Source organism: Xiphophorus hellerii, chromosome 13 (genome assembly GCF_003331165.1).
Source record: "Xiphophorus hellerii strain 12219 chromosome 13, Xiphophorus_hellerii-4.1, whole genome shotgun sequence".
Lineage (NCBI taxonomy): Eukaryota > Metazoa > Chordata > Actinopteri > Cyprinodontiformes > Poeciliidae > Xiphophorus > Xiphophorus hellerii.
The window spans coordinates 14,537,908-14,682,086 of NC_045684.1; the positions used below are offsets into that span (position 1 = coordinate 14,537,908).

The window sequence follows — 144,179 nt, forward strand, 5'->3', positions numbered from 1 at the left end:
ACTGTCGACACTCCATGTTATAAACATATTCAGTGGGCCCCACAGAAGGGAAATTTAACATGGAAAGAAGACAAAACCTACTCATCATGTGATTAGTGTCCTCATTAATCTGTCGCTAGTCATTTAAACCTCATTTAAATATCTATCCAAGCAATTAGGTTGAGTTAAATGAAATAATGTTGTTGTGACTTCGAAATGGATCATCAGCAGTTAGAGGGGGCATGGTTGATAGAAACATATATATATATATATATATATATATATATATATATATATATATATATATATATATATATATATATATGTTTCTATTTTACAGCACAGTGCTGTAAAATATATTTCCCCTCTTTATTTGTATACTAATGATGGCCACAGGTGCCATCATTAATATACAATGATTATTTTCCAATGAAATAATCATTAGAAAATAATGCTTTTCCAATGATGACATGATTTATCAAGGGAAAATCATTGTCCAAACCAACCTGGTCCTGTGTGAAACTATTTGTTAACCTTATTTTAAAAATGCATTCTCTGTCGTTAATTACATTTTTGGTTCAGTTTGACCAGCCTGACTGCTGCCTGTTGTGCAAAACCAATAAATCACTTAAGGAGAAAATGTTTAACAACATGAAGTAGGCTAAAATATATCCAACAGCAACAAACTATTACCCAAAATAAAGACATTTTAAAACAAATGTTTCACAAATGTGAAGGATTCCATGACATCTATAAGCTTATAAAAGGGATCATCCACTGCAAAGAAACGACATCACAGCTGTGATGTGTTTTTCTGTGGCTTAGATGAAATCTGGACTAAAAGAAATCTGGACATTTGAGAAAGACATTGTTGGAAAGACCTTTCATATTCAAAAACTTTCCAGTTAGGCTGAAATAAAACCATAATTCCTTTACAGTAATGTGAATGACTTATTGCCAGTTATTGCAAATGCTAGATGAAAGTTTGTTGCAGCCAGGGATGATTATGTTTCTTTTTTTTAATAATAATAAAAATAAATCATCATTTTAAAACCGATCTTTGTTGGAAACACACTATTTTGTTACTTTTTTAACTCTAAACTCCTGGTAAGATTTAATCAGATTTTTTTGGCACTATTGGTCTTTGACAGTTACCAAACAGGAGATTGACAGAGAGTGAAAAGAGGAAGACATGTGGCAATGGTCTCAAGGTGGGGAATCGAACCCAGGGTGGCCGAGTTGAGGACTGTAGCCGCTGCATATTGGGCGCCTGCTCTACCGCAACACTAGGCGACGCCTCATAAGTTGCATTTTATCATACCATATACAAATGAATCTTTACTTACCCAAGTTAAACCTTAACTTCCTTCCCTGAACAACTTTTAATTGGATAAAGAAAAATCAAACTTGCAATCAAAGTGAGTTGTAAAAATAAAAAGATTACCTAGGTAGATTCTGTATTAACCCAATCATGACTGTGTCTTGTCAAGATAGCATAACAGCTTAAAAGTCTTGGTGAGAGGCAAATGATTTTTAATAGCCATTTTTTTTTCCATTCCTCTTTGAAAAGCCTGGATCAAACGGGCTCACTCTTGTCAGAGCCAAAGCAGAAAATCTTCGCGTCTGAATAAACGATTGATTGACAGGTAGACATAGGCCACCTTTTTAATTTCCATGCATCACTTCACATTAAACCTGCACCTGTGATAAAAGCACGAGCTATCACGCATCAAGAACATCCAAATGATGGGAAATGGAAATTTTGATTAGTAAAGGACGAAGGATTTTCACACTAGTTGGTCTTTCAATAGTGCTGATGGCTGACTTTTTTTATTCCCCCTAAGTAGATAAAATACTGATGACAACTGTCTTTTTGGGGATTTTTTCATCTTTATTTAAACTGACAAAATGTCAGTGGATTTAATTTATATTTCCTAAATTGCAGTGGTGTCATCGATACTCCCTTTATCTCCATATGAAAATAAAAGGTAAAACCAGCTTTTTTCACCTTGCTTTAAATATAGTAATATTTGAGTTACTATATATTGAATGGGGTAAAAAAACATTTGCAACGGTAAAGTTTTATTTTGCATATACTATGCACTAAAAATAAATAGTATGCATGTTATTTTTATTCTAAAGCCTGAGCTTTTATTTCATTGTGCGATCTTTTTCTGTCAGTCATAAGACTAAATAGCAAGTACAGAGTAGCTGTAAATGTGCAGCTTCTTTTACTGTGTGTTTTTATGAGACAACATACATTAAACCCGCTGTAGGTGCAGTAAATAAAGTGAGCAGTAAAACGTTGTTCGTGAGGAGGCTTGTAAACATAAAGAGCTGCAATGAGGTCAGTGTCTAAGTAACTGTGACGCTGGAGAGCTATGAAATACAACTTTATGCTTCCAGAAACAATAGCTTTGAGTGAGCATGAGAAGGTTGAAATGCATTGTTGTTACCAATAAAAAAAATAGTGTGGTGGCAAAACCTCAGCTGGCTCTTGCCATTCTGTTTTTAAACCTAGTTTATAAGGAAGATGTTGATTTGTGTTAGGTTTACAAGAGGAGCATTCAAATATTAGTCCAAAATGATTTGACTGCTTATAATTCATCGTTAGAATCCAGTATGTAAATAGGGTTTTGTGGCAAGACTTTATGAATGAAAGTATGACATAGTGAGTCTGTGGACCTTGTTCTCCCATGTAGAGTTATACTGCATATAACTCACTCCTGTATCACTCAATATAACTAACCTGAAGCACTATTTACATACACCTAATCTAAACATTAAATTAGGTGTATATTTGTATACACCTTTCATTTTCTTAAAGTGAAAATGAAAATAAATAGACAGCAATGGATGTCTTAATGGATTTACATGGCTTTTCAAAGAAAGATACTGCAACCTGCCACAATGTAAAATATATCTTCACACTGCCTTGCAAAAGTAGTCCTTCCCCTAAAATGTCTTTAAACTTAGTCAAATAGCTATCACAAATTTTATTTTATTCTATTGGGGGTTTTTTTAATAGTTGATTGCAAAGCATCACATATAGATTTATCCCTACCATCCATCCATCCATCTGATTGCCAACGTTTTTTGCAATGTTGTTCCGTCTCACTTGCAAAACCTTTACATATCATTGGTTAGTGGCTAGCTTCCAAAATTAGTACTTCATGTTTAGCATCCCGTACATGTGAAGAAGATCGATTAATGTTTTAGAGCTGGAATCCACATGACAATTTGAAATTCACTTCAAAACGTTAGTCACTTGCAGCAAGATGAAGGATTTTAAACAGTTGATTTACTTAAGTCTATTTACAGAGACAGAAACGCCAGCAAGCACTGAGATTCCATTCGCTGATCACGTTTCATTATGTTTTGCTAAAAAGACCTGGCCCATTACCATGAGTACTTCCATGAGTTATGAATGAGGCAAACGGCAAATGGCATAACACATCAGTGCTCATGTAAAGCTGTTTGGGTGTCACTGCACTCCACACAGGCCTAGACAGCATTAGACAGAGAGCAAAATGAGTTTGACATACACTTCTCTTCCTTCAGCATGACTTCATTTTGTACTCTGCCATGGGCCTAGCTAGAACCCAACTCGTGTCAAGCTGTTCTGACCATCCACACACACACACACACTCACCCCCACACACACTCTTAGTTGGATTATGAAAGGGAAAAGTTAACTCGGCCCCATCATCATGAAATGTTTTGTTTCTTTCAAGCATGTTTTAAGGATTAGCACATGAAAGCATCTGAAGGCTGTGGTCTGTCATGATCACTGTAGGGGGATTTGTGGATCATTAGATAAGCTTCTTGCTAACATGAGGGAGAGAAGGCTGTCCTCACCCCCCTGCCAGGAAACTTCATCAGGGGGTTGAAAAAGTTCTGTCATTTCACGCTGTCCATTTAGTCCGTTGTTGTCTTTTATGATTATCAACATGGCCCTTTGATTCACCCCATTTTCGTGCATCATCTAACTTTTCAGCCTCAATCACTGTAGAGTTAATATGGAATAAAAGATCAGGGTGCAACTTTATGCAACTGCCTCTCAAAATAAACAGATATGTATTCCGACACACCAATGTAGGGCTGCAAAAACAACTTCAACAAGATGCCAGAACAAGGCAGATCAGGCATCAAAATGTAGATTAAATTAGTCAATGACCAAATTTGTTACCAACCAATAACAAACATTTTTCTGCCATTCATTGCAGTTCTAAACTTATTCAGTTTTAAGAGATGTGAAGGGATATTGTCTTGGAGCTACACAGAATCACGAAAGAATAATCAGGATTTTATATTTAACTTAAACATGAAGCTGTATACTGATCTGATCATCAGACTGGCATGCAATGTAACAGTCTCAGCCTTCATAAAAGCTTTTATCTTTTATTTATTGATGTTTATATATATATATATACAGTATATATATATATATATATATATATATATATATATATATATATATAAATGATCCATCCGTCCGCTCTGTACACTAACTTATCCTTGTAGTTTCGCAATTAGGCTGGTGTCTATGTAGCCGTGATTAGGTGAGAGGCTGGGTACTCCTTGGTGAAGTTGGCAGAAAGCAATACAGAACAATACAGCCATTAATTATGATTTTGGACAAGAGAACCCTCACATGCATGATAAGAATCTAGAAACTCCACGCAGAAGGGCCTCTGGCCAAGATTTGAACTTGCACCTTCTTATTGCACGGCAATGTGCTTGTATGCAGCCTTTGGTTATCCCAGCACCTGTTCAGATCCTGAGGGACAGATTGAAAAGAGTGTGTATCCCATGAGGCACATGGCACCAGGATGCCCTGTATGACGAGGGCAAGTTCATGATCTGTTTATCATGTAGGTAACACATCTGCAATATCTCTTCTCTTTTGCAGTGAAGCTTAGACAAGATTTTTACTGACACCCAAATACTGATATGCAAGTCTGAAATTTGCATACACAGATTTAAATATGTCTGAATATGGTGCTGTACATATTGTGCTATGTCCATATTTAAAATGCATGCCTCTCAAGCAGGTGAGATAGTTAGGCTCATGGGAAGTGTAACTGTGAACACTAACATGGACATCCACTTAACTTCTATCCCACAAGTGGCACAAGTGAGATATTTCAAAATTGCTTTATTTACCTCGCATGCAGGATTTCAACACTGTAGATATTAACAGACGTATGATACAAAAAGCCCAATTTGAATTCAGGAGCTTTTGACACACCTGAAACAATAAGACCCTGTCCCTCTATAAGAAATATGAAGGCAGTCCTCTTGGAAGAATCTGAGACAGGGCGAGAGTCCAACACCATCACCAATGACTTTGAGACATTCATCAGCAGATATCTGTCTGGTCAAAAAGAGAAACTACTACTTAAGCAGTAAATGTCAAATAAAATTTTTTAAAAAGTGGTCTAATAAGGGTTCATTTTTAGCAATATGATTAGCATAAGTCATGGTCAATTTTTTTTGTACTAGGTTAAAGTACTAGATTAAAGTATGAGCACTGATGCAGATGTATGTCTTGTATATTAGTGCACCTTCATTAAACAAACTCAGTGGAGGGGAAAAGGAAAAATAAGATAATTCAACAGGTATAGATGAAGAAGTAGAAGAATATAACCTTTTTCCAAAAAGTGGCATAGGTGAAACAGAATTTGTTCAAGCAGAGTGCAGACAGTGGTCTTAATTTACACACTCGCACCCCAATTATTACTCCAGGTCTGCTGCTAAATCTGCAAAGGCCACAGCTCCTTCACACTTCTCTGAGGTGTATGAAATGAACTTTAGGTGAACAGAATAAACCCGATTTAGTGTCTTAATTTTAGAAACAAATAATTTCACTTGTTGTGGTTATAATTAAGTACCGGTCATAATGGCAAAAGGTTAATTCAGCTGTAACAACAAAGAGCATTTGTCCTCATTACTAAAATCAGAACACATTGTTTCCCTGAATTGAAGTCTGGCTCCAGTATCGAGGTTTTTTTTTCTAAACATAGAAGTGGATTCATTTAGAAAATCAAACAGGAAATTGGCTGACATTTTCAATCCAAGCAAGCAGGAGCTAAAGCAGACATCCCTACTTTTGCTCAGCAAGGAGTCACCTGCATGGCTTGCCAATCACTGTGACTGGCACTTCTCAAGCTGGAGAGACTAATTTCTGTCCGTTTTTTGATTTGATTTGTCAGCTTTCATCTTGGGAACCTGTCTGGTGCATATTCGGACTCTGAAAGGACATGTCTGTCAGGATGACTGACAGCCTTTGGGGCCTGTGTGGAAAAGGCAAAAAATCCCTGGAGTTTCTCTGCAACTTTCTACTGGAGCAGAGTAAAATCAAACTAAGGTATTTGCAACATGATTCATTGTTTACTGCCAGAAGGCTGTAGGAACATTTTGGTAATATGTCACATCACTTAAGTGCTTTTTAGGCTAAAAGTTTGTTTTGTAAACATCTAAGTTACAATTGGTGGTTTGGTTTGGCATTTTAAAAAGTCAAAACCATTTCTCTATTTGCGAAAACAAATCATACAGTCGGACTTTACCAACATAATTTAAAATTGTTTGATGAAAAATAGTTGTACATGTTAACCTTGTAATTAAAAAAAAGTTGTGAAAGCCACAAGGGTATATAGAGTGACAAAGATTGTATAGAGTGACAAAGATGGCAAAACTGTACGATGAACTGTTGTTCTAATGTCGCACATGTCTGACAATGTTGTGGCCAAAGTCTGCATAGGTTGTGTCAGGTTTGGTGTAGGCTTTGGGTGACAAATGAGAGCTGAATCATCTAGAATATTTTATCATTTGTATCTTTATTTTACCTCTTTTTTTTTTAACTGCACTCGTGACACTTACATAAGTAATTCTGACTAATTGAAGCTATTTCTCTTCCAAGTGTTATTGTTCATAAAAAATATTGTTCACATAACACTTTCTCATCAGGGAGATTAGCGGGCTGACCTAATCTAAGGTGGTGTATTATATTTTTATGAGAAGACTGACTGGATTTTTTTTTTTAAAAAGGCTGTAGGAGGAACTGTAAAGCTTTATTCCAGAGGCACTGAAGTACGGGATCCATCCAGTCTCCTACAGATGGTCTGAAAGTCCAGTTTTTCAAAGCTCTCACAGTCATCATTGTCAAAATCATTAATCAGGTGTATCAGTGTTCTCTTCAGAACTTGTAACCATAACAGCAGCAGCTGTACTTTGATGTATGGATAAGATTAGTACCTACAATCAATCAATCAATCAATCAATCAAATTTTATTTGTATAGCACATTTCAGCAGCAAGGCATTTCAAAGTGCTTCACATCATTACAAACACAGAAACACAATGCAACATAGAATCAATAATCAAAACAAAGCATTAAGTCAAGTTCCATCAATAAATTTGTAATTGATTACATTTCAAATACAATTCTAAACAGGTGGGTTTTTAGTTGAGATTTAAAAGAAGTCAGTGTTTCAGCTGTTTTACAGTTTTCTGGAAGTTTGTTCCAAATTTGTGGTGCATAGATGCTGAAAGCTGCTTCTCCTCGTTTGGTTCTGGTTCTGGGAATGCAGAGCAGACCAGAACCGGAAGACCTGAGAGGTCTGGAAGGTTGATACAACAACAGCAGATCTTTAATGTATTGTGGTGCTAAGCCGTTCAGTGATTTATAAACTAACAACAGTGTTTTAAAGTCTATTCTTTGAGCTACAGGGAGCCAGTGGAGGGACTTTAAAACTGGTGTTATGTGCTCTATCTTCCTGCTCTATCTTTACAATACTTAAAGTACAGTGCGAAATACACAAATGTGGCAGGTCACTGTGCTAGATATAAATCCACAGGATCTGTACATCCTTAAAAATGTTTTTAAAAAATGTCCAGCCTGACATACACTCACTTAAAAATGTTCACGAACAACTATAGATGTATCTATAGCTACATAGATTCATCTTAATACATTTTGGTAGAATTTTAAGGTGAGTTTATTTCATTAATAGGGTAGTATAGGGATTCAGATGAAGGTGTGTACTTTGTTTTTTTCAATTTTGACAGCTATCGTTTAGAGCTAAAAGCCAAAAATGTTGATACTGGTTCACCAATTAAAACCCGATTTTTATTACAGAAATGTTGACCAGTATATTAATATACTTTCTAACTAAATCCTTGTGATCAGGGCTTCTTTTTGAATAAATTTTTGCATCAATGCATCATGGCATGGAAGTGATAAGCCTGTGGCCCAGCTCAAGTGTAATGAAAGCTGACTTTTAATAGCATCTTCTTGCGTCTTCATTGTTGAGCTTTTGGTGTCTCAACTTTCTGTTGACTATAGCCCATATTTTCTCAGTGGGGATTAGGTCCGTCTGGTGTGCTGCTTAATCAAGAACAGTCACCCCATGGTCATTAAACCAGATATCTGTACTTTTGTCAGTTTGGGCAGGTTCAAATTTCTTGTTAGAAAGTGAAATCAGTACCTTTATCACGCTATCCACACCTAGTTAACTAAAAGAATTGTAATTTACTTAATAAAAAAAGACTTTAGCCCACTGGACTACAGTCAAGTCCTGCAAAGCAGAAAGATCTAGAGCTCATAGATCAGTCTTTACCATTTTCTTAATGGAAACTGTTTGCAGTTTCCTCACTGAAAGTTGAAATATGTTACACTTATTATGGTTTATTATTGTTCAAAAGCAACACAAACCATGTGGGTTTTTAGCCTTGATTTAAAGGAACTCTGAAACTGTGACATTGTCTCTGGTTTAGCAGCTCCTAAACACAAGGGATATGACAAATGCATGATAAAATTTTAAAGTCTGTTCAAGACAATTATATAAACTTAATGGTTGATAGGTTTTTGTTTTCAGACTAATGACCAATCTGTTTTCTTATTTCCCTTTTCAGTGTTTTTTTTAGTCACATTCGTAGTTAGATAATTTTGTACATCTAGATGCAGTTGCATCATAAATATATGTATGCATTCATCTCCTTTTAACTGTACTGTGAAGTTACTAGCCACTTCACCGGTTTGCCTCTCATACTCATACACTCTTGCACTGAGCTCAGCAGAGCTGTTCATTAGTGATCTGGCCGGGTCATTAACATACTGACGCTATTGGACATTGCTGTTAACATAAAGCGTCCAAGGTGAACTGGAACACGTCGTTCGATTTCAATTAATACGTTGCCTGGCTCGGATTTGGGAATAGAAGTGGATTGTGCATTAGTGAAAGAATTTACTTGAGCACCTTGAGACCGATGGGGCTGTCGATGCATTGAATTCCACTGGGATGGCTTTAAGAGCTAGACCTGCCGTTATTTGGATAACTTTTAAACTAGCCCTTTAACACTCTTTTTAGACATTGTATTAGATGAGTTTTTAAATCAAATTGGCTGTTCCAGATATGATAAAAGATTGACAAGTATGACTATGATCGCCATTTATTCACATTTTACAAGAGAATGAAGTCAGTCTTGCTTTGTTATGTTATGCAGGTTCTCTGTTAATACTGTGATTATTACAAGCAAAAGTGAACTAGTTCACACGAGTCTTTTAAAGACAAAAAGTATTTGGTTATGCTCCTTTTTAGATAACATCTGTTTTTCATTGGTAAATATGGAAGATTTCTCCAAATCTACAGAACTACTTCCCAATGTTTCCAACATTTATTTTTTACCAGATTTTATTGATTTGAAATTTTTAGTAGTTGTAGTCATTTTCTTTTTTGTTGTTGTAAAATACCACTTTTGTTAGTTACTATTTATTGTAAATTTATATATTTTAAATGTAATTTACCAAATTTTAAATAATTTTTAAAAAATCTGTTGCTGAAAATATTAATTTCTAAAAATAAAACTGGTCTATTTGAGAAATGTTATTTAATTATATTAAATAACATAAGTTACCAATGGTGACTAAGAGATTTATCAGTAAATATATTTCGATTACTAATCAAAGAGAGTTATTGCTATTCCACCAGTGAGTGACAAATTAAGCATTTTCTATTACATTCTATATTTTTTAATTAATTTAAACTAACAGAGCTGAAATAGCATAGCATCTTTTATAAAACACTGTATAAAGATTAGACTTCAAATTCAGGATATTTTTAAACCTGCTATGTTAAGAGAAAAACCTAAGTTTTGTTAACTTTAGCCAAAGCGTCACAATAAAAGTCACCTTCAGTGGGTTAATTCATAGTCACAATGAAAACCATTTGCATCTTAAAAAATTAAAAGATGTCTCTCTGCATTTGTATTTTGAGCACGGTTGATGCCAAATCCTCAAAAGTATTACATTTTTGTTGCAAAATTCGTCTCAAATGTGTATCTGTGCTGATCAGAGAAACCTGTCAGTGAGCTCCTTTTGAGAAAAAAAAAATTATATCTTTGTCTGCCTTTGTCCATATGTGTGGTGGTGCATGTGTGTGTTCTTTCAAGCAATGGGGAGGACGTTCTTCCATCTGACCCACGGCTTTATCTCTGCCGGTGTTCCGCATTATTGATAGCCACATTGATATTGACAGGCGTTGTGGTGGTAGGAAAGAGAAAATAGGAGTTTGATATGACATATAGTGCTTATCAGCAGGTTCCATAAATAACTCTGACACATTTTTTGTATGCATGGGAAGGCCTCTGATTCAGCCTCCCATAAAAAATAAACTTCTATTATGGAATGTATTTGTCAAGTGCTGCTGTGATGGATGGACTAGTGTTTAGCCCTTGGCAGGTGGATGGAACCCGCCGGAGCAAGCAGCAGCAATGGCTTGTGGCTGGGATTTGCTAAGTGAGAGGAGGGGGGAAAAGAGGGGATGTAATTATTCAGCATGAAAGGGGATCATTTCAGCACCTGCTTTCGCTTTCCCATCATGCATTATTGTATAAGGATCTTGCCTGCCTTTACAGTAAGAGTGAAGCTGATGGTCTCGAGGACAAAGATGACACAAGAGTGATTATCACCGGTTCAAACAACTGCGTTTTAGAAATATGCAAAATGTTGCTTCTATAAGTCTGAAAAGAATTACAAAGCTATTTCTATTGATATGGGACTCCAGTAAACCGCACCATTAGGACCATTATGCACAAAACCTGGAACACTTGTAAATCTTTTTAGGAGTACCATATTTACTCCTAAAAAGCATGGACGACTCACCCAGTAGGTCACAAAATAGCCTAAAAAATAATCTAAATCCCAGTAGCCCACAAAGTTCTTAGTAAAGGTCACCATTGATGAGAGAAACTGGGCAAAGATTTAATCCATGAGTGAGTTTCAAGGTAAAAACCACTGCTGACCAAAACGAACACAGGAATCTGTCTGATATTTGCCAAAAGAAACATCTGGATGATCCCCAAGACTTTTTGAAAAATGCTCGGTGCACTAATGAGGCAGAAGGGACACTTTAGAAATTGTGTATACTATTAGACGTAGCATTTTGGGATTGTATAAACGTAAAACATGATAGTAGTAATGTGATTGTCTGGGCTGTTTTTTTACTTCAGGATGTGTAAAACCTGGTGTACTGAGAGAACAATTCATCTCTCCACAAGAAAAACATGTGGTACAAATTGAGTGTTTTGGAGCAAATGCAAGTCAAACTCTGCATTTGCATTCAATCTAATTGCCGTACTATGCTGTCAAACATGCCATTGATTCTCAAAAATCCTACAATGGGATGGAATTAAAACAATTCTGCAAGCAGTGGGGTAAAATGCCTTCACTGTTATGTAAAAGGAACCTTGCCTGTTATCACAAATGCTTGATGGCAGCTCTTGTGAGGTGTAGGGGGGGTACCTACTGTTCACCTAGGATCAGATTCCATTGGATAGCTGTGCTTCCCTTAATAAATGAAGTCATAATTTGAAAATTGCATTTTGTCTTTACTCTAGTTATCTTTGTCTGATTTTACAACTGAATCGGAAACATCTAGGCGTGACCTAAAAAGCAAAACCAATAGAAATCTGTAAGGGTTTTTTCACCTGATAGTCTGGTAGACTCTGTTCAATTGGGAACCATGATTGCAACATTGGTTACATTTTCATCTAGTGCGGTTCTCTTTCACACCTCACAAACCAAACCCTTTGAAAAACCTGCTTAGCACCTCACCTGTGGTGGTGCTTAACCAAGAACTACTGAAAGAAATGACACGAAAACCTCTGAAGAAGACACTGAGCTCTACTTCCTTCTTCATGAAATGTTAACAAAAATGGAAAGGCATCAGATTTTATCAGTTGTAAGACCTGTCTTTTGTTTTTGGTATAAGACTACAAGCCATTTCTCACTCTAGCACTAGACCTGTTCATTTATTTTGGTTGTATTTACCCAGAATGCTCTGCATTATAGTGTGCTTCCTGCTTTTGGAACAGTCTGGGTTTTTTGTTTTTACAAAAATTAAGTTATATATATATAATACCTAACAATACCCAGTCTTTCATGAGTTTGTTTGCATTAGTCACACACTACCAAGATTCTAAATCAGTATTGGCTGTTTTCATGCTTCTCCAAACTTGCCAGAGTTGACGGTATGTGCGTGTATGCATCTTCCTTTTTGTGCCTGCGATGTGCTTTTGTTGTCTTCAACAAGACAGTGAAAGGAGGAACAACATCCCCCATGCCCCCTTAAGCATCCTTGCTCAGTGTCATTGATTCATTTTTCTGTTTCAGAGGCCCACAGGGCATGTTAGATTTCATTTCAGGACCTCATCTTCTGTGGTCGTAAAGACATCCTGACGCACATGAAAATACATGCATGCAGGCAGCATGCTCTAAGATTAAGAAAAAAAAGCATTTGTGAGTTTCTTTAATGGCTCTTAGTTAATTGTTTGAAAGAAAAACTTTGAGCATTAGGGTCCTATTGATTCTAAGAAACCTTAAGCAAGGTTATTCCTTCTAATTGTTTTTTGCTCTGTACCAGCAGCAATAAGAATGGGTAATTAGTTTCATTTTAATGAAAGGTTTATTGTTTTTGTATGCAAATGTGCTCAGATACAGCTGTACTGCATGATATTATACGGTTAGAAAAGCTTTCATGGCGCTTCTATAAATAAGAGAAAAGATTTATTGTTGAGTCTACAGGTAGTGTAATGGACTGTTTTACTGTCTCTGTGTTGTTGACACTTGACACTACAAGATAGGGCATTTTGTGTAGTATATCTGGACAAATGATCCTTTATTCCTACAAAGGGACTCACTACTATTACATTTACTCACACATCCATAGGAATCGCATAATATAAAAATGAGCTAAATCTGTGCAGCGAGGCTCCCTTTTGAGCAGTCGCCCATGAACCTGATGAACCAGAATGTGTGTGATGGAGAACACTTAGACTGTCTCATCCATTTCACATTTGTTCCAATCAATTATTGAAGTAGACATCCAATTACAAATGAGAGGATTTGAGTGCCCGGCTTTCCTTCCTCTAAAGTATTACATTAAATATCTCCCGGTGGTGAATAATTGGTGCGATTAATTTACTGTTGGGCGCAAGAGGGGTGTTTTCATCTGTCCGTCGGCAAACCGCTCTCCCTTATATGATTTAAAGTATTAAGATCAGGAAAGAGGGTGAGGTTGGGTATAGTGAAGTTTTAATTGTGTTTTGATTCAAGCGATTACATACAGCTTTCTCATTTTTAATCTTGAAAAACTTTTGTTATTGTCTCTCTAATTTGAAATGCAAATAAAGTACTTCACAAAAAATGTTACGCCCCTTAAACACAAATGCATCAGTCCTCTGAAGGCCTCAGAGGCTTGTTAGAGTATGGCTTATCTAGTAAAAATGTATACTTTGAGAAGTTTTCAACTTTGGTGTCATTTCCCAATAAGGTGAGCATCTGTCTTGTGAACCCTAAAATTTCGTGGAATTAAACTATACATAAATTCATGCTGGAGAGCTTCTCTACTGGCTGGGGAAAAGCTTGGGATTCATCCAGATAAGTGGAAGATAACAATAAAGACAACATGTTAGACAATGTTTTCTTTCAGCCCAGAGAAAGCCTGACATAAAAGAAAATTATTTTATTTTAGGTGTTACAGCTGCTAAATGCAGTTGTGCAGCTCAGGGCTCACCAGGCTGGGCACACTTAGTACTGCATTATTATAATGCATTGTATATATTGCAATAATGGCTTAAAACAATAAAACGTCTGAAACTCATCCCATGAGAATTGGAAAAGTATTCATACAGTCACAAATGTCATGCAAAATGCAATGTGTGGATAACACATCTCCTGAACATACCATGCTTACTAAGAAACACGATGTTGACGGTATAAAGTGGAGATGCTATTCTTAAGAGTCTGGTCAGAGATGGTATGAATCAAAATACAGGGCGATTCTGGAAGAAAACTTGTTAGAGGTGGTAAAAGTCTGTGGCAGAGATTCACCTCACTGCAGGACATTTAACACCATAAAGTCAAATGAAATAGTTTTGTTAGAATGGCTCAGTCAAGGTCCACACTAGTAGATAATCTGGGATAAGACTGAGAGATTTCTGTTTTAAAATAATCTCTATCAAATCTGAACGAACACATCTATATTTCACAGTTGTGCTGAAAAAAATCAGCAAGACAAAGACCTCTGATTGTAATTAGAAGATGTTCTAGAAGAGAAAATACAGATTTTCTTCACATTTGCAGATTTTTATTCTTTTTTTTAAATTGTTTACTTCATAGGAACCAATAAAGAAACATAGATGAAGACAGTATGATGTCCTGATCACAGTGTTTATAGCTGTAGTTAACTCCCATTCGTAATTTTTTACAAGCCACTGCTTTAACAACAAGGGATGTGTAAAATGTACAACACCCTTACACCATTTTCACATTATAGTAATGAAAGAAATACCACTACTTTCACATCTCACTTTGCAATTGATTACTCTTACAATTTGTTTAATTTGATAGCCAAAGTGACAGCAAAGTAATTTATCTGTCTGCACTGAGTGACGGGCCATAACGAACTGACAGTCCATGCTGACGCTCCAACTCTGGATAATTTCCACTTTGCAACTCATCAACACACCCACGACATAATGAAAGCTTGAGAGGAGATGTGATGAAACACGGAATTTACTCTCAATCATGATGACGCTTTAAGAGAAGCTGCAGATTTTTTTTCGAACTTTGTGCATTTCCGCACTCTTTTTATTATTTCTCGATGTAAATGTTTTGTCCTTGCTCCAAAATAGGATCTAGATTAAAAGGCCAAGCAGGTAGAGGACAGACACCACAGAGTTGTGCGCTTTTGAGCCTCCTCCAGCATCAGGGGAAGCACAGGTGCAGAAGGTCAGCTCTCGTTTTCTCTGGAGTCTCCCTTAAGGCCAAATGGGCCAATGATGGAACGGAGTGGCAACAGAACAGACGGGACGACTGCTGTAGCCCGGCGGCACTCAATCATTCTCCCAGTCCCACAGTGGAGCTTCCACACCACCTCTTCCCAGTGAATTGCAGGCACCTATGTTTCCACCTGGTTACTCCAGGTTGTAGGAACACTTTTTATGACTGCTATTTGTCTCCAGAGAAGGAATTTATATAACAATCAAAGCAGGAAAGGACAATTAGATTTTTCCTATTTTATCCTTACACTGGGAAACATTATTTGATTGAAAATGAGTCTAAAGTAAACGTTTATTGGCCCCAAGATCTGTGTATCCAGTGAAACTGAAGACTTATAAACCTATAGCAATCACACTTTCATAATATTTCAGAATTAAAGTTACGTACTTTTTTTATTTTAAATTTTTACAAAGTATATATTAACGGACCATTAGAGAAGCACCTGTAATCTATGAGAAATTTGGGAGTGATTTAAAGTCTCCTGTTTCTGTAAATTGTTGACCTGACAGTACCAATTTTAGCTGAATTGTCTTCAAGAGAAATTTGTGCTGCTCAGCCCAAAATGCCTTTTGCTTACAAACACAGGAAAAAGAAAAGTCTTTCTGTTGGTATAGGATTTGTAGCCACAGCAATTTCCATACAAAGGAGTGGTGTTAGCACCACGGTCTTCTACAGCCTAATTGTGGTTTGTTCACTAACTGCAGTAAATTTGATATGGTTTTACTTTATTGAAATTCCTCTTTTGTGACTGGGATTATATATAAGTAACTTTGTAGTTCTCATTTAATTTTCTTTCTGAAAACTTTGATTTTGGCAGTTTGCTTTGGTTTTTACAACTGCACTGGCAGAGTTGGTTAGCAAGAACATGAATGTCTGAAGCATCTTGGTTTGAAATCTTGTTAGATGTTTATCTGAGTGGAGGTTCATGTTGTCGCATGTTTTTTTATTTTTTATATTTATTTTTCAGTTTTATCCCACAACAAATAAACAAGAATGTTAAGCTGTTTGGTGATTTTAATGTTGGATTCTATGTTACTGCAATAGGTTTGTGAAACTTTTCATTCTAAACATTATGAAATGTTCATCTCTTCTTTAACTTTTGAAGTTATACATATAGTCTATATTTGATTATTTCAGCATGCTTTTATGATTCAACCGTTGTAATTCCACAAGTATAATCTCTTCACGTGGTACTTATTTTGAGGAGGCCAATTGGACACTGTGGTCCGACTACGAGAAACTAATATTGGTTTATCTTTAATTTGTAGTTTAGCTCTGCAGATTTGTCCATTGTTCATTGTATGAGTTCTTGCTTTAGCTGACAGCCATATTTTCTTAAAACACTTGCATTGATTTGTCATGTTTAAAATGTGTACAACAGTTCTACATTGTAAGGAAAACAGACGCACCATTTTTACAGGTGCATCCTTCAAATCCCACAAGCAAAACTGCTTAGTTTGTGTTCTGTTTTATATTCTTAAAGTTTTCATGTTCCTGCTCATTTGTTGTTCCTCCCAGACAGTCGCGTCTTCCTACTTTTTGCACCTTCATTCTCCTATCGTCTTTTCACCTCCTTTCCCCCTCTTTATTCTCGTGTATCACTGCGTTCTTGTCATAAAAATGAATAGAATTTGTCCCCTTCAGTGCAAACAACAATAGACAGAGCAGGGACCTTCAGGAAAACAAATCACCCCCTCCTGTCCCCTCTGGGGTTTGGATGTTTGTGTGTCTACGCACACGTGGATGTGTATTGCTGATGAGGCTGAGGGGGCAGGTGAGAAACAAGCCTATGCCAAAGAGGTATCCAGGGTCATTTATTAACATGTCATCCTCACAGTGCCTGTTGAACCAGAAAGAGAGCCAGACAAATGATGTTAATGATAATAAGTAGCCCTGTGGTAAGACTAGGAGGTCTTCAGTCGTTTCCATAATGGGCACCTGATGTGTCAAGTTACAGTAAAGGAATTAGTTTGTGTGGACGAAAAACTAAGATATTGAAAAGGAAAGTATCTAAAATTGTGACTTTTTATTTCTTATCTCTTTGTGTTGTTTGACTATCTGGCAAAACTAAAACAAATTTAACTGCAAACAGCTCAACAACAGACAATAGCCCAAGATGTCAATGATCCATGACCAGACACTCAATCAGCGTGGGTGGAATGACAAACCCGACAGCTAGTGTGACGCATCTATAATCAAGGACGCTTCTTATATCCTGCATGTAGGTGAAGAAATATGCATCATTCAGAACTCCTGGAATCTTACAAGGGGCCGTCATTTGTTCAGTTCATGTCATCGAACTGAAAGTGCAAGAGTTCTCATTCTTCCACATGTTATGAAGTTTAACTGGTGTAGCGTTGCTAAATTGTTTTTTAAATATTGTCTCTTTCAAAATAACGCGATTTTTTTATAAAGCTTATGAGACAGATTAATAATGACATTTGCACAAATTAAGGTTGTTCCCAGAAAATAAAGCAACTTCTTCCAGGGTCCAGTTCGCCATTCCCGCTAAGTCGTTTCTACGCATTATTTATTTTTTTCCTGCCATGTAACCAGACAGGCTCCATACACACGTCCAACAAGATGCTGAGTAATTATGTCCTCATCATGTATACCTGATGTAAAACACCTGTGGGTAACTTTAGCTATTTCAAGTTAAAATTGTTGCAGAGAAGCTGAATTTATTCCTCTCAAGAAATTGCTGTTTTTTTTGTTTGTTTTTTTTACATCTTCGGTTATGACTGTTTAGACAAAGAAACCTACCTTGTTTGGTAGTTTTCTTTAGCTTGTGTACACAAGTATAAGTTATCATTTTTGGCTGTGAATATTAAAAAAAGAGATGCGCCAAAAAACATAAAAATTCTAAAAAAAAATTGAGCTTACATATTTGCAAATTTGCCATTTCCTTTGCCCAGTTTGTAATTGTCAAATTGTTTACCTGTGTATAGGTAGAGTAAGAATTTAAAATAGCAAATATACATTGTGTGTAATTTTGTTGCATTGCCCATGTCCTTTAGTTAGTCTACAAGTTTAACTAGGAGTCATAGCTGACCACAGACAGAATAAGGAAACAAAGGGTGAGAAGAAAAATGAATGCAATTTTCAACCATGTGACTCAATGTTTTTAAATCCACATTGTAATATTCACTGAAGTCAGTCATTTTCATGCAGCATCCATAATTGTATCATACAATAGCATTTTGTAAAGGGGGAACGAGCTCAAACCTAATTCTCACATAATGGCCCCACTGACAACATTGTAATTCAACCTTAGAACACAAGCATTGGAGGTCTCTAGCAGCTATTCAGACCTCAGGAATCGTCCTTTTATGACCATGTTTAATTAATCGCTTAGGAAGGGAGGACACAAAGACAAAATGGCTTGGTTTTAATTGGCTTGACCGAACATTTTCATTACAGAGAGGGTATATCTGTCTCAGACAGCTTCAAAGGCAAAACTTGCTCTTTTCAAAAATTATTGTTCTTTATGGGAGGGTGGCTGATTACTTGCCATTTTATTCATGAAGAGAAGAAAAAGATATGAGTGGGGAAATACAATATCTGTCAGTGAAAAGGTTCACAGTAACATTAGCTAACTGAATTCTGTTTTGCTCATTTTTAAAGCTAATTAAATTCCCATATTGTGGCAAATGAGTTTTGCACACAGCTGTTGTCACTTTTCAATCTTTGGGGATTGAAATAAAGAAAAGAAACATAAAAGTAAAATACAATTTATCTAATTGTGATACTGTGAGATACAGGCTAGGTGAGTGAAATTTATACATCTTGATATTTATACTAATAACCATAAAAAGGTTCATTTCAAAAAATTTAAATATCATCAAGAAGCATATTTATTTCAATATTAAAATTGAGATTAAATTCTTGTAGAGTTGTATATTTTAAGCATTTATTTCTGTTAATAAATTTTTAGGTTTACATCATCAACAAAAACCCAAAAATGAATATCACTTGAGATAAAATTGTGGCTTTATTGTAGATATATCAGAACAAAATTGTACAAAATATGAACTTAGTATCTAATGGAGAATTTTTTGCATGAATTATTGCATGTGTGCTTCGTGCATGGAGGCAATCACTCTGTTGCTCTGGTGAAATGTTGGGGAACCCAGATTGGGTTTCTGTCACTCTTCACTCTTCTGCCATAAATTTGAACCAGTGACCAACAGTGCATTTCTTTTTTTTTAAATCCTTGTAAACCACTTCTGATCTCTGGATTAGGAGAAATGCAACAATCGTAGCCTGAGATTAGATCAATACACAAATATGTCTGCGCATTGCAGCGTCTTGAAGCACCGATTCCATCTGCAGTCCAGACCTTGTGACTCTCCCCCAAAATGGGCACACTTTTGCTTCCACTGAATTTTCCAATATGCTTCAATACCACCAGAATGTTAAATAAGCCGAGTATCTCAAAAATGGTCAAAAAGACCATAGCACAACATTTCTGTATTGAGATGCTTTTCATTCTTGTATCACTCTGTGTGTAATGTATCTATATAATTACTGTTTGAATTGAATTACTGAAGCTGACTCTTTGATATACTAACTTGCTGAGATGCACGTGCATGTCAATTAAATTTAGTCCCAGAATGCACTTAGTGAAAAGCGTTAATGTTGTTTTTTATCTACGTGCAGACCTTATCAGATACCCATTTTATTTATTAGGTAAGGGCAAATTAGTATTTCCCGAGGCTCCGTGAGGGAATTTGGCGTTCCATTAGCCGCTACATTTTACAGCTGTCATTCAGATTTACCTGTGCTTATGAGCAAACACAGTGCTGCTATTGTAAGCCTTATCCCAGAGCAATAAACTGTATGTTCATGCAAATTCACCGCCTTTCAGTGCCGATTATGATAAGTGCAGTAATCTCCTTATCTCATCACAGTCTCTTTGGTTGCTAAAACCTGCTATGAAATGCATCAGTACACACAGAAATTGAGCAAAACTGCAACTAATGCCACAGTCTTTCTCCCTTATGTTCCCTCTTTGCAGCATTGTGCTGATGGTGTGGAACTACGCCGGCTGCATCAATCACAAAGTTAGAATCTGCTAAAAATGCAGTTACCAGTGCAGTTATTTTATCGCAGATGCAGAAGAAACATATTTTATGCTCGCTTTACCAGCTGGCCGCTTTATATTTCCACACAGAATCATTGAAGAACTGTATCTCTATTGTCCGAGGCCACTTTCCACAAACCAGAGAAGGCCCTGCGTCAACAGATGTCCATATCCGATATTGCAAAAAAAAAAAAACAACCCTGAAAATCTGCCTGGCAACGAACAGATGATGATAAGCATCAATATTTTATGCCATTTCAGTCAGGAGCTTCATATTTAATAGATGGTCAGTCAGTTCTAATTACATGATAAAGAAACCCAGGCTTATTGCTGTAACAGAGCTTCTGATATGTTCTGCCATTTACTGCCATCGCTCAGGAATAACCCCTTTGACCTTGCAGTAAATCATATATTTCCTTCAATATGACCAGGTATGTTATATCATTTGTGCAAGGACACTGTCTACAGCAGCAGGAGAGTGGCAGACACGATAAATAAAATTTAAGGCCTCAAGATGTCACCTGTAAATACTCATAAATGCCATTACCTCACTTCAGAGCATACAGCCATAAACAAGTGATGAATTGAGTCTTCCGGTGTATCCATACAACAGGTTTCTAAGAGCCCATTGATTTTAGATTCGGATGCGAGGGTTGAGCTCTTACAGCAACTCAATGGCACTACAGCAAACACTCCCACTAAAGCTATTAGCACCCTGTTAATGTTTTCATCGCCTTTTCAGATCTACCAAGGTCACACACCTTCCTCAGTTCTGTCACGTGTCACAAACAGTCTGAGATCTGATAAATGAAAACATGCAGGGATGGAGTAAAACAGGAAGGTTTGTTGGTTAATTATCCCACATAATTCAATTTTGATTAATAATTAATGTGTCCTTTCCTAACTAAATATCTATAATTAATCAACGAGTCATAGCAAGAGAGAAGGCTAATTGGTTTGAAAACACAAACCTGAATGCTTAATTCATAGAGGAGGCTGACATTGCTAATTGCGGGAGTAATCAAAGCTCCACCCTGTGGGATTTGACGAAGAGATTGGTAAATGGGGGATAGCGTGATCCGTCACAGAATTATCGTGACAGCTCCATTTATAACCAGATGAATATCACAGATGACAAATACAGTAAATGGCAAAAGCCTTGTTGCATTAAGCTGTCTGAAAGATTAACTCTGCTGATTGAATCTTTTAAGGAGTTTCACTTTAGACTAACTTGCGATTGCTTTACCCAAGACTCGTAAGTAGGATCCCTTCATTAAGATTAGTCAGTGTTTTAAACATACTAAATGACCTAAAACAGGGGCATTAGAATAGTTTATTGAAGTGTGACGAACACATAGTGATATGTTATTGATAATGTAGTCATAGTATACCTTGACTTTTATTCAACTGTTGTTATCAATCTTAAAGAGACAGAGGCCAATTTCAAGGTATCAAATTGCAAAGTAAATTTTCTTTTAAGTTATGTTGGATAGATGTAGCCTTTTTATAGCAGCTGAAGTTAGCATAGTTATTTGATTGTGCTAATGTGGCATAATGTGACTGGAAAATACACAACAACCTCCTTTTAAGAGACTGGGAGACCCAATCAAGTTTTCCTCTGCAGCCCTTATTTCTATAAGGTCTGTCTATCTATTTGAGATCAACTTTGAGCTGCCAAGGAAGTTCTCCATTTAGCGCCTCCGATTCAGTGGTTCAATTTCAGGCTCAGACCCTCTGTCAAAGGTTTTGATGTTTCGATGCAGTATCCTAAGTGTTCCTTGCTTGGTGCTTGTATTCCTGGAATGAGCTCTAAGTGCTCCAGTGATACCTCTCACAATTTAGGTCTTGACGCTTTAAAACTTCTCAGATTTCAACTTGAGCCTTAAGTATTCCTTGTGTATCTCGTGTTCCTTGTTTGTTTTATCATATTGGATGCTGTGTCTATCAGCTAAAGTCCAGCTGGTCACTAATCATCGGTCTCATAGGACCCAGGTCTCACCATTCTCCACCACCTTTAGTGTTGCCTCTTATTTTGACTGTTCTAGTTATTTAGGACTTCTAGGCATGTAGTTATTTCAGTCCATGTTCTCTTTGCCTCCCACCATTTTACATACTGTGACTGTATGTTAGATTGTCTTAGGGAAATTTTCAAACAACTTCAACAAATGTCCTTCATGTCCTTCTGATATGAAGGACATGACGGACATGTTGTGGCTGTTGTGCTGAGCACTTGTTCTTGTTCTATTTTATGTTGACTATTTTTGACTTCAGAGTTTATAACAAATATACTTTTCTTTATGCAAAGTCAAATTTGGAGTTTTGCTACCATTTAAAGCACCACATACACCACATAAGTAGCTTATTTATGTAACTGATTGTTAGCTTTAATTGACAGGTTTTCTGATGATGGTTTTCATGTGTAGGAATGGCCATTTAAAGCCCGGAGCACCAACAGTCAATGATCCATCTGCTCGAGCGTGGTGCAGACTGAACCACTAGTAGCAAAAAATAAGCATCAAAAGGAGGCGACATTTAAACTTGATGGAGATGCAAACGTCTGTGTAATCATGAAACTACAGTGTTTCCTGCAGAAAAGTATTTTTACTTTAACTCTGAAGAAGTCATCTTCTGAAACTAGATAACTTCCTCTGCCTCTTACAACCTGCAATCTTGTAAAAAGGTGAGGTAAAGAACAATAATTGAAAGTGGTGTTACAACAAAATGGTGGGGTGCTATATATTTTTTATTAAATTGCTTATTTTCTTCCTCACATTAGTTTTGTTCTTGACAATTTTCCCATCAATGACAACTCCAGGAGTAACACATTTCCAGCAAGAAAACAAATCAACATTTGTCACAGCTGAGGCTAGGGTTCAGCAACGGACAAGACTTTGCAGCGTCTGGCGTTTTAATGTGTCCACTCTGATATTTCCCGTTTATCTCCTCTGACCTGATAATGTGGATTCTCTAATGAAGCTATTGTGAGCTTGTCTAAAGCTATTGTCTTCTAGCTAGAACTTCCATTTCTCTTTTCAAAACCGCCTTCAGTGATGAGCACACCTGTACTGGTTAACATCTCAGTCTTCTAATGTCTTAGCCCTTATCACTGGTCTCAGGTTTTCTCTATCTACACAGTCAATTTATTAATCTCTCCCTCTATTCTCGCATTATATCTTTGTAATTACTGTTCAATCTTAGATAAAGAAGATTGTAAATATTGTAGATAGATGCAGGTTTTAGGGATAGGTCTTCAGTATACAAGAAATTGTTTTATGATTTCGACTATTACTTCTAAGGGTAACACAAAAAAATCAAAAACTTTTTAGTCTAAATTGCCACACTTGCTTTTGTTGTTATTATTGTCCCTTTGCATGTGATGTCACGCTCTTCAGAAAGCTGCCCACTTCGCTATGATGAACAACCTACTTGCGCATTAACTCCTGGAATGTTTTTCAAAAGATAGAATATTGATAGCCTAATGCTTTTATGTACTGTAGTTGCCAGTTATTTAGTTCTCTGTAAAAAATGGATATAGGGTTCCGCACAATCGGCTAACAGTCATCAATCATAAGGACTGGCAGTCCTTGGTTTACTTGCAGATTTGCCGAAAACACTTTTTACAAGGTAAGAAGACCAATTCTCATATACTTCCTGAATAAGTAAGATTAGTTAGATGAAATCAAATATCATATTATGGTGAAGGTAAGCGTCTAATCACAAGTAACCCTGGAGAAAATGCCCTACCATCATTTAGTCTACCGAATACAAAGAAAAATCTGGAAAGCATAAGTCTACTCTGGTGTAAAGGGAAAACACGGTTTATCACATTGTGGTATGAATTCCCGCAGAGTCGGTGATTTGATCAAATCAGCAAATACTTTAGAAGTCAGAAAATATACAGTAGTTCAGTTTGCTAGCCATTTCCAACTTTTGTAAATACAGTTGTGTATGAACTGAAACTAGGTGTCCTGCAGATAAATTGTCTCAATTTAAACAAGTATAAGCCATGACTATAATGACAAAAACAGTGTGGGGAAAGAAATCACAAAGTGCCAAGTGATAAAGACTTAAATCTTAAAATCACAACTTTGACATTTTTATTTTATTTTGTTACATTGTTCTTTAAAAGTTATACTTTATAATTATAGAAATAGGAAATGTACTTGTATAAACCTGTAGACATGTTATAAGAACACATGTTTGCACATAAGAACATGCGCAAACAAAGAGCTCCAGGAAAAAGTAAGCAGTCAAATCACTTGTCCAAAATTCAAGTCTATTGCTCCACACATCTCAAAACCGGGCACGCTAGGCGCATGATGTGATTTCACATAACAAACAGGTTATGTGTCTCATGTGAAATAAGAGAAATTGAGGAGAGGAGATAAAGAAGATCCAACACTGATGCGTCTCTGAGCTGCCAACAGAGGTAGTGTCAGAGCTGTAGGTGTAAGAGGTGACGGGCGTTGCATGTAGCACACTGCTCCAACTAACTAACATCATGGATATCATGATGGCAACTTGCTGTTTTTGTCCAGATGTTGAAGACGTTAAGCAATGCAGGGAAGCTGGGAGGTTGTTTTTTCTTTGTGGTGTTCATACACAAGGGTGACAACGGATTCTGTCCGCCCTCAAAACGGAAATTAAAATACATTTCATGTGCAATTAATATTTTCTGCTGAAACAATGAAAAAATCTGATCGCAGTCATTGCACAATACTTTTTTATTTAGATACGTTTTTCAAAATTAACCTAGTTTGTTGGTTATCTACTTTCTTACAAACTTGTTCTTGTTTCTTGTTGTCTTTTTGGTAGTGTTGCCTCTGTACTGGATGTGGAAGAAAACGTGTGAAACTAATTTAGTTCATGTCTAACACACCTGTCAGAGACTGAAATGAGTGCTCAAACTGGTGCTTAAATGTCATATTCCACTTTATTTTCCCAGCCGCAGATATTTTTCTCCAGCCATAAAAAATAAAACAGAAGAGCATGGATAAGTATATGTCTGCCTTCTTACTTTCAGTTCTCATTTCCTTATGTAAACAATGTTGTGTTAGAGGAATATCACTTTTCTTGGATGTGAGGGTAAATTTTGCTTTCATGCCAAGATTTCCTGAAACCCATACTGAGAATGACACACACAAACACACACACACACTATGCGCATGCAGACAGTGAGAGCCAAACAGTGAAGACACCTTTGATGAAACAAGCTAAAAAGCCTTTGATGTTGTACGATTTTTAGGAGACTGATTCCAGCTGCTGTGTGCACTTCAAGGCCTTCCTCCTACGACTTCTCTCTCACCAAATTAGTAATGGCACCTGTACACCTCCCTTATTCTTAAACAATCAGCACTTACTGTTTTCCTCTTGTTTGTCTGCCGCATAACATATTTGTTCCATTATGTACAGCTCTCTGTGGGGGTTGAAGAGACTGGAGTTGCAGCATTCACACGGTGCAAACTACGGGGTGTCTTTTGTGTTTAACTGCTTTATCTCATTTTAAGAGCAGGGGAATGTTTTAGGCAAGGTTAGACTGGTCTACAGATGTAGTAGACTTTTTTTTATTAACTGCTTGAAATTAGATTTGTAAGCCATACACTATTGTAAAAATAAGGGGGAAAAATACAGTTAAAACACATTTTTTCTTGGTTTCTCTATGCTATATATGTATATCCGCCAGCCAAGAAGAAACTCAAAGTTTCTTCCCCAATTTAGCCAAAGTAAGGTTAGGTAAGGTAATTTTACTTATATGGGATATTTTCAGTGACAAGGCAGTTCAAAGTGCTTTACATGAATTGGAAGAAAACAACAAAACCAAAAGAAAGACAAAAAGGTAAAGGTAACCAAAAACAAAAAAAAAAGCTAAATGTTGGTTCTCCATGTTTGATTCTTGTTCTGGGTTGCTAAGTAATAGTAAGAAAAAAGCTAAATCTTTGTGCAGAAGTGGTTACACTAATTCACATTTTGCCATGTATAAAAGTGTATTAAAATGAATACTGCATGATCTTAACAGTTAGGAAATGAGGGACTTCTGTAATATTTTTGAAGTATGCGCTGCTCCTCCTGTGATAGCCTCCTGTGAATAGTGAATGCGTATTGGGACACATTACTTTTAGAGCTTTTTCTTTCATTTTTAATGAGTAATTTACATTCTGGGTATGATATTTAATGCCCTATCTCTGACCACAGATGATCAGATCATTTAATTTTCCTTGTCATAATGAATTAACAACTTAGCTGAACTTTGTTAATTTGTTCTTGTCATCAACAGTATATGGGCTATAATTTATGACATGACGCTGTGTGTTTTTAATATTAGAATGCATCAGTAGAGCTATGAACAGCTGTGTGAAATTTTTAGTCCTCCTCAGTTTGCTGCTTTTTCCAGCTGTAGAACTGCAGAGGTCCAGCATTGTGAATGCAGCGTTGAGGGGTTTGATATTTTTCAGGTGTGCATCCTCATGATGAAGCCACTACAGAAGCCTCATGCTATCAGGAAACAGCTGTCCAGCTCTAATCTTTTTATGAGCGATATGCTGTTTTTAATGAAAGCCCTCGCAGCTCCCCACAATCAGCTAGCCATATCAGAGCTTATATTTCATCCTGCTATTGTGATGTCATCACCAGGCACAGGCGTAATACATAATTCCCTGTGTTATGACAAACTGCGGCCTGAGGCCAGAGAGGTATATGAGCGCTTTCGGGCCCCCGTCAAGTCCGTGCCATTTGTGCTGGAATAATCGCTCTCGGCTTGTTGCTGGATCATATGAAATGAACTCGAGCATCAACAACAAATAGGTCAGGGCTATTTGAATAAAAAGTTAAGAAGTCAAATGATTGGATTTATGGCTCCAGATGCCTCTGTGTTTTACCAGATCTGTACCACGCTTCCTCACCTGTGGTCTTATTCTACAATTTTATGACTCATACACATTTTCTTTTTTTAAATGGATATGCAATGAAGAAGAAAGCACAGATATGCGATATACCACTTTCTATTCAGCTATCTCAATTAGAACTGCAAGAAGTTACCTCAAACCTAACTTTATATTTAAATTTATCTTAGTCTGTTAAAATGCTATATAAATATGCAATTTTTTTTAATGATTTCATTTATTATAGGAAAACCCTACCCAAACCAATCAAGGTGCTGTTTCGAAAAGCCATTGTCTCTTTTGTTAGATTATCAATTAATTGTGATTAACCCTATTTTTTTTAAGTTTGGTATAATGTCATGAAACCTAATTATTTCAATCAAGAAATACCTTAATTAGAAGCTGTCTGACTACATGGCACAGAATAGTAGAGTTTTTTTTAAAAAGCGACGTGCAATGCCCCAGTATAAATAAATTAAAGAACTGGTGAGAAACAAAATGTATCAGCATGGAAGGAGCTACAAACCCATTTCTAAGATTTTGAAACTCCAGGAAAATGCAGTGAGAACTATTATCCACAAATAGACATAACATGGTGCAGTAAAAACCTTGGCAAGGGCGATATACTTATCAAAACTACTCCAACATCCCATCGACAACTCATGCAGTAGGTCAAAAATGAACCAAAAGAAACATCCAAAGCACTCCAAGGCTCACTTGTCTCAAGGTCAAAGTTCACAATAATAGAATGGATCAAAATGGGATCCAACTGAGAGTTCCAAGGCCAAAATCATTCACAACCTCCGTCATCATCAGCAACATTTTGGGTTCTTAAGTTCAATCAGATTTGATTGAGAGTGGATGTGACAATTTATGTTTAAGTCTTGCCATGGATTCTTTCTAAAGTTTTGACTGGGTTGTAGTAGCACATTAATATGCTTTCTTGTAAATGTTTCAGTTGGAACTCGTATGTGTTTAGCATTATCTTCCTGGGAGGTTTTAAGGTGCTGCATGCAAGATGCTTAGAATTTTAGTCTAATTTTTAAAAAATTCAAAACAGGATTTTTTTTTCTTTTTGAAATACAGTCTGTCATTTGTACTAAGGTTTATAGACCTTAGTACAAATAGTCAGATCAGAGCTCCAGAGAGAACTTATTTATGTTTGCAATGAGCCTGCCCCGCCCTTTCCTCTGCCTCCCTCGGTCTCAGAAATCTTTATCTGCTATATGATGCATGAAAGCGCACTGTCTTTTCATACAACTTTATGTGACCCCTGACCTCATCTGCACAGATGCAATATGACCCATCTGCCACCATCCATTTTGGCTCGTGGAGTGGATTCAATGAATTTTTATTATGGTCCACGTGTATGTCACTTGCTGTGGCTCTTTTCTTTTGATCGTGATCGCTACCAATGTGCCTTGGAAATGCATCACTTGAAGACTTTCCCACTGGGAAAAAAAAACACTATCAGCAGTCTTGTGTTCCCTCTTTTTGTTTTATTATTCTGAAATCTGAAGGAAAATCTGCACAGTGGGTGGCACATATTGGTTTTTTGTGTTTATTTGTTTTCTTACTCCAGATAACAATTCCAAAATGATTTTGACAAGTGGATTTCCAGCCAGGCTTCTTGGCAAACAAAAAAAGAGATATTTGAAAACCTGTTCTTTGTAAATGTTGGCTGTCTCAGTGGTAAATCTGGCATTGTCCTCTTTGAAACCTTACATGTGTTCAAATTGGTTCCGTCCAACAATTTGTATCTGTTCCATTGGATGCAGATACTAAGCTTTGGTTTTTAAAGCTCTATCTTGAGAAACTTTCTGTTTAGTGAATATTTATTGCAGGCTTGCAACTCTTTCTGCAACAGCACACGCCCCAACGGCGCAGTGATTTTATGGGATGATGCTTGGATGATGGTTTCTAAAACTGTCAGTCAGCTTGCACCACCGAGGAAAGCTTGTGTGTTTGTCTTTTTGTTTTCCCTTAGAGGCCTCTCAAATTGTCAGTGCCAGGCAAAAACTACATGTTCCCCAGAGGGAGCCCAAATATCCAGGGAATCAGGCGTCATTTAGCCTGTAAAAGCCTTTTTTTCCCCTTCCTCTGACACCCTGTGTTGCCTTTTATTTCTGCCTTCCCTTCTTGTCTCTAAGCTGTACAAATATTCACTCACTTTTCATTTGGAGATATTCATTCCTTTTGAAGCTTTCTCATTTTATCACATTACAACCACATATCTCCATATTTTGTTTGGATTAACTGCCTACATAGTTAAGTTAAAATGTCTTAAAGCCATGAATGGAAAGTCATTGTAGTTTACATGTTAGTCAAAAAAAACTTTCAATGCTGGAATAAATTTAGAAGGAAAGCAATATTTTCAGTTCAGTCAGTTTTACAGTCTACTCTTTTGGGTTTACCTACCTTTGTTACATATTACTTAATTCTAAGAAAAAATTCAAAGGAGAATAAAGTTTATCTCAGCAGTTGGTGTTTAGTGTATTCTTAGTTGTGACAAATGTCATAATACAGACCTGTTATTTTTTTTAGTTCTTATACATATATCAAAAAACATCTAAAATTTGACTGTATTTTTATGACAGTTAAAATAAATCTAAAATTAGTGGTCTGCTTTTTGTTTTGTTTTTTTCCAAACGAAACCCAGTTGCAGTTTGCTGAAGATATGCTTTCACTTAACTTTAAAATTTAGCTTTAGGAAGATAAAGTAAACTACGACAACTGTTGCTATGATAATTGCCTGACATTAGGCAAAATGATCTGAAATCAACTTCCAAGTTTCTGTTTGCAGTCCTTTCTATAAAATCTCCAGGTTTATGGATTCTAGGATACATTGACCACATTTGCAGATGTTCTTTCCTTAATATTCACCACTTCGCTCAATTTACCTTCATTGTTATATTATATTGTTATATTAAGGTTATTAAGTGAAAACATGTTAGCAAAACACGATGGCTGGGTTTTAGGGTTAAAAAAAATGTGCAAGTGTCATAATTTTGGTCCATAATTTAAAAAAAAAAAGATTGCTGTTTGCATTTCTTTGATTGATATCACATAGAAATCCAAGACATTAAAAAACTTAAATAACTAATAACATAAAATGCCCCAAGGGAAACTTGTTCTTGGTTTTGTTATGCTGTAGGTCTAGTAAACTGCAAGTAAAGAAGCTCACAAATCTGATTATCTCAAAGTGATCTAAGTGACTGCCATGGCATAGATGGATGGATTGATGGATATATAAATAAACATTCTGTCCCAAAGGTGACAGAAATTATTCTTCAACAGGTCTTTGTGTTAAAACACATGTATTCAAGATATATATATATAAAAAAAAACACAAGTAATCACATAACCCACATTCATACAAAAAATAAAAATAAATAAATAAATAAAAGCTGGAAAGAACACTGAAGGTAATATGACGGGTCTTTTGTAATCCGACTGGCTTTCCTGACCACAGAGGCATTGAACAGCTCAGGCAGTGAACCAGTGATTTTGCTAGCTTGGTCAACAGTGTGAGATAGTTTTTGTTTCATTGTAATGAAATTATACCAGGTGGAGATTTTAAATATGAGAATGAATTCAATCAGTAATATTTAAACCAATTTCAGAACATTTTTACTAGCATGGAACAGATTTAGTTTCCTCAGCAAGAGAAGGCGATGAGCCTTTTTGTAAATGTGTCTCATATGCTGGAAAAGAGAGAAATGAAAATGATGAAAGTAATATCCTCCTATTGCAATATGGACACAAGAACTTTGTGTACACATAAAGAGCAAACCTGGAAGGGACTGTGCGTGCATTCGTTATTTTCAGTTGCAGGGTATTAATCTTAAGTGCTAGGCTGGATGGATTTGTGATTGCATACTCTGCTACAGTTTGATAGGATTTTTACACAGCATGCTAAGATTTCTGTTTGTGTTGCTTTAATAATGATGCCAGTTTCCATGTAATTGATTCATATGCAACATGTCCCTCATATGTAATTATGAGGGAGAGGAGCAACAGCTGTCAGGATGTGATGACTCAATTTGTTGACGGACCTGGCACAGAGCAGCCATTTGGAAAATCTGAAGGAGCTACTGGCAGACATGAAGGTGCATCTGGCTGTTAGTTTGAGCTCAGGGAAAGAACATAGAAACTAACACTGGCTGGCGTCTTGAAAGTATAAGACATTATTAGACTGCACTGTTTTGTGTTTTGAAAAAGTTTTTGTCATTTATTAATTATTATTAATAGTCAACTCTATGCACAATTTTTAGATCTCTAACCTTTCATGATTGCACTTGAAAGTAATCATGGATTATTTCACCTATTTCACTCTGCTACTCATTTAAAAGCACAAGAACTTCTATTATGATCCTATTATCTTTAGGAAACAGTTTTCCATCTGTATTGTCTTCACATTTGTATTTGTAACTCTTTGTTTAAATTAATACCAGGAACCTTTTTAACCCATAGAACACTTGTTGCACTGACTGGCAAAACACCATTTAGTACCAAGGGATAAACCAGACTACAATGAAAAGCACCAGTCTACCTACCACCTATCTTGCAATGCACCCAAATTCGATGTTCCTCCACAGAAATGCTCTGGCCATGTTTGTGTGGCTCCCTGTAGCTGTTTTGTCACTTAAACAGTTCTGGCCCGGTCCGCCCTGGCCAGAATCATCTCCATTAGCAGATCCTAATTCTCAGTGTTTCATACCCACTTCAAGCGTAGTACAAGCAGCGACAAGTTGTGTATTGCACGCCGGGGATTTGATTGACAGCTGACTGCATTCGTTGACTGGCTCATGATTTACATCACTGCTAACTCCAAGCAACAACATTTCAATCACCATAGTGGACAGACACACTTTCCGCCTGCTATTAGAGAGCTGAACGGTGTAGAGAGGCGTAATTATGAGTTTAATCTTGAGCAGCATCAGGAACACATGCATCAACATTTGGAGTGGAATTTCGCTGCTCTACAAGCAGCATATCTAAAGAAGCAATGAAGACGTGAGAACTAGTGCAGCTGTGGTCAACGTTCTGTCAATTAGTTTTGAACTACAGTATATTAGTTTGGTGTGATGTGCATTTTATTCTTTGTTTGGAAATTTCTTTTTTAAAAACAGTTCATGAGCAGATATTAGTTTACATCTTTTGACTGCATTACTTTAAAATTTTTTAAAATATATTTACATTTATAGCAAAATAATCAGCTAATACAAACTGTTTCATTATATTTGGGCTAGCAACCAATCTATGACAAGCTGCATTCTTGGGCAGTTTAGAGTGGAGCCACTGCACCTCAACAACTTCTATAAGGATAAAGTAGTAAAATAAGCGATTCCGAGCTGTTCATTAAGGTTACGAACATTTTTACCCAGTGACAACGTTTGAAAGGGGACTCATCATTTTCTTGCAAACTTATCTTTTATTATGACTTGATATTTGTGGTGGAATATATGTCAAAATGTTCTCTTTTTTTGTTTTTGGAACACATTGCATCTTTGTGCAAAAAAATAGGTGTATTTCCCACCTATTTTTAAAAATGTTTTGCTTGTGTCAATATTCTGGATGAAAGTAAGAACAAAGAACAGTATTTAAACAGCTATGACACATATCTAGACTGGTGAGAAATAAGTGAAAGAACCCCAAAAAGGCAACATGTGGAAAAGTTAACTTTCAGGTCATTTAAATAAAATCTTAGCCTTGAGTTACTAACTGGGTTCCAAATGCAGCTTATGTTTACTTTTATAGCCCAGATAAATACTAATGTGTCATTAATATTTAAAACAGGCATAAAGGTAGCAGACTGATTAACTTTAAACAGAGTTTGTGTATATAGTAAATGTTGCAGGCTCGGGAAACAACTGTCTCAAGGTCAGCTAGTAGTTGTAATAGTGTCCTCTGTTGTTTATCTTCACTCAATCCGTGTATCACATCTGACAGAGAGAAAATAGCCGTTTTCTATGTACAGTACAACACACACTCAGTAATCTCGCTCCAATGCGATACAGATAACCCCAGAAACCACAGGTAACACACAAACAAATCACAAGAAGTTCACTTTATCAGCAGCCAAAGGAGACCTGGCAACCTGTCTCCTTGCTATTGTTAATCGTTCCTTGTCTCTCTCCAGCCTCCATCTGTCTTCCCCCTTTTCTTCCTCCCATGATCCTCTATCCCTACCTCTCTCCCTCTCTTTCTTTTCCTTTCTCTCTTTTCCTCTCTCAGTCTTTCCATGAAGCCCACAATTTAATAACCTCAAGTGCTGTCAGAGGAAGCATTGAAAAATGGCTTCTATAAAACATAACGGCCTTAATCAGAGAGCGCTGAGGATTCTCCCTGCTGCTGCTGATTTTCTTCCCTCCTCCTCCTCCCAATCCCCGCCTCTAATGAATTAATGTTGAAATATGCAGGGGCTCAGTAGTCATTAGATGTGCGGTGTTGAGACATGATTTAAGATGGCTGCCTTTATGTGTCTGCCAGGCGAGGTGGAGCAGGACAGGCCTGGCTGGACAGTGAATGTGTTGACTGACTCACACGAGAACACTTTGAGGCCAGTTTCGTTGGAGAGGAAAGTATTTCTATCTGGCTTTTGTTGCCTTGGGTTTTGCGTTCTCTTTTGGAATAACAAAAGAAGTTTGGGTTTTCAAATTTCAGGTATGCCCTCGTTGTGTAAATGTGGCCATACATCAAGTGGACATATCAATATGAGAAGATAAGTTCAGAAGATTTATTTAGTTTATCCGCTGGTACAGGGTAAAATATTTTTGCAGTCAGGTGGAATTTATTATATGAATTTCCACTGCACCATTCACAAACTGTGTAACCACTCTGTCATTTATGTATGTTTGGACAGCAGAGACGTCAGACTTCAACTCGAGTCGGAAAAATAAGACTTCAGACTCAACTTAGACTTGTGCCCTACAAACTTGAGACTTCACTGGACTCCTGATCCGAGACTTGAGTCTTAACAAGTCTTGTAGCAGTTTTTGTCTCATGTAATGAAGCATGAAAGGCAGCTATGACCTGCAGCTGCTGCACGTTTTACTAGGAAAGAATGAGCTTGATTACTAGCCTGTGACGTTGATTGGCTATCGTCTGTTAATGGCTGATAACAATCTGTTCATGTTTGTTGTGGCTTCACAATAATGACCACATAAACATCTCTCCAACTGAATGCTGTATTAGATGACATTAGATCATTTCAGAATAAAATCAACTTAATGTGCCTTCGAAATTCTCTCACTGCTAGTTGGGATATTACAGTGATCATTCTCATTAAAATGTTAAAGAAAACCTACCTGTTCATTCATAGTTTTTAGAATAATTAATTTACTTATTACACTTTTGTAATGTATAAAACTATATATAAAGAAGTCATTAATCAATATCTCCATGCTTCATAAAAATCATAAAATCAAATATTATTCAAAACAAGCCTTACGATCAAACAGGCATCAGACAGGTATTTAAAAAAAGGAACATCACAGAGAAAATCGCTGTAACTTTTCAGAACATTTCTGACAGTACTTCATTATGTGTGGGCAGGTCTGTAATCTATTTCCTTTGAGACTTCTCTTCTTAAGTCGAGATCACACATTCCTCAGAGCTCTCATTCTGATGGTGGGGAGGAATTTAATTAATAAATAAACACTGCATTTTTACATTTATCAACATGCAGCAAGAATAGCTCTAATTATCACAGGTGAATTAACACTTTCATTTTTGTGTCAAAAAATTAATTGTATCCCTTAACAGCTATTCCCAGGGGGAAGTGAAAGTAGAGAACGGATTAAGGAGGGGATTGAAAAAAAAGAAAAGAAAAACAACGGTGTGGACCACCAGGAGTGATAATTGGTGCTTTCAAAGCGTTGCATCAGAGTTAACGTCTTTCCACGAGAGCCTCCGCTGTCTTGCTGAGAGAGGTTGTGTTACAAATACATGTATGTCATGTTGTGATCTACAGGACCTGGAGGGAAGTGCACTTAATATTCACTTAACCAGGTCAGCCGACCAATAACCAGCTGGACTGAGGGTGCTTGAACCTATGATGCAACTGTAACATTAATTTAGGTATTGAAACTTCTGGAGCTCTGTGTGGCACATTTCCTGACACTTTCTGCAAAAACTCAAGACTTTGTTTCAGGTAAAGCCTTGTTTACATGAAACATATTATTAACATATTTAAACTTTTAATATTTAAGAGTAAACATAACTTTTGACCTGCTTTCAAGTATTTTAAAACACTTCACTGCTCAACTCTTTATGTATTGTTAAGGATTACTATTCCAGGAAACTGACACGAGGCAGACATATCTAAAGTGCACACTTATATTAATACTTTTATCAATGTAAGGTCGTCCCCATATTCTTTCCATTAAAACCTTTATTAAAGTTGACCATTAAATTAGTAAATAAACTTATTAACAACCTTTATTAAATAAGTTAATAAAGGTTCTGAGTCTATTTTTTCCTCAGTAAAAAGTCCAATGCAACTTTGAAGACTTTAAAAAAAAGTACTTAATATAATCTAAATTTATTTGGTATGCTGCTCAGGCAGTTTTGTCTGAATTACTGCCCTAAAGCAATAGTCGGTATTGATTAAGCTCTCCATTTTTTGAATAGCATCACAAGACTGAATGTTCTCATGGTGTTTGTAGTACAAGCTTTCATTCAGTTGAAGTTTTCTTAATGAGATTTAATGTTTAGTGTTTTAGGACTGCCACCATGCCTAACAGGTTGACTTCCAAATGTAAACATTGATGATAATACAGATAATAAGAGCATATAAAAATTGTATTAAATCTTTAAGTCTCAATATGAAATATTGTCATTCATTCAATGAATTATTGGCAGTAATTTCTATTACTGCCAATACACACAGGTAGAAAGCAACAGCTAGTGAAGAGAAAACCCCTCATCCGTGACGAAAGTTGTGTTCCTAAACAAAATAAAGTTAAATATTCCCATTGATATGAAAACATTTGAATCTTGAGAAAAATGCAACTGATTTTGCAAAAATATTTTGAAAGCGATTGCTTTTTATTTGCATCTTTTTTTAGATTTTTGTTTAATAAACCATAGTGAAAGAAAAATATATTTTTTTTAAAAACACAAGTTATGTGAAGCAGATTAATGTCCTCATCTGTACTGTAACCCATGAGTGACAGAGCAGCAGACAGGACACATGTGAGTGCATTTTAAGTCTTCTCGTATTAAAGTCTGAGTGAATATCGGTGAACTTGTGGTGTGGCTGAATGACAGGATGAGTGAGAGCGAGCGAGGGATCGCTTCATGCATATGCTGCTACCATGTGGGTGTGTGTGTGGTCAACCCACTGGTGAATACCGCTGCATTAGCAAGGCCATTAGCGCATTTAGCTGTCTGCAATGCCCGAGTGTTAGTGACACATTTGGGTTCCCTTTTCCACTTAGGCTCTACAATTGAAAGACAGTGCTGACATGCCAGGTGACAGTAATACCATCGGGTGGCAGCAAGCAGTTGCACCGCTCAGGAGGCCACGTGAGATGTGGTTTGGTGGTCTTTCATCTATAAAAATACATCCACCAGGTTACTGTCAAATATATTATTATGTTAACATTTAGGATGTAACACAGATGGGAAGATACAGTTATGTTCACAGCTGACATTTTCAGTAAGTTTCATAATTCTAGGTCAAAACCAAAGGGCTTAAAAATGTCGACGGACTAAGAAATTAGGAGCAGGGTTCCTGTAATGTCTGGAAAGTAAGAACTTGATTGAAGTATTTATTGAGAATTTTTTGTATTTCCAGAAGTATTTCCACAGTTAAGAGTTGTATTCATTCATCTATTTATGCATCTATCTACTGTATATTGTCAATCCACTTTCTTCACTAGTAATTCAAGCAGTCAGTCGGTCTCTGGTTTTTCCAAGTATTCTTAGAGTCAGAACACAATTAGGAGACAAAAAGGGTTTAAATTTGCAGCCTGTAATTTTCTGGCAATCTAAAATAACATGTAAACGTTACAGTAGTAGTCACAAGACTGTGATACCTTAAATCAGAGACAAGACTAAGACCGTAGACAGTGTTGCTGGCCTACATAAAAAGGTGGCTCATATAAAGCAGAAATGGTACAAAATCAGCTGTAATTACTTACACAAGCAGCTGCCTTTTCCCTGAAAGTGTTCACTGTTCAATGTTTTAACAGTATCCGCTTTGAAAATCTTGTCAAAATTACCTCTAACAAGTGCCACATTAACCTTTAGCTTCATTTACTGAGTCACAAGGCTTAAAAATAAGTCACATTTAGATTCTTCATCAAAAAACAAGTTCTCAGTTATTTTCTGCAAGCTATCAAAAGGGCACATGTTGTAGGTTACCACAATTATTTTTAAACCACTTAAAGATAATTTTCTGTTCCAACTCCATGTAGTATGATGTGAGTACATCTATAAGGGTAAGGACCCTGGTTAAATTGTAATTAAAGAAATATTTTTTTCCTCTGCTACTCAAATATAAATCCAGGTTAAGATGAAGCACTAGAGCTGCAACATACTGCCAGTTAACTGTAAACGAGGCCATTTGATGAGCTAAGTTTGGACACAAGAGTCTAATGGCAGCATTAAAGGGAAGACTTGGGAGAATGGATGGCCGAGCATCACTCACTTTAATCACCTGTTTCATTATTCAGTGGACGGGTGCCATCTGGTCATACATGAAGGGTGTCAATGGGATGTGAGGTCTGTTGAGGAGAACCAAGCCATAATGGGAGGCTGCGAGAACTCCTGTCCAACAAAGCCTTTTCATTTTTAACAGGAAAGCTAACCAAGCCATCATTTGTATACAGTGTAATAATGAAGTGAAGTGAAAGAAATTGGTCAAACAGTTTTTTTAGTCCAATTTTTGGAATTTGAGGCAGTTTTCAGGCTGGTTTTCTAAAGGTTGCGTTACAATGTGATGTACAAATTCGTGCTTTATATTTTGATCATTCTCAATAAGTGGAGTCAAAAACATAAAAGAAAAAAAAGAATCATTCTGAACCAGTTTTCTTTCCTATTTTCACATTTGAATTCAATAAGATCTTGTGAATATCTTATTGCATTCCAATGCACTAATGTACTAACGCAATGTATTTTGTAAAATTGTGTCAGTATGTACATTATATAGCACATTTGCTGAAAATGTGCTATATAAATGAAATCACCTTACCTCAAGATGTGTGTAAAGCTGTTCTGTATCTTCTCTTTTTATTGATTTTTGTTGTCCTGAAGGAAAGGAATGTATTTTATGAAGTGAAGTATGGTAAGTTGTTTTTCTGCATTAGCACATTGAACAGGGTTTATGTGATTGGCAGTGCTAAGACACTCCCTCTGGCTCTGATTGGTTGTTTTTGACCGGGAGCTGTGCATTTCTTCAGATGGCAATAGTAGCTCTGGGAGAAGCTCGATCTTTTCACAGATCAGTCTCATAATATATTGTCGCGATGTGGTGACAGTTTTAAAAACTATGTTAAAAACCTTTTTGTTTTTATACAAGTTACATATCCCTGCTTTGACAAGACAAAATAATTTTAAATTTTTAACCTTTAGACTACTTTCAGTTTAACTATTTAGATTTTAAGAAAAGTTAGGGCAGTAGAAGGAGAACTCACCCCTACCAGAGGATTTACGCTTTAACATCTCACTGCAGTCGTGCCACAGACTTTTCACAGACACACTTCGCAGCGGCGATAAGAGAGAGAGAATAAGCTGTCAGCATGCAGAGTCCACCACTCCTCTCTCTATATTCCTCACACCACCACAGAAGGAACAATGTGTCTGTGGTGGCAGGTGGCCATAGTTCATAATGTGCTGATGCTGACCAAGTGTCAGTTTGATCCATGGGATTGGTGAGGAGGACGGGGCTGTGGCTCCTGAATCCTTAAGCAAGCAACTGCGTGGTGCTCCTGTGGGGACGGTCAGAGACATGATACAGATGAGACCGGCGACTATCTGCCTAATGGCAGACATATACAGGGCAGGAAGGGAGAAAAAGAGCGATGAAAAGGCCCAGAGACAGTCAGCAGGACAGATGAAGGGGTTGAGTATCCCGTTTGAAAAAGACACAAAGGGAGATCAGTCTGTGTTATTTGTCATCAGAGCACAGCAACTCTAAAACTAATGCACTGTTTCTGCTCACAAAGAGGAAATGTAAATGTTTGCAGATGATGATGGGTGCTGCAACTCTCTGAGGCTGCCCCAGAATAGATTTTCTTCTTTTAGTTGGAAAGTAAACTGTGTCAGTTTTCTTACTTGTGTATAGGAAGAGGAAGGAGTGGGTGTGCTGATGGGATGAAAAGATTTAATGCATTTCACAGTTAAGTTGAATTTCTTCAGAAACGTCGGTATTCTATTTGTGTTTGTTAGATTTTTTTGGATTTTAGAACATTTGAGATGTGAGCACGAAGCCATACCAATTGGAATTTAAGTCAGTTCCTTGTTTCTTTGTGGCTTTTAAAAAAGTAGATGTTGCTGTATTTTAACAGGATTCGACTCTCTTGGTCGGAGACATTTTCTAGCAAATTATACTTTCAACAGTATTCTGCCCGAAGTAGGAATTTGGAGTAGACCTAACAAAATAATCGCGACACTTGGCGCCAACATGGTTGACAACATACAAAACAAGCTTCATTTATGCTAATAATTTATGAGTGAACAGTTACCAAAAAGCTTAATCCACATAACTTTGTTCTGCAAAATACCCATGGTTTTCCAGAGACAGGTTAACTTGTTTCACTTGGTTAGAAATTGTTCGTAATCCAAAGGCAGTTTTATAAATGTTATACAAGATATGATTACTGTAAATAAGCATGTCGCCTTGTTCTGACATTAGGTCCTGAACCAAGCTTTGCGCAGGAGAATCTTGTTCCAAATTTTGGGGTCACAACAGAAACACGTTGATCACCTCTCGGTTTCCTCTGTAACTTAGGACTCCCCACCAGCATCTTGTAAAATGACCTGAGTGAATTTTGTCACAGCATGATGGCACTTAGCTGAAATGCCGATTGAAGCCTTCTCTCTGTACATACTCCATGTTCTCTCTGTACATAAGTGTTTCCAGCAACTCTGATTTCCTTTGGATACTCCAGGTTGCTATCATAGCCCAGAAATACTAATTTCAGGGAATATGTGTATACTTGGATTTTTTTTCCCCCTCACAGCAAGAAGATTCTGGGCTGAAGTCCCAGAAGCAGCCGTTCTCAATTTAGTTTATTTGTTCTCTTTATGTGCAAGGTTTTTATTTTTGTTTCCTTTGTGTTGTCCAGGTTTTCTCATCCAATATAAAAATATTTTTACTCTTGCTTCACTATTAGAAGGTCCAGAGTTTAAATCCTAGATGCAGACTTTCTGTTTGGCACATGCATGGATCCAAGAGTTTTCTCTACTCCATGCATGCTCAAGAAGATCCTGAGTTTGGTTCTTGGATGGTAGAGTTCTTGTTGTACTCTAGTGGGTTTCCTCTTGATACCTTGATTTCCCCTGGGTACTCCTGTTTCCTAGCACTATACCAAAACATTTCAGTTACTATGTATGTACATTTTTACACCCTACCTCACTTCAAGAAGGTCCTGGTTTCTAATGGCAGACAAAGGAAGCCCCTTCCTGCTGATTTTGCTTGTGCTTTCTGTACACAACTGGGTTTCTTCATGAAACATGGTTCTTTTCCGTGCATGTAAGGTACCGGATAAGTTTGGCCACTGGACTATTTTTTCACCACTAGAGCAGCCAATGTTCCCACCGATCCAATATTTGGATCCCACATTTTAAACACATTTTGTTAGCAGGCAACGAAAGGAGCTTATAGCGAGCAAATTCTTTTAATCCTTTAGCAGTGACATAAGTAAAGTTAACTTTATGGGGGACATGGTAGGGACACAGTTGTTTACGTAAATATATACACACACGCTCCTTAAGGCAGGTTTAGCAGTGAGCAGTGAGCTGAGTGAACATGATCAAAGCAACAAAGCACAGCGGAAGAAGACGCTCACATCCAAATGTATTTTTTTCTGCGAAAGCCGTGCAGCTCGCACACATTGACAGAGCCACTTTATCAGTCCCAGCATCTGACTCAATGGCATTTACATATTCAACAAACTGTCACATTCACAAATGTGCACCGGAGCCCAAGGCATTCGTTTGAAATGGATTAATATATTAAGTGATGCGTGAAGTATGCACAGAGTGACAATATATTCATTGTTTAGGTGAGTCATTGTCATCCAAACAGGCACATCATGAGCAGCGGCTCGAGGTGGGCGCCTAGCTAAGGAAATGTTCACTCATCAGACGTACTTGTGAAATTTACTTTTTTCAAAATCAAATTACATCTCAATACTCAATGAGCCAGTGGTGAAGTGTTTTTAGTTCATGAAGTCGTGTGTAGGTCATGAGGTAGTGTTAATTTGACAGAAGATAAAAAATAAATAAATAAAATAGATGTGTGATTTCAAACATGTTTGCAGTTTACCCTCAGTGGCATCCCTGACCCAAACCCGTTGCCTCAGATTGTCGCTGCTTTCACCTTCACTTCCTCTTTAATTTCCAAATACCTCCCCTTCTCTCTTCTCTCTCCATCCTTCTTTTGGTCTCCTCCTGCGATTTATTGCGCGGGGCAGGCGAGACAGCAGAGAAACCTCCCTGTATGGAGCGATCTGTCATCTCAACATTATCAGCCAAACACACCGCCTTCCATATTGTGCTACAAGGGCTTGGGCAAATTGCTATTTTTATTGGACATGATAAAGGAAATGCTGCCTTATGTTCACATTTTTTACTGCCCCATGTAGGAGCGGGACATGCAATGATTCACTACCTTGGAAACCGGTTTGCGTGGCTTGTGATGTCTATATATAATGTATGTGTGTGTGGGGGCGCGCGTGTGCGTGTGTGAAGATTGAAAAAAAAAAAAATAATAGCAGGACTATGACTGTAAAATTGCCAACTATTAGACAACTCAACAGTGGGTTGGTCCAATAGATCTTCGAGTCATGTCAGTCATAACAGCAACGAGGCACACGTGTCTTGCACGACTGGTTTTAATTAAAGAAGGAAATCACAAGTGAGGGATTAATCTCAATTACTTTAAAAAAAAAAAAAAAGATGGCAGGCAAAAGGTGCCAGGAGGGATACTTGGATCTACCTTTTCCATATTTTGTTGTATTGTACTGGAAAGTCAAGAAATGTAAAAGGACAGAAGGAAATGAGGAAGGCAGGGCAACAAACAAATTTGAAGGCAACAGGCAAACGTATTACCATGTTCTGTGGGCAAAATGTGTGCATGTTGACTTCATCTGTCTGCTGTTTTTTCCCTTTCCCTCGCTTCCCTTCTCCTCCTGTCTTTCCCTCTTCTTCAATCCTTCTCTCCCCAAGCCCTCGGCATGCCTGACAGCCAGCCCTGCGCCAAACTGACAGGCCCTCAAACCGTGGCCAAGAAAGCGAACATTAATTAAGTCATTGCCGGACTGTAATTTCCTTGAGAAGTAAAAAAATTTTCTTCACACACGAAAAGGTTACCAAGACCTTTTCTGTGTCAAAATTACCATGCGTCATGAATATTAATGCGCTTAATGAAGACAACCTTTGGTTCATCAAGAATGTTCCAGTAGCAGGTGCCAAGCTGATAAACTCACTTGGTGAAGGCTGTTTTCCCCCCCTTTCTCTATCTCTTTCTTCTTTTTGCAGTTTTATGTCAGATCCTTAGAGAGTCCGTTATTTAAATCGACATCTTCCTATCTGAATTTACCAGCTCACGTGGAAACACACACGTTAACACACCTACACATATCCAAACACCCTTTCATCGTCCTTGGGTTTGTTTCTCAGGCAAGCTTGTTAACGTTGACAGTCAGATTTACTTTAAAAATAAAAAAAAAGACCAGGACAAATTTATTCTTCGGTTTGTGAAAAATTTAAAAATGTGATTTATATTTATATATATCATATTTTTGAAAATGATTCACAATACTATCCCATCAACAAAAAATGTTACTAGTTTCATAATCATATACTTGACCATTACAAAGTTAAAAGACCTGTTTGATAGACACAGAAAAGAGCAGACTTTATGTCTAAAAAGTGAAAATTGAAAAGTCGTGGGAGGTTGACTGATTTCAATCTGTGTTTGAAAGACGGTTGTGGTGCTAAAATGAGCTCACCAAACTGAATTTACTCATCTGTGTTTAAACTGTTGTCATAATGTCTGTTCCATGTATCCTGGAATAGTGAAAACATTAATATATGTCTAAATGTGGAAATTAAAAAAGGCTTTGGTGTATGTGTATCATTGTGATGCACTTTCCCAGTTTATGAAATCATGAAACAAAAAAAAAAAATCAGATCTAACCACCTTTTCATTGTCTCTTAGTTTGTCTGAGGTAACTTTGTTAATGCCTGTAATCAGCTTTCTAAATGAAAGTACGGAAGTGGAAAGTAGCAAGAGTTTAAAATATTACATCAGAAATTGTACTTGTATGTGGGACCAGTTGCTGGGGACTTTAGATCAAGGGACTTATGAATGTTGTTTGTATTTTCAGAAAAAGATAGAAAGTAAAGAAATTTGCAACCACTGCATGTCTCGACATCTCTATTGTAAGAGTGTGTTTTATGTTTTAAATTACCCAAAAAAGTTGAGAACCTTGTAAAATATTTTTAAATACCAAGAGATTTTAAATAAAAATCTGGTGTCTTGTAGGAAACCTGTTCTGTGAACTAAAAAGAAGATCAGAGGAGAGAATATAATGAATTATCCCCCTTTCTGTAGTTCCAAACTTGATGTATGTGAAACCTTAGAGTGTCCTATTACCGATAAAGAATGTTTTGTTAAAAAACGAACACACACAATGTTTCTTAACACAAGACTTTTTCTCCCATGGAAGAACTCAATTAGATTTTCCTTTGTACGTTTTTGCAATGTTAGATCGGTTTATTTTAAGGGTCTTTACACTTCTTCACCACGGGTGCCAATAAATGCTGCCTCCACCTCGTGCGGGTTTATTCACAGGTGTTTGAAATGATAGTCACACATCATCGTGGCTGTGAGTGACTGCTGATTGAATTTGAATCATTCTATTGGCTGCTTCTCTTTCTATGCCAACAAAATGCTCAACCAGGTGGGAAGGTAAAAAGAAAGAGTCCATCTAAAAATACTGAAAACTCTGTTGAATTTCTATTTTAGTGTTTAACATTGTTCCTCTTCGTCTGTCCTCATCTCGATGACAAAAAAAATATGGTTCATCCTCTTGAGACAAAGGACCTCAGTCACAGTCATCTGGACACACTCTCAAACACACACATAGACAAGAGCACCGAGGTCTGCTGTCATACACCTCTCATTAATTCCTACCTGTCAGCCGGCTCCCCCTACCGTATCGGCCCCCCAAAAGGTGACAGCTTTCCAATGACTGACAAAGGCTCTTTAGGTGACACAGAAGATCCCCAGCAACTGCTGGCTTCTGTAAAGTGCCCCTCAAATGTCACTTTTGCCGCTCCGATACGTGCGCACTCACACGCCCACACGCAGTATTTTTAAAACGGAGGAGCCCGCTCTCAACTCTTCAACCATCTCTGACACACAGAGGCTGTGGATGTCACAGAGGCCTCAGCTCTTAGAGCTTTTAACATCCGAGAAAGATGGCGTTGTTTGACAGAACTATTGGTGGATGCTATTGTTGCATGTAGTGTCCCTCCCAAGTGCAAAGGATTTGCTTGTTTTCGTCTTGTTCTACGAGGCAGAAGGGCGGCGGAGAGCGTAGAGCAGAACCAAACTTTCGCCCCAGGTGTCCATTCGGCTGTCACACGTTGACTGGCAATAGCAAAAAGATTTGGTGTCACCTCGCGCTTTTTCTGAAAGGGGTCAAGTACAGAGAAATTTTGGCTTCTTGTATTGACTTCACTCAGCTGTCGAGGCCAATTCCAAAGTGTAGGCTTACCTGTTTCCAGTGTTGGAGGCGGTAATAGTAGACTGTGAGACATAACTGACTAAAAAACAACTTAACACCTGACATAAATAGAAAAAGCTTAAATTGTCTGTGTTAATGCCAAGTGTTTATGAATTTGACCAGAAAGCAATGGAACATAAACACCTTTCCTAAAAGCAGTTCAACAGCAGTCACCACACGCCCACAGCAGACGTTGGTGCTCTTGCAACACGCCACAACAGGGGTAAACAAGAAGGTCATCACTAATGAGGCTCACTTGGAAAGTTCAGTGGAAGGAAAACAGTGTGGGACAAATATAGACATAAGGAACAGAGATGGCTGCACACTTCAGAGGATTGTGATCAAAGCCCATTAATGAGATTCATTTTGGTGAGATTTACAAGGCATTGGCTTGCTTCAAGAGCCACAACACAGACACATTTCCATGACATGTGCTTTAACTGTTACATTTCTTGTCTCAAACCAGTAAAATAGAAAAAGAGCAGGACTGTTGATCCTCAATCCATCCTTCCATTTTTTAACCTAAATTATGCATTTCATTTGAAAATCAAGATCTTAAGAGTCTGGAGGAAGAGCTGAACGATCAACTTAAGGTTCAGTGGGAACCTTTCACATTCATGGTTTAATGAGCAAAGTCATCTGCTGATGTTGGTTCACTGTTTTCTGGAATCCAAGGAGAGTCCACATACTGAGAAACATCAGAGCGCAGCATGCTTCACTCTGCTGACTAGCTGTACGAAGACGCTAATCTTGCTTTCCAGCAGGACTTGAGTCTTAATCACATAGAGACCAAAACCTGTTTTAATGATTTTAGTATTACTCCTCCGATTGACAAGCATGTCCACGCCAGTACGGCAGGTAGAATGATTTTTCCTCAAGACTTTATACTGGTTTGTTATTATTGAAGATGATCAAATTATCATTCAATTCAGCCGATTATACGGAGGCAGAAAAATGCTCATAATAATTGCTACAAGACACAGTTGTGAAACTGGGGTAAAAAAACAAAAGTCACCCGATTCTCATTTCTGAGAAAATTCTGTTAAAACGTACTCAAATTTATTTTCAAACGTTTACTTATTTATTTATTTTTTTCACTTTGGCTTTTTCCCTTGATAAGACATTAACATCTGAGTTCAAGCCGAGTTCATGCAGAATTTTTGAACTCTTAACTTCTACCTGGCGAGGAATGAGAAATTACGTTTCTTCATCCTGCCATGTCAACAAGCGGCATTGCTAAAGAAGGACCACAGGGTCTGAGAAGAGGAGAGATTCACTGACTTTTAACAGCCAACCCGTTACTTAGCGATGCTTGAGAGAAATAAGTACTTCCACTTCATTCTCCTCTGGACCAATACCCAGGAAACCTAGAACAGTGAATGAGATTTTAAAACATGTCGAGTTTTTAGCTTGACTACAGAGTCAGTGTTATTAGTTTACATTCGTTTTTAATGTACCTCAAATTAACACTTTACTTTCTACAAAAAGACAAAACTTTTCACCAAAAGCTGAGCTGTTTTTAGTCCAGTATTTCATCAACTGGACTAAAGAGCTGTTTGCAGTAAGTGATTCTACACACAAACAGGAGGACGGAAAAAACATCTGGATCAAAAATCTGAATTATTGAGTTGGAACCGATACCTGCAGAAATGTGTGTCAGTGGAGGAGGCTGAGCTTTTCAAACGAGCAGCTCTTACAGAACGTGTCTCCAATAAAAATAACATCAGGATGTGGAGGTTTTACTGTTTTGGGACACAGCACACTTTCCAACATGAGTGGATGACTATAAGAATTAAAAAATAATTACTGAGTGAACTGATGCAAACATAATTATAAGCGGTGCTGTAAATTTAGACCATACTTTTTAGAACATCGGTTGAGACCAATTTTAGGGCTTTGAACATTAAATACTTTTCTTTAAAAAAAGTGCAACATCTCAAACTAGACAAAAAAATCAGTGCACTGTTTTTAACATACAAATAATTAGCCTCATCTTGTTCTATGATAAATTAATTTGGTAAACAAGTTATCCTTTAGCCAGCAGCCTCAGACTCCTGAAGACAATTTCTCAGAGAAATACAAAGAAAAGAAGGTGATTCTCTAACAGAGAAAAAAAACTGGAAAGCCATTATCTCAAGAAATGGAGTAAAAGTGATTTTCATGTTCTTACACAAGCAGGGGTTGTCATGTAGGCTGAAATTTAGTCCACCAGTAAATCAAGTGATTAGAATCACTGCAACCAGGAAGTGAAAGCAGCTCAAATGATCACCTTTAGTTTTGACTTTAATGCCGTCAGCATTTTAATGCAAATTGGATTCTTAGGACTGACGAGTGTCTGTATTTGTTCTTGAAATATTTGTGTAACTGATACAGATATTCATTTTGAAACAAATTTATTAGAAACTAGAAATGCGCTGAATATTATTTTCCTGAGATTAACCTAGCTAAAAAGCGAAAAGACATGTTGCATGTTTTTTTTTTTTTTAGAGAAAGTAGTTTTAAATTAACCAGAAACCAAAAGAATTTAAAGACTAAATATCAAAACTAATTTACTCAACCTTTCTTTACTAAATGTGATGGGTTTTTTTTGTTTTTTTACCTAAAACTGTGAATGTTCTAAGTTTTAATTGATTAAGTGATCATAAAAACAACCATATTTTTCTATATTTGCCTACTGATCATGTAAAGTCGATGATTTGAATCTCTGGCTGGTGGATTGGTGCGCCTTTATTAGAAAGTGTCAGAATAATTCCTTAAATTCTTTACTGTGTGAGTCAAGAAATCAGTCTTAAAAAAAATCCTTTCCCATTTTTCTATACGTCTTTCTAAATTTAACAGCTTTTCACATTTACTTTAGCCTTTGAAGTCAATAAAGTGCTAACATTTCAACCTTTTTTTTACAGGATGATAGCAGTGATTATTTCTTCTTTTACAATATCCAGCTCTGTGCCAGTATCACCCTTTGTAGTGATAAAAAATGTTGAAAATATAGTGCACCGTGTTTCCTGCAGGAATTAATTACTGTACATAAGCTGTGAAGCACACCTCAAAAGTTCACGGTGCATAAAAATCTTAATATGCATGGCCTTCACCTTTACAGACTCATAAAAAATGTGGAGTCCTGCAGATTTTTTTTATTTTTTTTTTTTATAATGTAACAGAAATAATTTATTAAAGACCAGCATATGTATGTCACAATCCAGATGAAGATGGACTTTAAAAAGTTGGGTTAGAGGTCCACACGCTTAGCTACAGAAAGCTCAATAATAATTTCTAATAGGGGCTTAATGGTATTCATGGTCACAGTCACCTTATTGCAGTTGGATTTTTGCAGGTATCAATTGACTTATGTCTTTAAAATATTAACATCTATGAAATACATTGTCATTTTTCTGACAAATCCATGTGAGCAGACAGAAATTCAGAGAGCGTTGGAAAAGCAGTACCAGGATGTATTTTTGTTTTTTTGTCAACCTTGCAATGCATTTCTTGATCAGAGCCAATTAAATATAGTATGAGGAAACAATATGACGCTATCACAGTATCAACAAAAAAATACTTAACATGATTAAATATTTTTAAAAAAAAAGATGAAACCATTATTCATTCTGCTGCCAAGATTATGATGATTATTACAGCATATTTTTATTATTTTGGTGCACATACCTAAGCAAAAACATAGAATCAAATAAAATTGATCAGATAATTAGATAGTTTTTGTGCAGAATGTTTCACAGGTTTGCCTTTTTGCTCTCAGCACAAGTTCAGGAAATTGATAATAGCTCCTAAATTCACTGGGGCTTTTATCTTTTGTTTCAATTCCTGATGAAGTGGCTTAAGACAAGGATTGTGACAGCTGCAGCCCAAGTCCTGGATACATCTTTGCGTTGTGGCTGTTGAAGCACTAAAAACACACACTGCATTTGCCTCTTTGTAAATACTTGAAATATCATCTGTTTCATTTGGACCTGGATTAGTGGAATAATTAAACTTTTTTTATATGTATCTGTATATTTGGCATTAAAACAAATGTTGATGAAAATCTGACATTTTCAAGCATCGATTAATTGACTCCCCCACAGCCAACAACTTGAACAAACCTAACCAAGGTGTATTAGTACTATTCAAACTTAGGGGTGTTTCTAAATTAATGAACATTTTGCGCATTTAGAGACTTGAAATGCCAAGCGTGTTTATTTGCTTATTTGGCATTCCTCCCCCTTAAATGAAAACACTGTACAGTGAGCCTGCCAACGGGGTTAAATGGTCACTTTTAAACCATGTGCTCTTTGTGCACATGTATCAGCTGGACTGATGAATCCCGGGCTCTGCATGTTCTCAGACGTGGCCGGGTCTGGCAGCTCTGCCTACTACTTGATTAGGCCACTGTGACAACCCAGCAGCCTGGTAAGGTCAAGCCCTACAGAGTGTCAGAGAGGTGGGATGATGATCTATCTCTCCCAGGCCTCCATTTTTAACCTATTGACTTTGTTGTTTTTCTCCTTTGTGTCAGCATCAACTTTTTGCCCATCTGCTGGGGACGTGTCTCCCATCAGAGTGGGACAGTCAGGCAGTTAACCCCCTGTTTACCTAACGTGTGTTTCCTGGTGACAATGAATCAGAGTTCATCTGTTTCTAAGGTGATTCCTCAGACAAATATTTGATAGGTTAAGGGTGTTAATTTATTAAAGCTACCAACTTATTTGGATTGTGTATGAGTTTGTGTTTTAGAATTTCTAAATGTACAACGCTCATTTGTCAAAATGAGGCCTCATTAGAAGTATTGTTTTAGAGTAAGGTTTAGAACTGAGTGCGAACTGAGTTTATGTATTTATGAATAAATAAAGTTGATCCAAACATTCTTTGTGTATATAGAAAGACGTAATATGTATGCGTGCGTGAGCTATATGAACAAAACTGAGAACATCCTTCACATTTTTGTAAATATGTTTAAATCTTTTCATGGAATAACACTGGGGACATAACACTTTGATCAAATGAGTAAAGTAGTCGGTGTTCAGCTTGCATGACGGTGTAAATTTGCTGTTCCCTCTAAATAACTCAACTCACAACCTTTTGTTTCCAGTGGTTTATGTCTAAACCACAGAAATTTTTTTTTTGTAAATCAACAAGGCAATTCAAAGTGCTTGAAGTGTTTTCAAAGTCAGTACATGCCTAAGTGAAAATGTCTAAATTGTGCCCAAAGTGTCAGTATTTTTAGTGGACACCATTATTTTCCAGCAAAGCCTTAATTCATATGGGCACAGAGATCGCAGTAGTTTCATAGGTTACCACTGGAATCCATGTTTCTGGTTCCTCAAATTGGGGCTTTATGAGCTTTTTATGATGTAAAGCACTTTGAACTGCCTTATTTTTCTGAAATGTGCCATACAAATAAACTTGATTGATCATAGAGGTTGTGGATGTTGAAGACGTTGATGAAAGCGATCCTCAAAAAAAACAGTTTATAACACATCCTGTGTGGGACACAGGACACATTAGAAGAAGGTTTCTGCTCAGAGTAAATTGTAAGTTTCCAGCTTGCATACAAAAAGCATTGTTTAACACTTTCTGAACACTCCTCCCCCATGGAAAACCATAATATTGGGCGCATCGTGATGTGGAGATGCTTTTCTTCAAGAGAGACAGGGAAGCTAGTCAGACGATGGGAAGATAGATGGAGATAAAACGGGGCAGAATCTGTGGCAGAATGTGAAGACTGATGTTAGAAATGCTGTCTGTTTTAGCTGAGCTTGAGCTAGTTTGCTACAAAAAATGTCAACATCTCAATGTTGGTGTCTGATAGACACACCTCAAAAGTTTTACAACTGTTATTATATCAAATGCACACCACACTTTTCAAATTTTATCAGTACAAGCATTTTCTTCCACCTAAGAGTCATGCACTTCTTTGACATGGTTCATCACATAAAATCCTGTCACAAAACACACTGAAAATTATGGGAAAAGGTGGAAAAGTAAAAAGTATTTCTGCTTTTGTGAGGTGGAGTAGCCATTGCTTTTTGTTTCCTCACTCCAGCAGCAGAGAGTAAAAGGAGGAAGGTTTTAAAGAAAAAGGAGGAGCTGTTTTCTGTTCATCCTGAAGTCATACTACCCAGCAGTTTCTGCTTTAGAACAGTGTATTGTTACTCCATTTTATCTGTCAGCTGATTTCTCTCTTTGCGACACACAATCTTTAGTTCAATTAGCCTCCAGTTTTCTGTGCTCTGCTGTTTGTTTGTTTTTTTCTGTTTTAGTTGAATGTCAGGAATAAAACTGCCCAGTTAAGGAATAAAACAGGTCAGCTTCCTTCAACACTGTGCAGCTCTACAAAGCAGGTTGGGTTTTTGTTTGCAGCCTGGTTTTATTTGTATGAATTTATTCCAGGCTCATTAAACAAAACGTTAAAAATCGTGTGACAGCGGGGATTATCATTTCATCTTCTGTTATTCTTGGGTCTCAACTGACCCCGATGTTGACTCCCTCTTTGAAACAATCCCAAAATCTAGGCCAACAGCTGGATAATAAGTCCTGCAGAGATTTGCTAATAAGTCTTCAGCACTCAAATCAATAATTGGCAATTGCTTTAGCTGAAGTGCACATCTAAGCCTTCTTTGTCACTCACTTGTATCTTCAGAGAAAGACTCACAAAAGGCAGCCGAGACGAGATCATTAACAGTCTTCCCAAATTGAAACAGTCATCGAGAGTGTCTTTAAATGTCTCCGGAAGCTTTTGGTTGAGTGCAAATGACATCTCGCTCATTTTGCTGGTGGCTACATGACTGATGTGTAGAATGAGACAGTCCCCATGCTTTTTTTTTTTTTTTTTGATGCTTTTGAAGGATCCGGAGGTTTGAAGTTTATGATTCTGAAGTGCCAGCATATGCTTAGCGAGATAAGTAATTTGACACACAGACATCACAGCCAGCAAAATCTTTCGTCTGACTGCCTCGAGTGTCCGTGCCGGGCGCTTTTTCAAGAACACTTTACAACTGTCACAACTGACTGTCAGCGTGCAAATGACACACGCAAACGAGCTCATTTTGAACACAGCGAGACAGCTGTCATATCAAAAAAATATGAATCCGGCCTAAAAATACCATCAAGCAGATCTTGAGTGTTTTAGAAATTAATTTGCTATTTAGGAAGCAAAGATTTTTTTTTCTTCCCCGTTTTAGTGTTGGTTTGTTCATTAAAGTAATTTAATTAACTGCTCATCCTCCAGAGTGAAGCTAGATTAGAAGCAGGAATCATTGAAACCAACACAGCAGCAAGAAGAAAGAATATCTTGCTGTTATTTCCCCTTTCTCTGTCAATAAGACACTTTTAACTGAGTCACCTAGCTTAAAAGTAAGCGGACAGCGTTTGATCTGATAAATATATAAAATTCAGAATTCTTGCTTACAGTCAGGTGAGTAAAATTAAGAAATCCTGTGCGTTTTGTGAATGCTTAAAGCTTCAGTGTGCAAATTTTATGAACATTACGTTTGTTATAAATGTATTAAAACTGTCACTATGTCGTGACAGTTTAGCTCCTATACTTTATCCTTGTGGTCCTACTGATATGAGCAGAAATGCACCACTACCAGTCAGAAACAACCAATCAGAGCCAGGGAGATGGTCGTAATGGTGTCAATCATGCTTGTATATCCGCTGCTTAGTGTACTAATGACAGTGACATGAGGTACCGTTGCAGGAAAACACTTTATGTGCCATCATTGGTGGCCTGGGCATTCACCGAAGTCTCCAGTGTGGAAAGCTGCAGCCTAGAGAGAAAGGAGAGCCACGAGATCGGCCTCTGATTGGTTGTTTCGGACTGAGATTTCTGCAGGACAACTCAATGACTTCTGGAGTAATAATTTTGGGACAGTTTAAAACATATTTTCTTTCTCCTTGTGGACACGAGGACAGAAGACATGCTTGGCAAAAATGAAAGGCAGCGTTTCAGGAAAATAACTTTGTATCAATTGTACAGCACAGAGCTGGAAGTCCCATGGTTTGGGGATGCTGGGCTGCAGCAGCATGTGGCCACTGGCCTCATAATAGAATCAACCTTGAACTCTACAGTGGTTTAAGAAAATGTGAGACTACCTGTAAAAACAAATTGATGCAAAGTAGAACCGGACTCTCCATGTCCTTGATCTAAACATGCCACTACAGACTCCTAATTGTTTTATATAACTGCATATGCATGCAAGCAGATTCACATAGAGACACACCGGGTGGGGATAAGGAGGGGTGGGGTGGCGGTGGGGGGGGGGTCAGAGCTGCAAACAAAGTCGCTGACATTGTGGCACTTCTTTGGCAGCATTGTGCAGGTGTTGTCTGCACACACAGGCCCCTGAATAAATGGATCTGAAATGATTTACAGAGGGTGTCTGCCACCTGAGCACAGACACACGCATCCCTCGCCGCATACACATATAACGCCACGGCTTCTGTTGTTCATGAGGAGGTGCTGATGCAGAGGTGCGCACAAATACCAGGGGGAAAAGGCGGAGCTGCATCTTTGGTGAAGTGAGATAAGGCTTGGTTCGATCCTGATTCCGATTTACTGGGATTATTTGTTGTCAAACACAATGGAAAAAGGGACTGAAATACCTTTCAAAATAGAAAGTCTCTTGGCTTTTACATAGTTGCAATTTTCTACGAACACAAAAAGTTAATGTCTCCACAATTACACTCTTAAAAATGAGACACACCACAAAGAAAGCACCAGGACACAGGACAATTCACTTATAAACATCTGGAGCAGCTGTTTTCATCAAAATGTGTTCTCTAATAAAGTGTGAATAAGATAATAGATGTACACTATTTTAGTGTACTGTATCTATGTTAGCGTGCCATTTACACACTCACACCCTGTCCTTTTAAAACCAGCCCTCTCCTTGCTTTTAACATGTTTGAGCACTTGTCAAGGGATGTTTATGTCAAGGGACTGATTAGATCCCAAAGCCCTCTGATGGATAAGGTTCATTCATCCTGACGTCCACTGATATTGGTGTCTTTGACTGGTGAGGCAGATGCAATGATGGGAAAAACGATCAACAGGACAGACAATTTTACAGAAAATAAAACGTCTTGTCATCTGGATGATAATGTGCTTGTTTTTTGCAGTGTTGTTGAAGTATTTTCATCATGTTTGAACTAATTTAGAAAGTTTTGTTGAAATGTTTTGAGGAATTGAAATAATTTTGTCTAAAACTTTTGCGTTAACTATAACTTTGTTGACATGGCCAGCAAATTTAAAATGTGGCTAAAACTGAACGATTAGAGTCTCAAAGAAAAATCTGTCACAGTGCCCCAGACATGTTCACACACCTTGATCACATGTCTCAAGTGTTTGTGGGGCAAGTCTCAAATCTTTAGTGCACAACTTAAAGTTGAATCAGACGTCCTTTAGATTTTTAACTTTAGCGTGACTGAAGTTAGTCTCAAACTTAAGTCACCCTCTTGTTCCCAAATTTAATGTAAACTCAGAATGTTATGAATAGATAAATTATTTCAGCAAACTGCTTTTATAAAGTCACTTGCCAATGATAAAATACATAAATTGTCTAACCCTTCACATATAATATTATTTCAATATTGTAAGTGAAATAATAGTTCAATTATTTCTATAAGTGAAATAGATTTTCACTTATTAAATAACTTAAGCCTTTAAAAACGGCTATCTTTAGTAGAGATGGAAATTAGTTTTATGATTGTTTTATATCATTAGCAATATCACACCACAAATAACCGGAACCAAACAATCTGGGGATAACAGTCTTGGTCCTCTCTCTGCAGGCCACCAATAAATGTTTATATCTCTTCCCAGACTGATCAGAACATTGGGAATAAGACGCTGCTCAAAATGTTATGGCTGATTAGAACATTTTCTTAGAGCTGTAATATCACTATATTAATGTTCCCCAGCTAAAGAATTTCAACCTAAGAGGCATAAAAGCAAAGGAGGCGTTTTATGATAAAGTGGTCTGAATTTGATGACACGTCTGGTGCACCTCTGTCATCTCAGCTCATTTTAAAATCACTGTGTGTCACTTTCCAGCATCAGGGCATGCTAAATTGTCAGGGTTAGGGAAAAATTACAGGGCAGGGTGCAAAATGGTGCCTAGTAATAACACGCAGTGTGATATGACGTGTTATTCATATAACATTTCGGGAGTCCAGCCCAAAATGAATAAAATGCGGTTTATTTTTTCCACGCCTGTGCATATGTACAGATGAGGCTTTTTAGAAGCAGGAAATAAAGCTTGAACCAAATGAAGAGAGGAAGGCAGAAGCTCCCATATAAATGCAGATAAACCACGCAGAAAATGTGTTTTATTAGAAAATAATTAGGTAACATATATTAAAGTCAAATAAGTAATGAAAAAATAAGACGTAATATTACAAAATCTTTTGGTACAGATTTGAGGCATTCTAACAAGTTTTATATACATAAATAAATTAAGTACAGGCCCTCAACTACATAAAGTCATCCAAGTGAGCTTTTAATACATAAAAGCTGAACCCATCCGAATCACGATACATTAAATACAATTTTTTTTCTGAAGTCAGATTTCAGTTTAAATCTAAACAAATGCATTCCACTTTAATCTAAATATTTCTGATTTAACACTGTAAAAACAAATGTGATTTAACAAGAAGGAACCAGCAGAACCAGAATCAGGAATGTGCGACCGTCTTCTTCAGCAGCAATTCAGGAGGATCTGCTCCAGAAACAACAAAAACACAATAGCAGAAATTTTAAAATGTTAAGTTCCTTTACCTTTTTTCCAGTTTATTTGCGTCTTTAGAGACAGCGAAAGCTAAAACCCAGTATTTGCTAGACTCAATCAAACATAACTTACCACAAACAAATTTTAAGAATATATTGTCAACTCTGGCATGTTTTTTTAAAACACAATGAAGTCAAACAAAAAGATGTTTGCCATGTCAGGAAGTTGAAGTCGTGAAAGTTAAGTGTAATTAAAAACATTTGAGTCTTGAGTGAAGAATAAAATATTTTTATTTGGGCCCAAGGAAATTCTCAAAGTGCAAGTTAAAACTTCAAAATTCTGTCTATTTACAGGACTAAAGCTACAGAAAACCATAGTAATATTTCCCTTCATGATCAAATGAATGCTTAAATTCCTTAAAGTGAAAAATTATTGTTAAACTTAGTACTGACCAAAATAATGATTACTGAGTATTTTAAATTGCTGAATTGTAAAACTGAAACATGTCTGTAATATGGCTTTATGTATTAGCAACTAAAGATTTCAGATGGGTGTTGCAATAACAAACAGTAAAATTAATGAAAAGACATCCTGAATATACAGTAGCTATTGCAGTGCTATGTAAAGGACTCCCTGAAAACAGTGTTAGCTTCTGTGCTGCTTGCCACAGTTTTCTTTTTCCCGTCATTCGTCTAATTTTAGAAGCTATGATTGAATCTTAATAGAAAAAGAGTCAAGACAAAGTGAGATGGTGGTGGGAAAAAAACACAATTACTATGGTTTCAAGCACAGAAAACAGGTATGCATGAAAAAGGGTTTTTGTCATAATGACAAAAAATCTCTGCATATTTGGTCTTTGTGAATACTACAGAAAGTATATATATAAATATATATATTGTTTTTTTAACTAAAATCTTTTCACATGTGGATAAAATACAAAAGAGCTGCAGCGCTCATGCTGTGAAACAGTTGGAAATACCGAATAAATCCTCAACCAGCCTGGCTTAAGCTGATCATAAAATTGTCCTTATTAAACCACAGAAATGTAAAGAATTAATCCTTCAGAGTGGCTTCTGTGGATTAACATTAAAATAATTTAACAAACCATAATAACATAACAATTTTGCATCACTATACTTCACTTGGTAGTTATTTTCATGCGTTGGGGAGATAATCCCAGTTTGGTAGAGTTTCATGAAATATGAGGAATTATGACCACTTGATCAACAAAAAATGAAAATAAGCTAACTCCTGTTTGTGATTAGTCAAAACACTTTTTCTCGAGATGGATTGATGAGCTCCTACAAGCTTTATCAGTTGTCTAATAGAGTTTAAAATGGTGGTTTGTATGAAACGTTCCACCATATTTCATTTTTATACCCAAAAATGCCCCATATGATGGGGCTAAAACCAAAAAAGTACAGCTTGGGAAAAAAAAAGAATGAAATGGCCTGCATCCATTCTGGTCACTCATTCCTGAAGTTTCTAGACGTTAGTAGACGATTTCTTCTATTGATGCTTGATAAACTCAAAGAGTTTGACCTGGAGCAATGCCACTGAAGTCACACATTACCTGCCAGCAACTGTAGCTACTGGTGGGAGATGAGGGGAGTGCTTGGATTAAACTGAGCTAAATGCTGGATGTGGTGTCAGTGAGGGATTGGGTGACGCAGGGTTTTTTACCGTGGCTCCAGGTATTGTCGTTTCTCTTGGAGCAGAAGCGTCATTGATCAGGGTGATATCTGGCAGGAGGAAACGTCTCGTTAAAGGCAAATATTTCACAAGCTTTTCTGGCGTCCAACAAAAATTGTCTCGTAAAGACTTTCCATTCTGAGTCAGATCGAAGACAGAGTCATTCTGTTTCTGAGATCCGTCTTTTGTCGGAGAGATAATAGCTTTCCAAGATCAGACAGAGTAATGTTTGTGAGATAGAAGCACAGCTGGATCGTAGCTCCATTTTCTTAAAACGTATTGATTATAGTCGAGTCGGGCCAATTCCTTCGACAATCAACTGAACTGTCCTGCATCCGTCCTTGTTTCTTTAAGACAACCTACAAAAAAGAAGCAGAAGAAACGAGAGCCTCCAATAAAACTAACATTAATGGCGTTGGGATATGCAAAGTTATGCAAATTTTATGCACACTGTCAACCTACATTGTGGCCGTTCTTCACTCGTTTCAAAAGGTGCGGCTGCAATTAGATGACAGTTGATTGAAATCATGCGCGTTTTATGATCCAGTTACTTTTGTGCACTGACAGGGTGTTGTGCAATTCACTGACAGTATATTTTCACTGCGCGCAGAGATTAACTGCTATTATTGACCCTGATGCAAACCAGCGGGTGATGCATTTCAGACAAACCACTCGTGATCCCGGGTGATTTGCATACGGTGTGTCATTTACCATATTCCCTTTTCTTACCTAATGATTTATGCTTTAATATAACCTGCAAAGCAATATGCGTGCCGTACCTTTACAGTGACTTAACAAGACTGAGCCGGGGAATCTGAAATGATAGTTTAAGGGCTGCAGGGAAAAAGAGAAGTCTTATCAGTTAAGACTTGCTTTGTATGTTGCCCCCCTCCCCTCCCTGCTCTCCTTGGAAGGCAGAGGTGCAGTTGATGAATTCTTAAGCAGATCTTGCTGATAATTGTATTTCATAACTGTCATACAGAGAGGGACTGTCCGCTGAGAAGCTATTTGTGTCACCACATCCCTTTCCTCCCTCTGCCTCTCTCTTTCTCCGCAGCCTCTTCAATAAAGCTCAAATCACGACAGGGATTGTTAAATCTACCTCCAAGATTATTAAATCCAAATGGAGAATTTATGGGTGACACTTCATAACAATTAATCCCAGATGCTTGATTAATAAAGTTCGCTCACACACCTCCCCCTCCTCCTCGTTTCCCTTTCATCTATCCACATTCTCTCCTTCATCGTCACCCTCTCCGTCACTAAAGTTGTCCTGTTTGAGTGGGATGGAGATGGAGGAGGAGGAGGGGAGCAGACGTACGGGTGGCAGGATGGTTGTCAGGGACGACATGGGTGTCATTCTTTTTGATTAATGGAGCATTGTGACCCTGCCTCTACCCCCCCCCCCCCCCACACCCTTCCGCTCTCTTCCTTTTTCGGCATGCCCACTCACCTCTGCAAAGCCCCCAAGCCAACCCCTCCTCTACCTCAACACCAGGTAAAAATAGATGTGGGCCAACTTATGTGAACCGTTTGCATTTATGCACGGCAGGATCTGATGGGAAAGAAAGATGGAAACAAAGAGAAGGGAACTAAATGGAGAATTAGAAAGAGGGCTGGAAAGATGGAAAACAGAAACGTCAGAGAAGAAGAGTAACAAAATAAAAAAGTAGATCGAAGATGAGAAGAAATAGGCATGCTAAAGGAAAGAACCGGAATTCAGGAGAACGTCACCTAGCTAACCTTCACTTCGTGTTAAGTCAGCTGAGATTAATTAGTTGAGTGAGTCTGAGCAATTAGGTCAGTAGTTTAAGAGTGTGTGTGTGTGGGGAGGGGGATGCATTTTTCCACTTCTGTTTCTAGCAAGATTGCTGCAGTAAAAGAGGATATATTTACAGCAGGCTCCACATTTATTGGTAACCCTGGTAAAGATGTGTTAAAAACCCTGGAAATAAATGTATCCTTCACTGCTGCAGCAAAACCTAACAATGTTTTTTTTTAAATATACCTTTACTTTAAGCACATATAAAACAGTTACCGATTCCAATAGAATAAATGCAACTGAAGTTTTACTTAATGATTCACTGATTTAAACTGATTAGTGTGTGGATAAAATCCAAATGAGTCCTATGGGGAATAAATATAACCTGAGTCAGATGCCCATTTGTTTTAGCAACTCTTCAAAATGCAAAAAGATTACATGAGGTAATAGCTTCTTAAAACCAGCAGACATGTATTGTGTTGCTATTATTTAGTACATTAAAAAATTCTAAATGTAGGTCACTGGAAGTTAACAGAGACCCTTAACATTCCCCTACTCAAAGGAAAACAATGTTGACAATTTCTGTTTGTGCCACACAAGTCATTTATGCTACCATCATTTTGAAGATAATAATAGGTCGTCATTATTATTTGCACCCTTACATCTATTTTAAAGGATTGGACAAACCTCTTTTTAGTATTCCAATTCCTAATCTGTAATCTGGACAGCACCAACACAGACTCTACCACTGCTGTCAGTCAAAGTTGGCGAAAAGTGAACATCCCAACTGATGCACCACAATAAGCTGATCCAAAGTATTGATAATAAGTTGCCAAGTGTCTGAGGAGGAGTTCTGACCTTTTTCAATTTTGCTTTAGCTTACAGTTTCACTAAATATTGTGAGCGAGCAGCTGGCTAAAATTTGGGCTGCCACTTTCTAAGCACTCACATTGCCAGGTGTACATCAGTGTTGTGCTTTCCTGAAAGAGCTGTAGTCTGATCGAAAAAACCCAGGTAGCAAAAAGCTACTTTCTCAGGATCAGATCTATTATTTGTACTTTGTTCCCTCAGTGACAAAAGACCAAAGATCATGTCGGCTTGTCAAATGTGAACACAGTGTGAGTTTCTGCTTCGTTTTGCACTCTTTATGTAGCGTTGTCTTTCACCATCTTTTCCTTTTCCATAAAGATAAATAAATCATTAAGAGCACTTCGTACAACCTGTCAAGAGAAACCACTGAAAATATCTCAGTTTTGGAAAAGAAAGGACACAGTCAAGACCAAGCTTTTCACTACTTAGTTATCCGTTCTTGGCACATTTAATAAAATAATTTGTTCAGATCTTCCTTACTTTTTTACTGCTATTAAGTGAAACAAAAGTTTAATGGAATTGTAAATAATGGAGTTCAGCCACTATGTAAATATTCTCCAGATAAATTAATGAAATATGACTTTATTAGAGAAGAACAGAGCCACTTTAAAGTCTATTTGTACCTCTCGCACACATAGAATAGGGAATAGAGAGGAAACATAAGACCTAATTAAAGGTTTCCATATTGATGAAATCATATTGAAATTGTTTTTGAATTTGTTGCATTGTGGATGTCTGCTGTTGTTCTATGTTGAGGGTTGGATTTCTGCTGTATGCCTTATTAACTAGTCTAATCTATGTAGATGGCAGACATTATGTCGAAGCAGAAAAACTCAAAGATTTCAGTGTGCTGAAGTCCACACCTGTATTGTATAAGCCTGTATGAATCTGTATTCACATTCTGAACGAAAAGGTCTGAGGTTCTGATGTTAAGGAAGGTGAAAGGTGAGATTATACTCCTGCAGTAAAATATGAAATTATTTAGGGTTTTTTTTTTCCACAATTGTCAGTAAATGTACAGTAAATGACACTGTACCTGATGACCAGAATACGTAGCTCGTTCAGTGCTGAGCTTGTAAGAGTCGTCTCTCTCGGTGGAGTCTGGTCTTAAGAAGGTATCACCTCATGTAGCTTTACCAATAATTAATGCACAAACCTTTCAAAGACAGATCTCACTTATTGCTTTTATCCCCATCCTGTACAATCCAACATCTACGCATTAATTACATATGTTTTAAAAATGTTGAAGCATTCATTACAAAAACCTATTGTAAAAGACTGCCATGCATCCTGAGCTGATGCTTGTTTATGGAAAAGCAAGATCTGCAGTGTGGTGTGTTGGTGAAGGTCCATTTAAAACAGTATGAGCATAGGGAATCCCCTCAGACAAATCCTTGAACCAGTAAAGGCTTACAAAAGATCATATTTAACAATGATGGCTATATATTTTCCTTTTTGCAATTAAAGAGTCCCTCTGTGTAATTTAATGCTTCTTTTCAAGTGTCGGGTCCCCCGAGACTTGGCCTGTAGCTATGCCATCGCTCTTGGTGATTATCATTAATGAATGTCGGCGAGGACCATCCCTCAATGTGACTAGAGAGGAAACACAAGCCCTAATTAAAGGTTCCTATTCATAAATATACGCCTGGAACTGCACAGATCGAGCGGCGCCCAGGCACACAAGTCATGTTAATGTCAGGAAAGCACATTTTTTAAGAGCATTTTCTCCCCTAATGTGCGGCACACCAGCGGCTGTGACAGATTTCAGCAGTCGAAGCCCCAGCGAGGGGATCTGTGCAATTTGAGATTCGCAGATTTACATTTAAGTATAAAGCCCAAGATTAGGATGCTCTAATTTGACACACAAGAGGACTGATGACAAAAAAAAAAAAAGATTTGACTTCTAGCTGTAGTCTTACAGTTTAGCTTAGAATTATGATACATTTTAAGCATGTTATTCTCAGAGACTTTTGTGCAATTTCCAATGAAAAAGGTTTAACAGAGCTTCTGGAGATGAGGCATCGTGTAAGGTTTAGAAAATGAAAATGTTTAACAGGTTTACAAGATGTCACTGGAAATGAAAATAATCCCAGTTGCTTGTGTTCCCTCATACATTTGAATTTGTCATAAACAGAATTTGTTGCATTTTGATGTTTAACAAAAAAAAAAGGGATATTCTTATGCAGAAAAGATCATGATAACATTGGGAATTATGCTCTGCTTGACAAAAAAAAAAAAACTCAACTCAAACTTGTTAGGAAATAGAAAAAAATGGTGCTCGAAAAGATAAACATTTGGTTCCTTCTCTTTCATCCTAAATGGCAAAAAAAACCTGCTAATTGGAGCGCATGTGTCGGTGAAAACAAAAGCCAAGGGAGGAGGAGAGGGAAGCATGAGTGTGTATGTCAAAGAGGAAATGTGGATATGTCATTTTGTTCAGCCCAGCAGGGTTTTAAGCAAAGTTGTTCCAGGAAGCAGGAAATTTCTCTTGTAAAAGTTTGGGCTGTGGTGCGACACACCAGAAATCATGTTTTGTTTTGTTTTTTAGTATTAATTTACAATAAGACCTCCCATATAAACCACTTAGAAATAGTATAAACATTATTAATTAAGCTGTTATCCCTTTATAAATCAATACCAACCATTTATAATACACACATGCTGGCATAAAGGGTTAGCCACTGATGAAATCCAAACGGTTCTGCAAATCTAAAAAGATAAATTCTCATTCACCCTGAAACTAACGCAATGTCACTGCATGTTATTGATTTATTAAAGCTTTTGGGTTGAATTATTACTGTGTTTTTAACAATGTATGACAATAAGACTCTTAAAGGAATGTATAAATAGTTAATACTATTATAGCAATAAGTTAATAATATTAATATTAACCCATAAGGCACATTTGACATAATAATGCCGACTCATGACACTATTCCAATCTTTTACTAATGAACTGAAACTACTCATTATTGATCTATGAACTCTTTCCAGCATTCAGACACTTAATTTTTTGTGAAATATTACAATTAGACTCTCCTTAAAATGAATCAAAAAGTCATGATTCTGATATTCAAGCTGTAAAGCCTTTATAAATCATCAATAAATATTTGTAAGGCAGCAAGGAGTCACTCAAACTATTCATCCATTCATCATCTTCTGCTTACCCAAGATGGAGTCATGGGGTAACAGGAGGGAAACCCAAATATCCCCAGTGATATTCCAGCTCATTCAGTCTAAGGTTGTTGTTGTTACGCCTTTAAGTCGTCATCAAACAATCTTCCAGTAGTTCCTTAAGGAAAACTGAAAGCCCTTTCTTATTGCCATGAATGTCTCCCATGCCCCTGATTTTGCTTCTGTAAACACAGAAGTTGCAGCCCGTCTGTCCACAAGGTATCTGAGTGCCGTTTCCCTAAAGACAAACCTCAGCTCTTTATCACCGCTGGTGTCCACAAGCATTAGAACAGGCACCAATGACCTTCAGGCCAGAGTTCCTAGAGGTTGCATCTGCAATGGAGGTTCTGAACATGGTACATTTTGATTTCATGTTCCCAACCCATCCACAAGAAGTGAATTGAAGATATTCCAGACTTCTTTGTTAACTAGATGTTTCCGGTTCTCCCATTCGTTTGGATTTACCAGGTTTTCCATCAGCCTCTCCTGCCACCTGATTCAACTCACTACTAGTGTTGGATCCAGTGGTGTGTTGTACATCTTTTCCTCTCTCTCTTCACCTAAGTGTTCAAGACATGACACAGAAGATTTGCTTACTCGGTTACAGACTTGTTCATTGACTTTGCCCCAAGTGGCTCAGTACCAGAAACATTTGTGAACAAATCTTGTTCTAGAACTAGGTGTTCATTATGGACATCTGGAAGTCCGATAGGAAAATACAGCTCAGAGTTAGATAAGGGAAGCTATCGCTCCCTGTCACACCACTCCAAGTAACGCCGTCATGCCCCACATGAGCAATGAAGTCCCCAAGGACCACCACAGAATCCCCACATGGCACCAAATCACTACGCCATCCAAAGATGAAAAGAAACAGAGCGACCTAAATTGCTGTTTGGTGCAAAAAGCCCAGGAAACAGCCAAATTCAGCACAAAGCCACAAACAGGTGACCGTTTCAATCACTGGGGCAAACTTTAACACAAATGCACTCAATTGGATATTTGTGAGCATCCCCATACCTGCCTCTTTACAGAGCAATTTCACTACTAGCTTATTATTCATTTATTAGGACAAGCTATTTTTTTCTGCCTCATCTAAATGTATTGCTAAACAAACTGAAGTTTCTTTTTCCGTATTTTCGTCTCTGGGAGGTTTGAATCTTTTAATAAACTTTATCTGTCACTACAGTGCTGCACTTATTCACATCCTTTCATCTAAACTGGCAGTCAAAAAAAAACTTGGTTAAAAAGAAAAAAAAAACTTTTGTGGGGGGGATTACAAACCTTTAATTGCATTGTCAAAACCCCACAGAGACACATCGTCTCACATCACATTTAACAAGTAAATCTCTATAAAATATAAAAAAAAAAAAAAACCCTTCTTTTCTTTCTCTTGGTCTCCATACTCGCAGTATATGGCACTTTAATTACGCAGCCTTATCTCGTAGATGTGGAGATAGAGCTCATGTCAAAGTTAGAGCCTATTCTTTATTAATTTCTTAGTGTATATTCCTATATTCAGCCTGTCAATGGATGAAATCTGATAGGACCCATCGCTGAATCAAGATCACTCAAGATTAGAAAGAGAGCTTTTCTCATAGGATGCAAAAGGAGCTGTTAAGGTATTTAAAGTTTCTTATGAGGGGTTTTTGAGTGTGTTTAACCTCTGAGTTTATTTGAAAGGAAATCTGTGGTGCGGTATTTGGTGATGCATGCAAGAATAGCCAGGAGGATTCCAAATCAGAGAGTTAGTGCAGAAAAATGCTTGGGTGATTAGCCACAGGCTAACATGTCTGACTCCGGATAAATTAGTCATTAACATTAAGAGGAAGGCATTAAATAGTTTCTTTCTGTTTGATGCTACTTCAGTGTAATTTCCTGTAACTCATTCAAAAATACATATATTTTTTAGCTAATAACAAGACAGATTTGTTTGCAAAATGTGTTTCCTTAAACCACCGAAAAAGGTTTTTGACTCCTTAGCTGCTGTCAAACACAAATTAAATCAGCTGCGGTGTTTCACTGTGTTGTGTTTGAATAAAAAAAAACAGGAGGGATCGTTAAAGCACGATAGTGTGGAGCATTTGATGAAAACTACAGGATAAAGGAATGCAAAATAGTTGCAAAAAATGATGAAAAGGTACCAAAGATAAAGAGACAGAAGAGGGAGAAGTTTGAAGCATTTCTTTTTGTCTTCATTTGAATTGTGTTTTTCGGCGTCAGAAGCAACGCACAATGGCAAGTGTGAGGAATCAAAAAAAAAAAATGTGAATGCACATCATCAAGGCACAAACATGTTGGCTTTATTCTTTCACTTTAAATGCTCATTAGGCTTTACAAAGAATTTTTTTGTGCTAGATGGTTAAACAAAAAGGAAGAAACTGAATTCAAGACAGAATCCTAAAAAAAAGAGAAAAAAAAACCCCAGCTCCACACTTGTCAAAAGAACAATTTGTGATTTTTATGTATTTATCTTTTAATCACAGGTTTCCTCTAATTACATATTAGAGTGAGAAGGAGCGCGTTTACAAGTAAAAATGTGACAGTATCCACTTTTTCTTTTCTCACCTGATTCGACATCCTGCGTGCAGGACTTCTCTGCAGTGTGTCTTCTCCTTTGCACGATTGTGTCAGAGCTGCGGAGACAGAGGACAGAAACAAAACAGGTTCCGCTTTAATGTATGTGGATATATACATGACGAGGACACGCGTGTTCTTGCCCGCTCTAAGGGGACGGGGGGCGGTGGTGCAGGAAACGGGGGGGGGGGTCTCCGTGTCAACATGCTGTCACCGAGCCACCGTGGTTACATAGAAGGGGGAACAGGGGAGTCTTCATGTGTAAAAGCAGAGGGTGACGGGAAACAACGGCTGTTCACGGATTGTGTTTGGCTTTTGCGTCGGTCAATATGTGGACACGGACGGGTGAATTGAAAGGTAGTGTGTGTTTCACACACATCACACTCAACATGCTAAATGTTTAGTTGTGGGGAGTGTGAGTGTGTTTCTGATGCAGAGGACTGTGAAAATATAAGCCTGAAGGACAGAAAAAGTGTGAATATAATTACAGAACGCTCTACAATTGTCGTCTTAAAAGCACTCTGCTTTACTGCTACAGTTATTTTAAACTTTTTAAATCGTTTGTGATTCATCAAAATGTGGATATTGGCAAGTTTAGTCCAGAAGGCAAATCAACAGACATTTGCTTTGTATGTTCTCCTGTCTTTTCCATTTTGAAGACAGTCTAGTGTTTTAATATTTGTCATTTTTATCTCGTAGGAGAACTTAACAAACCAATCACTAATTAAGTGTTTGAAAACACTCTGATCAACATATATATATATATTTTTTAAAAGCTATGTACAAATTAAAAACATGGCTTAGTTAAGCTTGTTTTGGAAGGAAGGTCAGTGCTAAAAATAATTGTGGATTTTGAGTTTTTGTATAAACAATATTTTTTTCTCAGTGAAAAATGTATCTCCCGTTGATTCAATGTTCTTAATTAAAAGTAGGATTATTCCAAAATTTTCAGTGTGAATTTATGCTACTGCAGTAAAAGTTGCATTTATTTTAAGGCTGTTTTTATGCATTTTCATCAGGTTGCCAATCAGTGCAGGGCAAGGCACTGTAAATACAAAGTGCATTACAGAAAATTATACACACATAAAGAACTTTAGAGAACCTTTCTATTAAGAATACATCCTAAGATGAACAAATTAGTGGTAAATAGCTGTGGCCCGAGATCAAACTTCCCCACCACACACACACACGCACCCACACACCCGCACGCACTCTCACAACCAACTATTGGCCTCAGATTATGTTTAACACAGTTTGTACTTTCTGCTCCGTACAAACTTGTACTGTGAGGATGATCAAATGTCATTTGCAATTTGTAATTCCCGATAGATTTTGCAGAGAAAGCAAGTTTGCAAATTAACATTGCAAGATGAAATATTAGCTGTGCAGTTTTCCTTTATTACACACATAAAATGATTGCTCTTTCACTTTACGCAGTAATCCCTGTTACTGGAAGAGCAGCAGGGCTCAGTTTTCTGACTTTAAATTAGAAAACGTGTGATCCAAGATCCGATTAAACGCAAAGCGCTGCTTTTCAGGAAAACGCGCGCTTGAGCGTTGGCTAAACCCCGAACACGATCTGATCCTGCAGTTCCTCCTGCACACTTTTGATGGAAACGTCGGTGACGTAGGTCGGCTTCATCACTCAGCGCGCAGGCCCCTTTGACAGACACATGTTGGGGCGGTACTCTGCCGTTTCTTCTCCCACAAGCTGCGTCGGTTATCTTCCAGTGCGCGCCGCGAATCCGGGTACGCGGCTCAGACGCGGACGGACAGCGGCCAGCAAAAAAAAAAAAAAAAAAAACCTGCCGAGGGGAATAAAAACAGAAACTCACCAGAATTAGAACTGGAGAAAGTTTTGACTCCGTTTCTGTAAGATCGGAATCCATGAAGCTGGAGGAATGAAAAAAAATAATAATAACAAAAACAAAAAAGAAAGTCCGATGCGCGATGCGCACAGCGCTGGATTTCATGCCATCCAAGTGATTATTTAAAGAGAAAATAATCTGATCTCCCTCTTAACCACCCTCACGTCGCCTCATTTGAAACAACATATTAAGGCTCAAGTTGGGGGCTCTTTATAAACACTTTATGGTAGATAATAGTTTGGACGGAGAGGAGGCTATTAATGGAGTCTCCAGTGGCTCCAGAGCCCCTCCCCTTCACCAGAAGCCTCGCTAAAAAGGTGTAACGAATCGATCTGCAGCCTCCTTTGTCCCAGTAAAGAGGTCACTGAAAATATACACAATGTTTTCTTTTTCTTTCTTTATCTTTTTTTTTTTTTTAACTGTGATGCAGAGGAGCTCTGAAGGAACTCTTAAAACTTGTGTTCAAAAGAGAGAGAGAGAGAGAGTGAGTGTTTTGGGAATTTTCAGAAAATGCTTTTAAAAAAGCTTTATGTAGTAAAAGAAAGCATGTGTGTCAGATCTGTGATCTCATTAATCATCCAGATCTATTAGTTTAAAAAATATAACCCATTTCTAGCAACAAATAAAGGGTTAAATTAGGTTTTACACTGTAAAACATGTTTCTTTTGAGGTTATTAAATTCTAGTCAATAAAATTATTCCAAATCAAATCAAGCAGATAGGTTTTAAAAACTGCTTGGTAATGAGTGAAATCTTAGACACAGCTTACATTTTCCGTAGAAATTTGTACAATTTACAGCAAAAAAAAAAAAAAGTTAGGTTGACATATGAGTTGGATTATAAATCAGCAACAACTTCGTGAAAAGCAGTGGCTGGTAATGAAACTTGTTGGGAAAGCTGCTTTGTTTGAGCAAGAATTTACTTTAACTAGATTTTGCAGCAATTCCCCCAAGCATGTGGTGACAGCGGAAAGGAACCATCCCCTCTTAACTAGAGGGATTTTCCAGCAGAACCAGGACCAGTATAAACAACTAGAGGCTGATAAGCTGATGATGGCTGGTAAACTTATACATAATTTCTGTTTCAAATTGACAAAAATCTAAGCAAATAAATTCATTGGATAAATTATTTGATTTGATTTATTAGAGTAGTTCATTTTTAGTCAGATTAGTCAAATGTCAACTCATGTATTTGAGATAAAAACATGAGACAATTAACTGGATTGTACCTCAACTTTGGGAGACGCAGGAGCGGAGATGTTAAGAAATGCATTGAACAACAATAGTTACTAGCAATGAGATGCTATTGCAACAATTCAAATGAGAATAGATTAAGAATTCTAATTAAAGACAAGATAGAAAAAGTAGAAATAAACACAAAAACCTACTTATGATTCAGACAACTGGTGTAAAAGTAATTTGATCACAACAGAAAACCTAAAATAATTTCAATTAAACGTGTTTGTACATATGCATGTAGGCTATAGTGAACTTAAGAAATGGGTTCTTATGAATAAATAACATTACTCTCGTAATAAGATAGTAGCACAAACTGACAACGAAACAAACTTTTGTTGTTGTTGTTTTTCTCCCGCCACTCATTCTTTTGTCTGAGCGCGGGGTTCCACGCTCTTCTTCCGTACGCGCACGTCAGGGACGCACCTCTCCTCAACCCCTGCTTAGGAAAAAGGAGAGCCATCCCTCCTTTACAATAATTAGAGTTGCAGATTGACAGGTGGGCTCTGACTGTCAGGGTGACGCTTGTCGGAGGGGTGGAGTAAAAGAAGGAGAAGGGGCCCGGAAAGGCAGCTGGATGTGTCTTGTCTGTCAGTAGCAGCCGTCTGAAGGCGATGTGCGCACATTTTTTCCCCCTCTCTGCGTGCGGGAGACTATCCAGGGGGGCTCGGGGGGGGGGGGGGGGAGACGACGCTCCTTGTTGTTACTTTTCAGTCGAAGTGCGTTAGATGTAATAAAACAACAGGAAGCAACAAGAAGAGCAGGCCTGCTTATTTCCCGATGAGTTTCTGAGAAATTCCGAGCGTCCGTGTTTTGACAATCGGACGGTGTTCTGTGAGTATTTCATTATCCAGGTGGGGGCGGGAGTGAGGAGAGGGGAGGAAAACTGGGGAGGGGGGGGTGAAGGAGGAGGGAGAGGGGGGTCTCGGCGCTCTCAACACTCGCGTTTGACTGACTGACATATACACCCCTGTCCGCTTTAAGCGTGTCACTCTTTTTTTTTCCCCCTCGCTGATCTCTTTTCCCGGTTTTCGTCTTCGCAGCGGAGCTTTGGAGCGCGCGCGCGAGCGGAGCTGCGGCTGGAACCTGGCCGGGACCGGAGAGACACGAGACACGCCACGCCACGCCGCGCCGCGCCAGAGCCGCACTTCGGACTCCGCTCCTCCGACAAGGCGACGCGATGTGTTCCGTTATCGGAGCGGCACGGTAGTCCGAGTCCGGCGGCGGGAGCGCGTTTATTCGGATGGAAACGCGGCTGATCTGAGATCTGCACCGAGCTCTTTTCCAACCACATCAGCCCTTCCTGGAGTTTTTTTTTTTTTTTTTTCCCCCTGATCGGACGAAGTTAACGATTCCTACTCAAAATCATAAAAAAAAAACAACCGAAAAAGACGTAAAGATTTAGAAACTCTTCACCCTACGAGGGGATCTACACTTTTAAATAAAACCACCTTCGTTCGCTTCCAGCTTTGTCCGCTGTTTTGATCTCTGCATGAACAGTCAAGCGGAAAATCCCGCAGCAGCATGCCGAGGAGAAAGCAGCAAGCACCGCGGCGGTCAGCAGGTAAGCCCCCAGCTCTGCAAACACACACCCACACACACCAACACACACACACGCACGCGCACTCTGAAATCTGCACGGATAGTTTTCGTCACGGCAGCTTATACAACAAACTTCTACATCAGTTTTCTATAATGAACTTTAGAACTCAGAACCTCCCAATTCAAAAGCAGTGAACTTTTCTAGTTCAAGTTCTACAAAAATAAAAAATTACATATATGTGTGTGTGTGTGTGTGTGTGTGGATTTTCTGTTTTTGTTTTTTTACCCCAGCGTTGTTTGAAAAGAAAAGAATGAAAAGTTGCATATTTCCAGCTTGTGTTCCGCTCTGGGATTGCCATCCTTGATTTGATGCTTGATTGATCGTCTGTCATGCAACTTGCCTTTGATCTATTCATTCCTGATAAACATCAGTAAATCACTCACCACGTGGAGACGCGCATGCGTTAGACTCTCTGTGGATTAAGAAAAAAAACCCCAAAAAAACAGGCGTTTTGAGTGTGAGGAGAGGGTTACCTTTTAACCTTCCCACGGAGGAAGAAAAAAAGAAAAGACAAATTAGAAGAAGAAGAAGAAAAAAAAAAGTTCTCATGTGGGATAAACAGTTGACGATTAAACGTCCATAGGGGAGGTGGAGATGGGAGGGAGGGGAAGAGGAGGGGGTGAGGGTGCTGGGGCGTAGCGAGATCACAGGGAGATGATCCTCAGACGCTGCAGGGTCACTCCAATGCCTTCAACTGACCTCTAGAAAAAAAGAGACGGCAAAAAAATAATAATAAAAAAAAGTGCATTTCATGCCCAGGAAACTTATACATCGAATTCCAGAGTAACAACATGTGAAATTCTTCAAGTTTGAGTTGAAAATGTTCCAGACAAAAGGGGAAAAATCAGGCTGATTAGCTCAGTTTATTTATTTATTTATTTTTATTCCAGTTACACGACGTGATTTCACACTAAGCTAACGGCTACACAGTTACAAATGTCTGCTTCCAGCGTGTCGCGAGGCGACCCCCCCTCCTCCCCGACAGATGCGAGCGCGTGATTGACTGACACGCGTTTCCAGAACGACCAGCGAGCGCGGCGCTTTGAAGTTTCACGCCGTAATGACCAAAGCCGAATAAAACAGCTGCAGAATGTTAAGCAGCTATAGGCGGTGGAAATGTGAGGTTAAGCAGACTTAATCAAGGTTGTGACGGAGCAGACTTTGAACTGTGCGTGGCTGTAGTCTCTAATTGAGCAAAGCTTTGGGGATGGATGGATGGATGGATGGATGGATGGATGGAGACGAAGAACAAGGGGGGAAATGAGTTGTGTTTATGTTTCCTGTTTTTGAGATATCCTGTATTTTACAGCCTCCTTCATCTGAGGTGGCCTCATTTTGGGTTTAGCTTTTTATATTATGATCGTATTTTTCTCCTTATCCCGTCTTGGCATGCTCTGGATTCACATTTTTGGACAATCCCAAAAAGTTCAGGGCTAAAAGTTAACATTTTACAATGCATTAGCTCAGCTTTGTCACAAATACTGAAGGTTGGATATGCACCTCAGCAAGCGAGAGAGCTTCTCAATAGGCCTTTGTATGCCATTTCAAATGGGCTCTGTTTCATCAGTCACAGTGATGATTTTTTTTTTTTTTAGAGCCGTAATGGCGCTGCACCCTATCTGCTTTATGACCAGTGACAATACATCAGTGTTCTCTCGTTTGGAACCGCATTACTGCATCTGTTAGTTTTGGCGGATGGATGCAGAGCCCTGCAATCTGAGCTGCAGAGACTTTTTTTTTTTTGTTCTATTGCTGCAGTCATTTGTTGTCATTTCCAGGAGGTTTTGTCTCTCTCTCTCTCTCTTTCTTTTTTTGTTGTTGTGTTCTAGGGTCGATTAGTGACATAAACGGTGCAATGATCATCTGTAACATGACACAACTAGAGATCACAATCTTGACGTCAAAATCAAATCTGGGTTTCCTATCATCCAGTCAACTTAGTTCTAAAATGATTCTAAGGGTAAAATGACATTAACATTTCACCGATTCAATACCCGTTTACAGATATTACTCTGCCTCCTGCTGAGTAGATTAGTCTCCTAAATGCTTCTTTATGCTATGAACTCATGTGTTTTTTTCCTTACAACGTTTAAAGTTGCATCATTGGCTCAGGGAAAAAAAAAAAAATATCCAGCAGACTTTAAAACTTTCCCCGAGTCTCGTTGAATGGAAACTGGATCTTGCAGTTCCGTGTTTACATATGCATTACAGCAGGTTTGATCAGTAATTACAGGAGTTTAATTAGCAGATGGAAGAACACACACACACACACATAAAAGCCATAACTCGGAGCTGAGGTCGCTGTTAGAAAATGAAAACCACCGCACGTCTTACTTGCGCTCCTAGTTTGCCAACTGCAGTATCTTAAATCAAACCCTGACACTCGGAGTAATGAATCTGTCAACTAATCATTCAACACATCACTGTGATTACAGCGTGGCACCATGTCGAGTGAGTTCCATGAGAGTTAAAAAAGGGTTTAGCATTAACAAAGGAAAAAAAAAAAGTTCTTCTGTTGAACATTTAGCTGTTCTGTCTGAGGAAAAGTCCAGCCACAGTAAAGCGGTTGGAGCACTCAGAGTATTCTCGCTTCCTTTGGATAGACCAGCTGCACTAGTAGGTATGGACTGAAGTGAGATTCACTTCAATTTTTACTGATACCAAACAAAAAAATATATATCACATGATCTAATTGCTTTTATTTAAAAACAGAAAAGCAATAATTAAGCCTGCTGCTGAAATAAAATGGAATGTACAAAACTATAACTAATCCTTAACTTTTTTTTTTTTCTTATTTGGTGCATACTTAATTAAATTCAGCTTTGCAAAAAAACAAACAAAAACAAAACATTTTGCCATTCTCTTTTTATAGTAACACAAGCTGATATTGGCAGGTTATTCGGTCAGACTGTCTTGGTCTCAAAACAGCCTTTGTCAGAGTGAAAGATGGTGATACTTTAGTTCCTAAGGTAAGCGAGGAGAAAAAGTGTAGCAGGCTTCTTTCAGCATGGACAATTTTAGCAGTTTTGTAAATAGTATGTGCTGATACGGGAAATCCTAATTACAACACTCTTCAGAGCTAAAGTTGTCACTGACGGAAGAAACCTAAGTTATTATCTGTATCGGTGTGTTGTTAAAAGTAAAGTCAGAGGAAGTGTGGAAGACAAAAGAAGCTAGAAATGGAAAACAAATATATATGAACAGTGTGAAGGAAAGTTTGGGCAGGTTTGAAACTGTAACTGCTGGAAGCGGTTGCATGCTTTGTTGCTGGTCTCCATCCAGAGTCTTGGTGGTAGTTCATTAGTGAGGACAAACTTTACTTTGCTCACTATCGTGACTATTGTCGCTGGCCAGGTTTGATTGACTAATCGCAATTTTACACACAACACCAATAATTATCAATCTTTGCTAGATTTTAAACAGTGTTCCACCAAATCTCTTTAAACTCGCCGTACGATTTTTGTCCGGATTATACTCGGCAACTACATCCCTCTCCTTGTGCTCTGCCTCCAACGCCACTTCCAAAAAGGAGCCTCTTAATTATGACTCGCGGGGTGGGGCCTCCCTTTATCCTGACGGCATCATTAGCCCAGGTCCCTAATTATCCAGGTAGCTGGCAGATCAGTGACGGGTCCGCAGATTATTGCTGACAAATTCAGCTCGGTGTCAAGTCTGCAAGCTGCCTTGATGAAATCAACTCTGCATCCTTTCTGCAGCTTTTTTTCCCCCTCCTGTGTACACTCAACAGCAGAAGTTGCTTACTGTGTCATTTGACATTTTGTATGTCTGCTTTAGCAGAGGTGCTTCTTAATAGTTTTCCAGCAGATGCGGCCCTAATTTCTTTTCTTTTGTGTGATAGAGAAATGAGTAAAGTTATTTGCATTAAATGCATTTTAACATTGATATTTACTATTGTGTTGACTGGGTAGGCGATTAGCTCGTGGCACCTGTCGAGGAAGAATCAAGCACAAAACTCGGAGTTGGTTTTTATCGGGATTACTTCTGATAAAAAATTTAATGACATTTGTCAGGATGAGAAGCAGCAGCTGTGAGACGAGAAAACATTATTTGAACTTAAGTCTGTGGACAACTGAGCATGTTGGGGTGTGTGTGTGTGTAATTTTCAGATTCACTGATACGGCAGAGTACGTAAAGTGGCATTAAAAGGTGACATTGACTGAAGGAGTCAGTGGATGTATTTGCTTCTCCACACACTCTGCTAGTTTTCATTTGCATGTGCCGTCGGAGGCAGGAGGCCTTCTGGAAATCAAAGACGTGTGCTAATCTGCGCACACACACACACGCACGCCTACATACGCACGCAGACTCAACTCGGCTTTCTCTGTCCTCATCGTCGTGGAGGTTAAGTGACAAATGAAGATCGATGACTGCTCTTATGGAAAATAGAGGGTCGAGCTAAAAAAAATATGTGGGAATTAGACGCGCCTGAAGAGTGAAGACGTAGAGGCGTTCTGCGCTGCAGGCGAGAGGTAAAACTATCCCCTCGCTTAATGAGCTTCAGTGGAAGCAGGAAAAACCTGGACTTTCACTCGAGCACAACAAAAGGAGAATCGACTGAAAAAGACATGAAATCAAGGTCATTTTTACAGAGCTAAAAATGACCAGCTTCCTCTGCCTTAAATCAAACTTTTTCACTCGTAGCTCATATTGTATCGCCAGCTGCTTTTGATCCACAAAGATATCTTGGGAAACATTTCTTAACATTCTGCAGGCTAAAGAAAATTTATGGCTTAGGCGTAGAACAATAGCAGTGTTGAAGAAATGAATAATATTTCTCACTCTACTGTGTCACAGGAAGGTTAGACCACCCCACGGTGACCACACAGAGGCCTGAAGACGCAAGAGAAAGATTCCTGTGTGAATAAGTAAAGTAATAAAGAGTTGATTGAGATGAGAGGGAATCTAGTAAAGAGAGCGAATGATTCTTATAACAGCCTTGACTAAAAATACCATGGCTTCAAGGTATTAATATAAAGTGCAAAATAAAAAATGTACATTTTCTTTTAATTTAAAACAGAAAATCAAGAATTTATAACGCATCTCCAAAAATAAATCAACATATTAAATATTACAGTTACATGTTCTCCGCATCATGTATTTATGTAAATATTTTAACTAATTTTAATTAGTTTCCATTATGTGCTCAGGTAGCAAGCCTGCAGTCTGCTGCTTGACAATAACGTCTCTTATAGCTTATCAAATCTAGATATAAAGCCGTGTTACTTAAAATGAGTGATGCTCTTCTATATGTGCTGTATTTTCTTCCACAACACATTTTAAACGTGAACTCAACCGAGTTTCACAAAGTTATTAAAAGATAGGTTATTGTCTTCCTGACTTTAATTAAATGTGTGTGTGCATGTGTGGGGGCGTGCGTGCAGGGGTGAGGGCGCGTGGGGATGTGTGTGTGTGTGTGCGTTAAGAAAATAAGACTTCATGGCATTTCAGTCCTTTCCACTAGTATCAACACCTCGATGGGATTGTGACAAACTAGGGAGAGCTGTCAGTTTTTGAACTTTCAAAAAGCTGAATTTGGTTTTGAAGAGCATATGTTCTTCACAGTTGGGGACAGATAAGGGATTTTCCATGTGCATAAATCTCTGCAACGTCGTAACTTCTGTGGAGTTATTGGTGTTTGTCAGGGTTGCACTAGAAAAACACCAAAATAGAAATAAAGTGTTTGTACCTGAACAAAATCTCAAGCAACACTGAGGCGAGGGCGAGAAAAACTTGGATGCAATAAGTTTTAATGGGAAATGAGGACGAGAGGTCCTGTACGAACTGTTTTATTGTTTCTTCTGGATGATTTTTGTTTTTTTTATGTGAGCTAGATTTATTAAAGCATCTGTGTTCTTATTATTTATGCATGTTGCTTCACTGTATGTATTGTGTTTGACCTTGAATGATTGATTCTGCACACCATGTGAACACAGTGATTGTTTGGTATAGTTACTAAGGTCTAAAAGATGGTTTTTTTTTTCTTCGTCCCTTTCTGGATTACATTTGACTTTTCCCCCTTAATTAAGATCAATATAACCGAGTTCCTCTTGATTTTCAGCCTGCTGAGCTAAAAAAGATGTCTTCTGATCCACAAACGGATCAGCGCAAGCGGCGTTTTCTTGTGACTTGAGTCGCGCGGCACCACTCGGCCTTGAAGTTGTGCTGCTGCTGTTGAGCAGCCCTGAACATCTGGCATGCAGCAGGGCGGATGAACGCGGGTGTGGGTGAGGTAGAGAGCACAACAGAGGGGTTGTGAAGAAAAAGGTATTAAAAGTGACAGATGAACAAGACTCTGGGAGAAGTTCGCCTGCAGCAGCTGTGACTGCTGCCGTTCCTCTGACAGGTGTCAATTAAGAATTACTGCAGAAACCCCGTAGTCATTTTTCCCCCCTGCCCAGCTGTCTGTCTCTGTGCCTTTTCGGAGAAATAGCACTTTACCCTTGTCAGCGCGTTAGCACCTCGCCACCGTTGCCCCAGAAAATAAGTGCATGGCGGGCACTCTAATCAATATCCGGCGTATTAGCAATTATTTTGCCCATTGATTTATGCCGGGCCAGCGACTCCCAACGTGGTCTTATTAGCTGCTGATTTTATGTGCCTGTGCTGCCACTGCAAGACATGCAGCGCACACACTGGCTCTGGTGTTGCCAGGTAGTTTAACCTTACAGGTAGAGCCAAGTACACAAGTAGGAAGACAGAAAGACAATTAAGACCTTGGAACTGTCTCTGTATTTCTCCAGATTATAACGTCTAACAGTTGTGTTTGAACCCAACAGTTGTTTGACTAGTGATTGCCAGATCTGGCACATAAAAGTAACAATATTTATCAATCAGACCTTAAACCCAACATAATAAGGTTGCTAAAGCAAGCTGGTATTAGTGCGTGCATTTAGTGGGGAAGTTTATCCTGAGTAAAGAAGACTCATTATTAGCTTTTTGTAACATCTTTTAGGTATTTTTAAAGTTTTGTCATTTAAAAAATATAAACTTTCTATACAGTTATGTGGGCTGCTAATGAGTAGGAATTTCACTGAAATTTCATTTCTTGTAGATATATTGGTTACACCAAATGAGGCACTTTTGTGTGTTTAAAAATAGGCAAAATGAATATGTAGTTGAGTTTTGTTTGAATTTCTCTGCTTACAAGATAACTCTTTAATGTAGTCCAGTTTTTACACTTAAATTCAAAACCAACTACTGTAGAAATAATAATAAAAACATCTAGGTAAATTGCATCTTTTAAAAAGAAGAGTCTATCCAGACTGAATCAGTGCATGTTTTTCCAAAAACAGATTAAATTCATGATGTTGGACAAATATTTATTCTGCGCACCAACCAACAGCTGGGATACCAGAGAGCTCAGCTGGATGAGTTGGTACCTTGTGGGATTAAGTCCCAACCTGTAGCTCTGTGACCTCAAGTCATCCTCCGTTTCTCCCGGGCCACAACATGTTTATATTCTGTGAAATTAAGGTCAAAGGCCCAAGTTTAAGATGAAAAAAACTCAGACACTGAAACCGAGATAATTTACTTTAGTATATCAAACCAGAAGGGTGACAAAGCTATTTATCTGCTTTATATTTAGATCTGCATGTTTTTTTAGCTTCACCTTGATTCTTGAAAGGCAATGTGAAGTGAAGGCATCACAAGTTTATGTGCATTTCTCAATGTCCTGCTTTGTTTTTGAAGTCATATGATGGAACAATTATGAAAAAAGGTCATTTCTAAACAGAGCCTCAGAGATCTCATCCTAAAGTGGTAAATGACTGACAGTCTAGCAGGGGTGTAACAGTACATGCAAGTGTTATTATTTTACATTTACAGTACAGAAGCAAAGGAATAGAACTGCAAAAAAACCCCCAAAAATAATCCTGGTAGAAAAATAATTCACCTTTATTAGTAAAAGGACTTAATGTGCGAGAATGTGCACAGAAGGACAGGGTTGGTATGATGTTCAATTTTCCTTGAATTAAAAATCTTAGAAGTTTTGATCCAGCGTATACTAATAAGTGTCCAGTGGGGCAAAAACGTGTATGACGAAAAGTAACGCATACACCACAGTCATATTTAAGTTCAATTCATTAAAGTGCATGGCATTAAAATGCATGACATGGTACACTGGGAGGAAGCCAAAATACATTTGCATGCAAAAATCATACAAAACGGCTCCAGACAGCAACTGCTCCACAAAATATAAAGTCTGTAAGATGGGAAACTGTCAGTTAGATTTGGTGACATTTTTAAAAAAATGTCACCAAACTGTTCTATAACAGTTTGGTCACTCTGGCAATAATTTGGTGTGGAGTACTTTAGCTAGTAGCTTAATCCACTGATGGGTTCATTATGCGTCTGTTGTCAGTAAACAACAAGCAACTTAAACACAAGTTCAGTCCTTTTCTTAATTAGTGTTGATTACGTGACAAGTGGCGTCTATAGTGTGACAGGTCTGTATGAATACATATCCTCTTTCACACAGGAAGTTACGATTCAGTGATGAGCAGAGCAGCGATGTATAGCTCTCCAGTGTGAACATTAGAAGAGCTGTATTTTCATGCACATGAAGTAATTGGCTTCCCCTGCGACTCCACAGATAAGTCTCTATGTTTTTATTGCGTAGCGGTTGATAAAATCCAACCATCGCATATCCAGAAGTCGGAAACCAGTGGAATTTTCCATCCCTGAAGCAACGTTTAACTGATAAAGTGGTCCAAGAAGCAATGAATATTATTTTTTGAGACACTAGTTTACTACAGATAAGCCATCTGGGATTGGATACAGCTAACAGATGACACTGTGTCCTTGGGAGCGGGCGACGAGGAAGGTTATGCAGGAGTCCGGTGTAGTGCCATCTCAACACTTTTTACCTCTTCATCTCTGTCTCGTCCTACTCCCTCTGCCTCTCTTCCTCGCTGCTTGTTTTTTGGGGATTACTAACCTCCTCTCTTTCTCCCTCCCCAGTAAGCCCTCTCTCATCTTCCTATCTGTCATCAATCTCTATCTTACTGACTCAATTCTGCTCCAGCCGGCTCATACTTTCTTTCATCTTCCTCCCCGTCTCTCAGCCTCATCTATCGTTCTCTCGCCGGATGCTCAAGAGGCAGTGAACTGGCTACGAGAACATGAACTCGACATCTGAAAAGGAGACTGTAATACTCTCCTCTCCCAGGCCCGCTGGCCTTGTTCTCAGCTTTCAAGAAACCTCTTTTTTTCCCTTTCTTTCTCAAATAGTAGGATTTCCAGCAAACTCCTCTAGTCACACTTCTGAGTTGTGACAATCCAAAAGGTCACAAAGCAGTAAAGCCTTGTGTCATGTTCTTTTGAACCCCAAACACATGACTGTCACATATTTTCCCAGAGCTGTTTCCTGTCCCATTTAACAGACAGTTTATCCGTACGGCATGTTGCACAGGAAACAAATGAAAGCACACTCTGTTAGTGGGGCTCTTTGCAGTTTTGTGTGTGTGTGTGGGGGGGGAGTTGAGGGAACCCACCTCTGAAGCGCCATCAGCCGCAATGCACCGCTTGATGGGCAGCTGAAAGGGGGATATAATGTTTCGGGATCCTACTCAGTTCAACAACACCACATGTTGCCCCAGAAAATTCCTGTAAAATCTTTCGAGAGCTGCCACGCTGTCTCAGACACTGTCAGTCGCAGGGGGTATAAGCCCAGCTCCGGCTCTTTAAGTCGTCTGGCTCTGAGAGAGCAGCGGGAGGCCTCTGTTACATCCACATCTCTTAGCGGGTCTCTTTTCGTCACTCTGTCTCTTAGTGTCTCTCTGGCTGGATGTCTGTTTCTGATCACCTGCCCCTCTTTGTGTGAGGACCCAAACGTTGGCCTGGCGTCTATTTCTGATCCGTCTGCCTTTCGACTTCTACCTCACAAAAGTCCCCAGTGGCACAACAGCCACTGCATCACCCACTGAATAATGTCTGTTGCTGCATCACCACTAGAAGATGAAAGTGTAATCAAATAAATAATGTGATGACTGCTGAAGGCAACACTTGATCATTGCTTAATGAGTTTGTTGGGTCCTTTAGTGCATATTTGCTAAGTATGCAGTTTTTGTTGACACATTTCATTGCATGCTCTTTGAAAGTTTAGTTTACGGAACATAGCTTGGATTGTTTTGTCCCTAAAAGTCTAGAAAGCCCAGCTTTTGTTTTTTTATATGTATTAAACAAGTGATACATTTTCATGCACATTGACCTTACTGATGTACTGCGTCTGGTGTTCAGTCGGTATGAACCTGCATGATATTCTCATTCTATGACCAATGCTAGAAATTATAATGGCCAATTGTTAACAGCATGATTGGAATTGTAATCTCATCTCTAAATGTTTTTATTTGCGTCTTCAAGCTAGTTAAATATTTGATACATTACATAATAAATAGCCTTATTGGCCTCGTTAAATTAAAGTAACTTAATCTAATTTATTAATATGTATTCACAACCTCTGCCACAGCTACATCTTTGAACAATCGCCAGGTAATGAAACAATAATACTTTTGCTTTTTAAAACTAATGCACAAATATAAATAATCAAAGCTAAAGCTGTCATAATTTTAAGTTTTGTCATACAAGACCTACAAGGTCATGAAAACATATCTGACCCCTTAAAGATGTCACCCTTAAGTGTTTTTGGCCTACTGCTTGACCTGTAGAGTCAAGATATCACTCATCCTACCAGGCAACAGGAAGTAAACTAAAAATTCTCTAAAAGCAAAACACCAATCTAAAGAAATGTAAAAACAAATGAGATAGAAAGTTAATTTAGCCTAGAGTTGCAGACCTACCCAAAACACTACCAAGAGCCCATTAGCAATTTTGAAACTCTTAATTTTGAAATACTTTGATTTTTGTTGAAGAGGTAAAACATTTTAAAAAAGAAAAATTGGCTTTCCAAGCTGTTACGTCTATTAAAAAATGATGCCATTCTTTTAAAATGATGTCAAATAGAAGCATACTTAAGGCAAACCATATTGATGCTTGTGCAGAACCCCGTTGAACTCTGTGACTAGTTTGCTGTGAGGAAACATGCAATACATTAAGCAAAGCCAACAGTTTTTGAATTTAGTTTTTTTTTTCTAGCTCATTTGTGATTTTTTGTTTATTTGTTTATTTATTTTTACACATTCCAGTGATGCGAAACTGCGTGCTGTTTGGAAACTGTTTCCGAGCAGCTGGTTTTTGCATCACTTCTATGTAATCTGGACCCATGTGGTATTGCTTTATTAACTGACTTTTACACTTCATGTTTCACAGTTGGACGGAAGCCACTGTAAAATATATTTATCATCTCACTCAGGATTAAAATTCAAAGTCCTGAAAGATCAATGAAGAGTTAGAATTTTGCAGAACTGCTGCAAAATTCTCAAAGCCCAAAACACGAAACAGATTCAAGCTGGGTTGAAAGTTATTAGCTTGCTTGAAGAAGCTGTCTTATGTGTATTAAAAACAATCTTTGTTAATGTCTAAAGTGGCTCATTTTAATGTGTAAATTTTAATCATAAAAAAATAGGACTGTAACAATTCTATAGGAATTTTAGTCAGATTCTCACCAAGGATTGTGTCAACCTATAATTAATCAATCTAAATAATCAATGACTTTCTGGCAGAATGTGGAAGCAGCAAGTGTAGTATGAAGCCTGATGCATTAAATGTTTTTAGCATTTTCATAAAATCCTAAAAACAACACAAACATTAGAATTTTTATAGGAAATAATAGCCAACATAATTTTGAACACTATTCTTTTCAAAAGGAGAATTCCTTTTAGCGTTTTGAGGTTTCCTGAACATAAATTTAGAAAGAACATGTGTTTTTTTTCTCACATGTAAGTTACCAAGAAAGCAGATGTTGGGTGGATTTGTCTGTGCTCTGCTTTGTTTGTTAAATATATCATCTTATCAGTGTGAGAAACAGGAGCTGAGATTAGTTTTTCAACTAGTGCGCGCTGACAAACCTGAAAGCCTTCTTTAAGCGACTGCACTTGCTGTAAAAAACAATGTTAATTAAATATAAAATCTGACGCTGGTGGAGAATAAAGACGTGTTTTTTTTTTTTTAACAGAGCACTTTGTGCATGTCGGGAATGTTTAATTAAACTTTGTCAAACTAAACAAGATCAACGAGCTGAATTGCTCGCGCTGATTAACATCACGTTCATCAAGTTCAGTCAATTAGCCCATCACCTTGTTAGATTTTCTGCTCCTCTCGGTGTTTAAACTTCAACAGGCAGACAGAGACGAGTTGCAGGCGGCGAGGAATCCACCGAATTAAGGTCCCTCAGCAACTTGCTCTATTTGCTCTGTAGTTCAAAAACTGCAGCAGTACAAGTGTGTACAGTTATGAATATTTTATAGGTCCTGTTGTTAGAGCAGCTTTGACTTTTGCTGACATTATAGTTTAAAAGAAAACAGCTTTTCACCAGGTGATTTGAAGGTGTGATTCCCAAATGACGTGTGTGTGACTTAGTGAATGTGTGCATGTGCATCAAATATTAAACATATTTTCAGAAGAGGAAAAAAAATACTGTAACATAATTGTTCTACAGAGTTTTTTATGCACTTGCATAAAAAAACATGCACTGTTCCTCAGACAACAGCCTTAAAACAGATGGAGCAATGCTGCAAAGATGCATGCCTGGTGGACAGTGATTTTAATTACTGGTCCACAAAGACAAGATGGAGCCTTACACTCCTTGCCTCTTACTGAGGAAGAAGGGAGAACAGAAGAGTACAGGGAGACATTTTGCATTTCTTTATTTTACATTTCGCTGTTGAATATTTTTGTTCTGTGTTTTTTTTTTTTTTTTTGTCTCTATATTCCATGTGCCACAATTGTACGGTCTGTACACCAGTGATCTATCTGGCCAGTTGGGTAGTCTTTCATTCTAGTTTCAGCCACATCTCATTTAAATGATAGTGGCTCAAATGCTAAACGCAGGAGCTTGGGAGCATTTTGTGCAAGAGTTAAAGACAAATAAGGTCAATCTGAATCTGTCATAATTTGTATTATCATCGGTAGGGGTAGCTTTCCCTTACTTTATGCTACAGCCAAGGCTTCTAGGAAACTAAGATCCAGCTGACACTTGCTCTGGTATCTCATTAAGATAACTTTAAACTGTAGGAATAGTCTGACTAAAAATTTTAGTTCAACATTGTAAACGTTTTAAACTGAAGTGCAAAACCCTGACATTTCTTAAGCAGGTTTTTCTTGCTTTCAGCAGAGTTAGTCATGGAGTTCCACAGGGTTCTCTACTAAGTCCAATAAAGTTTGCTTAGTACATGCTTCTCTTTTTATAAAATTAAAAATGAATCATTTACACTTCCTGTGCTGTCTTTGTTGAAACTAACTTGTAAGATTAGGGCAAAAACATTACATAGTATATAATTTCAAAGATGATAACCTGCTGTTGTTTAGGGCGTACTGCATCTTTAAATATAGTTAAGGGAATTGTTTGCATTCTGACTTGTTAATCATATCACGATTAGAACAACATGGTACTACAGCTTTTTTCTGGAATATTTTGTTTTCTGTGTGGATATATGTCTTAAATGGAGGAAGAATAATCATGACCTGTGGTCTAAGATAGTAGAATTACTCAGAAATAAATAAATAAATAAATAAAAATATGCATCTTTGCTCTGGTTGTTTGGTGATCAATTATGTACGGAGAAACTGAGTGTCTCCAAGACCGGGGCCAGAGAGCCAGACGGGGCCGAGCAAAGCACCATTGTATGTGTGAAAGAAAAAGAAGCTGTAGAAGGATGGTGTATGAGAGGTTGGGAGAAAGGAGGAGAAAAGGAGAGTGATGGCAGACAAAAAAAAAAGCAGGGAGCCAAGGGGAGGGAGGAATGAGGGAGTGGAAAAAAGAGGAGGCAAAGTAACAGAGGAGTGAAAGAGAAATGACTTGAGGGGTTGAGGGATGGAGAGAGAGGTGAATGAAGCGGGAGTGAAAAGTATCAGGGCAATGAGGAAGAGAAAACAGAGTGAAAGCAGTTGGAAAGCAGTGGAGAGAGAGAGCAAAAGAGGGAGGATGTCACCCATGGCTGCCACTCATCACTCACAGCTTAATGACGCCGTTTTTTTTTCTTCCCCCCCTTCTCTCGTTTCTTCTCCGTGGGAGAGGGGGGGGAGGAGGGATGGGAGTTCGGCCCGCACCCAATCAAACGGGGTCGAATAGAGTTCACAACCTCCAGGTGGGACCGTCCTCCACCAGGGAAACGTTTGTGTATATGTGCTGGCTCTGTGTGGAAAAAGATAAAAAAGTCTCTAGACCAGGAGATCAGTTTTAAAAGCGATTTGAGGGCATTTTTAAAACACGAGAATTGCAGCTGCGATGAAAGTAAGGTACCGGATTAACACATTATTATTATACATTATTTAAGGTAATTCATATCTCTATGTATGACAGTTCTTTAAACATTGCAAACCTTTTGTTTTCCTTTTGTGTGTTTCTCAGATTCGTCAGTAGCAACGGGCCAGTTACTGGTATCAAGATACACTAAGGGTTAAAACGGCAACAAAACCAGAAGTAGTTTACGGTATAATTTCTATGGTCCTTCTTGCATATTATTGAAACAGACATAAACCATAACAGATCTGTAAACAGCAGAAAAAAAATCTCAAGTTTCCCAAAACTACATCTTGAAAACTGCAAAAGTTTTGAGTCATTTAACGTCCTTTTTAGGAGAAAACAGAGAATTTAAAGAGTGACCTGGTCTTCCTTCAGCTGTTAGGAGCCCCTCCCCAACCTGTTGATAAACTGCTCCTCAGTGGAAAAAATAGGATAGGTAATGCTATAGCTAACATAATACATATTAAACTATTTTAGCAGCAGGAGGATTAATTGTTGATTTTCTGCTTAAAATCAAAGCACCATATACATTAGTTGTAAATATTGTGAAATCACGATACTTCAACTTCATGAGAACCTCATGCTTGTGTGTCAAGCTGCAAATATGTTTTGGACTTTTGCATATTTCTGGACGTTTATGTGCTTGCAGCAGGAACTTCTGTCTGCTTGCTTCTTGCTTGACTTTATGCATCTGCATGACTGTTTAGCTCCTCTTGTCCTCTCACTCATTCCCGTTTCTGGGAAGCATCAACCGTTTGAAACTCAAATGGCAGGATTTCTTCTCTCCTTACTCTCCTCCTCACACCAAATTTGGGGAACAGCTGGGCCGGTCATGACGATGATTTGTCTCCCTCCACCCGTCTGCCTGACAGGTTGAGAGCACACACGCAAGATGTACGCACTTGGGGAGACGCAGACACTAACTAATGAGCACAAACACACGCGCACGCACACAATTAAACATCCTCTCTGTGGCGCAGACAGACAGGCACAAACATGCGAGTACACACTTGCACAGACACAAAAGTAGACACCAGAAATAAGGGGCCGTTTTCTCAGGGTGCTGCCAAAACATTCTGATTTCCTCTAGCCCAAGCGGCCATACATCAGCTCGGGGCCTCCCAGCCCGGATGGCAGGGGCTGACAGGAATGACATGTGTCATTTATCACACGGGGGGCGCCAGGCCTCAGGAAGAGAACAGACCGCTTTGTGACAAAGCCCTCCATGAGCTCTCCTCCACTCACAACAAGGCGAGTTTGTCATGGGACAGACGCTGACAAATCTGCGGAGATGGAATGCACATGGATACACGCTGACACGACATGAGAGGAGAGGAAACACACACTGTGAGACTCTCACCCAGGAATCACACACTATATCCGAGCTGCCTTTTGGTTCGAGAAAAAAGCCAGTTGGCTGTGTTTAAAAAAACACAAATATGTTCTCAGTGTATTCTTGAGGGGAAAAAGGCCAATGAGATAGCACACCACTTTTTGCAGTGTTGGTAAAACTTGCCCCAAACACAGAGGTCCAAGATAAGTAGGAGTTTGATCGTAAGTAGACCACAACATCCTACAAAAAAAAAATCACTCTTGATTTTTTTCCTTATGTGCAGACAAAGTATTGTTGGAACATAAAGAGCCGAATGGTCAACTTAATACATGTGCCAAACATGGTGATGTATGGCTATTAGCAAAGTAGGAAAAAATACTCGTATTTGTAGAGCTATTCAAATGTGTACTGTTTTCACTTGCTGACTGAAGTATTTAGTCAAATTCCAATAAGAAATCATTGACCTCTTTTTGTTTGTAAATAAAATTGATGTACACATTCATTACTGCCACCTACTGGTCTGGAGGGTGGAACTGAATATTTTTTAATTGAACACTTTGTGGCAAGACACATCTGGTCATCAACAGCAAGGACACAAAGTTTGTCAAGATGTTTGTGACAAAATAAGTAAAACCTTTCTTCTGTGTAGACAGGTGACAGACATGTTTTAATGCTACCTAAAACTTTGCTTCCCACACATACTCTCATGTTTCCTCTTTTAACTAGAAAAGCTTGGTCTTGTTTCCAGTTGCAGACCCGCCTTTCTTAATGAAAAATCACGTATGCTAAAATGAACTCCATTGCTTCCCATGCCACTTCACACACATACACAATCTGTTTTTCTTCTTCATTACGTCTACCTGATCTTCATTCTTTCCACCCCTCTGTCGTGATCCCTCCTCCGTCCCCCTTTTACTCCTTCCACAGGCGGCTCATTTCTCTTCATAAGCCTAATTTATTTTCTCTGCCAGATGTAACCTGACAGCCATCAGTCTCTCTCCCACTGACACACACACACACACACATGACCTCCTGACGTGCAGACAAATACACTAACATGCACAAATGCACACCGCCCTCTTCTCGCTTTTTATTCATTTACCTTGTCTCTATTAGACACACACACACACACATGCCCGCCCATAGCCCTTATTACCTCACACTGTTCTGAGGTAAGCTCTGCAGTCACATACCCTCTGTTTTACCCCTGTCCTCCTTCTCCCCCTCCTTCCCCTCCAAAAGATCCCTCCCATTAACATTACTGAAGATGGATGTGTCTTCATAGCGGAGATTGATTGCGGATACAGAGTTATGGTGCCATTTATGTGTGCGAGTATGTGTGTGTTAATGCTAGATGGAGGGCACTTTGGGAGGCGGCGTTGGGAGCCGAAATGTGAGGGAGGCAGGCTTTTCTCTCGTTTCCAGAACCTTCCAGCCGTTCGTTGTCTGTCCGCAGTCTGATATTGTGCTCTGTTGAAGGATCGCTTCCTCCCTTCCTGCCTCACTTCATAACCATTGTACACAGATACTCTCTTTCTCTCTCTCACACACACACACACACAATTAGGCTGAGATGTCTACTGATACAAGTCCGCTTTAAGAGCCCACTTTATTATTTACTGACTCTCTCAAGGGACCCTATTTCTTGCCCTCTCCTCTGCTGCTATCTTTTGTCACTTTATTGCCACGGCAATCAGAAGTAAAACCTCCACAAAACCCTGCATACGTGAACCTTCTGTCTGGTTCAGCTTATTCCTTTGATTCTATTTTTTTTTATTATTTTGTTTTTACACCCCTGTGCTATTCATCATACTTAAATCCTAAGCCAGTGCTGAAATGAAACGGTACAACTATCTTTAATGGATCGCCAAACTTCAGGCGCTAACTCGGTGCCGGAGCGGGTGTAATGAAAAAGAAAACTTGGCGATGTAAAGGATAATGGTTTTGATGGGGCACAATTGCAGGAACTTCCCCTGGTGACACATGCAACTAAAAGCACTAAAATGTTTGCATGTCCAGAGTATCCTGCAGCCCAGAAGTGACTTTAAAGGTTTCTAAAGTTGGTTTTTTGTGTGTGTGTTTTTGCTTGTCTGCAATGGGATTGGCATCAAATCTCTGAGGTCTGGTTCTTTTGGCGTATTTGAGTTGTTTCTGATTGGCACGCAGAAGAAGATTAGGATGGAGAAAAACTGGTAATGTGTCTTGTCAAAATAAAAGTGTGTGTGTTTGTAATTCAAGCATGACTAATAATTTGAAGAGTCTTCTGTATTGGGACTGAAATCTAGTTATTTTGCTTTATTTGCTTTATTGTAACACAATGAGATGTTTTAAGGAGCTAAATTAGACTGTAGTCATGACATTGGGAGTCTGCATTTTTGCGTGGTACTCGTAATTTTCTTATTTATTTGACTCTTGAACAGTTTAGGGCCAGAGCTTTGAAAACAGTGAATTTAGTTGTTTTAAGTGGGCTTGTCACATTCAGGGGATTTCCTTTCAGGGACACAGTAAAGCCACTGTTTTCAGTTGCATCAACTTGACTGCCTCAGCACGAACCCACTTGATAAGACCATAAAGTAGGACCCTATGATTTCCTCCTTGTGGGAAAACCTGCCAAAATATGATGAATTTGACAAATAAATTGGTATGAGAAGTAAAACATGGACCTTTGTAAAAGAAAACCCACATCTACCATTTAAAAAAAATAAAAAAAATACAAACTAAGATTCAGATTCAGCATTTGCATCTGCTACGTTTGCACAAACCAATGTTTGTAAATCCCTCTGATTCAGAAAATCCTCAAAAGATTGGTCTTGTTTTCAAATTTGTTTGCAAAAAAACTGTCCCTCTCATTGTTTGCCCACATTTATCAGATTCTTTGTGCTGTTTACTCAAATACTCCCATATTTATATATATTTGTGTTGATTACCAGCAGAGCAGAAAAAGCGTCAAATTTTCCAAGAGTAGTGGTGTTTGCCACACACAGTTGGCAAAAAATCCGAGCCCCTCTATTTTCTATTTTATTGTGTCACACAGTTTCACATTCACGCTCTCTTTTGCTACTCCACAGAGAGAGACGTAACAGGCACTAGGGGAGAAAAACCAAATAAATAGTTTGAGTCAAGAAAATGTGTGTTTGAGTTGGATTTTCAGACGACAAACTGACACAGTAGTATTTACCATTATAATATCTTCTTCAAGTATAAGTCCAATTGCCTCATCATAGAAAATATTTCTGCTAAACTAAATATTTCCTAAAATCCAACATATTAATAAAAACTAGATAAGATTAGTTAACCTAGTTAACCCTTTGCCTATACACACAACGCAGAGTACATGTACAACAGATGAGTCGGATGAGTGCGGCTACACTAGGCTGGCTTCTTTTTAAAAATATATAAACGTCTTTCTAAAGAGTTCTCTACAAGGAACAGACCCACAAAATACAGTATGTCTCCTTTCAAAAAGCCGTAAATCCCATCTCTATTGGTTTGAGATTCTCAACAAGTAAAAATACCCCTGTTCCACAGTGCCATGGTATTCACACAAAAATTTCAAACGTAAATATATATCTTCATCTAAAAAAAACAAACATTTTTATCCAGACTAAATATTTAACAGTCACGTAATGTAGTCATAGTTTTCGAATGTTTGTTGCACAGGGCAATGTTTTCTTGATGTCGTTCGGCTGTTTATAGAAAACTCCAGTATAAAACGTTGATGCAACTAGTTGAATTAGTGAGGCTTTCTGCTCAGGTAGCTAGCCTGCAGTCAACTGCGTAACAAATGAACGAAACGGAAAACAAAATGAAACGAAACGAAACTGTTACTAATGTGGTCTCAACCCAATTTTTTAAACAAAATGAACGGCGGTGTTTCTCTAGTACAAACTATGAGCATAGACATTTTTAGCAATCAGAAATATTGTCCTATAAAAAGATAGAGGTAAAGTGGACTTTCCCTTTCAAGCAGTTGGTGTTTAGTGCACAAATGTTAGCGCTGTCCTACTTTAACTTGCTACACTCTGTACAGTTCAAATTATTACTTTTTTTGCTTTCTTATTAAAGCGACTTTAAACTATCAGTGTGACTGTCTTGAGAGATTTTAAATCCTTTGTTTATATTTATATCAATAATAACCCCAAGCCAATTGCTGGTATAACAATGTACTGTTTAAATTCGGAGTAATGCACACATTTAAGAAACACAAACTTTACTGATGAGCGAAATAAAGCCAGCAAGTCACCAATACTAAGAAACTAAAACAACTCAATGGTTTCTCTATGCGTTGTTACTCCAAGAGCAAACATTTGACAAACAATCTAACAATGATCAGTGCTGTAACAGAAAGTCTTCACCCCATTAATCTGACTCTCACATGTTTATTGGCTTCCTAATCTTTTCCATCTATTCTTAAGAACCAAATACCTCATGAAGATGAGCAGATGAAAATCTTGCTGTGCCACTTTCTGTTACTGTGGCAGTAGGGTGCCTCCTTACTGCTGAGAGTAAAGGATCACATTCATGTAGGGGTGTGTTTATGTGTGTGTGTTTTTTCCCTTTCCCCCTGTGTCTCGGTTGGTTTTCAATGTTTTGTTCCTCAGTGGTGTACAAAGTGGATGGCCTTTGTGAATTGAGGGGAGGGCTGACAGTGCAGAGAACGTTGATTGATGGCTTATTGTGCAACTGGGCTCAGCTAGACCAAACTGGTTAGGTTTTGACCCTGTTTTGGCCCCGTGCCCTCTTGGTTTCGTCTCCTGGCGTTCTTTTTCCTTTTTCATTTTCTTGTATCTTACACTCCTGCCTCTGTCAATCTCTCACCACAAACAAATATGCTCTTTTTTCCTTTTTTGCTGCTCTAAACTCATTGCCATTGCCATTATTCTTTGTCTGCTGTTTTCTTTCTTCCTTCCTTGACCCACTTTGTTTGTCAGAGATCCTCCAGGACAGATTTGATCCCATGAGTCATTCCATCAGACTTCATTTTATAGCCCTTATTCATGACTTTTCTGTCATAAACACTTCCCTCCTAACTAGTTTTAACCTGCAGACGGACCACACAGCTCTCCCACCCAAAAACACATTTTCTAATTTTAATTTATGCACACCAGCTAAGACTTTTGTCCCGTTTTTTTTTTTTTTCTTCCCTGCAATGATTTTCCTGCCTCTTTTCACCACACCGCCATAGTGATCTATGGTAATTATCCATCTTTGGGGTCATCCATCAAGTGGTTGTTGCTACGCGATGAGAGCAGCTGTTGTTTAGTCGGGGGGAAGCTCTACTGTCGGGGTTAATGCAGGTGAATTCAAAAGACAGCATCTATGCAGAAAGCATGAAACTGTTATTTTGTTAGTACCTCAGATTTGTGGGCCATTTATTTTTGATTTAGACTGAACAGCTTTATAGGCCTGCAGTGTCCATTCATTCATTAGGCAGAGAAACAGCAATTTGCAAAAGTACCTCAGTCCTGTTTCATCTTTTGCTATGCGACATCCATAAACCTCAGTGTATTATGGTTAAGATTTTATGTAATGGCCACCAAATAAAACCTGAAATGTGTGACCTGCATATATATTGTATAATAAGTTCCTTTTACACTAATATCCTTAAAATCAGTGAAGCCAACTAGAACCACAAGTCGCCTTTTTAGTAAGCAAACTCCACCTGGTTATAATTAATCTCAGCTGTTGGGTGGACGACTTAGGGGTTTAGTGAACAAAGGGCATAATGAAGACCAAGGAACACAAAAGGCAGGTCAGAGAGAAAGTTGTGTAGAAGTTAGATTATAAAGCAATTTTTCAGTTTATCTTTTGAAAATGTAAACAGTAGCTCTGGAGGATTTGATTCCCACTTCAGATTCACACCTGAAGTGGGAAAATCTGTTCAGTCATCTACTATCAGTCATTTATGGCAAAAGAAAGGGTCAAAAAGGAACAAGCCTGAAGAACGTGTGTTGAAAGTCTGCTAAAAAAATCATGTAGGGGGCACAGGTGTACGGAGAGGTGGGCAGATGATCACCTTCCACCTGGGCAACAACTAAAACATACAATCAGGGTTAAAATGTAACAGATTAGGTCAAACTACACTGTGTTAGCGGTGGCTCAGTCAAAGTCCAGACCTAAATCAAATTGAGTGGTACGAATTGCTGGTCAAAGATGTTCCCCTTTCAGTTTGACCAAGCTTAAGCTATTTTATAACAAAATAAGATTTTTAGTCTGTATATTTGCAAAACTGGCAAAAATATACCACATCAGATTTTCAGCCGTAGCGTTGAATCTCCAGAGTATTGCATAAAAGTGTCAGGAAATAATTCTCGTTTGGTTTTTGTCAAGGAATTTTTGAAAATCATGTATTCAGGTAACTTCATTTAAATTATGCACTACTTTTTGTTCGTCTCTCAGGAAAAAAAGTCCCAATAAAATATATTGAAGGTCGCAGGTGTAACATGGCAGATGTGGAAAGGTCCAAAGGGTGTGAATACTTTAGCAAGGAGCTGCATACTTTGCTAAATATAAAACTACCGAATCAATGCACAAAGATTTGTAAGACGAGCTAAAATTTAAGGCAGGATAAGCAAAACCCTGACGCCTGTTTATAATGAAAATATTAGATATGGTGAGGAATCTGTTCAACAAATATTATCTGCCTACGTTGAGTCACCGCTTGGCACAGGTTGAATAAACCACACTCGCATCATTGTTAATTAGCAGCAGTTATGCTTTATCCATACTTTTGCTTTGAAGGCGAACCAGATGGTTTAAAAAAAATGTCTGTGCAGCACAAGAGCAGCGTTCAGGAGGAGGTGGTGGGGGCTTGGGGTGCACGGCGGTGGTGAGCGGAGGTTGGCAGGAGAGTTGAGCAGAAAGGGCTGGAATCTGTTGCGTCAATGATCTAACGGCTGTTGTTTCATCTCAGAACAAGTGGGCACTGACAGTTCAGGGAGAAGGTGATTTATAGACCGCAGTCACTGTCATGGGGCATCAAACCTGCCTGGCAATCCAAGGAGGTGGAGGGGAAGTAGTTTATTTCATCACTGATTTAGTCGTTTTGTGTCTTTCTAATTCTATGTAATTGATGAAGGTAATCCAGGGGGAATTCTGAGATGTCGGAATGATTTAAAAATGCTTTTAGCAAAATTTGCTCCCATAATTGCAAAGGTTTTTTTTTTCTTTTTTTTTTTTGTGGAGTTTTATTTGTAGCTGATAATCTTCTTGCAGCAGTGATGATGAACATAAACCCATACAGACGCATAAAAAATTATGTCTCAGAAAGACAAGGAGAGCAGGTTCTCGTGCCAAAAGTAGTGCAGCAACCCACAGACCCCTCATAAAAGAGACTGATGAGACTGAAACAGCATAAAAGCTCAAGGAGGATGATGCCAAGTACACCAGACACGTCCTCGCTCCTTTTAGCATCATTTTTCAGAGCAAAATACAATATCTGCTTTCAGCACAACAAGGTGTATATTAAGGAAAGGGCACGTATTTTCAGCTAAGCCCAAAGTTATTCATATATTTGAATGAGATTTAAGATTATTTCTATTCAAGCCTATATTTTGAATAGATAAAAAAGATAACAAGCAATGAAACTTTAGGAAAAAAAATCCTACCTATTTAGAATCTCACAATTAATTTGCCAATTTTTTTCTCTGATTGGCTCGGAACTGTAATGGGCAGGTCAAATACTGCAAAAACCATTTTCCGTTTCCTATTGAATAAATGCAGAAGAACTCTAAGCATTTTCACTCTATGAAAGCATCAATACTTTTATCCACATTAAAAATCAGATAGAGGTTTTACACAAGTGGAGCTAATCTAGCAATTCATTTTCTGCTGAATTCAAAAGTACAAGCTCTGTCAAATAACTTGCAGCACATAGTTTCTCTTTTTGTGTGTTGTAGCCCCTAAAAATCAGTTGAATTTAAAAATGGCATGTCAGACTTGTGTAAAAAGAGGTAGGGGGCAGTGAGCAGACAACTACCATGTGGCTAAATACAACCAGCGAAAATCTATTTTCCTCCTGTGTTCAGTTCTCATTGAAAATACTTTTAGATGTAGAAATGGTAATGATTTACTGGCTTCAAATTGTTACTTTTAAAAATAGTTATGTCCTCTGTCAATGTCTATGTACAACAGCACATAAGCTTTGTTTTTCTCAACTTAAGCCATTTTAATGGCTTTGCTGTATTGATTCATTTCCAAAACTAAAGATGTAAATTTTTTCTAGATGTTAGTATTTGATATTTGTAATTTAAATCAGCGTTTGGTTGATAGCTTCATAGCTCCTGTACTCTTATAATTTTTTATCTTTCTCATGTTTTCAGCATAGTTTTTGGGCCTCCGTTTTATTTTAGAAACGTGTTTTAACTTTGTGAAGCACACTGATTATATCTCTGACAAATTTATTTAGATAAATTAGCTACTTGATCGTAAATAGCAGAGCAGGTTGCTAACATGCTGCACTAATGCTGCAATGTTTCTACTCTGTTTTCAATTGATTTGTTAATAATGCATTTTAAAATCGTGTTTAGACAATACTCTCAGAAAAAGCTCCCTTCATAAACTTACAGTTTTGATTTGAATGCTGTAATTGTTATTGACTATAACGGAAAGTGTATCTGACAGTGGCAGGGAGCTTCAGCATCCAATACAATCTCTTTCACCATTCACATCATTTTAAAGGGTGAACAATTATAAGCTTGTTAGGAAAAATTGATTAGCTTCATCTAAAACATAATGTGCACATCCTGCAATGCAGTTTTGCAAGGTTGGAACATGAAAACAGACAGAAAAAGTTACAGAAATCAGAAAGTGAATTTTCTCAGGGACTTTCATACAAATATTTAAAGAAACCCTAAAACTTTAATTACTACATTTTTTTTTTTAAATCAATGCAGTCAGCTTGTATCAAAATAGAATAGTTGGCTGTAGTACAGCAACCACTGTGAGGATGAGGCTGCACTGGCTGTTTTAATTTCCCCAACATAGCAGAACTGTGGAGACTGGTGGTGGATTTGTACACCAATGAGCTACAGGAAAGCCCAGAGCTGTTGTGCCATATGGTGGACCGCTCCATGTGGGTTGATGGAAAGGGGGCGGGGGAGGAGGAGGGGCGCTCTAAGGTAAGCTTTTACATGTCTGGTCAAAGAAGTTGTGGATTAAATTATGGCTGCACCAGTGCAGCTTTACAGCATGTTCGAATGTAGTCACAGCTAAAATATGCCATAAAATAGCTTTTTATCGCAATAAAATCCTCTTCATTATAGGCATTTTGCAGATCCCATCCAAATGTTTTGAGCCACTCAAGGGATGCGGAAAAAATTAAACTGATTTGACGGGTAATAAATCTTGCTGAGGACAGGCTGCTGGTCTGTGCCAGTTTGCACCGATTTGAACCATCGTCAGAGAAGTCCAAAGAGAGTGTCAGGTCCTATGAAACCACAACTGCAAGTTCTGCATTGAAAGGAGAAGCAAGAATGAACAGAATGAAGGGGAGTGTGGGGAGGAGACAGATATTGCCCGACATACTAAGCATTACCATAATTGGCTTTTCTACATGATAGGACAGAGGAAATAATAATGTCATTTTATTTACAGCCTTCTCTCCGCCCGAACACGCACACACTCATGCACACCGCACAGGTCAATGACACACACTGATCAGGCCTGTCCAAAGCCATCAGAGGTGAGTGGCAGGGAATGGAGGGACCGGTGACAAAGCGAAACGGTAGAGAGAAATAAGACTGCCACGCCGGAGCTCCCGCTTTGAAGGGCCGCTAAACGCTGTGAGGGAGCCTCGTCGGCCGCCCCGCCACAGATGCAAGCGCTCGGCACGCGGGGTAAATCAGCAGGGTGAAGGCTGCTGGAATTGGACATTAGCACTGCAAATGAGAGCCGGGATTGCCCTCTTCTCTGAGACAACATGAATAAATGAGAAAGGCTTAAAGGGGGAAAGTGTGTGTGTTTTGTGTGTGTATACAAAAGAGAAAAGAGAGGGAAAAGAAGCTGGGTTGAAGTTGTCAGGGCCACGTCACGGTCAGGTTACCCTGTTTCTTGAAATAAGGCAGATGTCCTTAATGAACATTGAGCTCAATAAACTGAAATGTGACAATTTTCAATTTGAAGGATGTAGATCAGATATTCAAGTACTTTGCACGAGTTTAAGCACATCTTAAGCATTGGCGTGCTTAAGTGAAAGAAAAAATATTTGGTGGAAGTTGTGGAACATGTCTTTCCTGTCATTATATTGCTTTATTGACATTTTCTACCTGTGATGAGCCTTAGGACTCTCGCAATATCATAACCTTGAATATAATTAGTACAGTATCAGCAGCTATTCAAAGATTTACTAAGAGAACTGATATTATGATTTCAATCATTTTATTTAAAACACAAAAGCAGTTGTTGATACTGGTGCTAGAAAATATTAGTTCCTGCGGGTGTTTGCTAATTTCTGCTGCCACTAGTCTGGTGGAGTTGAGTGGGGGAGGGGTTGTTTTTGGCCTGGGGGCTTTGCTGGGGGACTGAAGCTAAGAGAGAGTTTTGGGTAAGTTGGTGGCGCTTTGCATGACTGGGCGTTAAAGCAACTCTGAATGGCTGCCATTGCAGATTCAAGGATTCTTCAAAACATGCATGAATGAGTCAAAGCAATATTCTGTTTGAGTTGGATGAGGGAATGATGTTATAGCATAATATAAATCTTTAAAAAGTCAATACCACTCCCCTACAAATCTTAAATAAAATATAGAACTAAATTCTGCTTTAACAAGTTTTAGTTCATATGAAGTCTTTCTGTCCTGCTCTTTGGAAGGTAATGCAGATATAACACACTGATATTGGTGGGTTTGTTGTCAGTCAGTTGCTGCTCCTTCTTTTTTTTTTTTTTCTTTAACAAACATGATGCTGGTATCTTTAATACTCTCATTTTAAATTTGTGTTGCCTTAGTAAAAGTTTTATTTCCACATCAATACTGTCCTTGTTTTGTTGTTTAGTTTTTTGTTTTTTTTTACAATCAGCAATATTTCCAAGCAACTAAATTTAAAGGGAAAGTGCAGTAACTCTGGCAACTCTCAGCAAGGGCGAAGGTCTGTGCTCTGTTCCGATTCTCCAAGCAGCTAGAGAATATCACTGACACTTTCTATTTGCAACTTATTAAACAGACCTTCAACAACAGAACCGTGATGACAAAAACTTGCAGCATTTCTGAAATGGTATGTTGGTAAAACTCTGGAATACCTTGATACAGAAAACAGAACCGTGGCTGGTTCCACTTTAACAGGCAATATAACTCCATCTACAAAAACAGGCCTGACTAAATATTTTATGGTACTATATTAAAAGAAAATTAATATAATAGAGAAAATTAATATACTCATATTGACGAGGCGAGTCCAAAGAGTTACAACTGCTTAGCAAAATGTGAAAAGATTGGAATAATCTGATTTAACAGTCAGATTTTTTTTTTACAGATCAAAACTATATTGGATAGTGCTGTAGTTTAAGTCAAGGACTTGAGGATGTTTTTTATTTTACCCGATATGGTGAGAGCAAATTTGCTTTACATGAGGGATTAAAACTCTCCTCGGTACATTTCTGGGATCTCAATAAGTCACTAGTTCACTCTTTCTGGTATTTTGTTTCTACTTTTGATGGATGAAATTTTTACATGCTTTTCAAAAGCAATAGGCCCAACAGAACTCTTCCTTTGGCGAGGAATGTAGTTTTATGGAAGAAGGCGTGCTAGTTTGCATGTACATGTGTGCATATGTCACAGGGGCTGGGGGGCTAGAGGGAGGGGCTGTCCTACTGTGGTGTCACCTGTCTGCAGCAGGAAATCCTGGACTCTCTGGGCACAACAATAGTGACAGGCTCCTCTCCAGACACAGATGGCTTCGCTCTCCCCCCCCCCACCAGCCACATTGCAGCTCTGCTTGCACCTGACACACTGTGACACCTAGAATACACACAAACACGTGCAATGCGCACCCACAACTGATCGACCACACCTGTGGTGTGCTCTTAGAAACTTGAACTTGCATTGAGAAGATGTAATTATTGCTACGATTTTAGATTCTTTTGAGCAGTTAAACTTGATACCGTTTGATTTCTTTATGTCAGATGCACTGTGAGACACACACACACACACCTCACGTTCATAAGCCTAAACACATCTTTCTTTCTCTCTTTTCAGAACTTCTCTTTCGCCTATCCTCCCTGACAGCACAAAGTGGGCTTACGTTTTTGACTGACAACCACAACAGACACTTTTCTCCCCCCGTCCTTCCCCTCCAGCCTCCTGTTTTAATCCCCTCCCCATCCCGCTCTCCCTCATTCTACCCGCTTCCTCTTTTGTTCTGAGTGACGCTCGAAAGCCGCCGTGTCAGCATCTTTTCCATCTCTGATTGCCTTATTAGCCGGCGGTGGCACCCGCAGCTTTTCTGACACAGATGGTGAAGGAAGAGGAGGAGGCTCGAGCAGGGGTGAAAAGGGAAAAAAAAAAATGGCTGACTTGTGTTTGTTGTTGTTACTTTCTCCCTCTCTTCCTTCCCTCCCATCGCTTTTCTGGCTTGTTTGTGTGGACACTGACACCTTGGGCTGACACTTACATACTCCTGACACTGATGCCTGTCAGGGTAACATACAGAGGATGGCAGGAAAAAAAGTAGACTTTAATGTTGGTGTGCTGGTCGGGTGTGTGTGTGTTTGTACTGCTGTCAGGTTTCTCTCACCGTTTTGTCTTTACTCTCCCTCTTTGACTTTGCATCAATTTCAATACAGTGGGTTGCATAGTGATGAGGGAGGATGAGGCAAGTCCAAAGAGTTACAACTGCTTAGCAAAATTTGAAAAGATTGGAATAACAGATTACATTTTGAAATCAATTCTCTCAATGTGTAACAAAGGGACAATGCATGTATATGAGAGTTGCAATATTTATACACAAAGTGGTCTAAAGTGCTTTTGAGGTAAAGAGAGGAATCTAGGTAAAATGCACTAAAAACATTAAGTTAAAAGAAAGATCTTTCCTCTTAGGTTTAGTTCTTGTCCTGGGAACACTGACCGTACTATGATCAATTGAACTAGTGTTGTTCATAACTTCGGCAACATAGTTTTTGATAAGCTGCAACTGCTTAGTTTTTTTTTTTTTAGATTAGTAAAGGCACTATTACAACAATATTACTTAATTGAAGTAAAACATTAGATCATCTTCCTGCGTCCTTTTTTGGCAGGAAGCCCCTCCTTCTGGTTGGTATAGTAGTCAACTTAAAATTAAAATGAATCCTCAGTCCATAAAAACTTCTAGGTTTCTTCCCTGGATTTTTGAACCTCTTTGAGTTTAGTTGCGCACTGATCTCTAGTTTTGCTCTGTTGGAATCAAAAACGATGAATTCTGTTTTCTAATGTGAAGATGTGTCAGCAGCGCATGTAAGCAATGTTATACTCTACAACCTGAGCAAGGGGGGGACATAGAAATGTTATATTGAATGAAAGTGGTCCAAGGATGGAGCCTAGAGGAACCCACCTTGTCATCTCTGTTCAGATGTATAATGGCCAAATTTAGCAAAGTGTTTGGTGTTTTGCCAGATGAGATCCCAACTTATTAACTATTGTATAACACCAACCCATCCACTTTTAAAGTTGATCAATCAATATGTCAAACGTAGCCTAGAGATCCAGGAGCACCAAAACAAAAGCCCTATAATGCTTGAGTACATCTTTGTGAGATAAATTTCTCTAGAATATTGTGAACTTAAGAACCTTTGAAAGTGTTTGTAGCATTTTAAAATAAGTATTGCCTTTGTGTTTACATTTAACTACGTATGTGTTTGTAAAAGTACATTTGCTCTTCCAGTTTAGTGAGATCATAAAAGTACAAAAATAGAGATGTGCACAACCGGCCAAAATGATGAAATATGACATTTGCCAACAGGGCTTGTGCCGTTCCTGTTGAAGGACTCGTCTGAAGACACACAGGCATTCACCAGGTGTAGCCATCACTGTTCAGACATAGCAGCAATTATCATAGCAGACATGCACTATAATTTTGAAGAAGAAAGTGGTATTGATGGGGGTTTTCTTCCCCTTACACACAGCCAGGTGTAAGACCTAAAGCTTATTTCACAGACGTTAGAGCACCTAGCAAACATCAGGCATTATGTCCATTTTGATCATAGGATAGAGAGCTGCAAGCAGTCTGAAGCTGACAACATATCCATCACCTCACTTGAGACTGATTCTGGCACTTCAGACAAGCATTTAATGAGGGATGGGTAAAGAAACCTCGGCATTTGTAACCCTCTTCCTTTTGCCATCTGTGGATTGAGCTTCACTATGAATTTTTCATTTGGTAAAAAAAAAAATTGTAACCTAGGTCATCATAAACATATTTTAACACAGCTATATTTGTGAAATGTATAGGCATTTGCTTTTCTAAAATGATATAACTTGGCAGTCTGAGCACACAGGGAGCACAGGCAGTAACAACATGTCTTCTCATGTCCACTGGCCGTTTCCTAACATCACGCTGGGAGGACTTCCACAGCTGATGCCAAGTCGACTCCAGCCAAGCGGGGCTTGGCAAGACTGATACTGCTGGCATTTTGTTCCACTATTCCTAACTTGTTAATACATAGCATGAAGAAATTTCAGCAAATAAAGTGAAGTCAAGAACATATTATGAACAGAAAGACCTCCCAGCGATATGTTACTTTACCATTTTCATGTCTTGTGCAATTGTATAATCAAGGTTTCATATAAAAAAGTGCAACATGCCTACTTAAAATCCACAGTAAAAAACCTCATGAATCAATGACAAATTTTCTTTAAAGTAGAACAATTATGTTATTTGCTGTTTTGAATAAACAGAAGAATGTTCTTGTACTCCTTTACTCAGGAAAATGTAATAGCTAAAACATAATTTAAAAAAAATATTTTATTTATAATATTTTAGTTATAGAGAGGTCAATGTCAAGTTGTGAATCTTTGCCACTTTATTATCACAAACCTTTTTCCTTTTTAGGATTATTGCCTCCACCACCGACTCGGTGTTTTTGTCAAAAATATTAAAGTACATATATATTAGTATCTAATATCCTTATTCCCTCTTATTTGTCTTACAGCTTATGGACCAGAGGATGAGTTTAAAACAGGGAAGGCTGATGAAGAAGAGCACCTCCTGGACGATGGCCTTTCCCTCGATGGTCAAGATGCAGAATTTCTCTTTAACGACGACGAGGACCCGAGAGAGCATTATAGCTGCCAGAACTCTCCACTTAGCAATGGCACTAACCAAGATGCTGGATACGCTTCGCCACTCAGTACCACTAGTGACCAACTGGTGGACCTTAAGACCACAGCTTCCTCCTCCAGCGATCAGGAAAAACTAGAGGAAAAGCTTGGGGAAGGTACCGAGTCAATTAATGGCCTCTCTCTCCAGGACAGTCTGACAAAAATGAAAGCCGTCTATGCAAATTTGATTTCAGATGCCTCCTGGTCCAGTATTGCCCTGGATATGCTTAAAAGTAAACAAGGGAACAATTTGGCAGCTAGCAATGGTAGTGGTAGCAGCTACAAAGGCAGCAATGGGTTTCTGAATAGTCACAGTTCAAGCAACAGCCATGCGAAGAGCAGATGTAGCGATACCCCATTCACCACTCACTTAAACAGCAGCAGCACAACTGCAAAAACAGTATCAAGCAACAGCAACACTGGCATCAGCTCTGCAAGCACTGGAGGATTAGCATATGACTGGCATCAGGCAGCTTTGGCTAAAACTCTTCAGCAAAATCCGTACCAACTTCTCCCTGAGCCAAGCCTCTTCAGCACCGTGCAGCTTTACAGGCAGAACAACAAACTGTATGGGCCGGTTTTTACTGGGGCCAGCAAATTTCGGTGTAAGGACTGTAGTGCTGCCTATGACACCTTAGTTGGTCTGACTGTGCACATGAACGAGACTGGCCACTACCGCGATGACAACAAGGATCCAGAGGATGATCGAAGCAAAAAGTGGTCCAAGCCACGCAAGCGTTCTTTGTTGGAGATGGAAGGGAAAGAAGATGCCCAGAAAGTTCTTAAATGCATGTACTGTGGCCACTCTTTTGAATCCTTGCAAGATCTTAGTGTTCACATGATAAAAACAAAACACTATCAGAAAGTGCCTCTAAAAGAACCAATGCCAGCCCTTACCTCGAAACTGGTGCCCCCGACCAAAAAAAGAGCATTTCAGGACTTGATGTCTCCAAGCTCACCAGAGTCTGTGTCTTCGGGTATATTCCTAGGAGACTCTCCAAAAGACCAAAAAGCAGCTAATCCCTACGTCACTCCTAACAATCGATATGGCTACCAAAATGGTGCCAGTTATACCTGGCAGTTTGAGGCACGAAAGGCACAAATTCTCAAATGCATGGAATGTGGAAGCTCCCATGACACACTACAACAGTTGACAGCCCACATGATGGTCACAGGACACTTTTTGAAAGTTACAAATTCAGCCTCTAAAAAAGGCAAGCAGTTAGTTTTGGATCCTGTTATCGAGGAGAAAATTCAGTCAATTCCTTTGCCTCCTACTACAAAACGTCTCTCAGCACCCAATGGTAAGCCACAGCCAGACTCCCCATTGCAGCCCTGCAGCCCGGAAGAGAGAAGTGAGGAAAAGAGAGATGACGAGACAGAGGAAGAGAAGTTAGAAGTGAGAGAACCTGAGAAAAAAATTAAAGAGGAGAAAGAAGACCCTACTGACAAGCCTGAGAAGCCAGTAAAGACCCGATCTTATCAATATCTTACAGAAGAGGACTTGGAGGAAACACCTAAAGGTGGCTTAGACATATTAAAGTCTTTGGAAAATACAGTCTCAAGTGCAATCAGCAAGGCCCAAACTGGAGCACCAACATGGGGTGGATACCCCAGCATTCACGCTGCTTATCAGCTCCATGGATCCCTGAAGTCTAATTTGCCCTCTTGTGCATCAGTTCAACCTTTGTTCAGTAGTTCCAGTATGAAGGCAATGTCCTCTGACATGGGTTCTCTGATCCATTCACCAAATAGCCCCTCTCCACCTCTTAGCCATAAAAGCAATGTGCTGGCTATGGAGGAGCTGGTGGAAAAAGTGACAAGGAGTGGTTCCTCCAATGACGAAAAAGAAGAAAAACCTTGTGAGAGTAAGTGTATGTCTGCAAAGTCACCACTGCAAAATCCCAAGGCCAATGCAGAAGCTCTGTCAAAAGTAATGCAAAGCTCTACAGTTGACATTTCTATTGATCTAAAAGGTAAAGAAGAGCTACCCGAGCCCAAAACAGAAGTAAAGATCAAAACTGGGTGTGACTCACCACAAAAAACAGGTAGCAATGGCTGCAGTAGCCTCAGCATTATCACCGATCACTTGTCTGAGCAGCCTCTTATCAGCCCTCTCAGTGCTTTGCAGTCTGTCATGAACAACCACTTGGGCAAAGCTACAAAAGTTCCCAGACCCTCTGTGGACCCATTCGCAATGCTTTATAAGATGAGCAGTTATGCCCAGAGTAAGCAAGCAGAGCCTGCAAGTCAACATCGTAACGATGAATATGATCAGCCCATTGACTTAACAAAATCCAAAAGCAGCAGCAATATCAGTTCAGCTAAAGCTAGTCCTACCACACCAAACAATAGTAACACAAATAGTGTCAAAGCAGCTTTTAGAAATTTCTCATCATCATCATCATCATCATCTCCACCTCTTCGAGAAAATGCTTTGATGGATATTTCAGACATGGTTAAAAATCTCACAGGCCGTTTAACACCAAAGTCTACTACACCGTCCTCTGTCTCAGAGAAATCTGACATGGATGGCTTTACTTTTGAGGACAGCATGGAGGAGCTGTCTCCTATCCAAAGAAGGAAAGGCCGACAGTCGAACTGGAATCCCCAGCACCTCCTGATTCTTCAGGCTCAGTTTGCTTCTAGCCTTCGAGAGACGCCTGAGGGAAAGTTCATAATTAGTGACTTGGGACCCCAAGAGAGAGTCCACATTTGTAAATTCACTGGTCTCTCCATGACCACTATCTCACATTGGCTGGCCAATGTAAAATACCAGTTAAAGAGGACAGGCGGAACAAAATTTCTCAAAAATATTGATTCCGGCCAACCTCTGTTTTTGTGTAGTGACTGTGCTTCCCAGTTCAGGACTCCCTCGTCCTACATTAACCATTTGGAGTCCCACCTGGGATTCACCTTAAAGGACCTCTCCAAGGTTTCTGTAGACTTACTTGAGCAGCAGACAGTTAGCAGAATTGAGGACAAGACGTTTACATCTTCTGGACTTACTGAAGATGACTCTGGCTCAGCATATCAGTGTAAACTGTGCAACCGGACATTTGTGAGTAAACATGCAATCAAATTGCACCTTTGTAAAACACACGGAAAGTCGCCAGAGGACCATCTCATCTTTGTGAGAGAACTTGAAAAGTTAGATAAACAGTGAAATCAGTGATAATATGACATATTTCTGTTGCACTAAATCTCTTAAGTCTCAATCTGTCAACACAGATAGTGCCACAACTCTTAACACAAACATGAGGTTTTATACCTTATATTCTAATTCTAATCATTTGGTATGTTTTGAATTAAAAGCGCTTTCAGTGAAGTAGCTCAAAAACAGATTGTAAAGGTTCTGTTTTTACTTACGAAACTCTACAGATTGGTGCAACAAACATGGCACTATACAGTCATTGACTGATTGTTGCTTCATCAACGCACTGCATTTTATCTGAGCCTTTCACAGTCGTCTGTTGTTTTGAAACTGACCCATGCTCTTGTGTTCATCACTGTTTTTGAATAGTTGTTTTTGAATGACTATATTTCACCATTACTTGCATATTATTTATGAAGCTCTGCATGTTTTCATGTAAAGCATTGGCTATATTAAGTCTGGTTACATCTTATTCAGAATGACTTAACTGATGTCCCTGTTGAACAAAGTTTGGGAAGAGATACTTGGATGGTATTCTAAAAATGTTTCTGCACTTTCAGTGAGTGTGAACCAATGAAGAAAAAATTGCTGAAAAAAAAAGATCAAGTTTGGTTTTTAAGGCCCTTAATCAAACTATATTATTGTTTGCCATTATACCATAGATATATTACAAATGCCTGTTTTTCCTCAATTAAAAAATATTTTAATGTTCTCTTTTTAACATGTACAGTACTTACTAAGTAGTCCACCAATTTATCATGAAGGAGATAAGCTTGTAAAGTTAACCAAGTTGAAAATTTAATGTGTAAATAATAATAATAAAAAAATGTATGTTGGCATATCTTGCTACTTACAAGTTCAGTATTATTTGTACTGTGTGCATTTTTACAGTGTTATTTTCTAGACCAGTTCAGGGGTGTGGGTGTAAAGCTACAGAATATTGTTGGACCAAAAATGTCCTTTTTTTCAGTGAATTGTTGGTCGCTCAACGTGGTTTATATAAAATGAAGTTAACGGCATCTCATGTGATGTCCATGACTGTATATAAGCTTGAAAAAAATGTGCTCTCAAAACTCCCAGGTTTTTGTCATGACCAGTTATTCTAAATGGCATCCTTTTATTCTTAGTTGTAAAATAAACATCATGTCCTGGAACAAACTACAGTGTGCTGTGATTCTTCAAGTAATGTGACAGTCAAATAAATGGCCAAAGTCAATTGGTGGCCCACAGTCTATCATCTACCTTCATCTTACCATCTCTAACATTTTCGTCTGTCACACGAACACATTAAATTGCCTTGTTAAGGATCCATTGTTCCTCCTACACAAATGCCTAAACTATCTCCTCAATTTTGCCTCCAAAACAGTTTACTCCAGGTTTTAAACCTGTCAGTTTTTGTCGCTGATTCCACCTGTCTACTTCTCAGTTCATTCCTTGTCAATCCGCAGGATACCTTCCAAGGTGACCTTTCTAAGGTCACTTACTTGTTCCATACTGTAGCTACGAATCGCAATGTCATCTGTCAACCTGATACAATGCCACAAACACTGAATCCATCTCATCAACTTTATCTACAACACCTTTACACATCCACCTTCTTGAGAATGTGTTTCAGGACATGCCTTCTCTCGTCTCCAAGCATTCTATTAATGATTGTGATATCTTCTTACTAGGTATGAGTAAATTACCTATATCAAGGTAATTACCCAGGCTTTAAAAGGTTACATTTTCAAAACTGCTTAAATGTTCTATAATAAAATTACAGTTTAAAGTACATTCAGTAAGATGTTAGCGAATGCCAGTCTGACTTGAGCTTTTTTTTTTATCCGCTCATGTTAAAACTAAAGTTGAGTTAGGTGATATGCTTAGCTGAAATAGTACATTTTAAAAATACATTTACTTGCTGTTAACTTACCTGCTCTTCATCGATCTACGTTTTGAGCTATAAATAAAACATCCTAATTTCTTTTAAAACAAATCTGTTTGGGTAACTTGCAAAGAGCTTTAAATAACTATTCTGCTCCATAATGAGGGTGTTTGGCTACATAGATGAAGACAGGAAAAGATGCTCATGGTTTTAAAGCTAAAAACCTGCAGTGTCTTTCCCTTATTCATTTATTATTATGCTGCCCTGTAAACTGCAGAAGTACAAAACATTCTACCTTCAAACAAATGACTCTAAATTCAGCAGATTGTTGCTAAATAATTTTCTTAAGCCTTTTACGACTTAAAAATGAATATAAAATTTTGTAAAATGACCTAACATGTCAGCTGATAGTTTTACTTTTTCTGGGTGGCTGATGTAGAAATGTGCTTTTTTCACAAATATCTCTGGCTGAGAGAAAAATATTTCTAAACAGTCAGGTGTTCACAAAAAGGGTGACTTGATTTTAAACAATGACTGTAAACACACTCACCTGTCTTTGCCCTCGACAGGTAGGCTTATATCAAACAAAATGACATGAAATTAGTGTTGCAGACAACATTATTAAAACTGCAATAATCAGTTAGCTATATTACTTTATTGTTGCAATATAATAACTGATTTAGTGTAATTTTGCGTTAATATTATGATACTCGTAATAATCATACTTGCCCAACAGATGTATATTAAAAGTTTTAACATGTTGCAAAAATTGTGCCATAATAAATCCGACACTTACTTCTATTTTTAATATTTTTGATACTTTCTAGTTATAAAATTTGCATAAAATGTAAACAGCAATTATTTTTTCACTAATAGTTTAGTGTTCGAAATCCTAATGAACATTTCCTTTTTCGTATTCTTTACCTGTCTTTTCTAAAAGATCTTACTTTTCAAGTTAACGCTCGAGAGTTCAGCTCCATGGTCAATAAAGGCGGCGGCTCTGACTTTAAAAGCCAAGTGTCTCCTTTCACTAGTATGACTGGTGTGACTCTTATTCAGTTTTTAATAAGGTGATGTTTTTAAATTTAAGCTGGTGTGAGGCATTTAAAATTCAAGCATAATCCCCCATCAGAAGGAGAAGAATAGAACGTTTATTTTTTTAAAATGCCAGTTTTGACTTTATAGTAATACACAGGGCTGAGCTTTATAGTTCAGCTAGTGAGACACCTGATAAAAGAGGCCATGACATGTCTCCACTGAAGATATTTAAGTCGACATGCTCCCACCCCACGCAGCTCTTAAACACTAGCCTGAGGCATTTCTCTCAAGAAACAATGAAGTTCTAGTGCCTTGCAGCATGCTTTTTTGTGTCTGGGTGGCAAGGGAAGCTGCAGCAAACAGAACAATGTATTACTCACATACGACACGCAGAACGTTAACTCATGACAAACAGCGACTAAATAAACAGATACCTTCTAGATGAGATAGATATCTGCATAAAAACATCAAAGATTTAAAAATGACTTCCATTCACATGGATTTTTTTATGACTTCAACAAGTTGTAGCAAACTTAAATCTTCGTCAAACAACCTTTCAAACATTTTTTTATGAAAAAAATGTATATATGAAAAATGAGACCCGTTTTCTCCAACACCCCCAAATAAAATCAAACGACGTCATCGGTCACCTGTTTAATAGAGTCTTGGAACAACACCTGATTTTCAATACAAGAATTCAATAATTTATTTTTGCTAACTTCACATTTCTGTATCTGTTACAGGCAATGTCTGGCCAGTGACATTTTTTTTGTTAGAAACATGTAATTGAGTAATCCTATTATAAAGTATTGACTTAAGGTGGTTGAACACTTTTAGAATCTATTTGTAAATAAAGATTATCTCAAAATATTTTATTATTATCCCATTTCACAATTATAAGCCACTTTTTCTTGGTTCATCACTTCCAATCCCAATAAAATACATAGTTTTATGACTATAAAATGATTGAGTTTGTGAGATTCCTGATGGTTATGATCACTTTTGCAATGTGCTTAACTGTGCTTTGGCATGACCCAACGTGTTGGAAAAACAGTCAAAATGGCTCCTACTGCTACCAAACTGGGTAAAAACTGGATTTCATTTCACTGAGACAGTAAGTTATATTGGTGTACATCTAAAAAACTCTGCAAAGTCCTATACCACCAAATCAAACATCAAAGTTAATTTTAAACCTTCAAATAACAATTGACAAAAGAATTACATTTCAAGGTCTTCGTATCGATCCAGGATAGTTTTAGTAAAAGTTATAACCAATATTGCACAGTTGACCTTGCTGTGAGATTCTCATTGATAAATTATATGAGAATGGAAAGTCGCAGCTTTTAGACATTACTCCCATGCCTCTATATGTCTCTATTAAGGTTCCTCTGTGCTACACAGAATAGCAACAGCATTAGGAGCCACTGACGGACAGAGAACAGTGAAATATTTAGGCATAAATTCAACATACATTTTCACATTTCCACGGCCTTCTTTGACATTAACCACACACTAAGCAGTTTTGTAGATCCATTATTTTGCATATATTAAAAGGTTACTTGCTTTTACACAGATGAACTTCAACATAGAAGAAATATATTTATTTATTTTTTTAAATATTCTCATAATTTAGTTGTCATTGCCTCCTGGTATAGCTTATGTAAAGCACTTTGTCTTTTCTGTATGGTACATGGAAAAAACAAGCTCTATAAATACAGACTGATTTAAAGATTGACAGCATACATGTTTTAATTAACAAGCTGTAAATTACCATCTGTAAAATTACAGTACAGCACAATGTTGCAAGTTAGTGCAAACAATAATAATCCCACTTCTAAGAGAGAGATTCTCGTTGTTCTTTAGGTGATTTGTGCAAACGTGTTAAGATTTTTGGGATTGACAAAGAAAATCTGTTTTTGAGAAAATAAAAAAAAAAAATGTTGGAAATTAGGAAAATAACTCTTTAATGCTGTTTTTATTCAATTTGGAATGGAATCTGCCTAAATTGCTTAATTACAGCTTTACAAAATTAAAAATACCACAACTAGCCGACATTTGATGAATCCTGTGCCATACTATTGATCTGATTGCTTTATATTCAAGTGTATTTCAGATGCTGCAGTGTCTTTAGCAGAACAACTCTTGCACTGTCTCCACATCTGCATCAAGTCACTGCACATTTATTAGTATGTTGCAAATAAATAGCATAGGCATGTTGCTTCATATGCGAGCTCTGAAACAAGCCATCTTGTCACAACAGACAAAACAGCTCCACGTACGGCGGCATAAGACAGTCAGTCTTTTGTTTGTTCTTGCATGACTCTTGTTTGTGTTAAAAAAATAAATAAATAACCAAAATAAATTGGCTTCGTGTCATCAGCGTTACGAGACGCACAGAGACTTACAAGACAGCGGCACAAATCTGATGTTAAAACAAAAGGCTGTTTATGACAAGAGGCGTCACGGCGCAGCCTGTTATCCATTTATAATAATCAACGTGGAGGGTTTGGGGTTACGGTAAGCTGTCCTGGTACTGAGTACAAACATCTGTACATCCATGAAGAACGTGTCAGAGGGGAGCTCATGTTGGTGTAGACAGTACACTGATGTCGACAGCAGGGATTCAGTGAGTTAACCTCTTCCTTTCCTGCTGCTTTTAGGAGCAACGTTCTGCTGATTATGTTGTTGAACAAACATGCACAATTCAAGGAAGAGAAAAAATTCCTGTGGGAATAAGCAGCTAGTGGAGTCATGTAGTAATTGTTTTATTGTAGAACTAGACGATGTGAAAAAAAAATAGATTTGATGCAAATAAAGTTTTTGTGTTGAGATTTTTGCAAAGCTTTGACCTGCTTGTTCTGATTTTGTTTAAAGGGCAGTGTTATGTATTTTTAAGGCATATATTGCTAGAAAATAAAGTAATTATTACTTTTAGTTTTAAAATGTAAAACTTAAAAGAAATTTGATGCTATGAAACTTGTCTTTGTTCTCCTGTTTATGAAACTCCGCCTTCAACACATCATCACAATGCATTTCTGTTAAGTCGTTTACAGTCCTGCTAAGGAGCGCTGGACTGAGAAATAGTTCATCTGATGAACTCATCAGACTGGCAGCTCCATAAGGTGATGCTAATTGCTGCTGGCTAGTCTGAAGGAGGTGTGCACTGTGAAGCGGAAGCTCAGCTTGGAACTGGCGCTCAAAGGTGGGACTTCGTGGAAATGGAAATACACCGCTCTTTGTATGAGTTGGGGTTTATTCGTCCCTGAATGGCTGCCACAGGAGATTGAAGAATTTCTCAAACATGCATGAAAGAATCAAAGCAACACTCCAGGTACGCTGGGATGAGGGGATAGCATTATAACATAAGGCTCAAAAAATGTGATTTTACATGACAGACACATTTAAACTGCAATTTGTCTATGAGAGCATAAAAATGAAACTGTGGCCTAAAGTTTGCCAGGGAGACAAAGACGAAGACCAGGGCCTCTTCAGTAATGCTATTTGGACAAAATGGACTAAAATATAATTATTTGGACACCAGAACGTAGCATCTGTTTGGTATAAAGCAGTGGTGTCCAGGGGCTGGTATCCTGCATGTTTTAGTCCCCTCCCTGGTGGTAGTAACGACCTCCACAGCATATCAATGTTCTGCAGCCGCCTGCTAACGAGCCGTCATTTGATCCAGGTGTGTTGAACCAAGGAGCGAACTAAACATATAGGATACCAGGCCTCAAGGACCGAGGTTGGACACCTCTGGCATAAAGCTTAACATCCTAGAAATCCACCATGAAAGCCACAGTGTAGCAAAGGTGAGTACTTATGAGCTAAAAGTAATCACTAAATTATTGTTTTGCTTTCTGAAAGCAAAACTAAAGTCATATGATTCTTAAGTGGTGAATTTTCTGGTGGAGCAGAGACTAAGTTGTTTTCCCTAATTTTATCTTTTGTCATAAGAGTTTTTATCTCTAAAACACATAAACATTAAGAAAGTTTGTACTAGTTTAAATATCGTAAAACTGACCGATTAAAACTTTAAAGACGGAAGAGATTTATTTTAATAACTATATGTGAAGCTTAACAAGATTTGCGTCGTGTTCAAATTATGTTGTTGTCTAGTTAAGAATTTGACTTATTGCACATTTTTGCACATATTTCCAACCATTAAACAGCACAGTTGTGGTAACTGCCTTTGGCATTTAATCTAAAACCCTTACCTTGGTCTTGCAGTCCTCTTTCCAGTTTCTTGTGGTCCATTCTCTTGAAACGCTCTTGTTGTCGTACATGTTAAAATGTTTCACCTCCTGTGTAAAAATCTAACTTATCATTTCATCACAAATGAACACGTACAGAAGTTGAGGTGTCGATCAGAGCAGAAATAAATCTACCTGAGGTGTCAGACTAATTTCTTCCTGCTGCACTCATCCTGACAGTGAGGCAATGTAGCACCTCAAGTTATAGCTTTAAAAAAAAAAAGAAGAACTCAGTGGCAGTTTTCAAGAGAAGCTGAAGGCTTAAAACCGCCCGAGACGTCTCATCATGGACAGAGGGTTGAGAATCCGATTGCTTGTTGACACGTTCGTCCCTGTTGAGATCTGCGAGCAGTCAAAGGCGTCTTGTAAAGTGTTGTGTTACCTGTCAGGAGAAGAGCCTTGTTTCCGAAGATACAGACGCCATAATTCATCAGGCCAAGGCGGAAGTGCTTGAAGAATGGAGAAGTGACAAAGTGGATTCTTTTGAGAATAATGACGGCTGCCTTCGTTCTGAATGAATGGGGCGCCTTTTAGGATCTATCAAAGTCTTCTTCCTGGCCCACGGGTGCGAGGTGCTGCACATCACAGTTCTGTTAAACTATCTTTTTAAAAAATTGAGATGTTTACAGCGAGTCTCAAAAGTGTCCACACTTCGGTGAACATGCTGGGTTTCTCTGATATGGAATGAGTGTATCATTTTCAAAATTTGTCTTATGTAAAATTGACATTCTGTAAAATTTTACAGATTAGCTTCATGCTTTTATGACTTATTGCAAATAATCAACTGCTTTTAATATTACCCTCAGATCATCTTCTCATTGTAGATTCCCAACCTTTTTCCTCTGGAGGTTTACCAGCAGTGAAGACCAAGAGTCCATTTTTGCGGTTATTAACATAAAACTATAATGTTTTTTGTTTAAATGGCGGCACTTTGCACTTTTGTGATCAAGCTGGGTAGTGGCACGCATATGCTGCGTTGTGCAGCTGTGTTTTTGACTATGCTCTTTCAAGGGACTCTTGTGCTCAACGTGAAACACACATGCATGTCTAAACGGGGTCTTCTGTCTCCCTTTCATTTTTGTCCATTGAAACACAACAATTTTACCGATACCATCTTGTTGTTTCAAACCCCAAGAAATTGGAATTTATCATAAAAGACAAATCATCAGAAACACGATTGGAGACATTTAAAAGCATGTTAGCTATTATATTTACCGTTTGACTCCTGCAATGCCTTTTAAGGCTGAGAAGAAGTTATGTTATATAGGATTGGAAATAATTTTACACCTTTTGTTGTCCTTTCTTTTGAGAGATGCCTGTATCATTTCCAATCAGAAACAATTTTTTGGCTGAATAAAAGCAACTTTTATTTGAAATGTAGCTTGAGTGTGCGAAATCTTTGACTTGGATGTCTGGCAGCCTCAACAAAAATGATTTATTTATATATTTATTTATTTTTTGAATGGCCAGGTCAGATGCAAGTCCAGAAGTGAATCTTACAAGATGTTGTTTTGACCTGGAACATTTAAATTACTTTTATTAGGCAGAGTGGGCAAATGATGATGAAATTGTATTAAATAAGTCTAACTATGCAACCAGATTATTTTTTACGCTTTCTTCTTGACGAGTAAGTTGATTTTTTTTTTTCAGTTTTATTGTAAAGAATATATCATGTTATGCAATTCATGATGGTCTAATTAACTTGAAAGTCTTTTATTATCTTTATTTAAACCACAAAGGCTTGTTTGCAACTTCTAAATGCCAGTATGCGTCTGTGAAGAGACTTCATGTCCTCAGTGTTTGGACATGTGCTATTTAGCACCTCAGAAAAAGGAAAAAGGTTACAGTCTCAGCGCTGTGGTTCCTCCCTCAAATTCCTCATTATTCTGAACTATTTCTGGGGTTTTTTTCTTCTTTTTCCTAGTTGCCTGGTTTGAATGTCAAATGTCGTATTTATTTCATCCGGCGCTGGCTCGAGGAACTACTGTCATGTGGTTGGGATTCAGACTCTCGGACAGTGTGACGAGTCTCATTCACATTCTGTCCAAACCTGACATCATTTGCATGAGAATAAGCCCAAACTCTGCAAACGTGACACGTCCCAGACAGGGGATCACAACTTGGCTGTCATATTAGGCCGGTAAATTCAGGTGACATGGATCCTGTGTCCTCATCTGGGCCAACCTGACAGTGGTTCATGTTCCCCACTGTCTTTTTGTGCAGGGCTTTGTGAGTGAGCTGGAAGGGGGGGGGGTTGCTTTTAATCAGCATGACGAAACCTGCCACCCCCCTGCACACACATGCATACAGGAGAGTGGGCATACGCTGAGGGGGCAGTGGGCTGGCCGTTATGCCATCATTAGTCCAAACCTACACGGCAAGCTTCTGACACATGTCGAAGGAGCTTCATTCGACCTACAGAAGGCGCATACACATTATGCAAAGGCAGCAGTGTCTATGAGCAGCGCGACTGTCACTGCTTGAAGAACTGAGAGAGTAGGAGCAGGAGGACTGGGGGTAAGAGAGAGGGGAGGAACAGGAGCGAGACAAGCTGCAAATCAATAAGAGAAACAGAGGAAGTCATGATTACCTGAATAAATATATTAGTCTGTGAAGGAAGACGGAGAAAAACGAGTTCATTACGAAGCTTTTTTTTTTTTTTGCTCTACACTCAAATCGAGGGCTTTGATGTTCCGGTTTTCAGGAGACCACAGTGTTTCTTCTTCACCTGTGCCTTCTGGCATTTTAATGACTTACTCTGAGTTGGACTTGGTTCAGTTTAGACACTGTGGGGGAATGTGTCATTACTGATCAAGTTCTGCAGTGCTGTCATGGCAGTGTGGTGGACTACATCCTTCCTACCTGCTTAGACCACTAAAGGCCTCACAGTGTGTGAGTTATTTGAAGTTTGAGTTCTGGATTTTAGTCTTTGGTAGATCTGCAAAGATAGATTGTACAGTCTAAATGTGGTCAGTTTCATAGTGTATACAGGTCTTCTTATACATGCCACTAGTTAATGCATGTTAATCACAGTGTTCATGTCATTCACTTTCTCGCTTTACCCTGCACTGTGTCATGTTTGGAGGATTTTCTTCTCATTTTGACTAAAAGGATTTGAAGCTTGTTAAATAAGCTAAAAATAATTATAATTTTTAATCTTACATTTTTGCTAGTTTCATATACATATAGTTTTTTAGTTTAAATATTCATACAGATATTTAAAATATCTTTCCACTGCCATCAATTTATTTTAAAAAAAGGGTAAACAGGGTCCAGAACTCCGTAAATTTCAGTCTTTACCATCATTTTGGAATTTATATAAGAGGAACTAATAACTCACTTTGAGTCCAAAGTGATGGGTGAAGTCATTTTTGCAAGTTCAAGGAGGAAATCCTGCTTTCATTGCCCACGTCAATACGATGATGTAGCACCAGACACTGCCAGTCCTTTGTCACTTGGGAACTGCAATCTTTCTCTGTCAGTTGCCAGGAATAAGGACTGAGATTCAGTTTTTCCAATAAAGCTAAATGCACATGGTCCAGTAGCTTATGAATATGAATATACTTATAAATAGACAAGATGAGGAGGCGGATGAATGTTGGCCTGTCACTTTTGTCTTGCCTAACATCTCCACTGAGGATGAGCCATGTCCTGGATCTGTTAACACAACCGGCTCCCTTGGAAAAGCCAGAAGAGGCTAACCCTGTTTTCGTCTTTTGCTACTCAGTTAAGGGCACCGCAGCACGATGTATTAGTGTTTTATTTTTTCCAGCCCCAAAATTAAGCCACTATCATTAGGATGAGTTTGACATCTCATTAATTAACAGTTATCCAACAATCATGATCACAGTAGGAGTGAGAGTGACAGAGGAATGACAGGAGGGCGGTGGAGGAGCCGTGAGACGGAGACAAGTGTGGACTTTGTGCAAAACTGCATTAATATGATGAGTTAGTTAAATGAGCCAAACACACCCAAACAGCTGTTTTCACAGAAAGGGGCAACTGTATCTGAGTAGATCTAATCTGAGACCATTAGCAGTCAACTATAGAGATGTTTATCACGTTACATAAGGCCTAATGCTGCTAAAAGCACAGCACTGTTGGACAAATTAGTACAGTACATACGCATTCTTGGATTAAAAGATTTCCCATTTACAGTGCTGTGAAGAAATATTTGCCCTTCTCAAATTTTCTCTGTTTTTGCTTTATTGCCACAATTACATTTTTCAGATCATCATAGATATTCCGATATCTGGCATAAGGATATGCCGATATGAAATGATGATAGAGAAAAAAAAAATTCAAACCAACCTGGTCTGATATGAAAAAGTAATTTTCCTCACACCTAGTTACTGATGGTGCCACTCTTGGGTGCTGCAGCCAATATCAAGTTTTTATAATTGCTAATAAGTCTTTTTATCCTGTGGAGTGACTTATGTCCAATGTCATTTGCAGAATTGGATCCATCCATCCATTCATCAATCATAAATGTCACTTTGAGTATGAACAAACTGCTTAAGGTAAGGTCACTGCATGTCAAGTAAGTTTGAACATTGGTTTAGGGATTCTTTCATAGATGCTGCCCAGGTTTTTTGTTTTTTTTTTACCAAAGCTGGATCATGAACACTGATCTTAACTGAGCCAAATAACACCTGAAGGGCTTTAAATTTATGCCCTGGGTTGGGTTTTTTGGGGGGGGATTTTTGCGACCTTCTCGCTAAGCCATGAACGTACTTTTAGAATAATTTTGGTAGGCAGGCCTCTCTAGTAAACCTTCATATCAGCTGTGTGTTTCTCCATCTAGGATATTGGTTTTCACTGTGGTTCTCTGGTGTTCCAAACCTTTAAAAATTCCTTTGACTCTGTGTTTCATCTGTTCTTGATTTTTGTTGCGGTTCAGGGCACAATGTGTTCCTTTGGACATTTTAAACCTCTATTAAATGTTAAAAAGGTTCTATCAAAGTGAATTCCTGATTCTACATGTCAAACAGTTGCTATTGTGGTGTAGCTATTGAAATTGAACACAGCTTTCCAAGGAAATTTGTTAATTTTTGATTTAATAAGAGGGCATATCTATTTTTAAATTTGTCTAGTATGTTTGTGTGGCTTTCCCCCCCTCTCAGTATGTGAAATAATTTAAAGGTTATTTTTTGTGTTACTTTGTATTTAAAAAAAAATTATTTGTTTAACCTTAAACATTTATCTCTGAAAAATAAACTAAAACAGAAGAGTGCTCCTACTTCTTTTTCCTACTTCACTGATGTAATCATGTGAACATAATTGGGAACCTGTAATGGAATTTACTTCAAATGTGCATCCAACAAAAGTAAACTTAATCTTATTTTATCTCATGTTTATTCAAAAACAGAAACCTCCATGGTAAATTAATATGTACTAGTCACAATAACAGCCAAAAGACACATAATACCACGTTAAAGTGGGCTTCAAGAAGCAGTCTGCTACTTTGTAGGCACACCGGTAGTAAGACTACTTAAATAAGAGGAATGTTATTTTAGTTTCCACATCGGAACAAGCTAGTTTTTCAATCTTGTAAGGGAGGCAAAGTGTAATAGCCTTCTATCAGCCAGTTGATTGGCAGTGTACAGCAATGTGTGGGGAAGGGTCAATGCTGCATTACTCCATGCTCCATAAAGTCATAAATCACTCCGGCACTTTGCCTTGCTTCTTATTGAAATGACCTTAAACTGTAAGTATGATGGTATGATGGAAATATTTGATGGCTTTAAATCCAAGTGTTTAAAATACCATAACTGACTATAGCCTACAGTACTTGCTGCTGTTCTCGCAGTTAAAGATGAACATATTTTTAAGCTTGCATTTTAAATCCTAACTTCAGTTTAGCCCACTGTGCAAATAGAAAGGCCAGAGGCCTATTATTTAGTGATCGAAGATGGCCACCGTGTCTGTATATTATGTTGGAAAAAGTACATATTTAATCTTGGCTTTATTTGATGCTCAGTCTCATTAGATGTTTATCTAATAAACGTCATGAAATTGTAATTCCATGTTTTAGCAAATGGATATTGGGCTTCACCACTATTAGTAAAAGTTTTTTCTTGAAAATGCATGTTTAAACTTGTTTGACCACTTTGAGTGCTAAAACTGGGAGTTTTTTGTGAATTTACCTGTTGTTGCGTGATTTGAAGCCTCTGTTTCAGGCTGTCTTTTAGGGAAACTACACGCACAGCTCTTGTCATACCTTTCTAACACACAATGCAAAGGCGCCGCACTGCTTTGTTTGTCAAGATCCCCACCAAACTCAGTTCTCCAGCTCCCAGTTTAACTCCCACACTGTCACTATCCGGCTCGCCTCTCCACAGCCGTGGGAGTATTAACGCATGACATCTACAATGGCCCTAACACAACACGCCGAGATTGAGTTCCTCATGCTGCCTTGTGCGCGTCACTTCTTACCTTCACTCCGAGTTAAGCCAACACCGCGGCTGGGAAAGAGATGTGACAAAACCAGGGGGAAGGGAAGTGGGAAAATAAGGCAGAGCCAAAGCCGATCTGCCACTCAGCTGCGGGCGTTTTGACAATCATAGGCTGTCATCACTTTCTGATCAGACCTGTCAGCAAGAAATGCGGCGACACGACAGCACTGCTGCGGAAGGAACATTCGCCTGCCCACCTCTCCCTTTCCCATCCCCACCAGCCCTCCTTACTGCACACAGATATTCAGAGTTGTGTTATTTATGTACACACATATCACAAAGAGACATGCAAACACATCAGATATGTCAGAAAGGGGGAATAAAACAGGTTTGGTAGCATGCTATAGAGTCAATTAGCTGCTCTCTACCGAGACGGGGAGAGTCCAAAAAAAGGCAGCATGCAGTGAATTCTTAGACTGACGGATGAGGAAGTTAAAGTCCTTCAGAAAAACCTGGATGAATCGTTTTAAGTCTGACTGAAAGTATAAGTAAGATTCTGGTCAAACTATGGCTCTCGTCCCGCCCCAAAAAATTATAGATTAAGACAAACAAAATCAAAGGCACAGCGTCTGTTACTAAAAAAAAAAAAAAAAGAAAGAAAAAATTAAATAAAAACTATGGCAACCGAGAAACAAAATGGAGCCAAAACTGTGAGAGTCCCATTCAACAGATCCAATTATTATTCTTTGTCCAAACAGAGAAAAACAAGAAACAGAGAGATGAAATAACATCTGTCATGTCATCTGAGCCTGACTGCCAGTCAGAGGAGCCAAGCTGCCATCTGCGGGAGTGATGGAAATAGAAGGGGATCTTAAAAGCATTTTTTGTTTGAATTATTTAAAGACACAAAGTGGTGGGAGGATGGCTTCTCACTTGCTTCCACAATTTTGAGGAAAGTCGGTCAGTTTATCTTTCCATTGTAGTTGGATATCATTTTAATCTGAGATAGTTTGAACAAATGCAGCCCCATGGGGTGGAGTTGTCTACTGTACACTACATCATCTTTTCATAAGATGACAGTCTGATTGTGTTTATGTGTCAAAACAAATTTTCAAAAGCACCACTAGAGTAAAAACACATGACTGATACTCATCTAACTCTGTTAGCTCATCCATTCAACCAGCCATGTCTATTTCACATCCTGGGGGATCCCAAGGTGTCCTCCAAAGTGAAAGTATCTATGAAGCTTCAAATTAAGTTCTCCTGATCAGATGCTTGAAGCATCTAAATTGTGACTCTACTCTAAATCCTCTATTGATCTTCACTCTAAGGTTGAGTCCTGTCACCCCAATGGGTAAAATTCGTTTCACCATTTTTCATCTGGGATCTTTCTGTCTTGATCCATATCTGATGATTGCAAGTGAGGATTGGGAAATGGAAGAACCATCTTCAGTTTCTACCACAGCAATGCTCACATTACCACACTCGAGGTTTCAATCTGGAAATACATTTCTCGTTCCTTCCTACCCCCACTGACGAACAATACACCAAGAAACTTCAACTTGAGGAAGAGATTGATCCCCAGTTGTGAGTGTAATTCATGCACACCGTGGGTCTTGGCATAAAGAAAAGCAATGGATGCATATTATCCTCAGTAGGTAAGGATAAGACCTTGGATTTATCAAAGTAGGCACCCTAATTTCTAATTCTATGCAATGGGAAGCATGTCAGTGACAATGAGATTAAACCTAATATTCCTGAAAAACAACCCCGGCTCTCCACAGTCCATCAGCAAGCCCCATAAAATTCCTCAAGGAATATGGCTGTAAACCTTCTCCTGGTTCACAAAAGTGCTGGTGGAGTGGACTACCGAACTCTCAGAACCCCCTCAGCACTTCAGTGAGGATAAAGATTCAGTCCAATTTTTCTCACACCTCTCCTCCTGGATCCAAAATGTAATAATTGGTCAGAGCCAAATGTCCTACACCGTAAAGCAAGTATTCTTTAATAGTTGAAGGATGGTCCTTGGTCACCCTTTCCAAAGATAAGGTTCAAGATAAGGTGTGTCCAAGATCTCCAGTGTAACTTTGTAGAGTCATGTCTACCACAATATCTCCACAAAGTCAAGAGCTTTCTTCATCTTGGGATGAATCTCATCCACCCCTTGATCCCCTTTAGTATGGAGGCTTTTTAAAAATTTCAGCAAATTTTCCAATGGTAATAGACTTAACTTCACTTGAGTTCTCAGATTCTGCCTACCTTGGACATGATGATGGGGTTGAGGAGATCTTCAAAGTGCTCATTACAATGGTTGGCAACGTTGTCTGGGTTTGCAGATCCCTCCAATACCATACACAGTTTGGGATGGTTCCTGTTTATTGTGAAGCAGTTTGGTCAGCTGATGTAGTTGTAAATGCACTATATAAATAAACTTTAACTTTATTCAACTTCACTGTTGAATCTGTTGACTGTTGAATCTGTTGACTGATTGGCTTTCTGGTTTATAAAAGTTTTCTTTGTTTTGCAATGATCACAATCACTTTTTGATCATCGTTAATTTAGTAAATTGTTGATCAAAAGTATAATTTGGCAAAGACAAAAGCATTAATTATAATGTTCTTTCACTGTTAAACCTCCAGCTCTGTAAACAGTGTTTGTATTCGTCAGTTTTGCGGTGCACATCAATTTAACGGACAAAGCGTCTGCCAAAACTAAGTGGTGTTTTCTTCAAAGCTGTGATGACTCAAAGGGCGTCTGTGTCCAACGGTTCTGTTCAATAACTGTACGTCTGTCACTGCTGCGGATTACGTATGAGACAGCTGGACCGACAGCTGTCAGTTTCAACCCTGTGATGTTAAAAAATATCTGTGTCTGAAATCAAATTAATTTGATCACTTTTGAAACTCTGTGCCTCTGCACTATGACTTTCTATGCAACTGTGTCATAATCTGTTGAGTTAGAATTGTATCATACTAAGCTGAAGTGTAAGGATGATGTTAAAACTGAACTTTCAGGATAATATAAACTTGGACCAAATATGAGCCAAAATTATTTGTACTTGCACAATAAAATGTCTGAGGGGAATAAAGTTTGTTAGCCTCCCACATGGATATGATTCTGTTCTTGCAGATTGGTCTTGACCCATATTCTGGGCAGAGCTCTATTATGTTGTGTTGTCAGAAAAATATTGTGCAAATGGTCAGAAATTTGAAGCGGCTGTGATTTCTACCATGCCAAATGCTGGAATAGGAAGAACCTATAAGAGTACAAATTAAATGTCCAACCACAAATAGCGTTGTTCTTTGCACCTGAAAGGACAAGTGTCTGTGTTTTGCAGTCTATTTTAGACCCTTTTGCATGTTAAGAATTACATATAAATTTAAGCTTCTCTTATCGATTGAAATTACATAACTTTGACTCAGGCTAATCAGGGAAAAGTTACCCTAATAAAATGAATGCATATTAATACATTACTGTTAGAGGTTAATTTCCCAACAGTTTGTTTTATAAGTGTAGAGTTTCATTGATTTACACACCTGTTTGTATCTGAACACAAAGCACAGCGTGTCTAGGTAATATAGTTCTATGCGGAAGCAGCTTTCATCGAGCAGATACTCATTTGTTTGTCATCCTCATCAAGCTGCTACCAGAGCAGAGGCAGGAGTGGATGGTCACATTGTGTCACAGGTAAAGCAATGTTAGCAAACCTCCCTCTGGTTTCTGTCACCCTCTGAAGCAACCACCTTCTGAAAAATGAGCAACCTAAGAGGGGCAAAAACAAAAAAAACAGAACAGCAATACAACTTGCTGCTATGATCTAAATCAGAGACTCACAAGCTTTTGTCTCGTCCTTTTGTTTGTTTTTGTTCCTGGCGCTAACAGCAAAAACAAACAAGCAATCACAGCTCCCACAACCTCGCGGCTGACTGTTAGCCTTCATTCCGTTCCTTCTTCATTCCTCTTCCTCCCACTCAGACGTCTCTCTGACACGCATCAAGCCTCGCGCAGTTTGATGATCCCCGAGTTAAGTGCTCGGCGGCAGCTGAGGACGTTTTGTTTGCGGCGTCTCGCTGTGTCAAGGTGCTCGCGGATATTAAGTGTTTGCTACGCGGAGACTAATTAAAAAAAAAAAAATAGAAAAAAAAAAGGTGCATTTCAAAAAGCGGTAAATGAATATGCAAATATTGTGAGTCTGTGCCTCCTCTTCTGAAGTGGTGATAACAATGTGGCTCTAAGCTCTTCTCTTAACTGTAATTTTCTTGATCCACCGTGACAAACAAACAGAAACGATAATCCTATTATTTTTTTTTTTTTTAAATGACACAGTTTTGTTTTCTCAAGGCAGCTGACGAGAGCGAGCTTGTTTTTATGTTCTGTTTTCTTCACCACCACTGACACAACTTGAAATCAATTTCATCCCTTTCTGTTTCAGTATATATGTTTTTTTGTTGTTGTTGTTTAAAGAGAGAGAAATTCACTCTTTGTCTTCATTCTGTGATGTGTGCACTTGCACCGGACAAATAAGGGGAGCACAGTGTTCTCCTTCAGGGCAGAATTTCCTCTAAGTAGCTTAGCATCACAGTAGGTTGTTATTTGTTGCCATTTTTCTTTCTTGTTCTGACAAAGATAGGCCCATTTGTTTTGGAAGGCTTTTGCTAACCTTGACATTTAAAGTATTTTGTTCATCTTTCTTTTTTTAAAAAAAAATAAATAAATAAAGCATGTAAATATCTTAGAGAAATTGTTTCGGGGGATTTATTCACACACTGCACTTTGCTTTATTGGAATCATGCATAGCAAGGATTCTGTTTAGAGCAGACAAGAAAGTCAAACCGAATATAACTCAGGCTGTGTAACACTTTGCAGTCAGGAATATGTAACATGCATCAGCAGCTTGGTAATATGTATTGCTTTTGAACATGTCTTGGCGGTAAAGGTTCTGCTAATGCAGGACAACTGCACTGCCTGAGAAGCCGGTTCTGCTCGCTCCCTTTAGGGGTCGCCACAGCAGATCATCTGGCCTCATCTCAGCCTGTCTCTAGTATCCTCCTCTAAACACATTCATCCATGAACCTTCTGTTGTTTCTTTTCCTCCGTATGGACTGCTCAATATTTAACATCCTGTGTCCAATATGTACACTATCTTTCCTCTGCACATGTACAAACCACCTCGCCTCTCCCAACTGCGTGGAGCCTCAACTATCTCATAAAAATACACATTTATTATCATTTCATAGAAGATTTGCATGAAAACCATCTCCAGGTCAGACTACTTTTTTATGCCAAGTTCTTTATAAATTACATTTGTCATTTGTTTAGAGATAATTTGTCACTAGCAAATTATCTCTAAACAGGAGGGATATTTATAGGAAGGAAAATTCAGAACTAATCCATCATTGCTCCATGTTGTCTATACCTGCTTACTGGATCCCCTGGAGCGCTGGTGTCCGTCTCCACCAGTCATTGACCAAGAGTTGGGGTCCCAGTCCATCGCAGGACAACAGAGTGCACAAAAAACACAAAAGTGCTACCAACTGCTTCACTGCGGATCTAAGCTCTAATATTATACACACAAGTAATCCTAAACAGATAGATAGCGCCCGTAGCGTCTTTATTGAAAGGCTCCAACCAAGACAGAGACATTGTTAACAAAGAAGCACCAGGTCAGAGGCACTTACAGAAAAGAAACACAAAGAAAAGATAAAGTCAGATCCATAAAGATAGAGTTAATCTTTTTTTTTATTTTATTAACCTCTTAACATGCAGTGCAATGCCCGCATGACGTTTATCTGGCGTATGTTCCAGGGGTGAGGGTTAAAACACAAGTGCTAACAATTGTCACTATCCTGGAATGTTTGGGTTTCGGTTATAGTTTGTCTTTGTACTTTTTTCATTTCCTTGTTTATAGCCAGATAGGTCTTGTTATATTCTATTCAGTTAATTGTATTTATTATTGTTAAAAAGCTGTTGCACGTAAGTGTATTCCTTTGTATTTATTTTCTTAGTTTATTCTTGTGTTTTGCTCCTGTTACATTTGACCGTATTTTCTTAGATTATTACCAGGCATTCCCCTTTTGATTTCAGTTTTTGGTTCAGCACTTCCTCTGTGCTAATTAGTCTTCTCTCCTCAGTTCCCCTGCTTTCCTCCAGCCACAGCTGTACCACATTTCCCCTGATTAGCTGATCTGGTTCTTTGTCTCTCTCCGCCCTGCGTCTTTATGTAAGCTCCTTGTTTTTCATTGTTGTTCACTGGTCCTTGTGTTGCCCTGCTGATGTTTCTAAACCCGTTTTTCTTTATTTTTTCCCCTTTAGTTCTTTGAGTCATTCTTCTCACTTTTACTTTAGACTGTCTCTGCACTTGGGTCTTATATACATCTAATCATGACAACAATTTTGTTTACGTAAGGAGTTAAAAAAAAAAAAAAAAAACAGAACCAGAGTAAGTTCTTCCGATCAGACTTCACCTGGTTGAACATGCCAGGAAACGTTATAGACCCTGAGTAAATACAGCATCATTCTGCAAAATTACACATTAAAATTTAGAAAAGTTCTGGGAATGCTTTGAAACAGCCAGTCTTTCTGTAGGAAAGTATAAATCTGATAGGATTCTGACAGTCACCTTTGGACCTGCTGGGTTTGTACAAATGGCTATTCGTGTCAGATGCGTGCGGATGCTCTGACATATGACACCACATCCAGAGGTCAGTCTCCATGTCTGTTCTGACAGCTGCTGATATTCAGGACAGTTGTAGTTCGTAGCATCCAAATGGTTTTCTGTCTGGGTTAAAGGAGCAAGGATGAGTAGCGAGTGTCTAAGATTTTCGAGGAACAAAGCAGTGTAAAGTTGTGCATTATTTTACTAATTTAAATCAAAACTTGGACGGAGATTTAATTTTATGGCTGTGTTAAAAGTTGCAGCAGGTTTGACAGCTTCTTCAGGTATTAACTTTTTGTACTTAAAAAAATGCATTAAGCTCAAATTTAAGAGCTAAAAGTGCAAAATATGCAGAATGACACATTGAAGAAACAATTTTGGCACGGCTGCCAATTTACTCTGACGACAACCTATGACACATTCATTTCCCTAACTAATACCTGAACTAAATGCCTTACTCCTCTTGAACCTCAAAGGCTTATAAAGTGCAAGCATTATTATATTATTTCCCATACTGTGTTCTGTAATCAGTAAATGGCGGTGTTTAAGAAAATGAATCAAATTGAGTGCTTATGATCACAATGTAGGAGTTTATTTTTTTTTTAAAAAAGAGAGAAGAAACCTCCTGTTGAAATGAAGAAAAGTCAACATGTAATTATTGTGGAAGTGTTTGTTTGAATCTTAGTCGACAGAAGTATTTAAGAGTCTGAGCCAAATCCTTATGCAGTCTCCCTTGAACCCGACAGAAGACACCGAGACCCCTTTAATCTTGGCGGTAATGCACTGACAAGCCCCTCTGACGCACCTTTCATTTGAAATGTTTTAATGTCTCTTCACATTCTGCTCTTGTCGTCCTTCTTTTTTTCCTCTCTCTCTCTCTGTGGCTTCTTCCCTCTCTTCCACCTTCTCTTTGGAGGTAGGCGTTGTCAAGCGTATTACCGGGGCGGGGGGGAGAAGGTGCTTGAACTAACTTCTGGGGAACATCAGTCCAACTTTAATCAGAATTTCTTCAGCTTTATGGAGAGGTTCATTTATTAAAGTGATGGCATTTGCAGAAAACTGCTTTAACACCTTGAATTCCCAGAGGACAGCAGAGCGAGTCACTCCAAGTTTTCCTCTATTAGAAGCGTTCAGCATGGTTGCAGTATAAGAAAAGCAGCTTCCTCATGACTTACTGCGAGCCAAACAGAAAGAGATGCAAGAAATACCTCTGCTGTATTTTAGTATCTTGATTTTGGTTTACGTATAGCAAAAATAGCCAAAAATTTATTGCATCGTGACTTTTTGCATATGTGTACATAGATCTTTATGACTATTCTAGTTTTACTCAGTAAAGATTTAAAGCAGATTTTATTCCCCTGTTGATGCTGTATAATGATATTAGACTTTATCAACTGTGATCCTTAATCTCCTGCATTTGTTAATTGGGCCTTCTTAACTGTCTGATGTTTCAGACTCCTGTAAGAGGATTGAAATGCTTCACAAACTGCACGTTTGAGACTGATTTGTCTCAAACTAGATGGGAGAGAGATTTTTGAGGTTTGTTTGGGAGGTATGAGACGAGATGGCATCAAGACTGCTCAGCTCCCTACTGTGTCCACCACGGGGGTCCGCCGCTTACCATATGGACAGGGATTTAGATGTTTTACTGAGATATTTTTGGATTCCTTGTTTAATCTAAAGTTCATCACTGTTTCTGTTTCTACATGAAAGAGAACTCTAACCTGCAAGATGGGCAGAAACAGACCAGTGGACCAAGAAAAGTGGAAACTGCAAACTTGCCTTCTATTAACACTAATTTATCTATAAAAGCTGTATTTTTTTTTTTTTCATTCCGAGGCATTAGATTTGCATGTATATTTGGAGCTGCATTTTAATTTTCAAGTAGAGAATGACATGAACGCTTAGTTGCAAACCCACCAAACCACCACCAGCAGACTGGTCACTTAAAGAGAACATGAGTCTCTGGAGGAGCTGCTTAAATTTGTAGGTCAGGTAGGAGTTTGTCATCTTTAAACTTCACTAAACGCCACTAGTGGCAAAAAGAACAGTATTGTTGAAAGAAGTCATGTTTGCAGTTCGCCTCATGCCATGTTGGCTACATAGCCAGTATAAATGGTTTGGACGGTGTGACGCATGAAACCATAGTAGAACTTCTTGGCATGCATGTCAACACTTATGGAGTGAATCGGCACTATACATCACTGTTACACCACATCTCTTTGTCATCAGGGGAAACTGATTTGCTAAGAGGGAGGAAATTCACCTTCAAGGAGGGCAATGACCCCAAACCCCCCAAGACCCCAAAGTCATGTTTTTGGGTCAAACATCTCACTGAGTTTGAACAATTTTGGGATAAATAAATCTGTAGACGTTCAAAATCTGTAAAGACTCGAAGCTGGAACTGCAGATCCTAAAACTCAAACAGTGTAACTTAAGCTAAGAATCCTCCATCTGAAACTATAGGCATTTCTTCATTGTTGAAAGAAATCACACTCTTCAGTAGCAGTTTACTGCTAAAAACCTGAAAAATTAATGATGGGGGGTGCAGTTTAAAAGCATGTGAGTTTACCAAATTAAATATTTTTAGGGTTCATTAGTGGAACTCCATCACATACTTGAAGTTGTAAGAGTTAATGTGAAAATAGAGCATGTTTTGTGGTCCCGATGAGAGCATCAAAATATTTAATCCTTTATTTGTGCAGAAATTATTTTTTGAGACTCATTGTCTCATTTACAACAGTCCTGTCAGATAAATCACAAAAAATGACATAAAAACAATAATACAGTCTACTTAACACTTATAACATTCAATAGAAATAACTGTAAGCAAAGCAGCTTTTAGTTCATTTCCAGCCTGTTTTCTGTGTTTTATCTTAAGGTAGGCCACTGCTGAGAAGCCACACTCACTCACAGAGATGTGTGGAGCTGAATGGGAAAGTAGCAAGGAAAGGATACTGGCACATCACAGTGAATCACAAGACGTACGAGAGGCTAACCTCCGAAAATCTCAACATCTGGTCACACGATGCATTCTGAAGGTATTGTTCACACAGTTGTCATTTCTTAGTTTCTCATTGAATCAGAATCACATAGTCAGCGTTTCACCTGCATTTCATGGAACTCATCATAAGCAAACATTGTGTCTTTTGTCTTTGGTGTGAATCAAGGAGCGTAAATCTGCACTCCAAGGCATTATCATTACCGAGTATAAATAGATGTGAATCCATAGTGTTTGTCTTGGCATTCTGTGTGCTTACCGAAGACCAGAACCCACTTTTATGTAAGAACCCACCAACTGAGAGAGACTGGAGTAGAGTATAATGATTTTCCTATTAGAATTTCTTTATTACTCATCTTCAAGTTAATGAAACATTTTTCTCATGCCTAAAGTTCCACATTGTGGTCTAGCTTTGTCATTAAAAATAATTTAAAAAGTAGATGCATCTTATTCTGGAAATGTTTTAATTTATTAACGACAAAGATTCTTCAAACTGAAACCCACAGAAGCAAATAAAAGCTTTTGAGGAAATGGTGCAGCACAAATTGAGTAATTGACAAAAACAGAAGCTGAAGACTTGCTGATTAGAACATAACCACTTTATTTGTAATACAAAAAGTTTACTGGCCATTTTAATCCCTAAGCTCTGGTCTTTTTGTTATCAGACTCACTCATATATACCCTATTAATATATTTCACTTCAAAGTCTTTCCTTTTTTTCTGTGACATTCACACTCCTCCAGGGTCAAACAACATCTCAGAGCCTCCGTATCAATTATTAAATATTTTAAGAAGCATCCCACCTCCACCTCTGTCAACCCCCCCAGAGAACGATGCCGTTATCATTTTTGTCAGAGTCAGTTTCCATCTGCATTCGTCATCCCCCCGCACACATTTACGAGTTATCAATCGCTGTGTCAGGATGCAAAATAACTGATGTTCTTCGGGGCGGGATTGGATGGGACTATCTTTGGCTTTCAATCAATGCATATTCTCTCTCTTCCTCTCTCCTGTTCCACCACTCCCTCATAAATCTCAGAGCATTGTGGGGCTGTAATGTATTTGTGGGGGTGGGGAGGAGTGCCATGGGTGGGTGCAGACGGGGTGGAGGGTGCGGGGAGGTCTGGATGACAGAAGCAGTAGTTATATTATCAAACATTACACCTTAGGGCGAACACGGTATCAAGGGCTTTCAGACTGTGCTAGCTTGGCTCAATGGCAAAGGAGGAGGCCCAGCTACAGCACGCAAGACAAGAAGGGATTACTTTTTGTCGTCCATAAATCAACTCTGCAGCTAAACAAATCTTTCTGACTGGATGGCAGAGTAAATACACAGGGAACAGGGATGTAATGTATGCTTGATGCATCTGGTTGTGGCTGCCTGGCTTCTTGCAGGAAGTGTGAAGAGTCGCTCTGCCAGCAGTTAGAAGTTTGTTAATGTAGACTTTCCTGCTCCTATATCCTTCTCCATCTTGTTGCGCATGATTGTGATGGGTCAGCCGCCTGTACAGTTGTGAAAGATTGTCTGTAGAGGTGTGTGTTGTCTGTTCTGCTGGGAAATTGGGGAAGAAATGTATTTAATATTAATATAGACATAATAAAGGTTTCTGTGGAGGAGCTTTTTAAAGGGGGGTTCAGGTTATAACTCTAAGGCACAGCATTTATGGCTGCTTAGAGCTTTGATTCGTGTGATTATCTCTAGATATCTGTAGTTTTTTTTTAATACTTATTTTGACATCTGCTTCATATTCCCAATCTGTTAATTTGTGTCCATTTTTCAGTTGCTTTCCTCTTGCTTCATAATGAGGGGAGTAACTATGATTTTTGTCAAATTAAACCTGCCTTCTGAAGTACTATCCAGTTTGACTTTGTCTAGTGAAGTTTGATTTAAGCCATTTTTATGAATCCCGGTTTTCATCTCGATATTCTGTTTCTATGTTTGAGTTTCCTATTTTGGCGTAGGAAGGGAAATAGTTCCTGCACTGCAGGTTGTGGGGACAGAGTCAACTAATAAAGAGAGACCGTTAGATTGGCTGAAAACAGATTTTACCATTGTAATTAAAGTTTTTGTGGCTGTATTTTGGTTAGCAGATCAAATAAAGTAACAGTGAAAGACAAGATACAAATAATTTACTTTTGATTCAGTTATTTTTGAATGCTTTCATTGTTGTAATTTAAATTTTATGTACTAATTTACTTGATACAGTTTTAAGCAAATTTTTTGACACTTCTTAGACTGAAAAAAGTCATCAGTAGTCGTCAAGTAAGATATTGTATCTCATTCAAAGTTAAACCATAAAATCAGGTAAGAGGACATTATCTGTGTGAGATTGAGAATTGTTTTTCTCAATCTTAAAACTTTTCCTTTCAGTTTTTTTTTCTTCAAATTCTTTTCTCTGATAAACAGGAGAGCAAGACTTTTAAAAATCTTCCATAGCAGGATGGCAGATGTTGTAAAGTTGGAAAAGGTACAGAATAAGGGCATTACCAGTTGCAAATGTGCTGCAGTGCAACACATGGGGCTCCTTAATATTTGAGCAGGAGGAGAGGTAAGATAATGAGAAGCAAACCCAGGTCTTCACATAGGCAATTTAAGTTCAAATCAGACCTGAGGGACATGAAGAAAGCCCTAGTGACATGTAGCCTGCTCAGAGTAAATCACCTCTTACATTGTGTCTGCACTCACCTGATAAGTTGTTAGGCTTTTACATTTCCTCACGAAGAGGATTTTGTCACTCTAGTTGAGGACCCCACCAGGGACTCGAGACCTTTAATGACTATTTGGACTAGCAGCGCAGACAATCATGGATCCCTGCGGAAAACAATAATTGACTAAGAAGATGCACATCTGCCTTTAAAACTGTGGCAAAGCATATTCCTGTTAAAAATGAGCTCTGCAGGCCTCATATTGCCTGTTTATAGCACAATTTAACAGCAAATGCTTCCTAAACAAATAGATGGCTCCTGTTTCATGGCATAGAAATGAAAAAAGTGGTTTGAGAAATTCTTAAGATATGCTAATTTTTTCTAACTTGTTGGAATTTGACAATCAAAACTGTTTGGGCTGAGTAAGGGTAAGGAAATGTAAAGTCATGGTGAACATACACACTACTTTGACATTAATGTCGTGTTAATTTTGGGTTTTTGGTGTTTTGCTTGAAAAGTTCTTCTTATATGGTGGAATAATTAGTCAAACTGCAATATTGATAAATTTGGAGTGACCATAACTTAGAATTTGTTGCAGATTTTCTCTAATCTGCTTTTGTCAAAATGATTGCTCCTGGCTCAACTATGTACTCAAGCCCATAATATCTGGTGAAATGTTTCTTAGTAAGTTCATACTTGGCCTCATGCTTTTTGCAGCCATCAAAACACTTCTACAGTAAATCTAACTGGGTACTACTCTTCTTGGCAAAACTGTTCATTTAAGTTAATTTTGTTTCCTGGCATAGATCTAGTTTTTCAGCATAAACTCAAAATTTTCCACAGCATTGAGGTCAGGGTCATTCAATTGCATTAATATCAGTCTGCTTCATTAATTTCAGATCAAACCAGTTTTTAGTGGTTTGAGGACATTGTCCTTCTAAAGCACCAGTTTCTATCTACTTTTTAAATGATTTAAACGCTTCATGTAGACTCCTATAAAGATTGCTCTTATCATTGCAGCAAAATGGGCATTGCCATTGTATTTGGATAACACTATTCATGCACAAAATCATTACAAATAACAGACTAGAGGCAAAGAGAATTACATTACAAATGAAAAAGACTCAATATTAGTCAAATAGTTGCATATTCTGTATTTGTACATTTAAAATGAAATAAAAAAAGAGACATAAAAAGAAAAACCTTAAAAAATTATGGTAAAATGTGTGAAAATCTTAGTAAACAATTTCTAAGCTATGATATTATCACCTGCTTTTCCAAAGTGTTTTAAGGTATGGCAACCTAACTGTATGAAAGAAAGTAATTTAAGACGTCCTTCAAAATCATATATTTTTTAATTATTCTGACATTTAGCAAATAGAAATAATTTTGATAGTACTAACTGGACTAAGACAAGAAATCTTTAGTCTGAAAAAATGTCAGGCAGTGAGGAGAAAAGGTTAAATGTCATTTTTAGTAGTCTCTGTAAATATCTGTTTTGAACGGTATGCAAGCGCTTCTGGCAGCAGGATAGTAGAAATTCCAGTGCAGAGTCTCGGTGGGAACGTTTTTGGCAGCTTGCTGGAGACAGAACACATGAAGGATCACACAAAGTTGTAAAGTTAAGTCTAAGGAATAAAGAAGCAGCACTTTGATCACAAACATAATTCCAGGAGACACTAGTCATGCATCACCGTCCAGTGAAACCTCAATAAGATTTGTTGACCTTCTTTGTGAATGCCAACAGGCATCCTTCCTTTACATTCCAGCAAACAGAGCTGTTTGCTTGTTTCTTGTCTTCTGTGTGTCTGGACATTGTTGCCTGGATCCAACTGGCCAGCTGCAATATTGCATTATTCATAAAACATAAACAGGCAAAATGGATTCCTCTGGTCCACTCCCCACCAAAGTCAGAAGATTAATGAGTCACTCTTTAGGTTATAATTCAAAGTTCATCCTCACATACATCATATTTTGAAGCACATAGATTATAGGAGAGAGAACATTTATCATATGACAGGGCCATACACAAGCTCTCCTGCGCACACAACACACACAAACACTTCTGGTTCCTAAGCATACGCACACACACACCCCACACTCGTGCACACACGATTTGTTTTAAAAGCAGACCTCACCAGAGTGGACCTCCTCTTTCACATCCACTTATTCTAATTTTAATCACATATCTCTGAAGCATTAAAGTGCCATTTACACAAACTGATGAGCGATAATAGTCTAAGAAACTGGCCATTTCTATACTCTGCTGCCCTCAAAGAGCCAGACAGATGATAATAATCCATCATAATAATCAAACCACCAAACACACACATGCACACCCCCACAGTGTTATTCAGGTTCCTGTAACATCTGAACCCAGACTTTGTGTTTGGCTAATTGCAGTGTTATTTAATTTAAAGAGTTAATTATTTAACTTAATTTACTTTGAGATTTTTTTTTTCCTTTTGTGTGTTTTTTGTTGTTGTTGTTGTCTCATTAACCCCATTTATATCACTTAGAGTAGGTGAAATCACATTTATGCCGTACAACACGAGCTGCAGTTTTTAACATCCACTAAAACTGTTTATATATTAAAACTAGAGATAACAAAATTAATTTAATTAATAATTCGATATATTTAATAGATAGTGATTTTTTTTTTTTAAAGAATGATGCTTCCTTTTGCCATAAAGAAAAACATCATTCTTAAATCATTGGGGATTTTATTATTTAAAAATCCCGATGCAGTAATTAAGCAATATCAATATTAATCATATGCCATAAAACATATGATTTCTTAGTATCGGTAATTTGGTATGAACTTTGTGATTTTAGTATGTTTCAATTAGTCAAATCCCTAAATCTAGAACATTTTTTTTTCTTCTGAAGTTTTTTTTTATTTTCTGAGAGGTTTACCTTTATATGTTAATGTTCATCTATAGTTTCCTGCTGTAGAAAATATTAGCATCTAAAACAACATAGTAGATTACATTAAAAAAGAGCAAATCTGGTTAATAAAATTCATCCAGCTGATTATTATTGTCATGCATTTGACAGAGACTTCGTACATTTGGTCCAACTGAATGTTTAAAAGAACTTGTGCTTTTAATGAAATTATTGGAACATGCAAGTTTGCAGCAGTTCAACAATGTGCATTTGGCTCAGATGTGCTATGTACACTCTTTGCTTGAATTGGATGAATTTATCTTCATTTTTTTTGACACATAATCCCAGCTTTTCAAATTATTCTCCAAAATTGTAACATTCCTGACCATTGCAGAAACACATTGAGCTCGCCTTATCCAACCCAAAACCATTTTTGATTTGAGTTTGCGATTGTTGTCTTGTTGAAACATCCAGTTGAACATTTTTATAGGTTGTCAGTTTGCAGACCAAAAACTTTGTCATTTGATGAATATTTTTTGTTAAAGAACATTACAAAGTTGTACATAGCTGTGAAGTAGAAGAATTTGATAAACTGCTTTCAAAATATCAATCTGGAAAGTGTGCCAGGCATCTTCATTCAGCTCTCACTTTGCACTGATATCACAAAATAGTCCAGTTCAGCTAATTGCCTTCAGATGTGAAGGGTTTGTATTTTGTCAGCAGGAACAAAAGCTGGTCAGAGTTAACCTGGATGGAGCTAGATGCAAAACAATCCTGGAGGAAAACATGTTGAATGCTGCAGCAGACATGAAACTAGGTCTGAATTCACCTGTCAACTGGTAATGACTCAAAACAGAGCCACAAGAAAATGCTTTAGGTCCTATTTGGGTTCTGCAATGGCCCAGTCAAAATTCAGACCTAATTCCAGCTGAGAATCTATAACTCACAGCTTGTTTATCATTAGAAAAACCATGTGGCTCAACTTGCTATAAGGCAGTGTGTTGGTTAGGAAAAATCCACAAGGAAATATTTTGTTCATAAAGTACTGTATATTGTAATGTCATACCAGGAAAAACACCCATTTAAGTGCATTATTAAAAAAAGATATTTATGCCCAATAATGCTTTTTGCTACAATCAATATTTACTATAACTCTTAGAAGAATTTGAACTAATATGAGTTACAACAACATTTAATTTCCCTTTGGGATCAATAAAGTATTTTTTCATTTCAATTTGAATTTGCACTAACTTCGGACCCAAACAGTAGTTTGTTGGCACCTGCGTATAACTACAACGCCATCTAACAAAAGCAACAAAATGTCTGAATGTATTTGACCCTATTTAGATTATTGAAATTAAATTTGCAGGAAAGTTGACTCAGATGTACCAGTGTGGAGGGGAACAGACTGTCCAGACATCCTTGAACGCAGCAGTGGAGGAAAACATGGAAAGCTGCAGCTTTTCAGCAGAAATTTGGACAGTGACATTCACATTTATGAACATGCATAAAGTTGACACAAAGAAAGAATTTCAACCATACTTGCAATACTTCATCTCTGAATACTAGCACGTTCATTGGATTAGCTACTGGTCACAAATGAAACACAGGCTTCATCAAGTTTTCTAGCAACTTCTACTGACAGCCGATAACCTCTCAAACATCCCGGCAAACATTAACCCTGCCTCTTCAAATGACACGCTGCATTATGTTCTAATCTTGGCTCAAAAACCTAATAGGAAAGGCTAATTTGAGCAGTGATGGAGCTGAGACTACAGCTGAAGCTCCAGAATAGATGCAGATATGGTATCATAATCACAAAGCGGCCCGACGGCACACATTTAGAAACAAATTGGTCTCTTCACAAGTCCAATCACACTTTCGGAGCGCCGATGCCAGCAGATTGAATTCTCACTAAATTGGCATGGCAATGTCACAGATGCCACTTCAAATGAGGTTTGAACATATATTCATTCTGTAGCTCATTGGCTTATGTTAATCCTCTCTATTTGCCACTTGTCAGCGGCAAGTGTCATTTAGCACTGCCATCATCTCAGTCTCTCATTGACTCGCACAAGACGAGTCAGTCTTTCAATCAAGAGAAAGAGGACTCGGATCGGCTTAAAGTTTTCGGGCTGCTGATTAGATAATAAATTATGCCAGAAACGCTTCCAATTTGGAACAATTTGAAGACTTTGTGAAATGATTTAGAGGTTTAGAAAAGGACTGTACTGGGTAGGTCCACCCAGAACTGAGTAGAGACCAAATACATTTTAAGGAAAATGGATACCAGAAAGCTTGCTGTTTTTATTGTATTCCATATTTGTTTATTTAAGCAAGATTTTGCCTCCTGGAGTTGGGATGAGAGCAAATGTACTCTTTAAACCTTTCCTGCTCATCGATGTCATGTAGCTACAGTTATTACCAGATATTTACACACAAAATGTGTCTTACTTTAAACCAGACTTAAATGTCCCTGATATAAATCAGTTGGGATTAACAAAATTGTTGTTTTTCTTTGTTTGTTTGTTTTTTTTAGTTGTCACCTTTATCAAACATTGATCTTTACATCTGTTACTTTAGTGTATGGTAATCTTGTTGGAATTAGGTTAAATATTTTTCATCTCAGTCCACAAGCTCTTTACAATATTTTTGGGGAACTTTGACTTCATCAAAGCCTGATTGAAATTGTTCAACTGATTCAGGTTTATGGATCACTCTACTCACACATACCCTTTAAGCTTTGTTCACAAATTTGTCGATGCAGCTGAGATCAGGACTTTGTCTATAACATACCCCCAAGTAACCAACTTGGGGGTATGTTATAGGTAAATATAGATCGGCAGACCCCCCTTTAATGGTGCAGTATGTAACGTCTGTAAAGAATGTTTTTGCTACTGTCACTGTCTTGACAGTATAATATGAGACGGATAATCTGTGAAAAGATGGACCTCCTCTCTGAGCTACTATTGCCATCTGAAGAAATGCACCTTTCCCAACCAAAAGCAACCAATCAGAGCCAGGAGGAAGGTCTTAACCCTGTCACTCAACATCATTTATTCACTGCTAAATGTGCCTATGGCTGACTAAATAACCTTTTATAGAAAAAACATTTATCTGCTATCATCGGTGAGCATGCTAACTAGCCGGAGCATTCACAACAGGATCTGCTTGACTAGGAGAAGCTGTAGTGGTTCCCCCCTAACAAAGAGCCATCGGGAAGGTGGAGGGGAATGAGCGGCGCCACACAAGATTGTGACTGACAACACTAAGACCTGCCTCTGGGCTCTGATTGGTTGTTTCTAGTTGGCACTGGGAGCAATGGGAGAAAGCAGAGGAGCTTGATTTTTTTTTTTTACACAGATTATCGATCTTGTACCATACTGTCAGGACATAGTGACAGCTTCAACAAATATGTAAAAGAAAAACAATCTATAAAAGTTACATCCTTCAGCTTAACATCCTGTCTGATGTCTGGGGATGCTACGTCAATATTTCCACCTGATGTTCTTTCCTCATGATGCCATCTACTTTGTGAAGTTTACTGGTCCCTCCTGTGACAAGATGTCTCTGCCAACTCCCATATTTCATCGTTGGGATGGTGTTCTCAGGCATGCCAGCTTCCCTCTTCTTCCTCCAAATGTAATGAAGGTTGCTATGGGCGAACACTTCAGTTTTAGTTTCATCAGACAACAAGATGCATCTCCAAGAATAAAGGTAACAGTGCATTTTCAAACTGTGATTTGGCATTTAATGTTGGTTTTTGAGTAATAGCTTCTTCATCACTGAGTTCCCTTTCAGTACGTGTCAATACAGGACTCATCTTACTGTGGATACTGACATTATCTTACCAGTTTCTGTCACTATTTTCACAAGGTCTTTATTTTTATTTTTTTGGGACCTGATATGCACTTCCCCCACGGACTCATGCTCGCATCAGAGCCCATCTCCTTCCAGTTTGATGGCTGCACATACTGATACTGTTCAAACTGGCATGTAATTGTCTGGACAGATGAATATGGCACCTTCAGGCATCTGGACATTGTATCTAAGAATGAAGCAGAATTATGGAGGTTCACAGGTCACTCCCATCTTGGTGTTTTTTTGTTTGGTTTTTTTTCCCCCCATGATGTCACACAAGTGTGTTTATGATGTTGCCTTTAAGTGCTAAGAAAAAATTCTAGCTTTTCCAAACTATGTCTGCTGACGCCGAAGAAAGTTGACATCATTATTATAATTATGCCTCTTGCTAATGTTTACGTCTCTGAAATGCAAAGTAAAATATTTTTTATTTACTCTAGATCCAATGTTAGTGTAAAAGCTAAAATAGTGAGAATAATCATTTCACGTAAAATAATTGAAAAACAAAAACACAAACATCTGCTGGTGGATTATAAAATGACTGAAAGCTGTCAGAGCTCAATTTTTTGTTTTATTTTATTTTTCTATTATCTTACCAGTTATGAAATTATTTTACTTACACTTACTTGCATCTTCTGTTTATCTCTATTATGATGCGTTGCTCAGTTTAGTCTGATTTTAAAGGAATCCAACTTTAAACAAAAACCTCACATAGAAAAGTAAAAAAAAAGTTACATTATTTTAAAACCCCCTATAATCAATATCTCCTCTGCCTCACATCTCTGTTAATCTTCCCAGTTACATAAGCAGGTGTTGTATTGGGTACTCAAGTTCAGATAAAAATACCTGAACTGAACAGTGCCTGCACCTGGACAAATTCTGCTGGCTTCAACATACCCTATATCCAAAAAATCTTGTTCCTTATTCTATTTTATATACTTAAAGGGCACTTATAATAAGAGTAGTAGCATTTTCTGTGCGTCATCATGTATATTTTAAATGTTTAAGTAAATGTCAACCCAAAAAAACTTTGACTTTTTGATCCTTTTTCCTCATGCCTTCTCAGTCAGCAGTTTTCATCTGGAGGGTAAAATTATCTCTCCTTGTATTTCTTTCAAACTTTAGCAGCCAAATCAACCTGCATTCAATGTGCTCTGAAAAACTACATGATCAGAAGTTGAAGCATTTATTTAACCATATGAATTTACATGGCACACTTAAAAAAAAAAAAAAACAGGGCTATTGTTTCATATCCCGCTGACAAAATATGACTAATTACGCTGCTGTGTTAAATGTGTTATCCTGGGAAGAGAGAGGCTGGTGGTGATACTTTTTACTTGGCTATTTTTTCACACAATAGCCGCAGTTCTTATTTGTTCATTAATGTCTATCCTGTTTCATAAGGGTCTTGAATGATCTACAAATTGCCAACTTTAAAAATAAAAATCACTTGTAATTTTTAGTAGCTGCAGCTGAAGGAGCTGATTGTAGTTATTCTGAAAAACCTTACGGCCAAAAGGAATTGATTTTGTTTCCCAGGGAGCCAATCAGAAACTTTGAAGAACAGCTAAGAGAAACTCACGGACTACAATAAAGATTACTCACCCTAGATATGAAGCTTTCTCTTCTCAAAATCCTGAGGAACACAATCTTTTCTCTAATTAATTAAAGCTTAAATATCTTAAACAGTTACTGTCCTATAGGTATAAAACTTACATTGCTTACCATGTCATTTAGTTCCCAGGGATTGAAAACATTGATATTTTGTAAAGCTCACCAATGCGTGATGTTTTGTTCCTTTACCTGAACTAAAACGGCACCCAAACGAATCCTAAAGACTGCCTTCAATACCATCGGCAGGTTAGTTTAACATATTCTGTTGGAAAATGCTCAGATAGAGAAAAGAGTGTTCTATATTTTGTACATTTTTGCATTGCAGCACAGCTAGTGACTGCAGGAAGTCAGAAAAGTAGCAGTTTAAAACTCTTAACGAGGCATCATCTTAAAAGTTGTTGGAGTGACCATGATCTATTTACTGATTTTCTCCTCATATCAACTACTTAGAACAATTATTATAGTACTGATTGTGTCAATGCCGGTGTTGCTTTAGGTATTCTTTTTTTTAACTACTGTAAAAAACAGTAGCCACCATAATTCACTTATTTGATACATGGGAAGTACTTCTGACTCATATTAGTTTCCCAATTTATTTCTATTGAAATTACTCACTGAATGGTTTGTTGTGTGCTTTCCTCCAAGCAGAATCCCCTGTGTATTTAGTTTTACCTTAAAATGTTTAACATTTATTTTAGGGAGTTCTGTCTTCACTGTATTTTTGGCAAGAAGGAGATGAAGGCAAGTTTCAATTAGGGTTACAACTCGAAGTTTACAACTTCAGATTTTTTGTTTGCCATAACTGTTGCACTCTAAAACAAACAGCGGTTTTGCTGATGAGCCTCATGCTGAAGTGCTTGAGATCCGGATGTGGATAACAATTGAGGACTCAAAGCTGTTTCTGCAAACTGTGCTCCCTATGACCTCAGTATATTGATATATTGCTTTCTCTTTGGAGTTTTACAAAGTATATAATGTTTTTACTCTAGATGTTGGATCAAACTTTGAGATACATTTTCTCCCAAGCTCTTTTTCTTCCAGCTATGTAGGAGTTGTTGACATTGTATGCTTGCTTTGGGATCATAAGCAAGATCTTCTATTCGCAGACAAAAAATATTTGTGAAAAGTTTCTAGCGTAGTTCGTTTCCTAGGATACTAACACACTTTTTTTACTCACTACATGTAAATGCATGGTAGTTTGGTAATTATTTCGTTGACTATTTAAGTAGTTTGAAGTGCCTATAGCTGTATTCTTATCAGCAATTTTTTTTTTAAGTGTAAGTGAATTGTAGAAGGAAAAGGTAAATACCCCATTATGTTTACTTGTAGTTCATTCAGACACATGAATAAGCTGTAATGTAAACTAGACATTTCTCTACCACAACGCCAGAATCATACAATTTTGAGTTACCAGCATTAGCAGGTTAGGCAGATGGACATCAATATAAAAAAACAAAAATATTTAAGGTGAGGATTTTTGCTCACAATTTCTTTATATGATCAAAATTTCCATTTGCAAAGCAAAGTGTGTCTATAAGTTCCAAACAGAAAGAACCACAAACATCACTTTGCTTTATTATTTTACTTAGAATTGACAGTTTAATTTTTGCATCCCTAGAGAAATGTAATTTTGGATTTCACTGGTAAAATCTGATTTTATTTTTCAGTATAAAAAAAACTCCCTGCTTTCTGTTTCTTCTGTTTTTGCCGCTCTGTTCCCTTGAGGATAATTGTGGGTAGGTCATATAATCACACACTGCTCATCAGCTCCCCTTTGATGAACAAATGAGAAGTCCTTCGCCCTTTGAAACATTTTTGTGCGGCACAGTCAGGCAATTAATGATTGTGCGCGTAAATCCAAAGTGTGGATCTGTGAGAAGAGACGAGCAGAGAAGGAAAAGAGTCGGAGAGGAGGGACAAAAGAGGAAGAGTATGTTTCGAGCTCCATAACCTCTGTTCCAGGTGTGTCTGGCCGCATGATTTCCTCGCCGCTCTGCAATCAGCTCCCTTAATGAAATAAGTAATTAACATATTATAATTGTGCTGCACTTTGATTTGACAGGAATCATTTTACATGTCTAATACTATGCTAATTTAATCTGTTTCTCACTTCACAAGCTGACCTTTTGTGATTAAGCTTTGAGGGAGATTTCTGCTTTGTTCACGTTGTGGGTGCGTTTGGGTTTGAATGCAAAAGGAAAGGTTCATTTCAGGACTTAAGTTGGAACACTTGTTGTGTTTTACTGCAGACAAGGATTCAGAATGCAAGGACCAAATCTTGCTTATCGTGTCGCCGTATATTCTCTGAGTTTTTAAGCAACATACACTGTAACCAGATATTAGAAACGGTGTATAAAAGGACACAGTACATTATTTTTTGTTTGTTTTTTACCGTCTAAAATTAAATCAAATAAAACATTTTGTATTTTAGTTCAACAAGCACTACCAATATTATTTATGTTTGCCAAAAATCTGAATGTTTTTTATATCTTTCTTTAAATGCATTTCATCAGTATTTGTTTGTATCGCCTTACAAACTGTATGCCTGGAGTTAAATGTTTAGAAAGTCTTCCACCTGTTTTTGACATTAGTTTGATATCTCCTCCCAACCTGCCAAACACAGTACCTCATCCGTAGAGTGAAGTTGTGATGTTACAACATCTACATTTCAAACCAAAAAAATTACAAATATTGACTTCTGCTATTATTGAGTATTGGAATGCTATTGGATCAGAAATTTGCATATGGGAGAAAAATACAAGTTCCACTGGGAGATTATTTCATTTACAACATGGGAAACATGTCTTGTTATAAGTTAAATAATCTGCCAGTGGAACTTATTAAAAGTTAATATTAAGTAATTATTGACTTAAAGGAAAATCCTATAGCTTCCTGAATAGCTATTTGCAAGTTTTTGTCTTATTTTAAGAGCACTGAGATATTTAGACTATCCATAAATACTTGGTAAGATTTTGTCCTTTTGCTGTGTACAAAAATAAAAACAACTGAAAAAGTCACATTTTAATCTCCAAAATACTCCTATGAAATCATCTACAAGATTGAACTGTTTTGTTTGCTTTTTCATGTTTTTTATGTCCATACATCTTTCTGGGGTGCTACTTAATAAGATGGGTGTTTCTATGTGATGCAACTCTATAAACCTTGGCTTCATTGTTTGGTTTTTTTGATGACAGTTTAGTTTATAATGTGGAAGCTGTTAAAATAAGTCCAGCTCTATCACTCCAGGAAGAGCAAAGGAACAAGCTGCAGCGTCCGATCAAACTGTCTGTTCTCAGGTTTTCCTGGCAGCCATGCGGCCGCTGGCTCCACAGTCCAGTCCTCCTGGCTGAGAGTCAAAATCGGCAAATCTGGCCTCTGTTTCAAGAAAGCAAGCCGCCTATAGGGATCAACACATAAACAATCATACTTTTTTAGAAAAGATCATGATTTATGATGATCTAATGGGGAGTTTTGCCCTCCAGACAGAAATAAATAACTTTTTACGTAATTAGAAAGGGTCAAACAGTCTGAGAGAGACGCAGGAAGTGGAGAGGAAGTAATCGGAGGAGCAGGCTGGCGTTGGGAAGACTGACGGAATATGTGCCAGCCAGTAACAAGACAGCATATTGCCAGGCTTCTTGTTTTGCTGTGTGATGGCTCTGAAGCCTCCGGGGTTCTCTGACAACATTACCATACTCCTCACCCCCCTGTACACAATGCTTGTGTCATCGCTGCCTCGGTGTGGCGCCGCCTGTTTCAGACATGACACTGCTGCTGTTTTAGAGTGTCACTTGTGGTTTCAGGCATGAGCTTATTAGTTCAATCAGACTCAGCGTGGATGCTTAGTGAGTGCCAACTTAAAATCAAGTGTGGGCTCGCTTTGTTTGAAAGCCAACTTTGCCAAATCTCCGTGTGAGTCTGTTAAGTGTAAAATTTGATTTCTTACAGGGAGGAGTGTAGGCGTGCATGGGTGTGTGTGTGGTTTGATTACTGCTCGAAACTCTTCTCTGCTGAACTGGATGTAGCTTCGCTCTCACACCTTGCCACGGTGAATGCGTTTAGATGCATGTCATATTATTATCAACACAAGCAGCATTTAGAGAGTCATTATCAACTGCTGTTGTCATATAAAGGAAAGGTGATTCATATCAGTGTTGGGTTTTATCTTTATGAGAGTAAATCCTCATTGTTAAGCCAAGAATTAGACACTTTTCTTTAAAAAACAAAAATACAACATCTCGATGACTGACGGAATGTTTGGTTGTGTCAGTTCAGAGGTCGTATGTTTGTGCCTAAAGCTTTTGAAGAACCCCAGGAAGACGGTCTCTGAATGTCTCAGAAGAAGTTTGGAGAATCTAGTCAAAGTCCAAACTTTCTGAGTGTCACTACAGATAGCCTAAATACAAATCTTTTCAAACATGGAAGAAAAACTTTAAACTGAAGAAAAATAAATCTGCGAGATCAAATTGAATTGTTTATTTATTTGTCCAGTTTTTACTTTAATTATGCGTTTTAATGCACTTTGATCCAGCTCACATGACTTAAATGTGCCCAATAAATGAACTGAGACTCAAATTGGCATTGTGTGCTGCGCAAAGCAGATAGAAGCAGAATGATAATAGAAAACACGCTCATATATTATTTGTTGTTTATTAAAAGCTGCTGCTTCTCTATTTCAGAGTAAGAGTAAAACTGAGAGGGCGATTTCGTTTCCTATAAAGGCAGCCACCATGTTTTAAAAGCTTTCCCTGACCAGAGCAAGTGCTAACCCTGCCCACTGGATCTGATGAGAAGGGCTGACGTATTAATTACAAGACTATTCAGTGCAGCACACAACCATAAAACAAAGGACTCGTTAGATATAATGTGGTTTGTGCTAAAGGAGTCTTTGCTTGAATGGATATTTATCTTACAAACCAATCAATGTTTTAGTCTTTTTGTTTTTTCCTTTCTACTAAGGTAGTTTTTTGGAAAAGATGGCATTTAAGAACATTTCTTACTAAACACGAGAACGTTTAGTAAGAACTTGACATCTGTCAGTGTGTTTCATACAATTTGTGGGTCGC

The 144,179-nt window shown here is 38.1% G+C and overlaps 1 protein-coding gene and 1 long non-coding RNA gene across 4 annotated transcripts; one reads left to right on the forward strand and one right to left on the reverse strand.

The window, feature by feature from the left end:
- Positions 1 to 55,542: 55,542 nt before the first annotated feature.
- On the reverse strand, positions 55,543 to 69,182 carry LOC116731445 (uncharacterized). 2 transcript variants are annotated; one of them, XR_004341587.1, is made up of 4 exons: positions 67,880 to 69,182; positions 66,036 to 66,103; positions 57,656 to 57,714; positions 55,543 to 55,966 (listed from the first exon to the last, which is right to left on the reverse strand). It is a non-coding gene; the product is annotated as an uncharacterized LOC116731445 (long non-coding RNA). The 2 variants fall into 2 exon arrangements; XR_004341588.1 differs by having other exon boundaries at positions 57,656 to 58,023.
- A 668-nt stretch (positions 69,183 to 69,850) lies between these two features.
- Positions 69,851 to 106,058, forward strand: LOC116731444 (teashirt homolog 1-like). Of its 2 annotated transcripts, XM_032581183.1 has the most exons (3): positions 69,851 to 69,980; positions 70,190 to 70,710; positions 101,578 to 106,058. In XM_032581183.1, the coding sequence occupies exons 2-3, from the start codon at positions 70,671 to 70,673 to the stop codon at positions 104,910 to 104,912; spliced, it is 3,375 nt and encodes a 1,124-aa protein (XP_032437074.1). In that variant the 5' UTR covers positions 69,851 to 69,980; positions 70,190 to 70,670; the 3' UTR covers positions 104,913 to 106,058. The 2 variants fall into 2 exon arrangements, with proteins under 2 accessions (XP_032437074.1, XP_032437073.1); XM_032581182.1 differs by lacking the exon at positions 69,851 to 69,980 and having other exon boundaries at positions 70,063 to 70,710.
- Positions 106,059 to 144,179: the final 38,121 nt, after the last annotated feature.

What these genes read in the sequence shown, in the direction of transcription:
- LOC116731444 (XM_032581183.1), top strand. Translation starts at nt 70,671, where the DNA reads ATGCCGAGGAGAAAGCAGCAAGCACCGCGGCGGTCAGCAG. An exon ending in AGCACCGCGGCGGTCAGCAG is followed by an intron (nt 70,711 to 101,577) that starts GTAAGCCCCCAG and finishes TTTGTCTTACAG; the next exon opens with CTTATGGACCAGAGGATGAG.